Source organism: Hemitrygon akajei, chromosome 2, assembly GCF_048418815.1.
Source record: "Hemitrygon akajei chromosome 2, sHemAka1.3, whole genome shotgun sequence".
NCBI lineage: Eukaryota > Metazoa > Chordata > Chondrichthyes > Myliobatiformes > Dasyatidae > Hemitrygon > Hemitrygon akajei.
In genome coordinates, this window is record NC_133125.1 from 107090183 (window position 1) to 107234361 (window position 144179).

The following is a 144179-nucleotide window of genomic DNA, read 5'->3' on the forward strand; positions in this document are numbered from 1 at the left end:
GATCCTTGACTTTCTCATCTGGGCTCACAGTCAGTATGGATTGGAGATAACATCTCCTCCTCACTGACAATCAACACAGGCACACCTCAAGGATGTGTGCTTAACTCACTGATCTACTCTCTCTACACTCATGGCTGTGTGGCTTGGTACAGATCAAACACCATCTAAAAATTCAACAATGACACCAATGTGGTTGGCAGGATCTCAGAAGGCGATGCAAAGACATACTGGAGTGGGATACATCAGATGAGAGGTGTCTATTACATACGCGGATTTTGACTGAAAAAACAACCGGCTGGAGTCGCTTAGCACTTTTGTGCAAGGGTGTCTACTTGTTGCATCAAAATATCAAACTTACAAAAATTAGTGAAAATAGTAAAAAGAAAACTGTCAATATTTACAAAAAGGTATCTACCAGAAAACACAATAACTAGCTCCATAATATGCCCAGTGGGAACTCCTGACAGCTCGATCTCTCTCTCTGTGAGAGCAAATCTACTTCCTGGATTTTTAGGCACCAGGACCTACCACATTTAATTCCCAAAGAGTTAACTTAAAACTACTCATCAATCAGAATATGATACATTCCACAATGTAGTTACAATCATACTACAAAATAATCAAGTATCTACTTGAAAACAGAATACAAACAACATATACACACTTACACATACCCATCTCTGTAGAATTGCAGTTCTCCACTGTGGATGGCAGGAAAGGCACCATAAAGCCAAACCCTTTAGGACCCATTATAGGAATATACCTGGGGGAAGACAATGAAGTGTCAGTGCAATGACAACAGAATGGCAAGGCAGTGTGTGTGTGTGTGTGTGTGTGTGTGTGTGTGTGTGTGTGTGTGTGTGTGTGTGTGTGTGTGTGTGTGTGTGTGTGTGTGTGTGTGTGTGTGTGTGTGTGTGTGTGTGTGTGTGTGTGTGTGTGTGTGTGCGTGCAGTATGGATACCGAGCGCTCTCCGTCGCAGTGTCACAACGACAACCTTGCACTTAATGTCGGTAAGACACTAGGAGTTGACAGTGGACCTCAAAAAGGGCAAGTCAGGGGCACACACATCAGTCCTCACTGAGGGGTCAGCAGTGGAATGGGTGAGCAGCCTCTAATTCCTGGGCATCATATTGACTCAATCACGAGGATGCAGTTTGGGAGCTGTCACCGATGGTCCCCCGCAGCCATCAGGCTCCTGGACGGTTTTCACACACCTCAGAGCTGAACAGACTCCGCAGCTGTGGACTCACTTTTCGGGATCTGCAGTTCACATTCCATGTGGTTCTGTTTACTATTTTTTACTATTTGCAGGATTTGTCCTCTTTTACAACTCGAATAAGTTGCGGTCTTTGTTATGTGTGTTTTTAGTGGATTCAGTAATGTTTTTTTGTTTTTCAAGTGGCTGCAAGAAGATGAATCTCAGGTTTATATATGGTATACAGATGTCAATAAGTTTGAACTTTGAGGGTACTCCAGCAGCTATACAGTATTTCATTCAAAATGCTGGTGGAACGCAGCAGGCCAGGCAGCATCTATTGGAAGAAGCACTCTTGATGTTTCAGGCCGAGACCCTCCGTCAGGACTAACTGAAAGAAAAGATAGTAAGAGATTTGAAAGTAGGAGGGGGAAATACGAAACGATAGAAGACCTGAGGGGGTGGGGTGAAGCTGAGAGCCGGAAAGATGATTGGCAAAAGGGAAACAGAGCTGGAGAAGGGAAAGGATCATGGGATAGGAGGTCTAGGGGGAAAAAAGGGGGGAGGGGAGCACCAGAGGGAGATGGAGAACAGGCAGAGTGATGGGCCAAGAAAAAAAAGGGGGGAATAAATAAATCAGGGATGGGGTAAGAAGGGAAGGAGGGGCATTAGCCTCCAACCTGATGGCATGCAACACCTTATATACCATCTGGGTATCTCCAACCTGATGGCATGAACATTGACTTCTCTAACTTCCGTTAATGCCTCTCCTTTATGATGTATTTCTGGTTTCTGGTCGTTCCTTTTTTTTGCTACTTTGTGCGAATTTGAATGGGGGCGACCTGAAGATAAACTAACTCTGAGCTGAACTGAACATGCCCGGACTCTTTTGATTGTGTGTTTTAGTAGTCTGTGTTTCTCGCTCATTTTTTGTTGCGTGATTTTGTTATTTTTGTGCATGGGGGGGGGGGGTGCTTGATGTTTATCTTTGAACAGGTTCCATGGTGTTTCTTTGTTTCATGGCTGTCTGTGGGGAAGACGAATCTCAGGGTTGTATACTGTATACATTCTTTGATAATAAACGTACTCTGAATCTTCGAGAGCATTTTGGCTGGTTACATCGTTAGCTGGTATGGAAGCTCCAATGCAAATAATGAAAAGAGCCTGCAGGTGATTATAGACTCAGCCAGCTCCTTCACAGGCACAACATCAACGATAGTCTCAAAGGCAATGCCCTGGGAAAGCAACATCCGTCATTAAGGATGCCCACCATCTGGGACATGCCCACTTCTCATCAAGGAGGAAGTGCTAGAGCCTGAAGATGCACACTCAGCATTTTAGGAACAGCTTCTTGCCCTCTGCCATCAGATTTCTGAACAGTCCAGGCTCCCACGAACTCTATCTCAATATCCCTCTTTTGCACTATTTATTTATTTGTTTGTTTGTTTGTTTGTTTGTTTGTTTGTTTATTTGTTTGTTTGTTTGTTTGTTTGTTTATTTATTTATTTATTTCCTGCTGTGACATTTGGTAATTTTTTTACATATTGCACTGTTTTGCTGCCACAAAACAACAAATTTTGTGACATACTGTATGTCAGTGATAATAAATCTGATTCTGATGAGAGCAAATTTGAGCTTGGACTTATTATATTCTCAGCCTCGACTGAATGGCAGAGGCCACGTGCTTTAGATGTACCATTTGAGAAAGATTATGTACTCAGATAATCCATGAAGCAAGCAGTCAAACCCTTTATTGTTGCCATGATTAATTCTTCCATACAAATGTGAAGCCTTGAGGTTGTGAAGCAGGAGTCAGAGATAGACTCCTTCTATGGCAGAATACCACTGACCCACTTGGGTGAGATGTAAAGATTCCTAGCTTCTCTGTGAGTTATAAGAATGTAGAGTGGATCTGGAAACAATTTCTTCTGAGCAAATTCTTGCTGACTTTAGAATGCTACCCATTTGCTCTAAATTGTTTGATGAAATGCTTTCCTTCAATTAAACAGGAGCAAAAAAAAAACCAAGATGTGTTTTAGGATTAGAGGCCTCCACTGGCTAGATTTACCGTAGCCGGCTACACACATGATGGGCTGAATGGCCTCCAGCTGTGCAGTAAATTTCACTCATTCTCAAATTCAAGTTCAAGTTCAATTGAGATTCAGCTATAAGCATGTATACACCTAAATAAAACAGCTTTCCTTGGGGCCAAGGTGCAAACACAGTACATACAGTCACGCACAGCACATATAGATATGATAGCACATACATGGGAGTCTGGGAATGTAGGTCTAACTTCAGGTTTACTTTAAGCGTGATACTTTAACATGATAGTGTGATGATGTATGCAATTCACATACTTATGCATATAATTTGTAATTAATTATTACGGATTAATTAATTATTTAAATGAACAGGAATGCTTAACCAATCTATATACTCAAATATTACTTAAATGTTAAATACACAACACATACCATCATGAAAAATAATATTAGCTTAAGTTCTTGAATGGTATGGCCAGAAGATTGATGGTGCATGGGATGTTATCCTAGAGCCATGATTCACAAGAACAAACACATAGCAGTTCCTCGTCTCAGTCTCACTCTGGTTCAACAGACGAAGATAAATTATCTTGTCTTGTGTTGAGTCAGCTGCAGGCAATCCAGCTTGTCTTCCAGGGAGCAAACACTGGAGAGCAGTACCGACAAGAAGGACCAGACCCCAACCCAGCACAGATTCCAACACCCACACCACACCTCTGTTCTCTCCCACACCCTCTCTGGCACCTCACCCCAGGGTACACCTTCATGGAAAACTGGAAGACTTTTTGATTTTTGTCCATCATTGTTTAAGAGACGCAGGGTTACTGCATGTTTAAGGAAGTTTTACATAAATTAGCATAATTCTCCTTTCTATAGATAACAATTTTCAGGACTATGGGCCTTATGTCAAGTTCAAATCTTAGTTTGGCCGAAGTATAGAGAAAGGTGACCACACTGGTTGACCTATGATCAAATCAACAATTCAATAACTCATTTTGCACCCTGTAAGGTCATTATTTATTCATGTATATTTTGATGCTTATGGGCTGCTGTCAAGCTTCCTTGTGTGTTACATACTGAATGTAATGTGAGAGGGGATTCCAGGTAGATGACTTACAAGCAAAGTACTGTAAACAGTTGCACGTTTTTTCCTCACCTTTTCATCTCTCGTGTATGTTATTCACAGTCACCCGACTTCCCAGCACTACAAACATAACATCTGGTGATGAGGTGACAAGTCCTCATGTAATATTTATTGTTTTTTTCCTGAAAAATCCACGTGTAATACTAGCAATGTACCGCTGTGTAAAGAGGGTACTGGAAAAGGAGACATCGCATGGTGAGTGAAGACAGCCACAGGAAGTGAATAAACCAAGGGAGGGGAATGGGAACAGGATGGTAAAATAAAAAAAATAAGAGAGGGAGAGCTATGCATAAGACTCATTAACATTTCTGAAATGTGATTGTGATTGAAAATGACCACAATGTTTGGAAGTATGGAGCCATATGATGAAACGACAATGGAGTTCATATACTGAAAGATTCGAATATTTTGCACTGGCAAATCAAATTTCAGATGATGTTCGTGTTCCAACTTTTCTGACTGTGCTGGGAGCAAAAAGGTTCTGCAGTCCAGTACAACCTGCTAAGTCTGTCAATAAGCCTTATAAGGACATAGTTAAAATCTTAAAGGAACACTAGGTTTAGATTTCATAGAAGGAATCAGGAGGAAGGTGAGTCTATTTCACAGTTTGTGGTGGTGTTGAAGCAATTGTCTGAACACTGATTTTTCGCAGTTACTGAATCACATGTTAGGTGATAGACTCATATGGGGTCTGTGTCATGAGGCAATTCACAGACATTTGCTTACAGAATAATATTACAGCAGGCAATTGAGATTAGTACATCAATGAGATGGCAGCTAAAGAAGCACAGTTTTTAAGCCTATCTTCCCAAATTCATAAAGTTTTACTGATTTTAAGAGTAAGTCACCTATTGGCAATCACTGCTACCATTATGGTAAAACTGGGCACTCAGCAAAAGAGTGCTGGTGTAAGGTTGCAGAGGCTGGGGCAAACAGGCATGTTGAATGTGCCTGTAAAAGTAAAAAGGCCCCGTCAACCAAAAACACTGAAATAAAGAAAAAATTCAACAGAGAACCGGGCAGAATGAATGGAATCACCGTAAAGCTGTTCAGCCCAACCCTTCATCCAAATGCCTGAAGGCAAGAATTATTCCAAATGCTCTCAAACCATGGTAGAGGCTGAATTGGAAACACTGGCCCAGAGTAAGGTATTGGAACCAGAGTGTGTAAGTAAATGGGAAATTCCAGTGGTCCCTGTCGTAAAAAGGGATGGGTCTTTAAGGTTTTATGGAGATTTCAATGTAATCATTAACCTAGTTCCTGCAGCTGAAGAATACCTTCTTCCCCTCCATGATGACTTTTTTGCATTATTGGCCAGAGGACAGACATTTAGCAAGACTGACCTGTGTTAAGTGTACACACATATGCACGTGGACAGAGTCTGTTGCAAAGAGCAAAGGAAGCGAACCCAAGTGCAGGATGCAGGCACGGAGATTGAGTTTGGATGCTTACACGGGCGTAAACACCAAACAGCAAACGGGAGGGATCTTGACACGGAGCCTTTACTCAGAGAGACGGAGTCTCATATGTAAACCTAGAAACTGGAGGTAAACTTAGAACAAACAGTTCTAAGCAATCAGGAAACATAGTTACCTCACAGGAAAAAGACCAACGAACTGGCAACTAGTGGTTCTTATACTGCAGTTCCTGATGGAAACCAGGTGTGCCGTCATCAAAACGAATTAGAAGCAATCGGGAAATTAACCATTGGAACCATGGCACAATCAAAGATAATTAGGAGCAAGATAGGGAATTAACGATCAGGACCATGAGACAGTCACAGGAACTGTTGACTATAGTGACTCACAAAGGAATGTTCTGATACTAAAGGCTTCTGTTTAGCATCACCTCAGCTCCCGCACTTTTTCAGCGAGCAATGAACCAGATCCTGAGCGTGTTGACAAAGGTGCGAATTTATTTGGATGGTTCACTCATTACTGGGAAAAATGAGAAAGAACACTTACAAAACTTGGATGCTACGCTACAATGACTCCAGGAATATGGAGTAAGGGGCCTGAAGGACAAGTGTGAGTTTTTCAACCTTCAATTGAATATTTGGACCATGTGATCTACATCTCAGGGCTTCACAAGGCACCGTCAAAGGTTAAGGCAAACATGGAGGTTCCATCACTGCAGAATGAAAGTCAATCACAATCTTTCTTAAGATTACCAACATATTAGAAAATGTTTGTTCCTAATCTAACTAGCATGCTGAAACCACTTCAGAAGCTTTTAACTAAATCAGCATACTGACAGTGGACAGATCACTGGGCAGAGGCTTTTTAAAAGGCCAAAACAGCTCTGTCACAATCTGAAGGACTCGTAGAGTTCAACCCATCATTGCCAATAGAGTTGGCCTGTGATGCACCGCCCTATGGTGTGAGGGCAGTTATCCCACGTGTCATGCTGTCAGGTAAAGAGTGTCCGATCACTTTCGCATATAGGACATTAAGCAAGGCAGAAAGCCACTTTGCCCAGATTGAGCTGGAAGCACTCACAATTGTTATTGGAATTAAGAAATTCCATCAATTCCTTCTCTCTCTCTCTCTCTCTCTCTTTCTTTTGCCCATTATTTTTGCCAGTGTTTCGGGCAGCAATGAAGCTCCTCCATCTCCGGAAGTGTTCAGGGCTATTCCTCTCGGTTATCACTACTGTCAGTCCCGGGTGGAGACTCAGGAATACAGCCACACTCAGATGTAGAAGGATTGTTTATTGCTGTTTCTGTAGCAATTTTGTTTTACCAGTCAGGGTTGTCAGCCCTGAGCTGAACCCGCAAATCTGGAGGTCCGGTAGTCCACTGTTAGTCTGGTCTCTACCCTTTGACCTGTTTGGCATGGGTGACCCTACCAAGAGTTAAAACACAAGGCCCAGACTCCAGCCAGCAGAGCTCTCTGGATCATTAAGGCAGGCAAGCCACCAAACCCTAAGACAAGGTTGTGATCCTCTTGGAGGAACGATTTACACCACTAACAGAACATCGCCCCTTGATGTCAATTTTTGATCCACATGTGTACACTCTTTCCCTGACTGCTAGTCAAGTGTAACATTGGGCTGTGTTACCACCTGCACATCAGTACACTATAAAGTTCAGGAAGTCCAAGCACCATTCAAGTGCTGGTGGACTATCCGGACTTCCCTTAACTGTTACAGTTCCAGAGCCATCCCTGAAAGAAATTGTTTACTTCAAGGAAGTAATCTATGGCTCTGATGACCGAGACGCAAATCTGGAAGCACACCCATACTGACCCTGTTCTACCTAAAGTGGTGGTCATGGTAACTCACGAATGGAAAGGAGAGCCAACCATAGAACTGAAACCTTACCAGGCTTGATGGAAGGAGCTCACAGCCCAAGTAGGATGTTTGCCATGGGGCTACCATGTTGTCATTCCTCCATCATAAAGAAGACAAATTCTTGACAAGGTACACACAGGACACTGCGGCATCATGCACATGAAAGAAATCACACACAACTACTTCTGGTGGCCAGAACTGGATGTAACCATTGAAAAAATAGCCAAGGCATGCCCACATTGTCAACAAGTGAGAAATGTTCCTCAGCTTTCTCCTTTGATTCTATGAGAATGGCCTGAACAACCACGGCAGAGGATTCACATCGATTTTACAGGACCCATAGGCCATCTGTCCTTGCTTATACCAAATGGCCCAAGGATGCCATCATGAAGAGCACTACATCTGAAAAATGCATTGAGAAGCTACGTTCCACCTTTAACTGTTTTGGGTTTCTTGAACAGCTTGTACGTGACAGTGGCCCACAACTTCTGTCCGAACAGCTCAAGGCATTTACGGAAGAGAATGGTATTCAGTAGGTCAAGTCAGCACCACAATGGCCTTGATGAATGATTCATACAAACACTGAAAAAAGGCGTCAAGACTTCAGTGGGAAGTAGATCCTTCAACCAGCGTCTTAGCACTTCCTTGATGGCATACTGCAACACATCTCACACCACTACCAAACTGGCTCCAGCCACTGCACTGATGAAAAGACAGCTTTGCACTCACCTTGACCTGCTTAGACCGCCCCCCCCCCCCCAAACACATGGTAAATGAACACAACCAGAGAGACATACCAACATGAAGTACAGAAGCTTCACAGCACGAGGGAGTCCTTGCCCAGAACTACATCTCTGGAGCAAAGAGGATATCTGTGACAGTGTTGGCACAAGCTGATCCTGTGCCATACACAATGGAAACTAGAAACCACAGTGTCTGGAGAAGGCATGTTGAGCAGCTGTTGCCACTTCTGAGGCTACTGAAAACCAACACAAACAGACTAATCCAGATCCAGCTGTAGAAATGGAACAGGAATGCCACACCCAGTGATCTCCCATCACCTATGCTTTCTGAGATGCCCCTTTTTTTTTGTAATTTTTTGAATTGAAGTTCATCATCAAACAAACATTTCCATAAGATGTATTTCAGACATTGTACATATATATCATATAATCACATATATCACAAATCTCCACAAAGTATTTATCTGAGGTATACACTTATAGAAAAAAGTGGAAAGAAAAAACAAGCAAAAGGAAAGAACTATGTACAAGTAGGAAGTGATTTTTTTTACAACAGATTTATTGATTTGCGAGAATAAAATCAGGCCTATGAGGCATTATGTAGTTAAACCATTTTTCCCAGTATGAATCAAATTGTTCCAGCTTATGGTTAACAGATGCTGTTATCTTCTCCATTTTGTAAATGTCCATTGTAATTTCCATCCATGTATTTAAAGTTGGGCTCTCCTGTGATAACCATTTCCCAGTAAGAGTCTTTTTACCAGCCACCAACAGTATATTCATTAAATATTTATCTCTTTCCAACCATTCTTGAGGTATATATCCAAAATATACGGTCTTACTTTCCAAGGGTATTTCACATTTAAAGATGTCTTGTAGGACATTGTGTATCCCTCTATGCCCCCTTCTGACAATGTAGTGCCCAGGCCAAGATCTATACATACACCACAAGAGATAAAATGACATTGGCTTCATCTCCAGTTCATTGGTACCGTCACAGGAACATGCAGCCTCCATACAGATTGAATCTTTAGTTTAATGACTAACCCTCAGCACATGGGGCAAAATAATCCCCTGGATTATGTCTACCCTCTTTCCCTAGTTTAGAGAGAAAAAAGTTGTTCTTTGTTGTTGGTTGGATTTGATGATTACTCAATTGAATATTACTAGCTGGTCTGTGTATGGGAAGGGGGAAGGGATAAATTAATGGGGGGAGGGATATATTATGTATTTATGTATATCTTGATCCAATGCTGAACACATAACACACAGGGAAGGGCATTCTGGGTAGATAACTTACAAGCAAAATAAACCACTGCGTGTTTGTTCCTCGCCTCTCAGTCTCGCATGTGTGTTATTTGTGGCCACCCAGCTTCCCAGTGGCACAAACAGAACAACGGCAATACTGTTTTACATATTTGGCACTTAAAAGTAATAAAACTGTGAAGGCCAACTAGATCAATGCATTGCAAATTAGAAAGGCATTCTGTAGAAATCCTAAACCTGCACTGTCTCCTTACTTTAATTTTTATTAATTTCCCCTGATCATGGATTAGCACAACATCTCATAAGGAGTGGTCCTCAAAAATCTACAAGTCTTCATCTTATGTTATATTAGTAAAATATGAAGGTCCAGTTCTTTTGTCAAGCTAAAAAAAAGTAGAATGTGATGTACTATTCAACTTGGATGGTGAATACTGAAGAAACTTAAGTTTCCACATCCCTTTTTAATCAAGTTTACTTGGGTCAATTATACATCTCAATGAATTAAATCCTTATGGAGCCTCAAGGTTCCAGTCCATAAAAATTGTTCAAGTGATAAACAATTGTTGCATTATAACCCAAGAACATTTAAAAGACATATATACTGTGCAAATTTAGTTTGTAGACTAAAATCCAGTATATATTTTTAATCTTATGAAAGGGAGAGCATGGTAATGTTATAGTCGGCACTAGAATTAACTAGATTTTTCATATGATGACGCACATTCCGAGGTATAACTAAATCAGTTCATATCAAGTCAAATTGAGAGCCTATGCGTGTCAGAGATCATAATGATGCTGCTTGGTGATTATAGACTATCAAGTAAAGAAGACAGCGGCTGTAATTAAAATATTTTGTGTGGCTTTTTGTACACCATTTAAATTATTTTGATTTGTTTTAATTAAAGGGTAACAGTGAGTGATCTGGCTCTCTTGTGATCTTGTTCCGTACTGTCAGCTTTAAATAATCTCTCACTTTGCGGGTGTGTTTACACACTGAAGGGTGCATCCGCCAGACAGCTTTGTAACCTATCCAAAAGTGAATCAGGTAGATGTTTGCAACTTTAGGTGAAAATTTTCGTGGGTCATATCCTTTAACTCAGATGAATAAAGAATCCTGCCAGAGTGCACTTGGTTGGTGAGTTAATTAGCCTCTCGAAATTCACTGGGTGAGGCCAAGTCATTGGGTACTGTATATTTAAAGCTGAGGTTGATAGGTGCTTAATTAGTAAGGGCATCAAAAGTTATGGAAAATGGGGTTCAGAGAGAAAATAGATCAGCCATGATTGAATGGTGGAGCAGATCCGACGGGCTGAATGGCCCAATTCTGCTCCCATGCCGTATGGTTTTATGGTCTTACAATTGTTTTGTGTCAAGAGAAAATACTTCCCTCTGCAATTTCTCTCAGTCTAGATTTTCAGTCTTGCTCTTAACCTTGAAAAGCTGTTTCAAACTCTGCATTTTTATGCCCCATCTCTAAAAGCCTTCCTACCCACTTCACTCCCACACAATCTTCCTCTTCCTTAAAGTTCAGCTTTTCAGCTTTGCTTTCCTTGTTGTTATAAAGTTATATGGAGTTGATTTTGCACTGCCCTCAAGATCACTGGTTGTCTGTATCCTGTTGTCTGTTTTGTCCAATGTTGACCCAGGCACGATCTTCTACTGGAAGCCCAGCTCTTTGGCAGAGCCTGGGTGAACCGTGTGGCATCTGAATGGCAGATCCATCTGGTTTGAGTATCTCAGAAACTGCTGATCTGCTGGGAGTTTCAAGCACGACAATCTCTAGAGTTTACAGAGAATGATGCGACAAACAACAAAAAGCATCCAGTGAGCAGCATTTCTGTGGATGAAATGACCTTGATAATGAGAGCGGTCAGAGGAGAATGGCCTGACTGGTTTAAGCTGACAGGAGGGCGCCAGTAACTCAAATAACCACGTGTTGCAACATGGTGTGCAAAATAGCATCTCTGAAAACACAACACATCAAATTTTAATGTGGAAGGGCTACAGCTGGTGAAGACTGAAACGTATGAATCTATTTCTTTTAGCGCAATGACCCCGCCCCCCCAGCACTACATATTGATCTGCTGTCTATGCATGTTCATTGTTCTCTCTCTCTCATTGCAATGTGAATACACCAGTTAAAGCCACCTCCCACGTGTGCTTTATTTTAATTGATATGGAGATGTGTACAGACACAAATTGGCGTCGAGTACGAACCCGAATGTCAGAAAACATCACAAACTGCACCGACAGCTACAGCACGATTATGGGGCAAAACAGCAAGAGTTTAACAGTACGGAGAAGGTCGTCACAGATGCTAACAAACACATAAGTCACAATGAAATACACAATGAATTTAAAGTGAAAATAACGTGGTGATGGCCTTAGTCAGGAAAGTTGATGAACTTGATAGTGCCAGTGAAGGCCGGGAGTCGTATATCGGGAGGGTTGAACTGTATTGTAATGTGAACAATGTGGAGGAGCAAAAGAAAGTCCCTACACTTCTTGGGTCCAAGCACATAATTCTCCTAATCAACTTAGTAACCCTAAAAAGCTAGCAAGCAAGATGTTCGATGAACTTTTTATAATTTTGAGCCCTAAACTGCTGGTAATTGCTGAGAGATTTAGATTTTTACAAAAGGAACTAGTCAAAAGCTGAAAGCCTTTCTGAATACATTGCAGAACTGCACAAACTTTCCCACCACTGTGATGTTAGAGATAGACTTCCTGATGCATTAAGGGTCTGGCTTGTATGTGGCATGCATGGTCAAAGCACTCAAAAGAGGCTAATTTCTAAAAGAGACCTAACCTTAGAACATGCATTGACCACTGCAATATCATTGGAGACCGCAGCAAAGGATGCAGCAGAACCTCAGGAAAGGAGGTTGGGTTGTGAAATGCAGAAGATATCCCTGAATGGAGCAAAAAGCCAAAGATGTTATCAATGTGGCAAATCCTCCCATGATGCAATGACTGTTGATTCAAATAAAAAGTCTGCAGGAAGTGTCACAGACAAGGTCGCATAGAGAGAGTGTGCGAGGCAGATCAAAAAGCACAACCGAGTGAAAACTCTCAAACACAAAACTGAGCAAATGCATAAAGTTACCGAATATAAAACAGAATCAGACAACATAGAGTCTGACAAAGGTGAACTGTCATACCTAGAACTGTGTAGTATAACTGAAGCAGATCACAAAATCATATGGATCGCAACAGATGAGTCCAGCATAAAACTGAAAATGGAGCTGGATACAGGGTCAGCTTTGTCCATAATTCCAGAGGTTGACTGCAACAGACTGTTTTCAAAGCTACCATTAGAGAAGACCTCAGAGATGCTAAAGACCTGCACATGCAAAAAAGTGTTTCTCAAAGGCAAACTGAAGGTAAAAGTGATGTATGGAGGTCAAACACAGCAGTTAGAGCCTTATGTATTGAAAAGTGGAGGGCCAGCATTTTTCTGTTGTGAATGGTTGAGAAATAGTCTGGCACTCAATCAAAGCTCTCAATGTGGTTATCAACAGGCAACTGCAGCCCAAATGCTAGCACTAACCAGAGCCTGTCACAACTGCTTAATGCTAATCAGAGGATGTTTGAGAAGACAATAGATAAGCAAATCAAAGACTTGGCCAAAAGCTGTTTGGGATGTCAAATAAGTTCAAACTGCACCCTCACAGGCACCGTTACAACCATGGCATTGTCACCATGGCGAAGAGAACATATAGACTTTGCTGGGCCATTCATGGAATCCATGTTTCTGATTACTATGGATGCTCATCTGAAGTGCTGGGAGTTTATAATAATGAAGTCAAACACCTCAGCAAAGAATGTCTCTGCCCTGAGGACTATCTTCACCAGAAATGGCTTACCAGAACAAATTGTGGGTGACTACAGACCACAATATGCATCAGAAGAATTCCAACTGTTCATGAGGAAAAATGGCATCAGAAATTTCAAGTCATCTCCTCACCGCCCAGCAATGAAGGTTTGTCCAAACCTTCAAAAAAGTCTATTAAGGCTATGGACATGAAGGACATTTCTCTACAGCAAGGTGGACATTTTCTTCTTGTGTATCCAAACTCTGTTCCTGTAATGACATATCAAACATCCGCAATGTTGTTCATGAACAGAAATCTGAGATCCCACATAGACCTCCTGAAACCAGACCTTCAGGGGGAAGTACAGAATAAACAGTTCAACCAGTTGCCTGGAGAAGCAGCAAGAAACTTCGAGATTGGACAGGAAATCCTAGCGCATGATTACTGAAAAGATAATCCCTGTAGGATAGCTACAAGAACTGGACCACTGATATGCACAACGGAAGCTGGAGATCAGACATGGAGATGTCATGTGGACCACACACTGGATGCTCAACTGAAGAACACATCTACATCGACTGCATCCAAGAAGACGGACACATTACATCCACTTGACCTACCTCTCAGTGATGATGTCACTGACAGCAATGTGACACTGGAAACCGAGAACGTTGTCTTAGATAAGACACCCCCCAAGCCTGGTACCACTCCACAGGTCCAAAGGCCTGATGAGAATGCTGTCATTGACAAGACACCTGACAAATCTGAAGCCACTCCACAGGTCCAGAGGCGCTACCCTGAAAGAAACAGAGCACCACCCAAAAGACTGAATCTTTAGAACTGTGAAGTTAGTTATGGACTATTATTGTGAAAGCATGTTTATTTGGAATGTGGATTGTGAAAGGGAAATTCAATGCTTTGTACATAATCAATTTTATGTTGCATTAATCTAGAGGAGGCAGAGGTGTAATGTATGAATCTATTTCTTTTAGAGCAATGCCCCTGCCCCCTTAGCACTACGTATGGACCTGTTGTCTAAGCATGCACATTGTTCTCTTTCTCTTTCATGCTGCAATGTGAATAAGCCAGTTAAAGTCATCTTCTGCATGCGTGCTTTTATTTAATTGATATGTAGTTGTGCATAGGCACAACAAAGACCATGAACGTGCACTCAGCAGTCACATTGTTACATACAGGAGATAATTGACAGAGTGGCCACTGAGTGTCTAATTAAAACCGTTATTATTTTAATTCACACTCACACTCTGTCATCTCCCACAAAGACATAGACACACATACTAGGTAACCTTACACACTGACACACATTAAGTACCTTTACATTAAAGTGGTGCGATGCTTCAGGAGGGTTAGTGGTATCGTAAAGGATTCATGTCACCTTTTCTATCTTCTACCCTCTAGGAAAAGATACAGGAGCTTGATTGCCTGGGTGTCTCCACTGTTTTCAGATTCCTGAACCCATCACCTCTTTCACATCTCCTTCCTTTTCACTTCCTCGGTAAAGCAGCCAGCATAACCAAAGGTTTCACCCACCTGGACAATCTCTCTTCTCACCCCCTTCAGGCCGAAATACAAAAGGCTGAAGGCACGTGCCACCAGGCGCAGGAACAACATCTATCCCAGTTATCGAACACCTCCCTAGTACAATAGGGATTGATCCTTGACCGCACAGTCTACCTCATTGTGGCCTTGCATCTTATTGTCTACCTGCACTGCACTTTCTCTGTAACTGTAACATTTTATTCTGCATTCTGTTCCTGTTTTATCTTCTACTACCTCAGTGCACTGTTGTCATGAATTGATCTGTGTGAACAGCACGCAGACAGGCTTTCACTGTACTTCAGTACATGTGACAATAATAAACAAATTTACCTTTGTGGACGCTGCTAGTGTTCACTAACAATTAACACCTTTGTGTGCGTTCTGTTGTTCTTTACCCCTTCTACTCCCTCAATGTGCTGATGTAATAAAATGATCTACACTGATACAGGCAAAATGAAATTCTTCTCTGGATGTCAATACTTGTGACAATAATAAACCAGAGCAATGCACACAAAATGCTGGAGGAACTCAGCAGGTCAGGCAGCATCTATGGAAGTGAATAACCAGTTGACATTTCAGGCCAAGACCCTTCTTCGGGACTGGAAAGGAAGGGAGAAGATCCTAGAATCAAACAGTGGGGGGGAGGAGGAGAAGGAGGATAGCTATAAGGTGGTAGATAAAGTCAGGTGAGTGGGAAAGCTAAAGAGCTGGAGAGGAAGGAGTCTGATAGGAGAGGAGAGCGGACCCAGGGGGAGGTGATAGGCAGGTGAGAAGAGGTAAGGGGCCAGAGTGGGGAATACAAGGGGTGGGGGATTTTTTTTTACCAGAAGGAGAAATTGAGTTCCATGCCACCAGGTTAGCGGCTACCCAAAGGCATTGCTCCTCCACCCTGAGGTGAGAGTGGCATCATCTTGGCACAAGAATCGGAATTAAAATGTTTGGCCACCGGGAAGTTCCTGTTTTGGTGGATGGGGCAGAGATGCCCGATAAAGCAGTCTCACCCATACAGAGGATTGTCAATATGTTATTTGTTGCGCTGTTTCATATTGTCCTGTAATCTTTGCACCATTTTGCCATTTCTGTACTCGTATTTATTGTTGCATTGATTGTTACCAAGTGAACTCTCTGAGCTTCGTGTGAGCATGGAATTTCATCTTGGGGCAATTCAGTGGATGGATTTCTCATCTTGAGAACTGTGAAATCTGTGTGAGTTCATGATGACCTTTGGCAAAGAAATTCTTCAGATATGCACAAGTCTGAGTAGGAAACTTATTGACCTGCACTCAGCAAAAAAAAATCTTTTTATTTTTTAATAGTTTCCTTTAGACATTTCCAGATGTGGGGTAGGGACCGCAGGATGGAATTGGAGATTAATTGAAACAGCTTTTCAGAATTCAAAATTGTAAATAATCACTTTTTTGTACCTCTACATTTTACTGAACATTTGTAGCAACTTTTGATTTATTTAAAGCCCATCATCTTGTCCACTTTGCTCCATTATCACTTCAGTCCCTGTTTTGCCCTGTCTCTAATCAAAGCCTCATTAAGCTGAAAAAAATAGATGATCTGTTGTCTCCAGACTGCAAATAGTTCACCCTCAGGATTTGAGGAACCAGTGCAAGATAAGAAGAGCCTCATACAGCATCTTTTATACATCTTTCTTCCATGTCAGGACATTTTATATGAGGACATTACTGTGATTATTGCTAATCATCTTTAATTATTATTTTAAATTATACATCAATCCCCAAACTCTACTTCCACAATCTGTGGAGTTATCAATTAATTTCTAGAACCACTAATGGGCACATTTCCATTAAATTAAATTGGTCAAATCCATTCAATGGCATAAATCTAGAAGTTAATACTATGAGACATCCCAAAGAGTAACCATTAATGACAAACAATGTTTGTATTTCTTTAGTCAAGACCAAAAGCAAAAAGCCTGAGCATTTTCTGAACACCACCTGCATCTTCAGACCGAAGCAATGTCTTTCAGTCCATATCCAGTATGTTTTACCTTGCTTAGCTAGCATTACCTGTGTTATTCTGCGTGTATTGCCGTTACTTTTCTTATCCCAGAATAAAGAAGATGCTGTTCGAATCATTGTCTGTGGATCATCGTGAATCTTCTTCCAATCTGTTTCTCACTTAGCTGTAATGATGCCCTGGAGGTATTGTAACTGCAGTGAGCATGATTAAAGCAGAAATACTGGCAATTATAGATGGATTGGACTCTGTCATTCATGTTACGATGTGCTTCTGGTTTCTGGCTGCTCTTTTTTTTTGCTTTTTTTGGGTGATTTTGACCAGTGCGGCCTGTAGATAACAAACTGAACTGAATATGCCTGGACTCTTTTGATTTTGTGTTTATATTCTGTGTTTTTCGCTCATTTGTTTTTGTTGAATTTGTGCAACATGTTTTTTTTTGCACATGGGGAAGGGGTTTAATGTTTTTCCTTGAACCGGTTCCATAGTTCTGTTTTGTGGCTGTCTGTGGGTAAGACAAATCTTAGGGTTGTATACTGCATACTGACTTAGATAATAAATGTACTTTGAATCCTTGTATGGCATTTTACACTCTGATTTCAGCCTTTATTTCTTTCCTTTCTTATCTTTCATTTCTGTTTCCCTTGCTTGCTTACTAATTCTTTTTGTCTTTTTTTACACTCATTCTCATTTTCTTAAGACCATAAGACTTAGGAGCAGAATTAGGCCATTCAGCCCATTGATTCTGCTAGGCCATTCCATCATGGCTGATTTATTATCCCTTTCAACGCTATTCTCCTGCCTTTTCCATGGAACCTTTGGCACCCTAACTAGTCAAGAACCTATCACCCTCCATTTTAAGTATACTCTTTAAGGTAGAAAGAGTCAATTTTAGAAAACCTAGCACACTTATTTTTCAACATAGTCCCCTCCTACATTTATACACTTAGTCCAGCGGTCGTAGAGCATACAGATCCTTCTTTGTAGAAGTGGTCCACAGCAGGGGTGATTGAGAAGTTCGTGCCTAAGGTAGAAGGAGATGTGTTATACAGCTCTCGTTACATGCACGTGCAGTTCAACTCTTTGAGTGATTATGCAGAAAGTTTGAAGTTAATAACTTTTGTGGTATTTCTGTTTCAGATAATTGAAAATTGCAAGTCAGCACTGTCTGAGAAAATGGACAACATCGGCCTTCGTGCAGTCATCCGCTACCTCGGTCTTGAGGGCTTATCATCCAAGGAGGTGCACGAGGGCATGGTGGCAACACTAGGGGAGGATGAAAAATAAAAGTGCTAGGTTTTCAAAAATAGACTCCTTCTACCTTAGGCCACATACTTATCAATCACCCCTCGTACTTCATTATTTGGCCTTCACGGCCGTCTGTGGTAATGAGTTCCACAGATTCACTAACCTCTAGCGAAAGAAATCCCTCCTTATCTCTGTTTCAAAGAGACATCCTTGTATTCCGAGTCTCTGCTCACTCGTGCTTGGCACCCCCACTATAGGAAACATCTGCAGATTTTCCCTTATTTGAAAAAGGGTATACTTGCTATGGAGGGGTGCCACAAAGATTCGCCTGATTGGTTCCTGAGATGGTAAATCCGTAACATAAGGTGAGATTGGTTTATATTTTCTCAATTTTAGAGGAATAAGAGATGATATTGAATCTTACCAAATTCTTACAGAAGAATGTTTTGATGGGTTGAGGTTGCAGATCACAATTACAGAATAAGGCATTGATCATTTAGGACTCAGGAGAGGAGAATTTTTTTATTCAGATGTGATGAATCTTTGGAACTCTCCATCCCACAGGACAGGGGAGGATCAATTATTATTTCTAGATACTGGTATTCCACAAGATTGTATCCTGCTCTACTCCCTGTACACTTGTGACTGCTTGGCCAGATTTTGCTCGAAATCTAACAAGTTTGCAGACGAGACCGATGTAGTAAACCGTATTGGAGTGCAGGAAAGTGAGAGAGAGCTGAGTAATACGGTGTCATGACAACAACCTTTCCCTCAAGGTCAACAACAAAACAGTTGCTCATTGACTTTGGGAAGAGGGCAATGCACATTCTCCTTTCTACATCACCAGTGCGGAGTTTGAAATCTTCAGGTTCCTTGGCGTGAACTGTCCTGGTCCAATCACCTTGATGTCATGTCCAAGATAACTCACCAAGACCTCTATTTCTTTAAGAGGCTAGAGAAATTTGGCACCTTACCAATGCTTATTAATGCACCGTAGAAAGTATTCTATCTGGATGTATAAAAAGTCGGTATATCAACTGCTTTGCACATGTCCGCAGGAAACTACAGAGAGCTGTGGGCACAGCTCAGCACATCACAGAAATTAACCTCCCTTCTATGGACTCTGCCTAACTTCTTGCTGCCTCAGTAAATCAGCCAGCATAATCAAAGATCCCTCTCACCCTGGACATTCTTTCTTCATCCCTCTCCCATCAGACAGAAGATACAAAAGCCTGAAAGCGTATACCATCAGGCTCAAAGACAACTTCTATCCTGTTGCTATGAGACCCTTGAATGGTCCTCTTGCATGATAGGATGGATTCTGGACCCCACAGTCTACCTCATTTGTGGTTTTGCACTTTACTGCACTTTCTCTGCAGCTTTTACACTGTGTTCTGCATTGTTATTGCTTTTCCTTGTTCTACATCAATGCGACACACACAAAATGCTGGAGGAACTCAGCTGGCCAGGCAGCATCTATGGAAATGAATAATCAGTCGACGTTTCAGGTCAAGACTCTTCATTGTGACCGGAAAATAAGAGGAGAAGTCAGAGTAAGAAGATAGGGGTAGGGAAGGAAGAAGTACAGCTTGATAGGTGATAGGTGCAACTGGGGGAGGGGAAGGGGTGAAGTAAAAAGCTGGGAAGTTGATTGGTGAAAGAGATAAAGGGCTGGAGAAGGGCGAATCTGATAGGACAGGACAGAAGACCATGGAAGAAAGGGAAGGGGGAGGAGCATCAGAGGGAGGTGATAGGCCGGTAAGGAGATGTGGTGAGAGAAGAAAACAAAATTATAGCTCAATGCACTGTGTAATGAGATGATCTGTATGAACAGTATACAAGTCATGGTACATGTGACAATAATAAATCAATACCAATACCAATCATTGGGATTCTTTAATAATGATCAATCATTTTCTGGATATTAAAGGTTTAAAGGAAAATAGGGATAGTGGAGGAATATGGCTATGAGGGAGAATGATCTGATCCTGAATGGTGAAACTGGCCAGTGGCTCACTCCTGCTGTTTATCTATATAATTTTCATACAGTTCCTCGACAAAGACAAGCTGCTCCAGAGGCTGGAGGAGTGTGTGTGTGTGTGTGTGTGTGTGTGTGTGTGTGTGTGTGTGTGTGTGTGTGTGTGTGTGTGTGTGTGTGTGTGTGTGTGTGTGTGTGTGTGTGTGTGTGTGTGTGTGTGTGTGTGTGTGTAATGGGGCTTACGTTTCGATGGACATGTGATATATAACTGAATCTGAATCCGGTTGCGGCACGGTTCCTTTCCATGAACTGGTCATACACCAGGCGTTTTGCAAATCTGAAAGCAGCTGTGAACTCAGTTCCTGCAGCCCTGCAGTAGCTGACAAATCCATCTGCCAGTTTCCCTAATGCTTGTTCATAGGTGCATAAGCTGGGGTTCACAGACTGGTAAGGAGCTGCAGTCTGAGTGAAGCTCTGAGCCATTACAAGGGATCCTGGAAGAAAATGCAACCTGATTATTGGTTGCAAAAATCAAAACCGTGTTTTAAGTTGCTGAGAAGGGGAGAGGCGGAGAACATGAAAGAAATGCTCTTGTGATCTACTGAGGAACAGAATCATCCAGGTGCCATTGGTGTGATTTGAGAGGGTGCTGAATACTTATTAATTATTGCTGGTCTGTCTGGAGGAGAGCAATTCAGAGAGATATAAAATACGGTGGGATTCAAACCGCAGCAGTTACAATTAAATCTGAAATAAGAGAAACATAACAGGTGGACTCTGTCAGGCATAGGAAAAATGGATATAATGGGTTCTTCAGGCTTGTGCAGGGGGCAGGGAGCATTGGGCTCTGAGGTTTGAGAGTACCTGAATTGGTTAATTGCTGTGTAACAAGAATGTTAATTGTTTAGAGTTCCTTGTGGTCTCCTGGTGCCTTATGTTTAAGTTTGTTCAGTTTACTCCGATAGCCTCAGGAATTCCATGTTACTCGCATTATCTAAGTGGACACCTGATCGCACTAATCACAGGGTCCTAGTTTGGAAAATGTTACTTCTTGCAGTTTTGGTCGGCTACGCCACTGACATTCTTCTGGAATTTTTATGAATAAACTCTCATCACTGTCTCTGCAACAGAGTCTGCTTTTCCTCCACACTTGGGCTCTGATATTGTCAGTGCACATCGTGACACAGGACTTCCTGGTGAGCAATGATTACATACATCTCACTCAGGAGCTGGGAAAGACATCCAGTCAGACCAGAGGTCCCTGTGCCGAGATGCAGACGCAGCAAGCACTTGGGAAGGTAAATGGTATATTGCCTGCAACATGCCCAGACTAGAGATGAGTTGCTGATCCTTGTTCTTGCATTAAGCTTCTTTGAAAAGGGGTCAGAAAGCAAAGACAGTGAGCTCAGACCGGGATTTGGTTGGAGAGTTAGATGACAGGTAATTGGAAGCTCTGGAAAATAGAGCTTGCAGGCTGAACAGATGAGCTCTGGAAAATAGTCAGCTTGTTTTCTACAAGATCCTTGAGAACACATCATTAGTGTGGAAGGCAATAATTGAATTAAGTGCAAGGGAATTACTAATTCACCTGGATAGACATTTTGGAGCTGGATGGTCAGAAAGGGAGAGGTAAGAGGACAGGAATTGTACCTCCTGAAGTAGCATGAGAGAATGCCAGATGAAGGGGACTCATCTGTGTTCTCAGCAGACCGGCCAAACGACGATATCATGGAGGTAATTGTCCCTTTTGAATGATGCCAGAGAGGAGGCAGTGTGCCTGATGGTTCAAGGACCCATTGAATGTGAAAGTTGCTGGGCTGAAAGAATGGGGTGTCTTGATTTCAGATTTCAAACATCTGCAATTTTTTTGCTTTTTGATTACTCCTTTCAAAAATATGTCAAAAAATCAGTATGTCATCTGCTATGAATTATCACAGACAAACTTTGTATACCTTATTAAATTCACAAAGTCAATCAGGGCTTCCCAATTTCCTGCTTTATTATGCTATCTGTTATGTAGTAAATACTATGCTTTTCATTATGTTAAAAAAATTCACTCTATCCCTCCTTTCTACAGGGAAATTACATTCTGTCACTTATAATGGCAAGGAGCACCCAGTAAAATCTTTATTTTGATGTGTCCTTTTTTTTAATCAGGTGACATAAAAAACTGTAGCTTTTTCTCTAGATTCGGTCTCACCATTGATGTGTACAATGCAGGTATAACTTTTTCTGACCTCCAGCTGCACCCCAGAACACCAAATTGCCTGTTTAATAACCGCTTGACACCAACCAGATGCTCTCAGAACACGATCACTACTAAATTCTCTGTTTTTCTTCTATTTCAAAGACCTCTATCATGCCAATGGAGCCCCTTTCAAGTCATACCTGTTTATTGTTACTTGATCCTCTCCACATTATCCTGCATTTATCCATATTAAATTCTATCTGCCATATCTCACTTCCATCTAAGTAATTGGACCAAGTCTCTCTGAAGATAGTCGGTCTCCTCTTGACTTGCTTTCAGATCAGAGAAGTTAATACAGTACACCAGATGCTCCAGTCCATTTAATGCACAGAAATTTCAAACGGCCCAGGGATTCTTATGGAAAGCCATCTTACCCTTTGTTACACAGAGTAATACCCACCCCCTGGCATTGTCCTGTCTTTTGTGGCCTTGCTGGTTCTCAATCCAAAAGAATTGTCTCTCAATTATCTCATGGGCAGCAAAGTTCTTTAGCAGTCCCATATGAATAAAACTTTCACAATGTCTTTAGATATCCCAAACAAAATGTGTGTGTAAAATTACTGTAGTTTAGTTATCATTTAAGGAATTCTTTAACTGATAATTATGGTGCTGCTGACTGCTCTGGGTGTCACATGTTTACTTAAATGCTTATTATGGAAACATGTTTTTCCATTTTACAACACAAGATTAAGCCTCTCAGCCCAACAAACCACATTGCCCTTTACTCTCACAGCTCTGCTGCCTTCTGGGTTCTTAATGCTACTTATCTCATTTTTAACCCCATAGTTATAAGAACAGTTGACGAGGTGGAAATGGGTCTCTACCAAAGGAGGTGTAAGGCACCCCTTCCCTCCACTAGCCGACAGGTCACCCTTGGGCAAGGTGTGACACCTGGTGAGCACCCCACCATCCCAAAAGGAAGGTCACGTGAGGTCATGGGGGCAGGTGGTGGATGGTCGAATGAGCAGCTGGTGCATATCACAAGTCCTGGTTATGCAACCACTGACACCAGGCAAGCTCTGTAGAGTATTAATAATGGCTGGGGTCATCTTGTAAGGACACTGCCCAGAATAAGACAATGGCAAAGAACTTCCGTAGATAAAGTTGCCAAGAACCCTCATGGTTTTGGAAAGAACATGATCACCTACATTATGTAACACGGCAAATAACAATGATGATGATGAGATTGACTTGGACTCTAAGAATTCTAAAAGCCTTCTTCATACAGAAGCATGTTTCTACTGCTCTCTACCATGAACTTTTTAGACGGAAATTCATGTTTACAGTTTTTCCTTTTACATTACTCATTGTTGTGTTATGGAAACTGCACTGCAGGGGACAGGAAGCTCTGCAGCTGGTAGTCAAAACTGCCCACCATATCACTGACACCATCCTACCAATCATCAAGGACATGTAGCACTGTGCTAAAGTCTTAGGCACATATACTGTATATTGCGAGGGTGCCTAAGACTTTTACACAGTACTGTACATACAGAAAGCTGATGGAAAAAGGTCAGTACCATCATGAAGGATCCCATACACCCAGCTCATGGACTGTTTGTCCCACTCACGTCAAGGAGGAGACTTTGCAGTATCCACACCAGGACCACCAGACTCAAAACAAGTTACTTTCTCCAAGCAGTAAGACAAATCAACACTTTTTCCCACTAACCCACCCCTCCATACCCCCAACCACCGCTACTTTATCATTTCCTGTCAGAGTCATCTTATGTACAGACACTCCTGCACCTAGCATCGCTTTATGTGTGTACAGTCAATCTACATATATAAGACCATAAGACATAGGAGCAGAATTAGGCCATTCAGCCCATCAAGCCTGGTCTGCCATTCCACCATGGCTGATCTCAGATCCCACTCAACCCCATACACCAGCCTTCTTGTCATATCCTTTGATACCCTGACCGATCAGAAAAGGATCAACATCTGCCTTAAATATACCCATGGTCTTGGCCTCCACCGCAGTCTGTGGCAAAACATCCCACAGATTTACTACTCTCTGGCTAAAAAAATTCTTCATTACCTCTGTTCTAAAGGGTCACCCCCTAATTTTAAGGCTGTGCCCTCTAGTTCAGGATACCCCCACCATAGGAAACATCCTCTCCACATCCACCCTATCTAGTCATTTCAACATTCAGTAGGTTTCAATGAGATCCCCATACATTCTTCTAAATTCCAGTGAGTACAGGCCCAGAGCTGCCAAACACTCTTCATATATTAACCCCATTCATTCCCAGAATCATCCTCGTGAGCCCCCTTTGGACTCTGTCCAATGACAACACATCCTTTCTGAGATATGGGGCTCAAAACTGTTGACAATACTTTAAGTGCAGCCTAACTAGTGTCTTATAAAGGCTCAGCATGATCTCCTTGAATTTATATTCTATTCCCCTTGAAATAAATACCAACATTGCATTTGCCTTCTTTACCACAGACTCAACCTGTAAATTAACCTTCTGGGCATCTTGCACAAGGACTCCTAAGTCCCTCTGCACCTCTGATGTTTGAACCTTCTCTCCATTTAGATAATAGTCTGCACTATTGTTCCTTTTACCAAAAAGCATTATCATTCATTTCCCTATACTGTATTCCAATGCCATTTTTTTTGCCCGTTCTTCCAATTTGTCTAACTCCTGCTGCAATCACGTTGCTTCCTCAGCACCACCTACCCCTCCACCAATCTTGATATCATCTGCAAACTTTGCCACAAAGCCATCAATTCCATTATCAAAGTCATTGACAAACAATGTGAAAGGTAGTAGTCCCAATACTGACCTCTGAGAAACACCACTAGTCACTGACAGCCAACCAGAAAATCCCTCTTTATTCCCTACTCACTGCCTCCTGCCTGTCAGCCATTCCGCTATCCATGCCAGTATCTTTCCTGGAACACCATGGGATTTTATCTTATGTATTTTATGCATTTATGTTAATTGTGTTTTTTATTATTGTGTTCTTTATCTTATCGTGTTTTTGTGCTGCATTGGATCTAGAGCAGCAATTATTTCATTCTCCTTTACATTTGTGTACTGGAAATGACATTAATCAATCTCAAATCTTGAATCTTGAGTTGAAAGGGAATTGAAGAATGTGGAGTTAGTGCAGGAAAAAGACGCTGAGGTAAAAACTAAGCCCTGATTTTATTCAATGATGAAGCAAGCATAAGAGGCCAAGTGATCTTCTGCTGCTTCTATTTCTTATACTCTCATTTTTTTAAAGAAACAGTTTGATTGACTCTTCCCCAGTCTTAATTTTAAACATCACCACATAATATCTTTATTTGCTATGAAAACAACTTAATTTTTCAAGTCTTTCAAGTGAATATTATTTCAATATTTTAAAAAATGTGCAAGATATAAAAGTGGTAATTACAGGCTTGTTGAATGAATTTTCTAATTAGTAAGCTTTGACTGCTTTGTAAAATATCTGAACTACATCCACTCTATATACTTTTCCAGTATATATGGAGCTCCGAAAACAATTAGATTCTTCATTATTACTTTCTGGTTTTAATTGTTTGCAGATTCTGGGATATTTCTCAGTTTTATTTGCAGATAGTTAATATTTATACTTCTGGCTTGAATAATACCATTGAAGCATAGAGCAATACCACATGGAAGTTGGCCCTTTGACCCATCTCATTTATGGAAACACGCCCTTTGACCCATCTCATTTATGACGACCAAGATGCACATCTAAGATTGTCCCATTTGCCTATGTTTGGTCCATATCTCTCTAAATTATTCTTCCCCTTGTACTGGTCCATATCCCTCTAAACCTTTCATCCCCGTGTACTGGTCCACATCCCTCTAAACCTTTCATCCTCATGTACTGTCCATATCCCTCTAAACCTTTCATCCTCATGTACTGTCCATATCCCTCTAAACCTTTCATCCTCATGTACTGTCCATATCCCTCTAAACCTTTCATCCTCATGTACTGGTCCATATCCCTCTAAACCTTTCATCCCCGTGTACTGGTCCACATCCCTCTAAACGTTTCATCCTCATGTACTGTCCATATCCCTCTAAACCTTTCATCCTCATGTACTGTCCATATCCCTCTAAACCTTTCATCCTCATGTACTGGTCCATATCCCTCTAAACCTTTCATCCCCGTGTACTGGTCCACATCCCTCTAAACCTTTCATCCTCATGTACTGTCCATATCCCTCTAAACCTTTCATCCCCATGTACTGTCCACATCCCTCTAAACCTTTCATCCCCATGTACTGTCCATATCCCTCTAAACCTTTCATCTCCGTGTACTGTCCATATCCCTCTAAACCTTTCATCCCCGTGTACTGTCCATATCCCTCTAAACGTTTCATCCCCATGTACTGTCCATATCCCTCTAAACCTTTCATCTCCGTGTACTGTCCATATCCCTCTAAACCTTTCATCTCCGTGTACAGTCCATATCCCTCTAAACCTTTCATCTCCGTGTACTGTCCATATCCCTCTAAACCTTTCATCTCCGTGTACTGTCCATATCCCTCTAAACCTTTCATCCCCGTGTACTGGTCCATATCCCTCTAAACCTTTCATCCCCGTGTACTGTCCACATCCCTCTAAACCTTTCATCCCCATGTACTGTCCATATCCCTCTAAACCTTTCATCTCCGTGTACTGTCCATATCCCTCTAAACCTTTCATCTCCGTGTACTGTCCATATCCCTCTAAACCTTTCATCTCCGTGTACTGTCCATATCCCTCTAAACCTTTCATCTCCGTGTACTGTCCATATCCCTCTAAACCTTTCATTCCCATGTACTGTCCATATCCCTCTAAACCTTTCATCTCCGTGTACTGGTCCACATCCCTCTAAACCTTTCATCCCCGTGTACTGTCCATATCCCTCTAAACCTTTCATTCCTTGTTCTGTCCATATCCCTCTAAACCATATATGTCAAACTCAAGGCCCGCGGGCCAAATCCGGCCTGCGGTGGAATTATCTTTGGCCCGCGAGATAATATCTAATTACTATTAAAGCTGGCCCCAGTGATCGAAGCGCCTATGGCATATGATATGGCTAATGCTGAGTTTATTCAGGTACCAGGTTTTCAGGGTTTTTAGTGTTTATTCGGCAGTCTTGCTCGGCAGTCTTCTTCATAAGAAACGGAATTTGTAAAGTGAAACACTTTGTAGTTATAGCAGAGACTGAGACACATGACAGCAGGCTGAAAAAACGGAGGCAACGAAAGCTGCGTTCGCACGCATCCGACTGATCCGGCCCGCATGAAGCTACATTTTGCTCAATCCGGCCTGTGACCTAAAATGAGTTTGACACCCCTGCTTTCATCCCTTGTACTGTCCATATCCCTCTAAACCTTTCTTCCCTTGTACTGATCCATATCCCTCTAAACCTTTCATCCCCGTGTACTAGTCCATATCCCTCTAAACCTTTCATTCTTTGTACTGATCCATATCCCTCTAAACCTTTCATCCCTTGTACTGATCCATATTCCTCTAAACCTTTCCTCCCTGTGTACTGGTCCATATCCCTCTAAACCTTTCATCCCCGTGTACTGGTCCATATCCCTCTAAACTTTTCATCCCTTGTACTGATCCATATCCCTCTAAACCTTTCATCCCCGGGTACTGGTCCATATCCCTCTAAACCTTTCATTCTTTGTACTGATCCATATCCCTCTAAACCTTTCATCCCTTGTACTGATCCATATCCCTCTAAACCTTTCATCCCCGTGTACTGGTCCATATCCCTCTAAACTTTTCATCCCTTGTACTGATCCATATCCCTCTAAACCTTTCATCCCCGGGTACTGGTCCATATCCCTCTAAACCTTTCATCCCTTGTACTGATCCATATCCCTCTAAACCTTTCCTCCTCGTGTACTGGTCCATATCCCTCTAAACCTTTCCTCCTCGTGTACTGGTCCACACCCGTCTAAATCTTCCTCTACAGGTCCAGTGTCTTTTAAATGTTTTTAGTGTACCTGCCTCAACCGCTTCTTCTGACAACTCATTCCATACACAATATGCACCATGCTCTGTGTGTAAAAATTGCCCTCAGGCTTCGTTAAGTCATAGAACATACAGTAGAGCAGTAATGCACTAGATTTGCCATTCAGCCCATCTTGACGACAATTTATACTAAGTATAAATTAAACAAATATAAACAAAAGAAGATGGCACCAGCAAACAATGTGACCAATGGTAATGTCCTTCAGGCAGTTCACAAAACTAATTCTTTTACTTCCTTTACTCCTTTTTTCAGGTATGATTCAGCTACTAAACGGCGTGCAATTGGAACCAGTGATTTACATTTAGTTGATATGTTTCTGGGCTGATTGAGAAAACTGGTGCTTTGCTGTCTCTGAGGGAGTTCGGTCAGATTTGGAGTGGAGTGTGCGGCCTGGATGCCAAGAAGCCTGGAGACAGGCCACAAGCCCATGATCGACTCCATCTCTCAACCATTGTGCCAATTAAATCTTCAAGCCAGATTGATATCAACGAAGACTAAAGCGGAAGGTGAGCAGGTGTTCAGCACCATCTGCTGGCATTTGACTGTCCTTCTCTCCCTGTGGTTCACTGTGCCCAGAGGAAGGTGCTTGCGTTTGCCCAGTCCTCTTCCTTGCACTCGATTGTGCCAGAGTCTTGGGTCTTGGACAAGGTTACAAGGTTTAATCAAAGTGGTTTATGGATTGGATTCTGTAGTTCATGTTATTCGTGTTTCTAGTTTCTGGTTACTCATTTTTTTTGCCATTTTGTGCGGTTTTGATTGGGGCAGATTGGCTTTGCGGCCTGCAGTCAACGATTAACACAGCGCTAAATTGAACTGAATTGAACTAAACTGAACATTCCTAGACTGTTTGAATTACTCTATAGTTTGATGTTTTATATTCTATTTTTATCACTCGTTTTTTTGTCTTTTGTGCGATTTGCTTTTTTTTGCGCTTTGGGTGTTTGACGTTTTCTTTGTACAGGTTCCAGGGTGTCTCTTTGTTTCATGGCTGTCTGTGGGGAAGATGAATCTCAGGGTTGTATACTGCATACATACTTTGATAATAAATGTAATCTTTGAAGTGTCCTCTTCCTATTTATCTTCCATTTCCCATCATTCCCTTCATATTCACATGTCTATCTAAATTCAATTTATTCCACCAAACTGCCTGCTTCCACTGTTACCACTGATATCATAACCCAGGCACCTACCACTCTCGGCATAAAAATCTTACCCCTCACACCATCTTTAAACTTACTCCCTCTAACCTTAAAAGCGTGCCCTCTAGTCCCCATTTCGATCAGGGGGAAATGACTCTGACTGTCTACCCTACCTATGATTTTGAAAACCTCTATCTGGTTCCTCTTCAGCCTTCAATGCTCCAAGGAGAACAGCCCAAATTTGTCCAACCTTTCCTTGTAGCTTGTGCCCTCTAACCAAAGCAGTGTCCAGGTAAACCTCTTCTGCACTCGCTGCAGTCTCAATATCCTTCCTACAGCCGGGTGACCTGAACTGCACACAATACTCCAAGTGTGGTCCTTCTAGAGGTTTCTATAGCTGCAGCATGACTTTATCACACTAATACACACATTCCTACCAATGCAGGCGAGAATGCCACACCACGTTATCCACATGTGTAGCCACTATCAATGTACTATGGACCTGGACCCCTAGATCCCTCTGTACCTCAATGCTCTTCAAACCTTTCCTCTCTCATCATAAACCTATTGCCCCTAGGTTTGAATTCTCTCTCCCTGGGAAAAAGGACTGTGTACTTTTACCTGACATATGCCCCTTGTGATTTTATACACCGCTATAAGGTCACCTTCTAGTCTCCTATACTCCAAGGAATAAAGAGTTGCCTACCCATTCTCTCTCTATTACTCAGGCCTGGCAACATTCTCGTAATCTTTGCACTCTTTCATGTTTAATGACTGTCTTCCTACAACAGGCTAACTGAAACTATACACTGTACATGATACTCCAGGTGGCTTCACCAATGTCTTTTAAAACTTCACCAGTAATTTTGAAGTGTGTTGAGATTAATTAATATGTCTGGAATTTGACAATAGTCCTTCAGATAAAGCTACAACAGGTGAAAGATTAAAGGAAAAGATTTAAAAATGGATTTACACAGCAGTTTTCACAATTTTTCGTTTAGTAGATCACCTAAGTTGGACTTGTGGTCTGAACGGAATCAACATCTGTTCATTAGTGCGAGCAACTTCATATATTCATTGGGAGAAGCAAGAGGCAGCAGGCACCGGAATTGGAAAGATGAACAATTCCACTGGAGGAACTCAGTGGGTTGAGCAGCATCTGTGGAGGGGAATGGACTATTGACATTTTGGATTGGGAATCTTCATCAGTCCAAAGGAAGGGCAATGACCTGAGTCATCGACTGTTCCTTTCCCTCCACAGATGTTGCCTGACCTGAGTCCCTAGAGCATATTGGTTGTTGTTATACATTCACTTTCTTAGTCTCTCTCCTGAAAGGCAGTGTTCAACCCTACAGATATCTCACTCTAACCTAGAGCAGTGTTCCAAACTTATAAATAATCTCCCCAGAAAGGCAGAGTTCAACCCCGGAGATATCTCATTCTAATCCAGAGCAGTGTGTTCCAAACTTATAAATAATCTCCCCAGAAAGGCAGAGTTCAACCCCAGAGATAACTCATTTTAACCCAGACCAGTGTTCCAAAATCATCCCTTGGTTGTTCTGCATTTTTCCATGGTGATAATTTTTTTAAAAGATGTAAATATTTCTCAATAAGCTTACATTGTAAAAGTGACATTAATGTGATTACTGCAAGTTTAGAGTAACGTGTTCTGGCAAAGAGGCCCATCTACTAATGTTCCAGACTAAACCTCTGATGTCTTGTTCATAATTACAGAGTCTTTAACAATAATAATGGGAATCTTGATTACTTATCATAATTTTCCTATCCCGCCTTTGGTAATCTGTGCACTGTTATCATGTGATCTTTGATGTGTCTTGCTAAAGTACACTTTGGGCTTTCATGCCGGTGCTCTGTCTCTGCCCTGAGACAGAATCATTTCAGGCACACAGTAGGCTCCAGGGATTCTCCTGAACCTGAGGCAAAGTCCTAACAGCAACACAAGAGCCAAATGAATGCTAGTAAAAGCCCTGAACACAGATGATCATGTAGAAAGCACAACAGGAGCTGTAGAAAGACATTTAGCTCCTCACGTCTGATCTTATTCCTGTACAAAAGTCCACTCCCCTACCAGATAGATCAAGAATCTCCTTTGAATTTGATTAACAACCAACCCATGCACGGCCCTTTGACAGAAGAATAACATCAGCAACCTGGGTTTGATCCTGATTTCTGGTGGTGGTGTGTGGGGAATTTCGTGTTCTCCATGGAACTGCACAATGTTGTCTGTAAACAAGAAACAGCTCATCCCAACACATTTCAAATTATAGTTGGTGACTTTAACCAGGCCTGTCTGAAGAAAACCCTGCCCAAACAGAAGTCCCAACACACTAGACCACTGCTACACTATGATAAGGAATGCCCTATCATTCCTTCCCAAGATTGCATTTCAACAAGTCGGATCATTTGGCTGTTCTCCTGCTACCTGCATACAGACAGAGCCTAAAGAGCAAGGCTCCAGAGATCAAAACAACTAAGAGGTGGGCCATGTTCAAGAACTCATCGGAGGATCTGAATGACTACACCAGGGTCATTACAGACTTTATTAAAACAGCTGTGGATGAATGTGTCCCCATTAAATCGTTCAGGGCTTTCCCCAATCGGAAGCCCTGGATGAACAATGAAATCCAGAACCTGCTGAGACCCAGAGGTATACCAGTCTGGAGATCAGGAATGCTGCAAGAAGTGCAGGTATGATCTCCAGAACGCCATCTCTTGGGCGAAGTGGAGATTCCAGACTAGACTGGAATCAACGAGGGATGCTTAACAGCTATAACAGGGTTTGAAAGCCATAACTTCCTACAAAGTTAAATCTTACAACATAGAGGACAGCAAAGATTCATGTCCAGATGAGCTTAGTGCCTTCTACGCTCACTTTGATCACCAGACAAGGAGGAACCACCGCACACCCCCATATCTCCCGATGATCCTTTGGTCTCAGTATCTGAAGGTGTCGTGCAGGCTGCCTTCAAGAAAGTAGAAACGTAGAAACATAGAAAACCTACAGCACAATACTGGCCCTTCAGCCCACAATGCTGTGCCAAACATGTCCTTACCTGAGAAATTTCCGAGGGTTACCCATAGCCTCTATTCTTCTGATCTCCATGTACCTGTCCAGGAGTCTCTTAAAGGTCCCTATTGTATCTGCCTCCATCACTGTCACCAGCAGCCCATTCCACGCACTCACCACTCTCTGCATAAAAAACCTACCCCTGACATCCCCTCTGTAATTACTTCCAATCACCTTAAAACTATGCCCTCTCATATTAGCCATTTCAGCCCTGGGAAAAAGCCTCTGACTACCCACACAATCAATGCCTCTCATCATCTTATACACCTCTATCAGGTCACCTCTCATCCTTTGTGGCTCCAAGGAGAAAAGGCAGAGTTCACTCAACCTATTCTCGTAAGGCATGCTCCCCAACCCAAGAAACATCCTTGTAAATCTCCTCTGCACCCTTTCTATGGTTTCCATATCCTTCTTGTAGTAAGGTGACCAGAACTGAGCACAGTACTCCAAGTGGGGTCTGACCAGGGTCCTACATAGCTGCAACATTACCTCTCGGCTATTAAACTCAATCCCACGATTGATGAAGGCCAATGCACCATATGCTTTGTTAACCACACAGTCAACTTGCGCAGCAGCTTTGAGTGTCCTATGGACTCGGACCTCAAGTTCCCTCTGATCCTCCACACTGCCCAGAGTCTTACCATTAATACTATATTCTGCCAACATATTTGACCTACCAAAATGAACCACCTCACACATCTGGATTGAATTCTATCTGCCATTTCTCAGCCCAGTTTTGCATCATATCGATGTCCTGCTGTAACCTCTGACAACCCTCCACACTATCCACAGCACCCCCAACCATTGTGTCATCAGCAAATTTGCTAACCCATCCTTCCACTTCCTCATCCAAGTCATTTGTAAAAATCACGAAGAGAAGGGGTCCCCCTGAGGCACACCACTGGTCACTGACCTCCATGCAGAATATAACCCGTCTACAACCACTCTTCACCTTCTGTGGGCAAGCCAGTTCTGGATCCACAAATCAATGTCCCCTTGGATCCCATGCCTCCTTACTTTCTCAATAAGCCTTGCATGGGGTACCTTATCAAATGCCTTGCTGAAATCCATATACACTACATCTACTGCTCTACCTTCATCAATGTGTTTAGCTGCATCCTCAAAAAATTCAATCAGGCTCACGACCTGCCTTTGACAAAGCCATGCTGACTATTCCTAATCATATTATGCCTCTTTAAATGTTCATAAATCCTGCCTCTCAGGGTCTTCTCCATCAACTTATCAACCACTGAAATAAGATTCACTGGTCTATAATTTCCTGGGCTATCTCTACTCCCTTTCTTGAATAAGGGAACAACATCTGCAACCCTTCAATCCTCTGGAACCTCTCCCATCCCCACTGATGATGCAAAGATCATTGCCAGAGGCTCAGCAATCTCCTCCCTTGCCTCCCACTGTAGCCTGGGGTACATCTCATCCGGTCCCGGCTATTTATCCAGAGTGTAGGTGAGTGGTAGAATGTGGTGAGAGTCTAACTGAAATACAGTACTATGCAAAAGTCTTAGGGGCATGTACATACTAGGATGACCAAGACTTCTGCACAGTACTGTATTTGACAACATGGAGCAGAAAGTGAGCTTGTCAATCAGGAGGGAGCAAAAGATGCTGGGAATGGTGAGGGCTGAGCACCCCAGGAGGGTTGTGTGACAGAGGAATGCCAGGGACACTCAGCCCTGAGACACCAGGCAAGGTCATTTGATTCCAATCCATTGCTTATTGATCATTACAGAAAGTCTCTCTGGTGCTTCACACTCCCTTCCCCTTTCCCTTCCCCTTTCCGAACCACGATTCCCCTCTCCCTGCCCCACTCACACTCTCAGTCCATAATAGAGACTCATATCAGAATCAGGTTTATCATTATTCACATACATCATGGAATTTGTTTTTTTTTGCAGCAACAGTACAGTGCAATACGTAAAATTACTACAGTACTGCGCAAAGGTCTTAGGCACCCAGCTAAGTATATATGTGCCTAAGACTTTTGCACAGTACTGTATAGAAGGATGAAATAAAGATAAAGATTAGCTTTATTTGTCATAGGTACATCGATACACAGAGTGAAATGCATCATTTATGTCAATGACCGTCCAAATATGTGCTAGGGGCATCCCATAAATGTTGCCATGCTTCTGGCACCAGCTGACTAACCATAACCTGTACTGTATGACTTTGGAATGTGGAGGATACCAGAGCGTAGGAGGAAACCCATACAGAAATGGGGAGAATGTAAAAACTTCTTAAAGACAGTGGTGGGAATTGAACCCTGATCACTGTTCACTGGCACTGTAATAGTGTTACGCTAACTGCGAACTTACCATGCCACCTGTAGATTGGCACATGTAAATCCCAGGTGACCATCCTGCCAAAGGTTTTCAGCCCAAAACGTTAATTGTACATTTTTCCATAGATGGTGCCTGGCCCACTGAAATCCTCCAGCATTTTGTGTGTGTAGATCAGATTTTCTCTTGGTTGTGATCTTCCATCCAGGCCTGGGTTTGCTTAGCTTCCCAAATCAGATAAGACTGGTCATCTTCAGGCTAGTTTGGTCATGGAATTAGTTTAAATGGATGCTAATGGTCAGCATGGAGCTAATAGGTTGATGTTTCAGTGCTGCATGACTCTGTGACTCAAAGTATGGGTTGTATCTGATATACACCAAATATTGGTTTTCTCAATAAGATTCAAAGATTCAAAATACATTTGTAATCAAAGCACATATGCAGTATACAGCTCTGAGATTTGTCTTCCCACAGACAGCCACGAAACAAGAAACACCATGGAACCCGTTCAAGGTAAACATCAAACAACCAATGTGCAAAAAGAAGAACTTATGCAAACGACAAAAGACATGCAAATAGCATATGGAATATTAAACATTAAACCGCAGCGTCCTTCAAACTGTCTAGGAATGTTCAGTTTAGTTCAGTTTTGTTCAATTTAACACTATGTCACTCATTGACTGCAGGCTGCAGAGCCGGTCTGCGTCAATCAAAATCACACAAAATAGCAATTTTAAAAAAGACGTAATCAGAGACACATATAACATGAACTGCAGAGTCCTCTAAAAGCAAGAGCAATCCTCAAACTGTGCCCATCAAACCTTGCTCAAGGACAAAGAAAAAGAAAGACAAGGAAGAGAGAAATAGTTCCAGAGACAAGGCTCAATCTGCTTTCATCGAGTGGTGGTTCCATCAGTGTAGGACAAAGGAAAGACCAGATCTGGAGGATAAGCTGTGGTCTGGTTGTCTTGAGAACTGCAGAGGTACCGGGCTATACTCTCAAATCAACAAATTATATTCATGAATAACATCTCAAGGCACTCTAAAGGGAATATATCAAGTAAAATGTAACACTGACGCACTCTTTAGGACCAGTTACCAAGAGTGACAGCTCTGATAGACTGTACCTATTTGCAAGAGGTGTGGACCAATAAGCTAGGGGTGCTTTGTAGGGGTCTTTCGACTTCAGTAGGAAACTCTTAACAGTTCGCACTGCTCTTGCCACTTCTCCATTTGCCTGTGGGTACTGTGGACTGCTTGCCTGGTGTTTGAGCTCATACTGCCTAGCCAAGGCTTTGAATTCTGAGCAGCTGAATTGTGAACCATTGTCTGACACAAGTGTATCTGGTATTCCATGGCGAGCGAATACAGCTTTCAGGTGCTGTATAACTGCTGCTGAGGACGTAGGTGACAGCTTGGCCACCTCAACCTTCCATGAGTAATAATGCAGAGTCAGAAGATATTTGTCTCTTTTGCCATGGAAAGTGTGGGTCAGAGGGGTTCAGCATGATCTTGTGTAGTTTTCTGCATGCTTCGCATTGCTTTACTTAATCTGCTGGTGGAACACAGCAGGCCAGGCAGCATCTATAAGGAGAAGCACTGTCGACGTTTCAGGCCGAGACCCTTCATCAGGACTAACTGAAAGGAAAGATAGTAAGAGATTTGAAAGTAGTGGGGGGAGGAGGAAATGCAAAATGATAGGAGAAGACCGGAGGGGGTGGGGTGAAGCTAAGAGCTGGAAAGGTGATTGACGAAAGTGATACAGAGCTGGAGAAGGGAAAGGATCATGGGACGGGAGGCCTAGGGAGAAAGAAAGGGGGGATGAGCACCAGAGGGAGATGAGGAACAGGCAGGGTGATGGCCCTCCTCCCGATAATGCCCCTCCTCCCCTTCTTACCCCATCCCTGACATAATTTGTTGTTTGTTTTTTTTCTCTCTCTCTGCCCATCACTCTGCTTGTTCTCCATCTCCCTCTGGTGCTCCCCTCCCCCCTTTTTTTCTCCTGAGGCCTCCCGTCCCATGATCCTTTCCCTTCTCCAGCTCTGTATCACTTTCGTCAATCACCTTTCCAGCTGTTAGCTTCATCCCACCCCCTCCGGTCTTCTCCTATCATTTCGCATTTCCCCCTCCCCCCACTACTTTCAAATCTCTTACTATCTTTCCTTTCAGTTAGTCCTGACGAAGGGTCTCGGCCCGAAACATCGACAGTGCTTCGCCTTATAGATGCTGCCTGGCCTGCTGTGTTCCACCAGCATTTTGTGTGTGTTGTTTGAATTTCCAGCATCTGCAGATTTCCTCATGTTTGCGCTTTACATAATCTCCCAGCTGTGTGCTCAGACCAGCCCACCACATGGACTGCCTTGCTCGTAGGAAATATTTTTTTCGATGGCTTGATTTGACTGATGATTTTGGTGTGCATAGAACCAGGAATGATGAGTCTGGAGCCCTCTAGCATCAAACCATCAAGAATGGTGAGTGTGTCTCTTTTAAGCCAGTAAGGTCTGAGTTTGTGAGCTCCCTTTGGAACAGTTGGCTACCCATTCTCACAGTATTGCATGACCTTGCTGCAGATTTGGTCCGTTTTCAACTCAGCATGAATTTTGTCCAGTTTACTCAGTGACGCAGGAAAGCTTTCACATACCTGAACTAAGTAGATGTTGGTATTTTCCATGAAGGGGAAGTCAGCTTCTGTCCACTCACTTTTGCATGGCATCCTCGACAGAGCATCTGGTGTTGTGAAAGATTTGCCTGGGACATGTTCAATATCATAACAGAGACATTTAAGCCTCATTCTGAATCTTTGCAGATGTGGAGGTAAGTCATCCGAGTGTTTCGAGATGAGGAGGCTGACAAGTGGCTTGTATTATGCTTCAAGTAGGAATATAGTGACTCTCAAGTAGTAGCTAAAGTTTTCACAAACCCACATGAGAGCCAGAGTCACCTTTTCAATTTGGGCATAACACTGTTCGGTAGGAGTCAGTGCTCTTGATGAATATGCCACCACTTTCCTCACACCACTGCCGTTTTGCGTGAGCACTCCCTCCAGGCTAAAGGAAAAGGCATCTGCTGAGATGTTGGTTGATTTGTTCAGATCAAGGAATGCCAATATTGGCAGAGAGATAAGCTGTGCTTTAAGCGATGAAAATGACTTCTCCTGTGGTTTGTACCAGGTCCAATTGTTTCTCCGAGAGGGGAGGTCATGTAATGGCTTTGTTGTTTTCACCAAATCTGGAATGAATTTCCCCAGCTGGTTTACCACTCCAAGGAAACTGCGGATTTCTGATACATTCGTAGGTTGTTCCACGTTCCGAACTCCTGGCAGTTTGTCTGAATGTGGTTGCACTCCCTCTGAGGTCAGATGGTGACCTAAGAACTTCACCTATAACTTTGCAAATTTGCATTTCTTTGTGTTCAGGGTGATTTCAGCCTGTTTCAGTTTCTCCAAGACAACTTCCACTCTTTTGTCATGTTCCTCACTTGAGCCTCTGAAGATGAGTATATCATTCATATGGCAGACTACTCCTTCCAGTCCCTCCAAAATTTGCTTCGTCCTCATCTGAAAGAGTTCAGGGGCTGATGAGATGCCAAAAGGGAATCTCTTGAAGGCGTAGCATCCATATGGTGTGATAGAGGTTGTGAGCTTCCGTGACTCAGAAGCTAAGCGATCTGCCAGAACCCTGAGTTTCTATCTAGTTTGGTGAAGAACTTCACTCCAGCATACCCAATGTGTGCTCAGCAGAGGGCAGGATAAACTTCTCCCATCTCACTGCATTATTCAGTTTTGTTAGATCAACACAGGCCCTCGCTTTGCCATCTGGCTGGGTGGTGGGGGTCTTTGCTGATAGTGTCAGCATCTTCTTCTCTAACAACAATCTGTGAGATTACAGCCACAAGAAGATTGGAAATGTAGGTCCTGCTTGGAAGGTGGCTGAAGAAGGTTCAGTTGCTTGGTATTCAAGATGAGGTAGTAAATTGGATCAGACTTTGGCTTTGTGGAGGAGGCCAGAGAGTGGTAGAAGATGGTTGCCTCTCTGACTACTGGAGTGATGCAGGGATCGGTCATGAGTCCATTGTGAATTGTAATCTATATCAATGATCTGATTGATAATGTGGCAAACTGGATCAGCAAAGTTACAGATAACACCAAGACTGGGGGGGTGTAGTGGACAGCGAGGAAGGCTATCAAAGCTTGCAGTAACATGCGGTAGAACAGAGGGAACTGGTAATATAGATCCTTGAAAGTGTTCTCATAGCAGATAGCTTTTCAGAAATCATACTATTAGATGCAGGAATTGGGATGTTATACTGAAATTGTATAATACGTTGATGAGGCCAGTTTGGAGTATTATGTGCAATTTTGGTCACCTACCTAAGGAAAGATGTAAATAAATTGAAAGAGTATGGAGAAAATTTACAAGGATGTTGCCAAGACTTCAGGATCTGAGTAATAGGGAAAGGTTGAATGGGTTAGGACTTTATTCCCTAGATTGAGGGGAGAATTGATAGAAGTATACAAAATCATGAGGGGTGTAGACAGGATAAATATAAGTAGGCATTTTCCCCTGAGGTTGGGTGAGACTACAACTAGAGAATGAAATGCTAAATGTTTAAGGGAAACATTAGCGGGAACTTCTTCACTCAGAGTGTGGTGAGAGTGGAAGTGGTGGATGTGGGTTCAATTTCAACACAAGAGAAATTTTGATAGCTACATGGGTGGGAGGAACATGGAGGTCTATGGTCTGGGTGTAGGTCATTAGAACCAGGAAGATTAATGATTTGGCATGGACTAGATGGGCCTAATGGCCTGTTTCCCTGCTGTAGATTAATGGTTCAGCATGGATTAGATGGATCAAAAGACCTGTTTCTGTGCTGTAGGTTCAGGAAACACTAGATGGGTGAATGAGCTGTTTCTATGCTGTCAATTAATGGCTCCATGTGGACTAGATGAGCTAAAGAGCCTGTTTCTGTGCTGTAAATTACTGTTTCAGCATGAACTAGATGGGCCAATTGGCCTGCTTCTGTGCTGTAGATTAATGGTTCAGCATAGACTAGATGGGCCAAAGAGCCTGTTTCTGTGCTGTGGTGCTCGATGACTCTATGACTGAGTGTTCAAACAGTTTCTGTTTTTTCAGGTTTGCTGCAGCTGGAGGTTTTTGAGTTTCAATGGCTGTTGTATTTTAACTGCCCTCTGAAAATTGCCTTCCATCTTGGGGGCAAATAGAGATGTTTCATAAATATTGACAATCAGCAAACAAGTAAGTGTATAGTGTCTGACCCCTGGCCGTATTTTACATTGGTACCTACATTTTACATCTATTGTATTTTACATCTACGTCATATTGCTAGGCTGCTATTCAACATATCATTAATTTCGCCTTACTATTATGGACCATCACTTCCTTTAATAATCAACCTTCTTTATATCCTCAGCTCAATTATTTCACCAGATAATTTCAATTGAATGATATGGTGTGATCCATTATTTCCAAATCCTCCCCATGACTTTATTATGTCGGTTTTAATTTGTGGTTAAGTGCGTCCTTTGGATCTCATTCCACCAGTTTCTCTATGTGCATGCTGATACAGAGATACAGATAACCTTTGTTATAGTTACACTCAATGGCCACTTTATTAGGTACACCTGCACACTTGCTTGTTAATGCAAGTATCTAATCAGCCAATCATGTGGCAGCAACTCCATGCATAAAAGTATGCAGACATGGTCAAGAGGTTCAGTTGTTGTTCAGCCCAAACATCAGAATGGGGAGGAACTATCATCTAAGCGACTTTGACTGTGGGATGATTGTTGGTGCCAGAGAAGGTGGTTTAAATATATCAGACTTTGCTGATCTCCTACAGTCTCCAGACCTGGAGTTCCCAATGTTTTTATAGCATGGACCAATAGCATTAAGCAAGGCGTCTGTGGACCTCAGGTTGGGAATCCCTGCTCTAATTTACCGAAAGTGTTGCAAAAAAAAAAAAGACATCCAGTAAGCAGGAGTTCTGTGGGTGAAAATGCCCTGTTAATAATAGAGGTCATATGAGAACGGCCAGACTGGTTCAAGCTGACAGGAAGGTGACAGTAACTCAGATAACCACGTGTTATAATAGTAATGTGCAGAAGAGCTTCTGTGAATGCACAACACATCACACCTTGATGGGAATGGGCTGCAGCAGCAGAAGGCCACACCAGATTCCACACCTGTACCTAATAAAATAGCCACTGAGTGTATATCCCATTCTATTCAATGCAGACAATATCCAGAGCAGCTTTAAAGGAGACTGACATTATTGGACAGGAAACTGCTCAGTTAAGACATTAAACTGGTGACATCACATGAGTTCAAAGGAAAGAGAGTGTCATACATGATGCCATACGTGGTGACACTGAAGGTTTCACTGAGGACTTCCAATAGTTCTGCTTTCATATCTTTAAAGCACTTTGTCCTGTGATCATGAAGCTTGCTACAGAATTGCAACTATTGTCTTTAACAGTAAGTTCTGCTAACTTCAGGAGGAATTTGAGGTACCTCCATTGAGATATTCCTACCAAATGCATCTTTCTGTACTCCATTTTTAAAATTCCGCTGAGATTGTTTTTTTGAGGAAAACCTGATTCACTATTCCATCTCCATCAATACCTATTCTCCTTCCCAAGGAGCCACAGGACACACACACATGCACACACCCTTCAACAGCCTTTTTTCTCATTCTTCAGGATTCCAAGCATGCTTTCCAGATCAACCAGCAACTTTTTCTGATCTTCTTCCAATGTAGTATACTACATTTGGAGCTCATAATGTAGTCTCCTTTACATAAGGAACATTAAATGGTGTTTTTCTCTTTCCCTGTTCTGACAATATTTCTCTTTTCCAGATGCCATATGATCTGCTAAATGTTTATTTTTTTTGTTGCTCCTCCACATTAAGATCACCAAATGCAGATGGGGCATCTGCTTTGTGAAACATTTCCATTCAATATGCAAACATTTTCCTAAACTGTCACCTCCTGCCAATTCTAGGCTCTGTTCTTGGCCTAGTACAGTTCTAATCACTCTCAAAAGCATTTCATTTTCCTATGAACACTACTGTCTAACATAGAATTCAGCAGTTTCAAATAATGAGCATTTCAATCTTTTCCTTTTTATTCACAGCTGTCAAGCAATTATTTTATTTTAAGGTAACTGCAATTTTCATTTATGCCTCACCAAAATTGTCCTTTCATTTGTTTGTTTCTAAATGAGGCAGCCTAGTGGTGTCGTGGTTAGCATAACACTTTGCAGTGCCAGTGACCCCTGTTCAATTCCCACTGCTATTTACAAGGAGTTTGTACGTTCTCCTCGTGACCGCAAGGGTTTTCTCCGGGTGCTCCGGATTCCTCCCACAGTCCAAAGATGTAATAGTTGATAGGCTAATTAGCCATTGTAGATTGTCCAGTGATTAGGCTAGGAATAAATTAGGGGTTGCTGGGTGGTGTGGCTCGTAGGGCCTGTTCTACGCTGTATCTCAGTAAATAAATAAACCTCTTTTTCTTTGCATGTATTAATTAAATACTGCTCAATTGATCTGCAATTGATTGCTAGGATATGAGAATCTGAGTAATGGGGAAAGGTTGAAAAGGTTAGGGCTTCCTTAAAGCATAGGAGAATGAGGGTAGATTCAATAGAGATATACAAAGTTATCAGGTGGCTGGGTGGAGACCCCAAAATTATTGGGTTTCTACCAAAGGAGGTATAAGGCATTCATAGAAACATAGAAACAGAAAACCTACAGCACAATACAGGCCCTTTGGCCCAAAAAGCTGTGCCGAACGTGTCCTTACCTTAGAAATTACTAGGCTTACCCATAGCCTTTCATTTTTCTAAGGTCCATGTACCTATCTAGGAGTCTCTTAAAAGACCCTATTGTATCCGCCTCCACTGCTGCCACCGGCAGCCCATTCCACGCACTCACCACTCTCTGTGTAAGAAACTTAACCCTAACATCTCCTCTGCAACTACTTCCAAGCACCTTAAGACTGTACCCCCTCATTCTAGTCATTTCAGCCCTGGGAAAAAGCCTCTGACTTTTCACATGATCAAGGCCTCTCATCATCTTGTACACCTCTATCAGGTCACCTCTCATCCTTTGTCACTCCAAGGACAAAAGGCTGATTTCACTCAACCTATTCTCATAAGGCATGCTCCCCAATCCAGGCAACATCCTTGTAAATCTCCTCTGCACCCTTTCTATGGTTTCCACGTCTTTCCTGTAGTGAGGCACCAGAATTGAGCACAGTACTCCAAGTGGGGTCTGACCAGGGTCCTATATAGCTGCAACATTACCTCTCGGCTCTTAATCTCAATCCCATGGTTGATGAAGGCCAATGCACCGTATGCCTTCTTAACCACACAGTCAACCTGCGCAGCAGCTTTAAGTGCCCTATGGAATCGGACCCCAAGATCCCTCTGCTCCTCCACACTTACCATTAATGCTATATTCTGCCATCATATTTGATCTACCAAAATGAACCACCTCACACTTATCTGGGTTGAACTCTGTCTGCCACTTCTCAGCTCAGTTTTGCATCCTATCAATGCCCTACTGTAACCTCTGACAGCCCTCCATACTATCCATTACACCCCAGCCTTTGTGTCATCTGCAAATTTACTAACCCATCCCTCCACTTTCTCATCCAGGTCATTTATAAAAATCACGAAGAGTAAGGGTCCCAGAACAGATCCCTGAGGGATACCACTGGTCACTGACCTTCATGTAGAATATGACCCATCTACAACCACTCTTTGCCTTCTGTGGGCAAGCCAATTTCTGGATCCACAATTTCCCCTTTGATCCTAAGCCTCCTTACTTTTTCAATAAGCCTTGCATGGGGTACCTTATCAAATGCCTTGCTGAAATCCATATACACTATATCTATGGCACAACCTGCATAAATGTGTTTAGTCACATCCTCAAAAAATTCAATCAGGCTTGTAAGGCATGACTTGCCTTTGACAAAGCCATGCTGACTATTCCTAATCATATTATCCCTCTCCAAATGTTCATAAATCCTGCCTCTCAGGATCTTCTCCATCAATTTACCAACCACTGAATTCCTTCCCTCCACTAGCCTACAGGTGTAGCTACATCACCCCCTGCCCCTGATCAGTGTCATGTGAAGCCACGGGAACAGGTGGTGCACATTACAAGTCTAGGTCTTGTCACCACTGACCGCTGATGCCAGGCAGGCAATCTCTGAAGAGTATTGATAATGGCTGGCGTCACACTGCCCAGGAGGCGGCAATGGCAAACTACTTCCGTGGAAAAATTAGCCAAGAACAATTATGATCATGGGATCATGATCGCCCATGTCATACGACATGGCACATAATGATGATGATGATACAAAATCCTGAGGGGTATCGATAGGGTAAATGCAGGCAGGCTTTTTCCACTGAGGTTGGGTGAGACTGAAACTAGAGGTCATAAGTTAAGGGTGAAATATTTAAGGGGAACATGAGGGGGTATTCTTCACTCAGAGGGTGGTGAGAGTGTGGAATGAGCTGCCGGGGCATTGGTCCTGGAACAGGTCGAAGGGTCTAGGCAGTATAATAGTTTGGCACAGACTAGACGGACCAAAGGGCTTCTTTCTGTGCTGTAATGTTCTCTGATTCTAATTAGGTAACATCAAAGAAAATTTAGTACAGTTTTTTTCCATGTATAGACAATGTTTATATTTGGTGGATGGGTTACCTGACCAGCAGTAAATCCAAGTATAACTGCTGCTGTACTGTCAGGAGTTGTATGTATACTTAATAGCTGAGTGGAAGATTACTGTGGCTGGTAGGTGAACATAAAAGGATTATTTTTATATCGGCATATCTTATTTCACCTTTGTTACTGATAGGCTTCATGTGAAAGCAATCAGCTATCAGAATGCCCAGTTTGGGCTTAGTGAATGACTTTTCTGTAGAATCACAAAGGGAACAGCCTGAGGACAACTGTCACATGAAACTTACATTATTAAGATGACAAAGACAATTTGTAACAATTTGCTTCTTCCCACATGGGTACAATTTATTCAAAGTAATCGTTTTCATTTTCCGTCACTTATTATTCTCCCCGTGACACTGGGTGAGCAGCAAATCTCCATCTGTTCAGCCAGTGTAAAATTCATTACTGAAATTGAAGTATAACCCTTGACAGGTACTTACAACAATTAGAGTATTTCGTTTCACCTCACTGGCAATCAGCCACCATTATAGAACAGGTGTGGATAGTTGTAGAAAGAGTAACTTTTCACTGAAATCATTAAAGGGGGAGATTTGGTCATAGGAAGGTTGAGGTGAATTCCACAATATTTATATGCTGCTTTGTGTTTAGAATCCTGTGACCAGTAGTGTTGCACATAGATCTGTGCTGGGACCTCTACTGTTGGTTAAAAAGTTCAATAATTTCAATTTGCAGTTGTCATGAAAATGGGTATTATTGATAATTAGGATAAAGGAAAAGAGAAATGATGGATTCCAAGCTCAAAGAAATTTTCCACCTTTACCCCTCTGCCTCCTAATTACTAAGTGAATTTTGGGTAGAATTTGCCACCTTGGTTTGGATGCCATGTTTCTAAACATTTGAGTCTTTATTAACTCTTTTGTGGAAAATCTTATTGGTAAACTTGGATCTCCCCCCAATAGAGATGCCATGTTTAATATCTGCTTTTCCAAGTGTTATCCTGTACCTCAAATGCCATTCCCCCACCAATAATTTACATTATATTCAAGTTTACTTTGGGACAACACGTTAGTGTAGCAGTTAACATAGTGCTATTACAATATCAGTGACAGGTTCAATTGCCACCACTGTCTGTGAAGGGTTTGTACATTCTCCCCATGACTGCATGGGTTTCCTCCAGGTGCTCCAGTTTCCCCCCACATTCCAAAGGCATACAGGTTAATAGGTTAATTGGTTACATTGTGTAACTTGGCGGTGTGAGTTTGTTGGGCCGGAAGAGTCTGCTACTGCACTGTATCTCTAAATAATAATCTTTTTGAAATTACCTGGCTTCTCCCTCCTGTCCTGCTACAGTAAATGAAAATTCCCATGGCATTAAAATCGTCAAAAGAAATTTTTATTGCATTCACTAATAATACATATTGAAGCCATAAAGTTAGAAACTTAATTAAACATCAAATTAATGCTTGCTGTATTAATTAGATACAGGTAAATATTCCAATTCACACACTGTACAGTTTTATTACAATTTACTGCTGCAGTGTCAATTTAACTCTGTACAGCCTACTTTGAATGTAGTATAAATTTGGCAAGTAACATTGTGACAAAGAATGTGAAATATACAGTTTCAAAAAAAACAGTCATGGTAAATGTACAGAAGCACCCCATTTCAGATGGGGAGGTACGCAACAATAAAATACTCGTTTGTTTTTACAATAGAAAGCACAAATTACATTGCAATGTCTCCAAAATCAAACATTAAAGCTATTGAATACAAATTAATGCAATAATCTGCCTGTTTCCCTTCAGATCTGAGATTCTAAACAATAGATTACTGGTGGTGTCTTGAATTTACCATTCCAGATTTATCCTCAAGGACCTGAACACAGCAAGCACCAAAGTATAATTCAGATGAGAACTGACATACACTCAGTGGCCACTTTATTAGGTACATCTGTATAACAATTCATTAATACAAATATCTAATTAGCCAGTCATGTGGCAGCAACTCAATGCATAAAAACAAACAGGCATGGTCAAGAGAAAGGTTCAGTTGTTCAGACCAAACAATAGAATGGAGACGAAATGTGATTTAAGTGATTTTGACAGTGAAATGATTGGCTGGTGCCAGATGGAGTTGTTTGAGTATCTCAGAAACTGCTGATCTCCTAGGTTGGTTTGTTCTTTTTTTTAAAAAAAAACACAACAGTCTCTGGAGTTTAGAGAACGGTGCAAAAAAAAAAACACACACACAAAAAAAAACACCCAGTGAATGGCAGTTTTGTGAGCAAAACAGAGGTCAGAGGAGAATAGTCAGACTGGGTTCAAGATGACAAGGCAACAGTAACTCAAATAACCACGCATTAAAACAGTGTTGTGCAGAAGAGCATCTCTGAATACACATATCAAATCTTGAAGTGGATGAACTACAGGAGCAGAAGACCATGAACACACACTCAATGGCCACTTATTAGGTACAGGAGATACCTAAGAAAGTGGCCACTGATTGTATGAGCATTCATAATTACCTGTTCAGATGGTACACAAAAAAGCAGCAGACTGTTCAAAATATCAATGACTAGCATGTTTATAAAACAGAATAGACCATTAAAATACTTACCTAGGAAGGCTTCCTATAAAGTTAACTGACAAAAATGGGAAATCAGTCCTAATTTCAAAACTTAAAACATCAAAGACACGGCTTTTACTGGATAACTGGAAAAGATTGTTTTACTTAGACTTGAGAGATGCTGAATTTACAATTAAGGTGTTATTCATTGTGTTGAACATTGTGTGCATGCTATTTTAGCACCAGAATGTGTGGAAATGCATGCAGGCTGCCCCCAGCACATTTTTGTTAGTTGTTAATACAAATTATACATTTCTCTGTATGTTTTGATAGACTTGTGATAAATACATCTGAATCTTCAAGGATCCTTGAAGTAATGTACCATGAAGTCCAATAGAGTTGACCATGATTAGAATATTGACCAACAAAACACTGAACTTTTTACAAACAATTAGAATACTTGAACTCTATTTATGAACCCAGAATGCCTTGAACAAATTTATATTTGAACAAAATGCTGAAAATATTGACATTACATAATCAATTTAATAGATTTTGGAGAAGGCAGCATATTAGCTAAAAATGTGGGCCAAAAACTCAAAGGTTCCAAAGAATACAGCACCATGTAAAATTCCCAACCTTCCAATTTTATTTCAACACAAGGTTTGATTTGCATAATTATCAGAATATGCAATGGAAAAGTAAATGGATGATAGCATGCCAGGAAACACTTCAAAACACAATTTCCCTGGGTCATTCTACCCTAAATGCAAGATCAATTACATTTTGTCAAATAGTTTGCTAACAAGCTGCCTTTATAAATTACGATTGCAACATAATGCCACAACCATAAATGACAAAGAACATTTTTATTTAGTATTTTCCATAGGATTAAAAACTCCTGTCCTGAACAAATTAAGGTTACAGTATTATGCAAAAGTCTAATTTTATATATATATATATATATAATTAATGTATAAATAAAGCCAGGATGCCCAAGACATTTGCAGAGTATTGTATTTGTCAATGCGGAGTGAATAGCGAGATTGTAAATCTGGTGGGAGCAAAGGATTTGGGAAAGGAGAAGGTGGAATGCCACAGGACAGGTGGTAGAGAAGGATTGTTGGAGCAGTGGCACAGATACAGATATAACCAGCCCCAAGACTCCTGCAAAGTCATTTAATTCCAAACAATTGGTTTATTGATCATTAGAGAATGTCTCCCTAGTGCTTCCTGCTCTCTCCACTCTCCTTTCCTGATCTCAACCATGATTTCCCTCTTCCTGCCTCCTTCCTACTCTCAGCCCACAATAGAGACCCATATCAGAATCAGGTTTATCATTACTCACATGTTATGAAAATTGTTTTTTTTGTAGCAGTACAGTGCAATACATAAAATTACTACTGTACTTAGGCACCTTGGAGATCATATACACATCCAAAACTTTTGCACCATACTGTAGGCTGTCTAAAGGAATGCAATGTATTGATGACAAAGTGGATTGCCAAACACAGCTGATTATGGAGTCAGAACCAGTGTGTGGCTGCTGTTGCATGCAACAACTACTTGGAACCACAGTCAAGAGCTGAGTGACCCAAACACAACTTCAACAAGTGGGTTAAACCAGGTGAGGTGTGATGGAATTCGTACTCCAGTGAGATAGGAACATGCCTGTCCTAGCATGTGAAGTCAGCTCCAGCACACTGGGTGGATAAGATCAACTGAGATCCAACAGCTAGGATGTCACTTCTGCAATGTTCTGAGAAGAGCGAAGGGCATGACAAGGCACAGAAATCATGGTTATTTATTGCAACCAAGGAAATCCCCAGTTTGTGATGATTGCTCTTACCACTGGACCCTGGCTTCCAAGATAAGAAGGGAGTTGCCCCAGGGAAATGATTTTTCCATTTTAAAAGCTCTCCTGCACAGGCTTCCCATCATTGTTGGATATGACAGACATCCATCAATAAATTTTTCAGCCCAATTCATGCAATGCCAACCAAGGAACCTACTTGAGCTAGTCCAATTTGAGTGTGTTTGGCCCACATCCCTCAAAACTTTTCCCATCTATGTACCTTTAAACATTGTAATTGTACCCACCCCTACCATCTTCTCTGGCACCTCGTATGAAAAACCTGTTCCAAGACCTTCAAAGCTCCCCCATGTCTCCCCCTAATCTATTTCCTTTAGTTTTAGCCCCCTACCCTGGCTGATAATTTACCTTCTATAAACCCCAAGGTCACTTCTTGGTCTCTTATGCTCCAGGGAAAACAGTCCCAACCCATAATCTCTTTTTAGCCTAAACCATAAAGTCCTTGCAAATCTTTTCTGTACATTTGATCTTAATGATGCCATCCTTTTGTAGTTAAACAACCAGAGCTACTCCCAGTACAGTTCAAGTAGTCTCACTAATGTCTTGGGCAGTTCATTTGAAAGGCAAGAAGCTCGTTGGAATATCAAAACTGATCTGTGAAACCATCAGCTTGCTGGTGTTAATCAGCAGATTTACCTCAAGAGCAATGGCAGCAAAAGAAATGCAAAACTGAGATGGGAATCAGTGTAAAATGGTGGAGCAAGTAGAAATATAGAACAAGCATTTTCTCTTAATTCAATACCAAAATGCACGGCTCAGTTTGTTAAACCACATACTGCTGTCCTTCAATCCAAGCACATTGATAAGAGTTTAACCATCTTACACTAATGTGGTACTTAAAATTCCATTTCTCACCTGACTGAATCTTTAAAATAGCATGTGATTTTGCACCAGTTTTTCATACTTAGAGGATTTGCACTGTCAGTGATCATGCCTCGGGATTCATTCCTGGTTTCATCAGTGAACATACCATTTCATTAATCACACCAGAGCAAAGGTACACTGTTTCTGTAATGTTTCCCTTTATGAGGTACAAACCCATGTTTAATACTGGTAGACTAGGATGAATTTCAGACAATTCTTTATACCACTTATTGGGAGCTGGGGCAAAAAAAACATTTTCTTTCCCAGATCCAGAGGTGTCCATATAGTTTTTAAACTGTCTATGTCTCACTCGCTTGGGAAATAGTAAACATTGAGGTACACTGGAGATTGAAGGAATGCTGGAGACAAAAGGTTAGTCAACTTATGCTGATAACTTTTATTTGTAAATCTTCAAATTTAATTTTTTTTTCAAATTTTGATGACATTTTTCTGATCAAGAAAAATTAACCTTGAAATTAGTTTTGTTAAAGAGTGTAAACAATCTGGATAGTTATTTGGCAATATAATGTCACAGTTCATTATTAGTATAGAACCTCATCCCCTTCAGCTCAACAAAAATGTCACAATAAAATCATGGAAAGATTCAATTATCTACAAGAGGGTGAAATTCAAATTGCATGCAATTCATGTTAAGGCAAATGGAAAAAATAAATTGCTATAGTGTTTTAATCTTTAAACTACAGTAACAATCTACCACCATTCAGAAATCATTCTTAACTTCAAAATATTCTTATACAAATCAGTCACATGATATTACAGACACTAGTACAATCCAATCTCATTCTTTTACAAATGTCTAAAAACAGCAAGATATTGGTCCACTTCACTACAGGTCCGTTGTATTCTTCAAAACATCTGCAAGAAATGGATTTTATTTTTTTTCCCCTTCACAAGTCCATAAAGGATAGTGTACATGCATTTAGTCACATAGGACAATTAGTTCCAACAAATAGTTCAAACTTTTCAATTTTTTGCCAAAGAAAGTCAAGTAATGCAAAACAATACCTTCTTAATTATTGTGCTGGTGTGGTGGTGGCAGTGTGGAATATTCAAGTGACAGTGATGTCTAGATCTCCACCTGCTTTTAATACACCACCTGGATGCAGAGAATGCAACATGGGTTGTATAAACCGTGGAATGGGTATCGTGCAATCAATCTATTAAAGGCTAGTGACAATAGTGACAAGTGCTAGTGGAGAATTAGGTCTAAAATGACCCATAAAGTTTTTCTTTTAGCCAGGGTATTAAGCAAGGAAGTGAATTCAAGTAAATACTTCCTATTGCGTCAACTTAAAGATGAGCAACAGCAGTGAAAATAAGATTATTCACAGTGAACTGCTTTCCAGACTGTTCAAGATCTACCAGATGCATTGATAAATCTTAACATTTACCTCCACTAGCCAAAAGCAAGTTGGGGTTAATCATTCTCCTCTCCTCCAATGAATGGCACATGTAGAAAGATCACAAATGGTAATATACAAAAAGGGGATTGAGTGCTCTACCTACTTTATCAAATGTCATTTAATCATAAGTTCTCACATTAAAAAGGTAAATTATACTTTGATGAACTGAAGTACAACAGCTTCTATGTACTGCCTTTTATAGACCTGCCACTTTGATGCATTTGAAATCTGCCCTGTAATTATTTCCAAGAATGATTTTGAAAGGTAGTTCTGAATAATTAGTTAACTGGATGAATAAATCCAAGAATAGAAGATGGAAGGACGTTATCACTGATATGAACAGTTGCTCAAATTTAAATGTCCAGAATAAAACAGCAAAGAAATAGAAATTTTTAAAGAAGTCTAAAGGATACAATGTATTTGACAGTTCACAGAGCAATGCACTGGCAATGTACCCAGCATTACCCAACACTCAAAATTAACACTGTTTTACTACACAATAAACAGTGGTCAATTCTAAACAAATTGAGTGGCTATATGAATACCAAATGCCCAATTCAAATTTCTGTCAACTGACCCCAGACAAAAAAAAAATATTCACAGAATGCAACATCGCTCTCGGAGACTCTTTTTGTTTCGGCTGCTCTTCTTTCCATTTTTATCTTTGTTTTCCGACATTTTCTTTGCTCGGACCTCTCTCATCAAATCAAAAAATACCTAAGAAAGAAGAACTTTTTTTTAGGGCTAGTAGTATTAGAAACATACAGATTCCAAGCCATTGCAAAACCTCCACAGTATCACCAGGAAATAACACATATTATGCTATTGGCAGATCTGTACAAATGAAAAATTTGCATGGCTGAATAGATAAAAATCTATTCTGGAAGCTAGTTCTAAGACATTCCTATCAAAATTGCAAGGTGCAAAGTCAAGAAGTAAAATTATCAAGTATGTACATGTTACCATATACTACCTTGAGATTCATTTTCTTGCAGGTAATTTATAGGAAAAAGAAGAAATACCATAGAATTTATGGAAAACTACATAAACAAAGACTAACAACCAATGTGCAAAGTTTGTATCTTCATGAAAAATACCAATTAGGGTTAGCCTTTATTTTCAATACCTCATTCATCAAGTAAAACTGTAAGCGATTGAAGTACCTGGTAAACCGAGTCCTCACCTTATCTACATTGGCACGTGTTTTGGCTGAAGTCTCAACATACTGAACTCCCCACTCTTCTGCTTTGCTCCTTGCTTCTTCGACAGAGACTTGCCTCCGATCTTCCAAATCAGACTTGTTACCCACTAAAAGTAATGGGATTTTATCTTCCTCTGCTTTCACACGGAGAATTTGTTCCCTTTAAAAAAAAACACATTCTGTAACTACAAGTGACGATTCAAAAGTAGTTTTTAAAACTGGTTCATTGTCATAACAGAACAGCAATGACAAGAACCCACCTGCAACAAAAAAAAGTAAAGGAAAAAAAAATCAGACTTGTCCAGCAGAGAAACTGGTCACCGTGTCATTGCCAATCTCTTTGCCTATCCACACTTTTCCATCATTAGGTTCACATCGGTCTATGTCCTGCCCATGTCTGTACCAGTCCAAATGTCTCTTAAATGTAGTGATGGTATCTAACACTTCCTCTGGCTACAAGTTCCAGATAATAATCACTGGGAGGAAAACCCTCCCCTACCCTCAAAATCTCCTTTCAAACTCACTCCACTCATTTTAAGCTAGTATTCATTTCTGGTATCTCTAGCCCAGAAAAAGATTCGACTATTTACACCTTTCAATCTTATATAGCTGGTCAGTCTTACACACCTCCAGCAGTAGATGAAGTTGGTTATTGTTACTTCTTTGTTATGAACATTAAATACAGTGGCCAAAACCACCAAGGTTTATGCCTCATTTGTGACTTTTGACAGAAGTCCGAATTAGTGTCATCAGATCCAACACCATCCTTGCCTTTCACCTTACTAGAACACGCTGAACTCCTATTACATCTTAAGAGACTTACACTTGATAGTTGTGGTTTTATCTGCAAGCATCCGCTCCCAATCAACTTTCTCCAGCTCCTTTCTTATGCTGTTGTAATTTGCTTTCCCCCAAATTCACGACCAACTTGTTGATCAACAGTATTCCTTATATCTACCTTGAAATTACAGAATTATTGTTACTGTTCCCAAATTGTTCACTGATATTTGCATTGATTTCCTAAAATTAAGTAGTGCCCCACTGCACGCAAGACTCCCTAAATGTTGTCTAAAACTTTATTGCATACTTAAGAAATTCTAGCTCATTTCAGCCCCATTGCAATGAGGCAATCCTGATCAATATTGAGAAAGTGAAAATCATCCACAACTGTGCTCTACACCATTGTAATTTTCCTACATATACTGCATGCTCCTTCAGTTCCTCTGGGTGGCCTATAGCTTAATCCCAGCAGTCATCATCCCTCATTCCTCAATTCTACTCATGTTTCACTAGATGGGCCTTCCAAGACGTCCTCTAGGTAGTGAAGTTCTCCAAGATCAGTAGTGTGATCCCTCCGTTTAGCCATTTGTTGTGCCAGAAACTTCTATACCCCAGAGGAAAACCAACATTGGAGCACCAAAAATCTCATCATCCATGGGCTCAATTGTGACAGAACAATAATCATAGAGCGAACTGAATCAGAATCAGCAAACACGAGGAAATCTGCAGATGCTGGAAATTCAAACAACACACACAAAATCCTGGTTGAACACAGCAGGCCAGGCAGCATCTATAAGAAGCACTGTCGACGTTTCGGGTCGAGACCCTTCATCAGGACTAACTGAAAGGAAAGATAGTAAGAGATTTGAAAGTAGTGGGGGAGGGGGAAATGCGAAATGATAGGAGAAGACCGGAGGTAAAGTGTCGCCTCACCTGGAAGGACTGTCTGGGGCCCTGAATGGTAGTGAGGGAGGAAGTGTAAGGGCAGGTGTAGCACTTGTTCCGCTTACAAGGCTAAGTGCCAGGAGGGAGATCAGTGGGAAGGGATGGGGGGGGGGGGGGAAACGAGTGGACAAGGGAGTCGCATAGGGAGCGATCCCTGCGGAAAGCAGAAGGGGGGGGGGGGGGAGGGAAAGATGTGCTTGGTAGTGGGATCCCGTTGGAGGTGGCGGAAGTTACGGAGAAATATACGTTGGACCTGGAGGCTGGTGGGGTGGTAGGTGAGGACAAGGGGAACCCTATCCCAAGTGGGATCTCACAGTGGCCACACATTTTAATTCCACGGCCCATTCCCATTCTGATATGTCTATCCATGGTCTCCTCTACTGTCAAAATGAATCCAAACTCAGGTTGGAGGAACAACACCTTATATACCAGGTGGATAGCCTCCAACCTGATGGCATGAACATTGACTTCTCTAACTTCCATTAATGCCCCTCCTCCCCTTCTTACCCTATCCCTGACATATTTAAGTTGTTTGCCTGTTCTCCATCTCCCTCTGGTGCTCCCCCCTCCCCCTTTCTTTCTCCCAAGGCCTCCCGTCCCATGATCCTTTCCCTTCTCCAGCTCTGTATCACTTTCGCCAATCACCTTTCCAGCTCTTAGCTTCATCCCACCCCCTCCGGTCTTCTATCATTTTGCATTTCCCCCTCCCCCCACTACTTTCAAATCTCTTACTATCTTTCCTTTCAGTTAGTCCTGACGAAGGGTCTCGGCCCGAAATGTTGACAGTGCTTCTCCTTATAGATGCTGTCTGGCCTGCTGTGTTCTACCAGCATTTTGTGTGTGTTGTTTGAATCAGAATCAGGTTTAATATCCCTGGCATATGTTGTGAAATTTGTTAACTTTGCTGTAGCAGTACCATGCAATACTTGATAATATAGGAAAAAAATACAGTAAGTGTATCAAATAGCTAAATTAAATAAGCAGTGCAAAAATAAAAATAAGAAAGCAGTGAGGTCGTGTTCATGAATTTGACGTCCATTCAGATATTGAATGGCAGAAGGGAAAAAGCTGTTCCTGAATCGCTGAGTGTGTGCCTTCAGGCTTCTGTACCTCCTTCCCGAGTGTAACAATGAGAAGAGGGCAGACATGTCCTGGGTGACGGGGGTCCAAATGATAGATGCCACCTTTTTGAGGCACTACTCCTTGAAGACATCTTGGATACTATGAAGGCTAGTGCCCATGATGGAGCTGACAAATTTTACAACTCCTTGCAGCTTACTATGGTCCTGTACAGTAGCACCCTACCCCATACCAGACAGTAATGCAGCCAGTCAGAATGCTTTCCATAGTACATCTGTAGAAATTTGAGCGTTTTAGGTAACATTCCAAATTTCTGTAGACCCCTAACATAATATAGCCACAGACTTGCCTTCTTTAAAGCTGCATTAATATGTTGGGACCAGATTAGGTCCTCAGATATTAATACCCAGGAATTTGAAACTGTTCACTCTTTTTACTTCTGATCTCTCTACAAGAATTACTGTGAGTTCCTTCGTCTGACCTTTCCTGAAGTCCACAATCAACTCGTTGGTCTTACTGACATTGACAGCAAGGTTGTTGCTGAAACACCACTCAACTAGCTGGTATATCTCGCTCCTGTACAGCTATCATCATCTGAGTTTCTGCCAGCAACAGTTGTATCATCATCAGATTTATAGATGGCATTTGATTTGTGCCTTGCCATAAAGATGTCAGTGTAGAAAGAGTAGAGCAGTGGGCTAAGTACATCCTTGAGGTGCGCTAGTGTTGTCAGCAAGGTGGAGATGTTATTACCAACTCACACCGACTGTGGCCTTCTGGTTAGGAAGTCAAGCATCCAGTTGTGAGTGAGGTACAGAGGTCCAGGTTCTGTAGCTTTTCGATCAGGACTGCAGAAAAGATGGTATTACACTCTGAGCTATAGTTAATAAACAGCATCCTGACATCGGTATTTGTATTGTCCAGGTGATCCAAGGCACTAAAAAACAATCCTATTAATAAAGTTCTAACCTATTCAACTTTTTCCCTACAACTCAGGTTCTCAAGTTCTGGTGCTATCCTTGTAAATTTTCTCTGCATTCTTTCAATCTTATTGATATTTTTCCTAGATTAGTACAACACAGAAACATGCCTTTTGGCACACTTAGTCCATGCCAAACTATTATTCTGCCTCATCACATTGACCTGCACTCAGACCATAGTCCCGCATATCCCTCCCATGTATTTATCCAAATTTCTCTTAAATATTGAAATCAAGCCCACATCTACCACTTCCATCGGCAGCTCATTCCACACTCTCACCACCTTCTGAGTGAAGTTCCCCCTCATGTTCCCTTTAAACATTTCATCTTTCACCCTTAACCCATGTCCTTTAGTTGTCATCTCACCCCTCAGTGGAAAAAGCCTGCTTGCATTTACCATATCTATACTCAATTTGTTTACATATACACATATCCACATGCACATATATATTGCACTGTACTGCTGCTACAAAGAAGAAACAAATTTCATGAAACGTGAGTGATGATAAACCTGATTCTGATATGGGCTTCTATCATGGTTAGAGAGTGGGAGGGAGCAAGGAGAGGGGAATCACAACTGAGAAAAGGGGAAAGGGAGGGGGAGGGAGTGGGAAACATAAGATCTGTAATGATCAATAAACCAGTTGTTTGGAATCAAATGACCCTGCCTGGTGTCTCAGAGTTGGGTGTGTCTGCACCTGAGCCACCACCTGCCCTTGGCACTCCTTCTCTGCCATCTGCCCCACACCCCTCCACCCTCACCATCATCCCCAGCATCCTTTCCTCCTGCCAGACTTACAAATTCACTCTTCATTCCATGATGACAAATATAGTACTGTGCAAAAGTCTTGGGCATCTTGGCTATATATATGCGCTTGCTGTGTACACCCATGTTAAGGGCTCCCACAGTTCACGGAAGGTCATCCTCACCTTCTCAACAGTCGTTAAACAGCGGCTTTTTGCTTTTTCCATTGAGAGTAGGGGAGATTCAAACAACAGGACATGATTTGAGAGTTAAGGGGCAAAAGTTTAAGGGCAACACGAGGGGGAATTTCTTTACTCAGAGAGTGGTAGCTGTGTGGAATGAGCTTCCAGTAGAAGTGGTAGAGGCAGGTTTGGTATTGTCATTTAAAGTAAAATTGGATAGGTATATGGATAGGAAAGGAATGCAGGGTTATGGGCTGAGTGCAGGCCAGTGGGACTAGGTGAGTGTAAGCGTTGGCATGGACTAGAAGGGCTGAGATGGCCTGTTTCCGTGCTGTAATTGTCATATGGTTATATGGCTCAGCCTGCAAAGCACACGTCACTGGAATGAATGGAAATGTTGACAACTATCAACTTGCTGAAGACAAACACCTACCACAAGGATTATGCCGTAACTTACTCTTCTATGGACGCTCTCTGACCTGCTGAGTTCGTCCAACATTGTGAGTGTGTTGCTTGGGATTATGCTGTGACTGAGCAATTATATATTAAAACATTATTTTAATCCATGAGGGAAGGGGATAATTTCAATCTTTCACAGTCATCTGACACTTGAGAATACAAGAAACCAGAATGTCAGCCAAGCAGTGAGCCAAAGCTATCAGAAATAGCACAATGGTACAGCAGACAGTGCTCTTATCACAGATCTACGTACTTGTGATCAATCCAGTGCTGTTTGTGTGGAGTTTGCATATTTTCATAGATGGTTCACTTAACAAGGCATGTTGTCTGACTGCTAGGCTAATCGCTTTATCTAAATTACCAACTGTAAACAGGTGCTCGAAGGGTGGAGTGCACAGGTGCACAAAGGAATGGGGTGGAGGTAGGGAGGTTAAAAAGAGTTTAGCTTTGTCATATGTACCTCAAGATTTACAGTGAAATGTGTCATTTGTGTCCAATCAAATGAGCGATGATTGTGCTGGGCAGGCCACAAGTGTCACCCTGCTTCTGGTGCCAACACAACTCGCTAACCCTAACCATACACCTTTTTGAAATGTGGGAGGAAATGACCAGAGCACCCAGAGGAAGCTCACTAAGTTCTAGAGAGAAGGTACAAACTCCTCACAAAGGTGGGAACTGAATCCTGTCTTACAGCTGGCATTGTAAAGCGCTGGACTAACTGCTACAGTATCAAACCATCTATAGGGAGAAGTGCAGGATTGTCAAGTATAGAGTCAGCGGACCAACTAGCTCTGAGATCAAACTACAAGACCCACAAACATTTAGAAATAACAATGATCCTGAAAATTTCATTCCCTCTTCAGGACACCTTTAAATTATGCAGCTTCACTGCATGTTTTGTGAAGTAGCACAGCCCAGCTAAATCAAGATGAAAATTTGAAAAACAATGGATGCAGAGATAAGAATTTAAAAAATAGTAACTATATAAATAGAATCACCCAAGATGAAAAGGGACAGTGAGGAAAGAACTAGAGGATCTCTGGCAGAATTAAAAAGGGAAGTTAGTAATTTGCACAAGTACAGATGTGTAGGTGAAGTTAAATTCTAAACTACTTTTCTATGGCTACAATATTATTTTTTGAGATTTTAATCTTGTTATTCGATGGCACGAGGAATATCTGATTCTTCTACATCTGTTACCTGTCCTGCTAAATATCTCTTCTGAAATTCATGTGCTGTCTTCTAAGGCGTATTTGCAATCAGTAAAGCTAAATCTAAAAATACGCAGGCATTTTTTGCAGCTTTTCCCTATTAATCAGGAAGCAAGTTGAAACAGGTAGAGAAGGGCAAAGGGACATGATTTTTGTTAGTGATAGTAAGAAAACCTGTAGAGATAATAGGACATTAGATACTGACAAACTGTTGAATTTTTCCAAAGAAATAAGAAAGCTACAAGTATTTCAGGACGATTAAGCCCCAAAAAGAATGGAAACCATCAAAATAAAATGAGGTAACTTGTAAACAGTACTTAATAGGGATTCAGAAAGGGGAAGATCCTGTACAAACTGGCAACTAGCGTGAACTTATTTCAGGGAATAAATGATAAATTACAGAATGATAAACAACGGATACAAGTAGAGGGTTGGGTAGTATTTTAGTTGATCACATTTGTGGTACTGGCACTATCAGAATCAGAATCAGACTTTAATCGCCAAGTACCTATGCACAGGAATTTACTTTTGGCAGATGTTGTCTCTCTGCTCATAACAATAATAATGATAAATATAAATGAAAATATAAATTGTACATACAGGTAGTGCAATCCAAGTAACAGTTAGCTGACAGTTAACCAGCAGTTATATCCTACATTAGGAAAATATTAATCACTGCAGTAGTCAAATGACACCATTAAACTGTGAAATTCAAAGCAGTTCATAAGGTATAAAACACATGCTTCACGAATGACTGTCCATCTGGTGCAGACAGAAATTCAAGCAATAATGTGCTGCACTTTACACCAGAGAACTTTTAAAGGCAACTCTTGAGATGGAAAAGAGCAATGATTGGAAAAATCAGGGGTATCACATCTTCCATCAATTCACTGTTTGATTTTCCACTAGACTCTGATTTCATAGCTAACTCATACTGCATGAACTGAGCAATTTCTATCTCATTTCATTCTAGCCAAATCCTTTGCTAATATTAAAGTCTTTGTTCTCTCATTGCTATAGTGCTATTCTCAACTGATTAATCTGTAAACTTCAATAGTTTCAATAGTTACATTTAATAGAAATGTATACAATATACAACGTGAAATCTTGTCCTCGAAAACAGAGTGCCTTAAAAAATGAGTGGCCGTTAAAACGTTAGAACCCCAAAGCCCCCCTACTCGCCCCCCACACACAAGCAGCAGCAAAGCAACGACCCTCTCCTTCACCATTTACTTTAGCAAAAAAAAGCATCAGCTCCCCTTACCCACCAAACAAGCAAGGCCCCCAAGACAGACCATCATCTGCACTAGAACAAAAACTAATCATTCACCTGACAACTCAACATACCAAAGGAACTCTCTTCCTAATAAAGGGGCAGAGAAGTGTCACCATTTCACAGCGAGAAGGGAGACGTAACCAAGCAGCTCACTGATGGCTATATATGGTTCCATATAGAAAAATATTGAGTATACAGATCATAAGTGAGTCACCTACCAACCAGACATTTTACCACCCAAACACCAGTCTAATGCCACATTCTTGCTCACTTGTTATACTGACACTTACATTCCACAGCTCCCTTCTGGTACTCAATGAACTGAATACAGGAGTTGCTGCAATTCTTGATACTTCAAAGGTTTTCATGTATAACCTTTGTCAGGCTGAGAATAAGATCAGCAAAAGTTCCAAGTACATATATGTCATCACACACATGCCGGAGATTCGTTTTTCTGCTGCCTACTCAGCGAATCTTTAGAATAGTAACCATAACAGGATCCATGAAAGATCGCCAGAGTGCAGAAGACAACAAACTGCAAATGCAAATATAAATAAATAGCAATAAATAATGAGAACTTGAGATAATGAGATAGAGTCCTTAAAGTGAGATCATTGGTTGTAGCGATATTTCACCGATGGAGTTGTGAGTGAATGCAGTTATTCAAGAGCCAGATGGTTGAGGGGTAGAAACTGTTCTTGAGCCTGGTGGTGAGAGTCCTGTGGCTCTTGTACCTTCTACCTGATGGCAGCAGTGAGAAGACAGCATGGCCTGGGCAGTGGGGATCTCTGATGACGAATACTGGTTTCCTGCAACAGCATTTCATGTAGTTGTGTTCAATGGTCGGAAGGGTTTTACCAGTGATGTACTGGGCTGAATCTACTACCTTTTGTAAGATTTTCCATTCAAAGACACTGGTGTTTTCATAACAGGCCATGACACAGCCCAGTCAATACACTCTCCACTACACATCTATTGAAGTTTGTTAAAGTTTTTGATGTCATGGCAAATCTTTACAAATTCCTAAGTAAGTAGAAGTGCTGCTGTGCTTGCCTCACAATTGCATTTACGTGGCAGGTCCAGGACAGGTCCTCTGAAATAGTGACACCCAAGAATTTAAAGTTGCTAACCCTCTCCACCTCTGATCCTCCAATGAGCACTGGCACATGGACCTCTGGTTTTCCTCTCCTGAAGTCTAAAAGCAGTCCCTTGATCTTGCTGACATGGACTGATAGGTGCTTGTTATGACACTACTCAGCCAAGTTTTCAATCTCCCTCCTGTATGCTGATTCATCACCACCTTTGATTCAGTCCATGACAGAAGTGTCATCAGCAAACTTGAATATGGTATTGGAGCTGTGCTTAGCCACACAGTTAGAGGTGTAAAGCAAGTAGAATAGGGAGTCAGGCACACAGACATGTGATGCACCTGTGCTGACAGAGATCGTGGAAATGTTGTTGCCAATCTGAATTGACGGGGGCTGAGATGCTTGGTTTCCAAATATGGTAACAAGATTAATTTACGATCAGTGTATGTGACAGGAGGGTGCCGGAGTGGACATATGTCTCCATCAAAGGAGGTGCAAGGTACTCCTGCCCTCCTCTAGCCTGCATCTCACCCTTGGGCAAGTGCAGCATCTGCTTAGCCCCCCCACTGGGGTCACGTGAAGCCACGGGAGCAAGTGATGGATGGTCATATGAGCAGCTGGTTATGTGACCACTGATGCCAGCCAATCTCTGAAGAGTATTGATAATGGCTGGGGTCACCCATCTTGTAAAGACACTGCCCAGAAGACAGCAATGGCCAACCACTTCTGTAGAAAATTTGCCAAGAACAATCACAGCCCATGACACCATGAACACGACGATGATGTGACAGGAGGCATTTAAACTACAACTTCCCAAGCAATGCCTACAAATCAAAAAAACTGGAATGCCTCTTGATCTGGTATTTGTGTTCATCAAGACACACACCCAACTAATCTGAGGCAAGACAATCCACATGTACATAGTTTAAAGACAGTCCACTATAAACAGAGGCTGAAAGTGTGGCAACTGATCCCATGCAGTTAGTTATTTACTACTTGCTGCAAAATGACACAGACCATACACCTTTACATCCAGATATCAGCTCAGCAAGCTGAACTCCCAAACTGACACAGACCATACACCTTTACATCCACAGATATCAGCTCAGCAAGCTGAACTCCCAAACTGACACAGACCATACACCTTTACATCCAGATATCAGCTCAGCAAGCTGAACTCCCAAACTGACACAGACCATACACCTTTACATCCACAGATATCAGCTCAGCAAGCTGAACTCCCAAACTGACACAGACCATACACCTTTACATCCAGATATCAGCTCAGCAAGCTGAACTCCTAAACTGACACAGACCATACACCTTTACATCCACAGATATCAGCTCAGCAAGCTGAACTCCCAAACTGACACAGACCATACACCTTTACATCCAGATATCAGCTCAGCAAGCTGAACTCCCAAACTGACACAGACCATACACCTTTACATCCAGATATCAGCTCAGCAAGCTGAACTCCCAAACTGACACAGACCATACACCTTTACATCCAGATATCAGCTCAGCAAGCTGAACTCCCAAACTGACACAGACCATACACCTTTACATCCAGATATCAGCTCAGCAAGCTGAACTCCCAAACTGACACAGACCATCCACCTTTACATCCACAGATATCAGCTCAGCAAGCTGAACTCCCAAACTGACACAGACCATACACCTTTACATCCACAGATATCAGCTCAGCAAGCTGAACTCCTAAACTGACACAGACCATCCACCTTTACATCCACAGATATCAGCTCAGCAAGCTGAACTCCCAAACTGACACAGACCATACACCTTTACATCCACAGATATCAGCTCAGCAAGCTGAACTCCCAAACTGACACAGACCATACACCTTTACATCCACAGATATCAGCTCAGCAAGCTGAACTCCCAAACTGACACAGACCATACACCTTTACATCCAGATATCAGCTCAGCAAGCTGAACTCCCAAACTGACACAGACCATACACCTTTACATCCACAGATATCAGCTCAGCAAGCTGAACTCCTAAACTGACACAGACCATCCACCTTTACATCCAGATATCAGCTCAGCAAGCTGAAGTTGTCTAGATCCCCATGAAGTCCCAAAATGAATACTCAACACCTTAAAACAAAAGCTGGCATCAGAATACGATGCCAAGACAGAACGTTGCTGTATTGCCCTTTTAAAGACATTGGAAGGCTCATTTAACCATTCCAGGCTAAATAGCACAAAAACTAAATTCATCTCAGGAAATCGGTGTGCTGCACTTATTTAATTCAGAGATTAAAAATGGAGGTACATTAAACTCCAGATATAATTTCAATTTCCATTTAGTGAGTGTGTATTGTTGAAGTCCTTCAGGCGGCATAAACAGAAACTTGGGCTGCATGCTAATATGTCCTACAGAACTGAAAATATGAACCACTAGCTCCACATAGACTTTAAGAAACAAAGTACCAAGGAGCTCACATGAAAAAATCTCAAATATTCTAATTCACAAAACAATTTGAAAGACCATTTAGAGTCATAGAACACTACAGCACAGAAACAGGCCCTTCTGCCCATCTAGATTAATGTAGTCCATAATGAACCATTAAGCTGCTTATTCCCATCAACCTGCATCCAGACCATAGCCCCCACCCCCCCAATGCACTTCCCATCCATATACAACATCAAGTTTCTTAAATGTTGAAATCGAACCCACGTCCACCACTTCTACTGTTAGCTCATTTCACACTTTCACCAGCCTCTGGGTCCCCCTCCTGTTCCCCTTAAACCCATGACCTCTACATGTAATCTCATCTAACCTCACTGGAAAAGGCCAGCTTGCATTTACCCCATCTATATCCCTCATCATTTTGTATCCTCTATCACATCTCCCCTCAGTCTTCTGTGCTCTAGGGAATGAAGTCTTAACCTTTACAACCTTTTCCAATAACTCAGGTCCTCAAGCCCCCTCAACATCTCTGCACTCTTTCAATCTTATTTACATCTTTTCTGTAGATAAGTGACCAAAATTGGACACAGTATTCCAAATTAGGCCTCACCAACATCCCAACTCCGGTATTCAATACAATGATTTATGAAGGCCAATGAGCCAAAAGCTTTCTTTACAATCCTATCTACCTGTGATGCCACTTTCAAGGAATTACATATCTGTAAAGCCAGATCCCTCTGTTCTGCAGCACTCCTCAGTGCCCTACAACTCACTATGTAAGACATAGCCTGGTTGGTCCTTCCAAACCAAAAACAACAAATGTAGACTCATTCAAGCTTTAGAAATCCCATTCTTCCATCAAAGTCCATTCTCAGTGCATTGCATCAGGAAGGCCAACAGTATCTTCTCTATTTTCCACAAGATACAGGAGCTTGAAAGCCCAGACAACCAGGGTCACTACTTCTGCACAACTTAAATTTCTGAACTTCGTGCACATCCTTTCCCGGTAGTGCTCGAACAAGTCATTTCTACCTCTTTTTGCACTACTATACTTTGCACCCTTTGTTGTTTAATGGTGTATTTATTATTACTATTTATACGATTTACTGTGAGCTTCACAGAAGCGAGGTGTATATAAATATACATTAATCTGAAATTTCAAACCTTAGGAAATATAGAGAAGTAGTTTTAGAACTTTTCATGATGTACAATCAGAAATGATAATAAACAAAGGAACTTCAAATAAATTCTTTTTGATCAGCGATCTTAAAATTTGAAGGAAATGAGGTATGGAGGTGCTGTGTAAAGAGTTTTTTTTTTGTGCATGGGCCAAGACGGCCAAAGGAATTAGCAATGGAATAGAGTCAATGGCTTAGGGAGAAGTCATGCGTCCAGAGTAGATTGCAAAGGATAAGAAAGGTTTATTTTAAATTGTTCTGATTGATGCACAAGTTTATGGGATAAGAAGCTTAGAAGGGATAAGGAAGAATTTCTCTTTCCACTCAAGTAGTTGGAAGTTGGAATGCACAAGAGCAGGGGGTTCCCAACTTTTTTATGCCATGCAGTCTTATCATTAACCAAAGGGGTCAGTGGACCCCATGTCTGCAACCCCAGCAGAACATGCCACAACATTTCATTATCAGGATGAGCACTTGAATTGCTAAAGTACAGAAGGCTATGGATCAAGTGCGAACAAATGGGGTTAGTATAGATGGATGTTTGATTGTCAGTCAGCACAGATGTGATGAATGGAAGGGCCCGTTTCTATGCTGTGCAACTTGAAAAGCAGGAAATTCTTCATTATTTTATACAAGTACTTACCCCCCCACCTTTTGCTGTTCTTGGCACCTTACTGTTTGTGTTTGCAACTTAATTCATTGGCAGAGGAAAGGCTGAGAAGCCTTAAGGACTTGGGAATAAAAAGCAGTTATTCTTTGCAATTAAAAAATACATTTTTCATTATTTAAGAAAACAAATTCATTACTATCATAGATATTCAAGTAGCTGGGACCCTGCAATTAAGTTATTGGGAGAAATAGCTCATTTAAGCTCTGACCTCATTCACAAATTTAATAACCGCTAGAAACCAGTAGCAGTAAAATTATGAATAAACCTGCAGAAGCAATCATCATGGTTCCTGTGTTTAGGAAGACAGTTTTAGATGTCACATACAACTAATTATTTTTGACTCCATTAGGCTACCATATTAAATCTAAATTGCTCCAATGTCTTGCTAAGGGGGAAGCTAGGAATGCATATCTGCCAGATGAACTCCTTTTAAGAGAATAGCAAGTTCAGAGTGTTAGTGAGTACCACTGCACATTAACCAGCAGAGGGCTTACTGTCAGACAGATGTGGAGCAGCTTCCAACAGATTCGCCTAGCGGTTGTTAAATGGGTGTGCTTCGATTCATGAGACTGCCAGCAATCCTTGCAACAAATATCACTGGAGCAGCTGTGTATGAAAAAAATGTGTATATCACAGCCTATCAACATAAAGATTTAAAGCTTTTTCTTAAACAAAAGCCATGAAGCAAAGGTTTTTAGTTTCCATTATTCTTTCAGCATATTTGAAACAAACAACTTGACTACTCTATTACTGATCAACATTTTAATTGTCAAGGCATGTTTTAGCACCTCAACTCCTCCTTACATTGCCTTCAATAATGGACTTTATACCACCTCCTCCTCTTTATTTTAGTTTAAGATTGTTTAATTTCTTGCTCCAATACAATTTGTATATACAGGACATTTCTGGTTAACTGGGATACATCGGGACCAGTACGTTCTGGCTCAATTAAGTGGCTGCCATAATTTCCTTAAGTTTCATGCAAGTAGTTAAAAAGAGTATAAAAAGACTAACGACCATTTAACTGAGTAACAAATTGTGTATTTAAACAAAATACAGAAATTAGAACACTACAAATACTACTACAGTACTATAAAACAGTATTCCTTGTAGTTAGAGGAATTCATCCACTGTGCACTGTGTTCTTTTGATTGACTGTAGATAAACAAAATCAGTGCAGACATATAGTGCAGATAATGAACTGCCTTCATACAATGCTTTCGACAGCTGAATCTTCCAAATCTTCTTTTTCAATGTAATATTCAAGATGATTGTTGATACCTTCAAATTCTTTGTAGTTCTTCATTTGAAGTGGTGAAATTGTTTCATATTCATTCCCAGCTGTTTCTGGCATCTCCAAGACTGAATGCTTGAAACTGCAGTGAGCAAAACAGTTCCGAGTTGTCTACTGCTTATTTGTTGCCAACTATCAGCGACAAAAAAAAGAAATCACTGCTTTGAACACAAACATACACAACTGGCAGCATTTAAAAACCGTTCTCTCTAAACAAGGTGCAATGCCTAAAGGCCACACATGATGCTAGTGAAAAACTGTTCGGCAACAGTCTCCTGAATGAATTAAGCAGCAGAGTGTCCCAAATAAAGAGAATCCTGGTTACTTCCTCAATTAGTTTTGGTTCTTTAAGAGTTATTCCAATTAAGTAGCTGCCTCGATTAACCAATGGCCCAATTAACTAGAATCTATTGTATATACGAATACCTTCATCATATATCTTTTGCCTGATAACAATAGATAAAGAAATATGCCTACAACAAAAAGGACTTAAGAGGTCAGTTACTGAAAAGTTATATTAAAACCAACAGAAATTTTAAATGTTTTAGCATAAAGTCTAAATCCTCCTGGAGTTGCATGACCCTCAGACTTTCCAAACAGAAGTCCTGCAGGTGACTGAAACATTGCAATTGCTTTCGTTGCTATGGAGAAAATTGTAAACAGGAGTTCCCAAAAACCCTTAGATCTGTAGTATTAAGTACAGCTGACACCATGAAATAATTAAACTTCAGCCACGAACAAGTCATTACCAGTCCGCAAGCTTAGAAGACCAAGACAATATATGATTGAGTAGTGCATAAACAAACACCAGGTGTAACTTGTTCAATAGGTAGTGCTCATGCAAGATGGACATCGACTAAACTCAGCCCCTAAAGTGAAAAATCCTTCAGTGGATTCCCTCCTCTTGCCACCAATTATCCCTGTTCCACTGGTCAACCACATTACAAAGGCACCTCCAGTACCTAATAAAGTGGCCACTGAGTGTATCTTCATGGTCTTCTGCTGTTGTAGCCCATTCACTTTAAGGTTCAAAGTGATGCTCTTCTACACACCAGTTTTATCATGTGGTTAATTGAGTTACTAACCCCTTTTCACCCTGAACCAGTGTGGCTATTCTCCTCGGATCTCTCTCATTACAAGAGATTTTTGCAAACAGAACTGTCGCTCACTTTTGTTTATTTTGTTGATTTTTGTTTATCACATAATTTTCTACAAACTCTACAGACTGTTGTGTGTGAAAATCCCAGCAGATCAGCAGTTTCTGAGATACTCAAAAATTAAGATCACATTTCTTCCCCATTCTGATGTTTAGTCTGAACAATTGAACCTCTTGACCATGTTTGCATGCTTCTATGCACATGGTGCCACATGATTGGCTGACTAGATATTTGCATTAATAAGCAGGTGTACAGATGTTCCTAATGAAGCAACCTCAGTGTAAATCATCATTCACAAGCTCAAACCTGTGTCTCCGACTGTCCAGTGAAAAATTATGCAATATGCTCAAATTAACTAAGAGTGTGCTTAGGTATTATTATTACCCAAGTTCTGTATTTTTGGATTTTGACAATACAGGAAGAGAATTGAATTATCTCCACATGGTTCAGTGGATAGCAGGTGTTCCTTAGTCTTCTGCTTCCAATGAAGTGACACTTTTCAAATGTAACATTACATCAAGACGTTGGAAGTGCAGTGACCAGCAAATATTTATACTTTTTTTTTTAAATTAAAATTGCCAGCCACAACTCCTATATTACTTAAGTATTCATTGACTACAAAGATTTTGTGACATCTGAAAGTTAAAGTCTCTCTCCATCACTGCAAGTTTTACCTGTGCAAGTGAATGGATACAATTTAAAATAGTTTAAATGGCTGAATGCATACATGAATAAAATGACAAGATGCCTAGCCAAAATGTGATAGAAATATAGAGGCAAGCCAGTCCTCTACATTTAATAGATCTGCTTGTGCAGACAAATAAGGGTAATACTTCGGTAAGCATAACATTTCAGGAATTTAAAAAAAAATAAAAATGCCTTCCTACCAAAATGCTCCAATGAATGTAACAACAGATTTCTCAAGAATACTAGTGCATTAATACCTTTGCAAGCTAAATTACATGATCATGTTAGAATGTTGGCCTCCATTGGTGTTACACAGAAAAATCAAGGCATTAAGTTTAAAGCAGGATATTGCAATGAATCATACCTACAAAATAGTCAATGGTGCCATAACACAGCATTAAGTTATCAACAGCTCCCCTCTCATTCAAAGCCCATCCTTTTCCCTGAAACTAGTTTCAGCAAACTGTTACGAATGTGACGCAACTCTGAGGGGCCGAAGGGTACAAAGTCGCCCCCTCCTTTTTGAGAATCACAAGATCGCTATTAATTCGGGTCTGGGACCCAGGAAATGAGAGAGAGACGTCCAGAATACACAAAGTTTGGAATGTGTCCTGACCTCAGCGAAACAGAACCACTGATAACAGCCATTGTCTCTTGGAGATGGAATTGTGTATTGAGTACTGTACTATTCATTGAAACCCCTCAGGGGACAACTAGAGTGGGCTGGTTGAGGGATTGCATCATCTCAACCTGATTGACATCTGAGACCCCGTAAGGATAAAAGAGGGTCTGGGGAACAACCCCTTTAGACGCACCAGGAGAAACACTAGAGATCCCGTGACAGCGTTTAATAGCGACAGCCGGTGAGGGCTCGTGTGCGTCCTCTCTTGCCAGGGTGGCAGGCTCCTCACGGAAGAATGGTTTAGCTAACGGAGAGGCCACAAGTGAACGGCCACACCAACGGGACTCCGGATGGATCAAAATCATAAAAGGAAAGCCAGCAAGTTTTTCTCCAAATCTCTCTCTCTCTCTAACCATCGCAACCCAGCGGTCCCCAAAGGCTGCAGCCTGCATGAACTGAGTGAACTTTATATTTCCATCGGACAATACATTATCCCCTAGACAACGATAGAGCTTATTTCTTATTATTATTATACCCGCACTTTTAGATTTAGTATTGACGATGTATATTATCTGTTTATTTGCATTGATATTATTTTTGTGTATTTTTACTAATAAATACTGTTAAAAATAGTATCATCAGACTTCAACAGACGTCTCCATCTTTGCTGGTAAGTGACCCAGTTACGGGGTTCGTAACAAAACCAACTTCCATTTGCAAATATTGGAAAGTACTAGGATGCTGCATTTAAGCACCCCTGTACTTTTGGATGATTGGGGGTTGGGGAATTCGGCAGGAGGCTGTTCCAACCCAAAATTCCACAACAGCCATCTCAAAGTTGGGTAGCCCCAAAAGCTCCAGGCTTCCTAAGCAGCACAAACACATCAGAAGTATTTATTCATCTCACTAGAAATCAGGCAGCAGTAAGAGGTACTGCTTGAAGTGGCTGGTTAAAAATAGTAGTATTTGATCTTAAAAGTCTATATAAATTTTACCACACATCTGTTCCTTTAGATTTGGGTCCAATCGTAAACTTTTGAAGTTCAAATGAGCTGTTGCTTTTTAAATAAGAACATATATCAAAGAATAATTGCAGTTCTTGGGGAAAACCCAAGTTGTCAGTTTTGTTTTCATTCAATGCATCTACAGTAGGCAATGTGCCAAACAAAAATCCCTACAGAATGGGCTTTTGCAGCACACTACACAAATGTATCCTAGCATATCAAGATATCAAAGTACTGCTGATTTTGCCTCGAGAAGATGAGAGAACTGTGTAGTTCTGCCTTTCTTCCTTAAAACTATGGATCATGCCAAAGAGCTGAGAAATCATGATACTGAAGGTTCAAGGAAGAAAGTTAAAAAAAAAGTATGACCTTATCACTCAATTTTGAGTAGAATTTTGCACATTTGGAAGGGCAAAATATTTGCTAAATGTTTCATCAACAGCTTCTATGGAAACTATTTTTCTGAAGAATAGACTGTAGTTTTAGTTTTCAAAACACAACACCACAAATATTGCAATGATAGCAAGATAGGTACAGAATTATAGTACTGTGCAAAGGTCTTAAAAAAAATCCATAAAGCAAAGAGGCTTTCAAAAATAATGAAATTAAGTTTCTAAATGTCAAAACATTTACTAAGAAAAAAAACTATAGTAAAGATAGATCAAATCTATATTTGATATGACCACCCTTTGCCTTTAAAATTGCATCAATTCACTTAGATATACTGTCATGCAGTTTTATAAGAAAATCGGCTAGTAGGTTGGTCCAAGCATCTTGGGGAACTTGCCACAGTTCTTCTGCAGACTTTGGCTGTCTCACTTGCCTGTCTCTCCAGGTAATCCTGAACAGCCTCAATGATGTTGGGATCGAGGCCCTGTGGAGGCTACAGTATCTGTTGCAAATCTTCTTGTTCTTCTCTCCACTGAAGATAGCTTTTTAAAAAAAAAAATCACTTCGCCTGTGTGTTTGGGATCATCCTCCTGCCGCAGATTGAAGTCAGGACTGACCAGATGCCTCCCTGATGGCATTGTGTGATGGCTGAGAGTCTGCTTGTGCTCCTCAGCATTGAGGAATCCATTAATTCTGACCAGATTGCTAACTCCATTTGCAGAAATTCAGCTCCAAACCTGCAAAGATCCTCCATCGTCCTTCACTGTTGGCTGCAGACACTCATCAATGTAGTACTTACAGCTCTTCTATGGACAAACTGCCTCCTGTTTGAGCCAAAAATATCAAATTTTGACTCGTCAATCCAGAAACACTTACTGGCATTGTCCAGCCTCCCAGTCCTTGTGTTTTTTGTGCATAGGTGAGTCTCTTGGCTTTGTTTCCACTTCAGAAGAGCTTCCTGGCAGCAATTCTTCCATAAAGACCACTTCTGACAAGAGTTCTCTGGACTGTAGAGGGGAGTACTTGGGTTCCAGTGGTTTCTAAGAGTTCAGAGCTGATAGCAGTGCTGGACTTCTTTCAGTTTAGAAGGGGCATCAATTTAATGTATCTCTCATCTGCTGCACTCAGTTTCCATGGTCAACCACTGCGTTTCTGGTCCTCAACACTGTCCATTTCTCTGTGCTTCTTCAGAAGAGCTTAGAAAGCACAGCTTGAAACTCCAGTCTGCCGCAAAATTTCTGCTTGGGAGAGACCTTGCTGATGCAGGATGACCACCTTGTGTCTTGTTACTATGCTCACTCATGCCATGGTGTAAGAATTGATGATTTGAAGGTCAACCGTCACATCTTCACCTTTTAAGTTTGACTCTCCTTCACCCAGTTTGATTCCTTTGACACCTGTTTGTTTCAGTTAATCAGTTTTGATCATTCAGCTCATTATGCCATTGGTCATTAGCATCCTGCTTGTTATCTTTGTTTAATCATGAACTGTTTTTATTAGAAAAGTAGTCTATGTTACCTTCTTTAATGAAAACAAAAATTTCTCTGTAAAACTTAATTGTTTGGAAAATGAATGTTTGAAAATCTAAAATTGGCTCTTTTCTTCTGTCACACTAACACAGAAGACAAAAAATAAACATCCAAAACAAAATTAATATAAAAAACTGAGGGTGTCCAAGACTTTTGCACAGTATTGTAAGCCATTTGGTCCATCAAGCCTGTTCCACCATTTGATTATGGTTGATTGATTCTCCCTTTCAAGCCCATTCTTACTAAGTACCCATCAATCTCTACTACTCAGGAAATGAAGTTTCCAACAGCATGGAAGGTTGGACTGAAGTCCAAGACACTGATCGGAAAGCAAACAGTGAATAGGCAGTAATGAACTGCTGACTATTTGATATTTTAATAAATGAGAATGAAAGGTACTAGAGGGCACACATTTAAATGCAAGAGTGGGAGATACTTTCAATGGACCAGAGGGGCAACTGCTGAATACAGGTCCATAGAGAACGAGCTGCCAGAGAAAGTAGATGAGGCAGGCACAATAACACAAGGATAAATACATCAATAGTAAAGGTTTAACAATAAGGATTAAACACAGGCAAATGGGATGAGCTTAGATGGGCACTGTGGACAAATTTAGACCAAAAGGCTTATTTCTATGCTGTATTACACCAAATATGGTTACATGAAAACCTAGGTGCTAAATGAAAAAATTGTAAAAAGTAGAGGAAATAAACTAGTTTTCAGAGCCAGCTCTACAGGAGCAGCTAGCTAATAGTAAATGAAGCCATAAAGAAGTTCCTACACAGCAATAGACCCACAATAGTCAGCAAGTCCATCCCACGAATCTCTCAAATGGCTCTTTGCATGTTCTGTGCATGCAGGTCAGGTATTTGTAAGCCAAGGAGGATTTGTAAAATTCTTAAAAAATATTTTACAACTTCAGATTACATAAAACTTTAGAATAAATAGACCAGGATGAATTTGCAGTGTGGGATTAAAATACTTTTTAAACTTTCAAGCCAAAACTGCTTTCTCAATTCATGCTAAATGTGCACTGTGATTTTACTTCTCATTGCTGATCAATTTTACTGGTTAAACCATGCAACAAACATCCAATATTTGATGCCACACTGGCTAAATTCTCTAACTTTAGGTTAAACAAGTTAGCTTGCACACTATGGAACAGTGCACTTATGACCAGTTGAATAATTCATATTTAAGATTTCTCAGAAATCTTCTCCCACTCTGGCAACAGAATGAAAAATGGCAATGGGTCTCCATGCTTCAGATAAAAGCTATTTGGAAGGGCCCCAACACTGGGAAGTTAGGATTGCTTAGAAACAAAAGGTAGTTGATTTTCAACCAGCCTTAATAGGAGCTGTGGGATACATTACCAGAGAGAGCCAACAAAATAGAAAACAGATGAGTTAAGAATTGAATGGACAACACCCCCCCCCCCCACCACCCAGAGAAATGAGTGACTGAGGGACAGTGCTGTGTTGGATTAATCTAATCAAAACAACCAAAGGCTCAAATATAGTCAATCTACTTTTCTCTGTGCAAAACCTGGTAGTTTGCTTTAAATAGAACTGTTAAAAGTAACTAGGATTTTACCAATATATATCCTGTTTAAAGTCAAAAGATGCACAGCTTTCCTTCTTCCTGTAAAAAGCAAAATCGGATTATTTTCAACGACTTACCTAAACTCTACAGTGGCAGTAAAAGATTCTTGCTCAGTTATCGAGAAGACACAGAGAAAACCCTCCCCACTACGGAAGTAGTTGTCCCGAATTGCTGCATAATCCTCCTGTCCAGCAGTATCCAAGATGTCTATCTGCACCTCCTCACCATCCAGAACAACTTTTTTTCTGTAACTGTCAGCTTTAGTAGGCTCGTAGTCTTCAACAAACTGAAAGGGAAAATTAAAATGGTACAGAAAGTACAGGCATCAAATGCTTGCCCCATTCCTAAACATCGTGTAATTTGCATTCCTACTTTTCTGAAAGAGTTCTATTATCTTCTGAAGTAACTTTTTGTATTGGTACTTTGAAAACCACACCTCAGGGGTAACTTAACCACAAACGTCTGTTGTGAAAATGTGGTCTCAACCTAGCATTTTCACCCCTTTTGATTAGGAATTCTAACTCATTTGTCTTCTTAGTAGAGGCACCAAGATCATTAACTTCCCCACTACTCCCATAAACATGATAGCTCAGTTGGAGAAAATCAAACCCAGTACCTCCCTAGTCCTTGCAACTCAACTGATTACCATCTTAATTTCACAAGTGTAAGGAAGGAAGTAGAACTCCCTCCACCTTCATTACAACAAATGGCATTTGTTTGCATTACAAGTCTTGCATACAAACCAGCACTTGGTTATAGCACTGAAAATATCTTGAAGGGAATAGTTTGATTTGTATAGCATATTTTGAGATGGAAAAATTGGCAATGACTTTTAAAGTGCAGGTATCAATCCTTTGCAGTAATGGAAAGCTCATGCAAAATTTCAGAGCAGATATGCTTTCATAAGGTAGGAAGAGGCAAGAGTTATTTGTCAAAATGTTATACAGCAGTGAAATGCAAGACAGATGGAAGGAAATCCCTAAGTGCTGAACAGAAGCAATTTCACAAAAATACAAATTTAGAGAACAAGATACTAAAAGCAGCAAAATATTATTGCAGATGTTTTTGAAGGTTTTCAAAGTAAACTTACTTGGGTACGAGAACCCAAAGCAGGTCTGTAACAATGGATTTCATGTGAAATAGGACCTCATGAGTGAGATGGAGATATTATTGGGTAGTTCAAAGTTCATAGAAAAACTGAAGCAACAGCAATGGTGAGAACAGTATTTTTTATGCAGATTCTTAAACATTGTTCATTGCAAGAGAATAAGTCAACGACTGACCCATTTTTAAAAGATTACGATTTAACAGGGTAGATGAAATTATCTATTTGTAAGGAGGTGGGTAAAATCCCACCCAAGGCTTTGCAGTTGAGAGCAACAAGATGGGAAGCTCGTATTTTGGCAGTGAAGAGGTTGGCACTTAGTCACAACAATACCAGGAGGATAAAATAGAGCTGGTAAAACAAGTTGAGCAAAATGTGAAGATTAAGTCATGATCCATTTCAAGGTGTTTACAATAATTTAACACTGGAAACTAATTCCTCTGATACAAATCAACATTAAAATTTAAAGCCTGCATACTCAAATTATTCCCCTGAACGATGGAACTCATGCCATTCACCTTTCTTCCCTTACTTCATTATGAATTAATAATTACTATCCCTTCGAAAGTTATTTCTGGGAAGTCCGGGTACGCACAAGTCAAATCCTTGCTTTCCAAATTTTGTGGTGGATTCCATTACCTTCTTGGTTTTAACTGAAACCCAGCTGTACCTTCATCCTTACTGGTCCCTCTAGCTAGCACAATAGTGAAATGAAGCTCCTTCTCTGCCATCACCACTTACACTCTAAAGTAAAATGAGTTTACGACTGCTTTGCCACAAATATTAAGACCACCATTTCATTACAAAACTTGAAGGCTCCAACAGATGTACACTTGAAACAGCTTTGCACTCTGGTTTCTCTCCAATCTCTTATTTTCACCAATTAGAACAGTTAACCCAATTCCAAAAGAACAAATCACTTGGGCCGATGTGTTCCCAAAAGGGTAAAAAGGACAAAAATTCCAAGGAATTCCGGAGACAAAAGGATTAGATTTTAAAAAAAGCACAAAGCAGGTACAGAATTGAAAACAGCTCCAATCCATTATGAATGTATAAACTGTAGAAGGATACTTCAATAAGTTAGGATGTCAAGGCAGCTACACACACAGTGTTAGGTTTGATATATATATATAAAAATGTGAATAGAAGTTTGATTACAAGGTTTGCAGATGGCATAAAAATTGGTCCTGGAAGGGTCATAATACTGAACGGTCCTAGACTGTTTCAATGACTTTGCGGTTTCATGTTTTATATTCTGTGTCTTTCACTCTTTTTTTGTCATTTGTGTCATTTGTTCATTTTTTTTGTGTTAGCTGTTTGATGTTTTTCTTTGAACAGGTTCCATGATCTGTTTCTTTGTTTCAGGGCTGTCTGTAGGAAGACAAATCTCAGGATCGTATACTGCATACACACTTTATAATAAATGTACTTTGAATCTTTGAAACATATACTCCTTGGTCATTTTCTCACCTAATAAAGCAGTGACTGAGTGTATGTTAGTGGTCATCTGCTGTAGTTCATCCACTTCAAGGTTGTACGTGTTGTGCACTTAGTGATGCTCTTCTGCACACCACTGTAGTAACGTGTGATTATATGAGCTTGAACCAGGCTGACCATTCTCTGACCTCCTCATTAACAAAGCATTTTCACCCACAGAACTGCTGCTCACTGTATGGTTTCTGTTTCTCACACCATGCTCTGTAAACTCTAGACAAGGGGTCCCAACTTTTTTTAGTGCCATGGACCAACACCATTAAGCAAAGGGTCTATGGACCCAGGTTGGGAACCCCTGTTCTAGCGACTTATGTATGAAAATCCCAGGGAATTAACAGTTTGACATACTCAAACCACCCCATCTGGCACCAACAACCATTCCACAGTCAAAGTCACTTAGATCACATTTCTTTCCCATTCTGATGTTTCGTCTGAACAACTGAACCTCTTGGCTATGACTGCATGCATTTATGCACTGAGGTACTGCCAGTTCATTGACTGATTAGATTTTGCAGAAGGTACAGGTGTAGCTAATAAAGTGGCTACTGAGTGTATACAATGATCCTAGGGTCTATCAAGGAACAGAGGCATAGAGTACAGTGCAGGATCCTAAAAAGGTGCCAGCCAGGTAAATAAAGTAGTGAAAGAGGTACATGGAATACTTGCCTTTATTTCCCAGTACACAGAAAAAGAGACCAGAGTTTTGTTACAACCATATAAAAATCACTGACAAAAGATGCAACTGCTATACACTGTGCAGGTCTGGTCACCACAAAACAGGAAGGATACAATTGCATTGGAGTACAGAGGAGATTCAACAGGATGTTGCTTGAGATGGAACTTCTTGGTCATGAGAAACTGGGTTGCTTGCCTTGGATAACAGAACACAAAGGAGGAACTTGATAGAGGAATACAAAATAATGAACTGCACAAACAGGGTAGATTAAGAAACTTTCTTTCCATAGCAAAGGTACCTAAAACTAGAGTATAGGTGTTTGAAGTTGGAGGCTTAGAGAAAAAGAAATTGTTCAACAAGAGGTAGTTCAAAACCAGAATGCACAGTCCAAGGGGGTGGAGGAGGCAGAGATACTCTACATTCAAGTGTCTAGCCAAGCATTTGAACAGCCAAGACTACAGACCAACTGTAGTACAATGTGATTAGTGTAAATATGTTCTTGATGGCAAACAAAGACACAGTGGGTCAAAGATCTCATTTCTATGCTGTATTAACTATTACCAACATTTTGCCTTCCTAGTTCCTACTGCAAGTAGATTCCTCTTCGATATGGCCTTAACTCTAAATTATAGTCATAATTCCTTCTGCAAAAACATCCAAATTACTCTGAACACACTGCCTCCACTCTTTCAGCACGAATCCCAACCTCACCATCAAACACACAGATAAAGGGGGTACCAAGGCTTGGTGGCAACTCTGAGACACTCCACATACCTACCCCTTCAAGAGGACCCTTCTCCGGACAACCAGAAAACTGTCTCTGACACCATGACTAACCTCCATCTCTGGAGAACTCCCATCCACTGCCACCAAAATCATAGTTCCCTTAACTTGCACTGCTCATTTCTACCTCTTATCCAAGATCCACCAACAAAACTGACCTCAATCAACTCACTGTCTCTGCCTGCTCCTGCCCCACTGAACTCATTTCCTCGTACCTTGACTCCATCCTAATCCCCTTGATTCAGTCCCTTCTCACCTACACCCATGACACTTCTCTTGCTCTCAATCTCCTTACTAACTTTCAATTCCCTGGCACTTACCACCACATTTTCACCATCGATGTCCAGTCCCAGTCCTTCTATTCACCATCAAGGCAGCCTTAAAGACGTCCACTTTATTCCCAATAAAAGAACCAACCAGTTCACTCCATCACACTCCGTCTGGCAGAAATGGTTCTTACCCTCCAAATTTTCCTTCAGCTCCTCTCACTTTCTCCAGACTCAAAGGGAAGCCGTGGGCCCTAGCAATGCCTGCCTTTTCATTAGCTACAGGTCCATGTTCCAAGCCTCCCTCAGTAAACTCCCGGACCTTTCCTCCGCTACATTGACGACTGTATTGGTGCTGTTTCATGAACCCATGCTAAGGTCAATTTCATCAATTTTGCCTCCAACTTCCACCCTACCCTTAAATTCACTTGTTCCATTTCTGACACCTCCTTCCCCCTTTTTGAACTCTGTCTCCATCTCTGGAGACAAACTGTCAACTAACATAATTTATAAACCTACCGGTTCCCACAGTTATCTTGACTATACTCCTTCCCACCCTGTCTACTGTGAAATGGCATTCCCTTTTTGCAGTTCCTTTGTCTCCACCACATCTGTTCCCAGAATGTGGTTTTCCTTTCCAGGACATCAGAGATGTCTTCCATCTTCAAAGAATGGGGCTGCCCGCCACCTGTACTGTTGCTGCCCTCACCCACATCTGCTCCATTTCCTGAACAACTGTGCTAACCCCACCTGAACAGTTCCTTTTATCCTTACCTACCACCGCATGAGCCTCCACATCCATAATTTCCACCATCTCCAGAGGGATACTACCACAAAACACAGCTTTACCTCCCCTCTCCATAAGGATCATTCCCTCCATTTCTTTGTCCATTCATCTCTCCCACTAATTTCATCCACGCAAGCAGGCAAAATGCTACCCCTACCCAATTACCTCCTCCCTCACCTCCATTCAGGGCCTCAAATAGCCCTTCCAGGTGAGGCAATACTTCATCTGTGTATCTGCTAGGGTCAAGTATTGTGTCCAGTGCTCCTGATGTGGCCTCCTCCACACTGGTGAGACCTGACGTAAATTGGAGGACGGCTTCATCGAGCAACTTTGCTCCATCTGCCAAAAGCGGAACTTCCTGTGGCCCAACATCAATTCCAATTCCCAATCTGACACGTTGGTCCATGGCCTCCTCTTGTGCCAAGATGAGGCCACCCTTTGGGTGACGGAGCAACACCTTGGATTCTATTTGGGTAGCCTCTAAACTGATGGCATATTAATTTCTCCTTCCAGTTAAAAATTTTTCTCTCCTGCTCCCCTCTTCTTCTACTTCCCACTCTGACCTTTTACTTCTTCTCACCTGCCCATCACCTCCCCCTTCTCTTTCTCCTATCAGATTCCTTTCTCTCCAGCCCTGTACCTTTCCTACCCATTTAGCTATCCTCCTCCCCCTAACTTTTATTTTGGTATCTACCCCCTTCCTTTCCAGTCCTGAAGAAGGGTCTCAGCCTGAAACGTCAACAATCTATTCATTTCCATAATTGCTGCCTGACCTAATGAGTTCCTCCAGCACTGTTTGTGTGCTGCTTTGAAGTTATTTAACTTTTGTAACTTTGAAATGTACAGTAATGCCCCCTTTTATTTTTAAAGTATTAATTGCAGCAATTCCCACTATGTCATTACACCAAAATCATCCTAACCAAAATTACATTTTATTACAAATAGCTTACTGCTACCCAGTCTTTGATACCATTGATAACACCATATGCCCTCAAGTCTCATACAGTCTCTCAAAGAAACTTTTACCCAATCATACTTTACATCACATCACGTAGCATCCTGAAACAACTTGGGTCCCATGTTTTGTCATCCAGCTCATCCTTTGACTCAGTCTCTTTATTTCTCATCCAAACCCCAATTAAAAGGAATAAAAAATTAACTTCATATTAATAGTATCCAGACAGGATTAGACAGACAGCTTACACTAACAAACTAGATTGCAACAAAAATAAAGTGATAATTTTTTTACTATTCACTATCAGTTTAAATTTGATGCACACTAGCAAACATGTCATAACTATATATATGAAAAGCTAGAAGATGAAAATAAACAAAAAGACAATGATTAAAAAGTCTAAACTCTACAATCTGAAACACTATACAAAGAAAACGATTTATATGAAATGGCAGATATAAGCTTTTTTTAAATTTCAGACATCAGGGAGAAAAAGACATATGCTTAAGCAGTCAGTGAAAGGGAAACACTTAGAATAATTTGTTTGCTGTGAGCAAAAAGCGAAGAAAAATTAATAGCTACTATAGTGGAAGTACCAAGATATTAGGGATGATATCTTCTGTTGAGACAAATAACTTCTCACCTTTGACATTCTGAACTTTTGGAAATACTTTTAAACAATCTACAGTGGATCTGTACTAATGAATTTTCTTTATTGCTTCAGATCAAGTAGACTAATTAAATGCAGCTTTCAATTCATTTTAAATTTCCAAATATTGATTAAGTGAACACGATGTTTACACTTTCATCCTAAATTACTATATAACAATGGAGATTTAAGTATACATTTTTAAATAAAATACCAAGCACTGCATAAAAAATTGGGCAATTTTAATACTTTCTGGAGGTACACTGCCTTCTTACATTTAGCTTACATGATCAATCTCACTCTGGCAAGATCGTGGAAAATAAATGGGAAGTATCACTTTAGTACAGCAGAGGGTGCTCTTTGAAAATTGGATTAAAGCAAAGTATTCTGAGCTTCCAAATAACGATTTGCCTGGGAATGCTCAATGCTGATATTAGAAGATTAGTTTCATAAGCCAGTACCAGTGCTCTTCATAAGAATGAATTCACAAAAGCTTTGGCGTGGTCTCAAAAGTCAATCAGTAGGTATTTGATATAATAGCTGCTGTCATGAGTGAGGTGGTACAGGAGTCTCAGGGCCCATACCACCAGGTTTAGGAGCAATTATTACCCCTCATCCATTAGACTCCTAAACCAGAGGGGATAACTTCACTCAACCCTGACTGAACTGTTCCCACAACCTATGGACTCTCGATATTTATTGCCTATTTATTTTTTCTTGTTTTTGTATTTTCAGTTTGTTGTCATTTGCACATTGGTTGTTTGTCTATCCTGTTGGGTGTAGTCTTTCATTGATTCTAATGTGTTTCTTGGGTTTACTGTGTATTTCCGCAAGATGAACTGCATGTATGGTGACATACATGTACTTTAATAAATTTATTTTGAACTTTAACAATGCAAACATTACCAAAATGTTATAAGTTACTGCAAGAAAACTTGGGTTTTAATTAACTTTTTCCTCTAATCCATCCAAATTGATACATGAAATGTTCTTTCGTTATTTGTGGGTACTCTGCATTAGAATCAGGTAGCAATTAGAACAACATCTGTGCAATCTAGCTATCGAGTACATGGGAACGCAAGTCACTCAGCTTCTCAAATGATATGATCAACATGGTCACAGCTAACCTGCCCAGGCTGCAAACTCCCCCTTCTGAACTTCAGCTTCTATCTCATGATCCTTTAAAAATATATCTGCTTCCTTTTTAAATACCAAATGATTCCAATGCAAGGAATAACAGAGATTCACCATCCCTGGAGTCAGAGTTATCCAGCATGGGAAATGCTCTTCAACCCAACTCACCCACACTGACAGTGTTGCCCAGTCAGCTGATCATATCTGCCCATGTTTGGCCCGTAGCCCTCTAAACCTCTCCTACCCTTGTAGGAATCTAGATGTCTTTTAAAATGTGAATTTTGGCATGGCTCCAAGAAATTATTTTCATTATTATTGCAGGAGACTTTTTTTAGATAGATAGATAGATAAAATGCCATCTCACTTAAGTCTTAATGCTGCAAGGACAGAACTCAACCAAATGGGGAAAACAAACTTCATTCAAATTTAGATAGATAGATAGATAGATAGATACTTTATTCATCCCCATGGGGAAATTCAACTTTTTTCCAATGTCCCATACACTTGTTGTAGCAAAACTAATTACATACAATACTTAACTCAGTAAAAAATATGATATGCATCTAAAGCACTATCTCAAAAAGCATTAATAATAGCTTTTAAAAAGTTCTTAAGTCCTGGCGGTAGAATTGTAAAGCCTAATGGCATTGGGGAGTATTGACCTCTTCATCCTGTCTGAGGAGCATTGCATCGATAGTAACCTGTCGCTGAAACTGCTTCTCTGTCTCTGGATGGTGCTATGTAGAGGATGTTCAGAGTTATCCATAATTGACCGTAGCCTACTCAGCGCCTATTTGCAAGGTAATGTTTCAACAAAGTGTATTTCATGAACCTACCTACATATACTCCAGAAATCGTAGGCATTTAAAACTAAATTCTGAAAGTTTAGAAGATGAACTGCATCCTCTAAAAACAAAATTGACAGAAAAAAAAAATCGGGAAAAATGCAACAAGAATTCCTTTACTGTTTCTGAATTGTTCAGCTTCCTACTACTTTTTTAAAAAAATTGTCCTTTATAACAGGGTTAATACGTCTGTGTCAGCACACTAAGATGTTATCAGAACTACAGCAACAACTTAAGCTATAAATTTGCCCTACCTAAACAATACGAAGATACTCCTTATAGCCAAGTTCCAATCAAGATGCCATCTTACCTCATCGTACATGAACTGCAAGGTTAGCGCCGACTTGCCTACGCCTCCACTGCCCACCATAATCACTTTGTGCAGGGCCAACGAGCTCTGATTCTTATTCTTGTTAGCTGCCATTTTAGATTGATTGTCAAATGGATAACTCGTCCTTTATTTGCACACTCTGCTGTAAATGAAAAACAAATTTCACTGTGCTGTCGCTGAATAAGAACAGATATTAAAATAACAAGCAGGCAAGTACATGATGGCTCCATGCATATTTCCACTGTCTTTTTCTATCAGTTTCCTTCTTCAGTCTTTTATCTCTTGCACCTCTCACCTCCCAGCATCATACCCCCTTCCCAAACCACCCTCCTTCCCCTTCACCCGGTCTCACCTATCACCAGACTGTTTGCAGTTCTTTTCCCTCCCCCACCTTCTTCTCCCTTCCTTTTCCAGTCCTGAGGAAAGATCTCAGACCGAAATGTTGACTGTTTATTCCTCTCCATAGATGCTACCCAACCTGCTGAGTTCCTCAAGCATTACTCTGGAGCATCTGCAGAATCTCTTGTGTTTATGAGGCGGCAATTACATGATGGTTCCGGGCATATTTGAGTAAACGGAGCAAATATGCATGCAGCCATTTTCCATCATAAATTAAAGATTTTCCTTTCAAACTTTCTTTTAAAATTGTAGCTAAACATTGATCATAATAGAAATATATGGCATATTCCTTGTTCATTAAATTGGAGTGAGGTCCACGAGAGATGGAAACAGTTTCTCCTGCAAATCATAATCACTTGCTACAGAGATTAACTTTAAAACAAAAAAAAATCAAAAGAGGAAAACTAAATCTTAAATATCCTATGTCATAAAAATAATGCACAGAAATTTAGATATTTGTAGTATGTAGAATTCAGAAATGAATTATGATATTTTTTAAACCAAGGTTCCTTTAGAAGTCAGGAAAAAGGCACAAAACTTGTTGCTTCACGATCACTTTATTAAGTGTAGATAGAAAAGTTAGTAGCAGAAAGCTGAAAGACAGAGACTAAGATGCTAAGATGGGGCTCAGTGTGGAACTGCTATTTTTAAATTACAGAAAGGAGGAAAACTCCATTCAAATTTGTAGATAAGAATCAACCAATGAAAATGCACTTTGTCAAATACTGCAGTACTAAGTTAACCAATGAAAAAGCACTTATTTAAATAATGCAGAACAAACAATTTTCCAGAGCTTTCCAGAATTATACTTTGTATAACCATGAGAAGCATATTAAACTGTTATATGGATACAAGAATTACTTAAAATACAAGCAGATAATTAATTGTTAAACTGCAAAGAAAATAACAATTACACTCCAATTCATTCAGCTGCATTTTCCAAGATGTAGTCAACTTTTAGGATCACAGCCAAAGCAATCGAGAGATCAAGTTTGGGGTAAGTATGCTTGAGCCATTTATCAAACTGGCACTATGAACAACTCCAGAGTGTAAATCGAGCAAGCTCTGAACCCTGGCAACACTAAACAATGGGCCATCTGTGCAGCCTCTTTACAATTAATCCAGATAAATGCAGTTAAATTAATTACAGTACAGAATTATTCATTAGAAAATATACAATTTAAAATATTTATGATTTCAAAATTAATCAAAATGCATATGCTAATAACAATATAATTAACATTCTTGCTAAAAATGAGAATAGAAACACTACTTTATTTACTTAGGGATACAATAAGCCCTTCTGGCCCACTGAGCCGCACCACCCAGCAGTGATTAACCCTAGCCTAATCGCAGGACAATTTACAATGACCACTTACCTACTAACCTGTACTACTTTGAACTGTGGGAGGAAACTCAAGCATTCCCTGGGGAGAAAGCTACGAACTTTCTTACAGAGGCTGCCAGAATTGAACTCCAATGCCCCAAGCTGTAATAGCATTATGCTACCAGGGTGTCTGACTAATGCAGTGAGATGGAAAAAAAAAATCACATAGGGTGGCAAGGGGTCCAAAGCAGCAATTGGCAAGAACAAAAATGAAAATACGAGTGGACCAACCAGAAATGCTTTCCAACTAAATTTCGTGATCTGAAGTAATAGCAAGCAGGAAAGAGGTTATGTTTGAAACTCTGCTCGACTATGTAGTAATCGTACTTCAGATCTGAAGAACACTAAACAAGTAAACTTTGTGGACAGTGATGCTAAAGGAAAATGATGATCAGTGATAAATTCTAATAGTGGATTTATTCTTGTTAAAAGAAAGGTCAGAGGTCACAAGGGGGTGAGGGGTATATGAAACAAAGCTGAAGGGTAAAAAGCAAATGTGTGCTTCCAACCCTGATCAGTGCCAGGATTTGGAAAACAGAGGTCCAATGCCTTATCTGGAATGCTCATTTGCTATACATCAAACCACTTACAGTCAGAACTGCCATTTCCGCAAACATGTTTAATTGCAGTTAGTAAAAATTATGTTCCCAAAATGATCATTGCCACTATGTGACTCTATACCAGGACACATGATGGATAGGGGTAAATTTTGCCAAGGCAAGAGAAGATTTTACCTCAAAATAGAAGACTAAATTTAACAACTTTATAAATTACTGATGAAGAAAGTGCATATACAGTTGCTAGACATACTCTGTAGAAGATGTTATGGGGGTTGGTTTATTATGAACATGGCTTTTATCACAGGAACGCACTTTTCACACATTCCTACCATAGCACAAATAGCGACACTGATCACTAACTAGTGTTTTGCAAGATCAGACTGCAATCAAAGAAATTCCATCACTTTAAACAAGGTCACCATTGCATTGACATCAGCAAGATGTCTCACCAAGACTTGCTGCAGCAATTTGCTGCTGAGTCCTTCAAGAAGGAACTGAGCACCAGTAGCCTGGAAACTGTCAAAGAGAAATGGAACTTCTGTGAAATAACATCTATAGCCTCGAGTGTACTGACAAAGTCTTTGACGGAGTCTTCTTGATTCAACGATAGAAGTTGGCTGAATGTGTCTACCTGAATCAGAGTGGTTTCTGTGCTCAACTCCAGAAGTACAAAGAACAAAAGAAGCCCCTCAACATTGTGTTTATTGATCTCACCCAGGCATTTGATTTGGTCAGCAGAGACCAGCTCTTTCAGATCCTCTCCAAGGTAGGCTGCTCATCAGAACTACAGAGCAGGATCAACTCCTTCCACAACAACATGAAGGGGACAGTGCAGTACAATAGCAGCACTTTGGAGCCCTTTAACATAAGCAGCAGCAGTAAGCAAGGCTGCAGTCTCAGCCCAATGCTCTTTGGGTCTTCTTTGCACTTCTCCTGAGCCATTGCAACAGAGGGGACCTACCTCCCCACTAGATCAGATGGCAGGCTTTTAAACCTCACCCACCTAAGAACCAAACCGAAGTGCACAAGGCTATGATCAGAGACATGCTGTTTGCTGATGAATCAGCAGTTGCAACCCACACTGTGCAACACCTCCACAAAATGATGGCTTGCTTCTCCCAGGCTTGCAAGGAATGTGGTTTATCAACCTGAAAACGATGTACATCTTGATAAATGACATGGAGGCACCACCAGACATTACCATTGTTAACTACAACTGGATATTGTTCATCAGTTCACATACTCAGCGCCCATCATCAGTAACAACCTTTCCTGGAAGCAAAAATTGACAAGCACATCAGAAAGGCTGCAACAGCTGTTGCCTGCCTCACCACATAAGTGTGGGGGAACATCAAACTCTCAGTAAAAAACAAAGATGGCAGCATACAATGTTTGTCACCAGCACACTAGATTACTCTTGCATTAGGCTCGACAGTCACAGACAGTGCTGCACCAAAAACATGGATAGTGAGGATACAAGATCCATGGTCAACCTCGACTAATGGAGGGACACACAGTGAATAAACGTGGCATGTTAATAAGGTTAAGACGGTTGGAATCTGTTGTTCTTTATGCTTTACAAGGTATTAATTCAATTAATAAGTTTTTAGCAAGACTGAATTTCTTGTTTCACTAACATAACTAACATAACATTTGGTGTTTGACTCTACCTACTGGTGGTAAAATGATATAACACTTATAAAACAGTTCATCGCCTTTAATTTTTCATTGACTGAGTGTCAAACATACTATACATGTTTATCTTCCAATAGGCCCTCACCTATCTCAGGAATCTGCCTCATCTCGATAAAAAAGTAACACACAAAACACTGGAGGAACTCACCAGGCCAGGTAGCATCTTATGGAAAAGAGTAAACAGTCGACGTTTTGGGCCGAGGGTATTCATCAGAACCTGAATCAGATTTTCTCGTCTCAGTATAAAAGTGTTTCTGCAAAAATCACCAAGCAGTCTTTCTCTTTTCCTTAGTTTCTTTGTTCTTTAGTTTCATGTGCCTTGTGCCTGTTTCTTTGTTTTAAACTTTCAGTAAACGATCATGAAGCAACAAGTTTTCAACTCATTCTTCGACTCCTGAAAGAACCTGCAGATCAAAACTCACCAGATCCGACACAATATACCAAGTTGCAATTATCACTTTGATTTCAGTCAAAAATTCCCTGCTCAATCCACTCTTCTGCATGTGCCGTGCTAGTCACCCAAAGCTCAGTCACTTTTTAAAATATTCTTGCCACTAGTTGCAAGGAAAGGCAATGGATGTTGCCTGTATGGGCTTATGCAAAGCCTTTGACAAAGTCCCCACTGGAGACTGTCGAGAAGGTTCAGTCACTTGGAATTCACATGATAGAGATATACAAAATTATGAAGGGTATAAACAGAGTTAATACAATCAGGCTTTTTCCATCGAGGTTGGATGAGACTAAAACTAGAGGTCATGGATTTAGAGTGATGTATGAAATATTTAAGAGGAACATGAGGGGGAACTTCTTCACTCAGAGGGTGGTGACAGTGTAGAATGAGCTGTCAGTGCAAATGGTGGATGCAGACTTGATTGCAACATTTAAGCACACAGATGGGAGGGGTATGGAGGGCAATAGTCCAGATGGTATAGTTCAGCATAGCCTATATGGGCCAAAGAATCTGTTTCTGTGCTGTAGTGCCCTATGACTAAGTGCCCTTCCCATCAGTTTCAAATAATATTAAAGATAGATAGATAGATACTTTATTCATCCCCATGGGGAAATTCAACTTTTTTTCCAATGTCCCATACACTTGTTGTAGCAAAACTAATAACATACAATACTTAACTCAGTGAAAAATATGATATGCATCTAAATCACTATCTCAAAAAGCATTAATAATAGCTTTTAAAAAGTTCTTAAGTCCTGGCGGTTGAATTGTAAAGCCTAATGGCATTGGGGAGTATTGACCTCTTCATCCTGTCTGAGGAGCATTGCATCGATAGTAACCTGTCACTGAAACTGCTTCTCTGTCTCTGGATGGTGCTATGTAGAGGATGTTCAGAGTTTTCCATAATTGACCGTAGCCTACTCAGCGCCCTTCGCTCAGCTACCGATGTTAAACTCTCCAGTACTTTGCCCACGACAGAGCCCGCCTTCCTTACCAGCTTATTAAGACGTGAGGCGTCCCTCTTCTTAATGCTTCCTCCCCAACACGCCACCACAAAGAAGAGGGCGCTCTCCACAACTGACCTATAGAACATCTTCAGCATCTCACTACAGACATTGAATGACGCCAACCTTCTTAGGAAGTACAGTCGACTCTGTGCCTTCCTGCACAAGGCATCTGTGTTGGCAGTCCAGTCTAGCTTCTCGTCTAACTGTACTCCCAGATACTTGTAGGTCTTAACCTGCTCCACACATTCTCCATTAATGATCACTGGCTCCATATGAGGCCTAGATCTCCTAAAGTCCACCACCATCTCCTTGGTCTTGGTGATATTGAGACGCAGGTAGTTTGAGTTGCACCATATCACAAAGCAGTATTAAAAGCATATTAAAAACATATTAAAAGCAGTATATCAAACATCAGAAATGTAGTTCTGATGAAGAGTCTCTCTGACCTGGGGCTTTGAATCTGTTGTTTTTCCTCTCACAGGTACAGCTTCACCTGCTGGATGCTTCCTCTACTTTGTTTCTGTTCAATATTTTATGTTCCTTACTGGCTTTTAATAAAAGTACTTCAATCCCCAAATTGTAAGATGTTTAGAGAATGGGAACAAAAAAAAACTGATTAACTATTTATTAACTTAGTCGAATAGCAGAGTTCACTGGTATTTTTATATTATCAGATATATCTTCAGGATAATCCTTAGACATTGATTGAGAGTAACTGAATTGGTTCACAAAGTTCAAAGTAAGTTACCAAAGTTCATAAATGTCACCATATACAATCCTGAGATTCATTTTTTGCAGGCATTCACAATAAAATCAATGAAAGACAGCACCCAACAGAATGGACAAACAACCATTGTGCTAAAGACAAATGTGCAAACACAAAAGAAAAATAATAAATAAATAAGCGATACATATCAAGAGCATGAGATAAGGAGTAATCGAAAGTGAGACCATAGGTTATGGGAACAGTTTAGTGATGGGCGAGAGCCACTGAGTGAAGTTATCCTTCTCTGGTCCAAGAACCTGATGGTTGAGGGGTCATATCTATTCCTGAACCTGGTGGTGTGGGTCCTGAAGCTCCCCTGATGGCAGCAGTAAGAAGAGAGCTTGCCCTGTGCTGTGGAGGTCTCTTATGATGTATGTTGCTTTCCTGCAACTGCATTTCATGTAGATATGCTCAATGGTGAGGAGGGCTTTGCCCATGATGGCCTGAGCCGTATCCACTACTTTTTGTGGGATTTTCCATTCAAGGGCATTGGTGTTCCATACCAAGTGGTGATGCAACCAGTCAATACACTTCCCACCACACATCTATATAAAAATTCAGAGCTTGCACAGTTAACTAAGGGCAAACAAAGTTGCAAGGAAGGGAAGAATGGGAGCATGGAAAAAACAAATTGTTAATCCGACACAAGATCACAAATATCTATGAAGTTGTTAATTTAAATGAAAAGAGCAGATGAGAAGATCAGGAAGTCAAGGTCATGTCTGGACTTGAGAGTCTACTGATCTCCATCTAGGCAAATGCAATCTGGGAGGTACTTCCAAGGCACTAAAGGTTTGAGAATGTAGTCATTATATTCTGGACTTCTCACTGCAAATCTCATCCCAATTGTTAAAACATGTTTGTTTAAAAAAAAATGTTTCCCTCACTGGCTCAGCTCAGGTTCTAATTGTTCACCTTTATACTTTGTTTGCAATTGCTGTCATAATTGTACAACTTTGGATGTGCACTTCTACTTATCAACACATGGATCCAATCTTGAACAATGCCCTGAAGCAAAGGGCAGAGGTGATGAAAAAGCCACACTGTCAAATCAAGTTGCACACACATTTATGTTTTTGTATACAATGCTGTGCTTTGATACGGCTGCAATTGTAAGCGGTGAAATTTCTGTTACTCACCGGTACACGATCAGCTACAAAACACAGCAAAAGAGAAAGAACTGCCTTTCCTGTTCACAGGTTTGTAACTGCTGGAAGACCACAACCATACACTCCCATATTGTTACACTGAGAAAACAGAAAAGAAAGTTCCACAAACAGACTGAATGTTCACTGTAGTGGTGAAATACTGTAGCCCTTCCCAATTTCCTCTCCCAATTATCCTCAACACGGGTGTCTCCCAGGGCTGTGAGCTAAACCCATTTCTATATACACTGTTCACACACGACTGCACAGCCAAACACCCGAGTAATCACATTGTCAAGTTCACCGATAACAAAACAGCAGCAGGGCACATCGCCAACAGCGATAAGATCCTACAGAGAGGAGATAGAAGAGCTCAAGATCTGGTGGTAGGCAAATAACCTCTTCATCGTCAACAAGACAAAGGAGATGGCTTTCAATTTCAGGAGAACTCGCACCACTCACACCCCTCATTACACTGGTGGCCCAATAATGGAAAGTGCAAGCATTTTCAAACACTTAAGAGTGCCAATCTCATACAATCTCTCATTGTTCCAGAACATATCCAACACAATCAGGAAAGCTCACCAACATCTTTTACTTTGAGGTGGCTGAAGAGAGCTGAATGGTGCACATCAATACTCAGGACTTTCTATAGATGTGCCGTAGACAGCATCCTCGCAAGCTGCATCACTGCACAACACAGAAACTGCACTGCAGCAGACAGAAAGGCTCTAGCACAGGTAGTCAAAACCACCCAATGCTTCACTGGCACCAGCCATCAAGGACATATATACCAGAAGGTGCTGGAAAGGGGCCAGTAACATCCTACCCATGGACTGTTTGTCCCACTCCCATTAGGTAGGGTACATAGCATCCACACCAGGACCACCAGACATAAAAAAGTTACTTTCTCCAAGCAGCAAGCAACACTTCCACCCACTAACCTACCCCTCCACACCACTACTTTATCATTTCCTGTTAGTCACCCATGCACAGATATATATACACACACACACACACACACACACACACATAATTACACACACTCCTGTAAATATATATATTTACTGTGTTTTTTATTGTTGTGTTATTTTTTTTGTGCTGCATCACATCTGGAGTAACAATACTTCATTTTCCTTCACACTGTGTACTGATAAACAACCTTGAACTGCTCATTCTGCTGCAAGTTTCCCCTTTAGTCACAAACCTTTACAAATTGAACTACGTACTTATACTAATTAAAAAGGTATAGCATGTAATAAACAATGAAATACTCAGGTGATACCCAAGAACTTTGTGTGGATAGAGACCTCACAAGGTACACAAACTCCAACCAAGCACACATACCACCGGAGTATGCTCAAGGCTCTCCATCAACCTTCACCTAGAAATTATGTTGCATCCTGAAAGATAGATAGATAGATAGATAGATAGATAGATACTTTATTCATCCCCATGGGGAAATTCAACATTTTTTCCAATGTCCCATACACTTGTTGTAGCAAAAACTCATTACATACAATACTTAACTCAGTAATAATATGATATGCATCTAAATCACTAACTCAAAAAGCATTAATAATAGCTTTAAAAAAAAAGTTCTTAAGTCCTGGCAGTTGAATTGTAAAGCCTAATGGCATTGGGGAGTACCTGCTGCGATTTCTTTTTTAAATACAGGTGTCCTGTTTTTCGAACGTTCACTTTACGACAACTCGCTGTTATGAAAGACTTACATTAGTACCTGTTTTCGCTAACCAAAGAGGATGTTCACTTTTACGAAAAAAAAAGCGCCCGCTTTATACGTGTTTACCCTGAGTAAGACTACAATGACCGTGAAGCCTTGTTTGCGCATGTGTGTATGTGCACATGTGTGTACGTGCTGATTTTTTTTCTCCAAATAGATTTCGGCTCGCTGTCTTCCTGAGTTTGGTAAGTGAATCTATACCGTACCTACATAGGTTGTATATTTATCATATCATTCCTGCTTTTACTATATGTTAGTGTTATTTTAAGTTTTATGTGTTATTTGGTAGGTTATTTTTTGGGTCTGGGAATGCTCAAAAATTTTTCCCATATAAATTAATGGTAATTGCTTCTTCGCTTTATGACATTTCGATTTACAAACTGTTTCATAGGAACGTTCTACCTTCAGATAGCAGGGGAAACCTGTATTAATTGCAAACACTTTGAGTTAAATCCAGAGACAGCATTCACATGCAAAATAGGTAGCATTAACAAAGCAAGGTAAAATAATTTTCTAATTAATATGTCAGGTGAAATAGGTTAGCAATACAAAGAGTTTTGATTTAAGTGTGCATATACAGTTCCAAGAAAAAGTCTGTAAACCCTTCACCTGGTTTTCTGCATGAATTACTCAGCAAATGTGGTCTGATCTTAATCTAAGTCACAATAGTAGACAAACACAATTTGCCTAAACTAACAACAATTATATTTTACCTGTCTTTATTGAACACATTGTTTAATTATTCACAGTCCAAACTGGGGGAAAAAAAGTATGTGAACCCTGACCCTGGTATTTAATAACTGGTAGAACCTCCTTCAGCAGCAACAACCTCCACCAAATATTTCCTGATCATACTTGCACAATGGTGAGGAGAAATTTTAGGCCATTCCTCCATACAAAACTGCTTCAATCCATCAATATTTCTGGAATACTATGCATGAACTGCCCTCTTCAGGTCATGCCACAGCATCTCAATGGGGTTAAGGTCTGGTCTCTGACTTGGTCATTCCAAACCACAAATGTTCTTTTTAAACCGTTCTGTAGTTGATTTATTCTTGTTTTGGATCATTGCCTTGTTGCAGCATCCAATTTCTATAAAGCTTCAGGTGACAGACTGCTACCCTGGTATTCTCCTGTAAAATGTCTTGAAACAATTTTGAATTCAGTGTTCCCTTAACAATTGCAAGCTGTCCAGGCCTAGAGGCAGTAAAGCAGCCCCAAACCATGCTCCTTCTTCCACCATGCTTCACAGTTGGGATGAGTTTTGTTGTTGGTGTGCAATGTCCTTCCCCCCCCCGCCCCCCCAAACAATGTGCATTTCTGCCAAAAAGTTCAACTTTTGTCTGATCTGTCCACAGAATATTGTCACAGAAGTGTTGTGGAACATCTAGGTGATCTTTTGCAAACTTCAGACGTGCAGCAATGTTTTTTTTGGAGAGCAATGGTTTTCTCCATGGTGTCCTTCCATGAACACCATTCTTGTTCAGTATTTTTCTTACAGTGGACACATGAACAAAGACTTTAAAAAGTTCCAGAGATTTCTGCAGGTCTTTTTCATCTCCTTCAATATTGCAAGTTGTGCTCTTGCTGTGATCTTTGCTTCCTAGATAGAGTAGCAACAAGCAATTAATTTCCTCCATTTGTAGACAAATTATTTTACTGTGGACTGATGAACACTCAGGTCTTTAGAAGTACTTTTGTAGCCTTTTCCAGCTTCATGCATTTCTACAATTCTTCTTCTAAGGCCCTCTGAAAATTGTTTTGATCAAGGCATAGTGCACATAAACAGATCTTTCTTGAGAGAGCAGGCTTCGTCAGTAGCGTGACTTTGTATGTCCTTTTTTAAAAAAAATAGGGCATGTCAGCTCTACAACCCACACCTCCAATTTTGTAGAATGCATTACCCCAGCAGCTCACAAACTTTTTTCTTGCAATTGTAGTCTGAGAAAAAGGCAGGTTAAAGATATAATGAACAAAAAGTGTTTAAGACTCCAAATTAAGATTCACCTTTGTAAGTTTATTTTTTACAACATAATATCCTAAATAAAATACCCATAAACTAACAGTAATGCTAGAATGTATTAGGTAATTTACCAACAGAATCAGGTTAAATATCACTGGCATATGTTGTAAGATTTGTTAACTTTGCAACAGCAGTACAATGCAATACATAATACAGAAAGAAAAAGAATTGCAGTAAAGTATATTAAGTGTATATTAAATGGTTAAGTTAAAATGAGCAGTGATTAAAAAAAGCAGAAAAAAGTAATAAGGTAGTGTCCACAGGTTCAATATCCATTTAGAAATCGGACGGCAAAGGGGAAGCAGCTGTTTCAGAATTGTTGAGTGTGTGCCTTCAGACTTCTGTACTTCCCTCCCAACAATAAGAAGAGGGCATTTCCTGAGTGGTATGGGTCCTCAATGATGGATGTCATCTTCTAGAGGCACCACTCTATAATCCCATTAACAACATGATAGCTGCTTACCAAATCTTTCCTCAAGTCATTCAGGGCACAACTTACCAGGACTCCAGAAACTTCTGTCTACTCTTCAAAAGAATGCCAAGTTTTTTTTGTATGTTTGTATGGGGTCTGATGATGCTGGCTACTTTTTCAAGGCAGTGAGAGGTGTAGACTGTGTCCAAGGAGGGAAGGCTGGTTTTCATTATGGGCTGAACTGTGTAAACAACCCTCTGCAGATTTCTGTGGTCATAGGCAGAGCAGTTACCATAACTAAGCCATGATACATCTGGATAAGATGCTTTCTATGGTGCATCAATAAAAACTGCTGACTGTCAAAAAGGGACATGCCAAATTTATTTAGCTTGATTAAGTACAGATGCTGGTGAGCTTTCTTAGTTGTGGCACCAATGTGGTTGGACTAGAACAGGCTATTGCTGGTGTTTATTCCCAGAAATGTGAAGATTGAGGCCTCTACACCATTGATGCAAACAGCAACATGTGCACCACCCCTCTTCCTGAAGTAAATGGCCAACTCTTTTTGCTTGGCTAATATGGAGGGAAAGGTGATCGATATGACACCATGGCATTCAGCTTTAGCTCCTTTCAAATATACCTTATTGGATGCACAAGGCAAGCCAATTCATTGGAAAAACATCACTTCCAAGCTTCCCTGCAAGTCATACTTCTTGCTGAATTGCAAAGGCATCAGCATGAGGTCAAAATCCTACAATACTAGTATCGTAAGAACAGCTTCACCACAAGAACTCCAGTGGTTTGAAAAGATAACTAAATTCCTCAGCATGCTTCTAAGATGTATCCTAAGAAAATATGTATTTTTAAATATTTAATTTTCTAATCTTTAAAGCTATAAAAGATTAAGAATGAATAAGTCACATTTATTGTCATATGCACAAGTACATTTATGCACAGGTGCAATGAAAAACTTACCTGCAACAGCATCAAGGCACATAGCACCAGAGACAACACTTACAAAGAAATAATTGTGATGTGTGTGTCTTAGACTCCAGACAAAACAACTATTTAGAAAGGGATAAGAATTTAACTTCAGGCAACATAGAGACGAAGTTAAGAGAGGTGGTAAATACAGGTTGATTGGGGGTGGGGGGGCTGGCTCTGTTGGTAAAAGAAAATGAAATAAAATCTTTAGCAAGAAAGACTATGAACAGAAGATGAAGAAAGAATCTTTATCAGCAGAGTTCAGAAACTGCAAGGTTAAAAATACCCTGATAGGAATTATATACGAGCCTGACAGTAGCCAGATGTGCAGTACAAATTAAAACAGGAGATAGAAAAGGCATGTAGGAAAGGAAATGTTATGGAAGTCATGGGGGACTTCAATATGCATGCAAACTTGGCTTCTGCTTCCTTGAGCATCTGCAGAGATTCGGAATGACATATAAAGCGTTGACAAACTTCTATAGATGTGTAGTGGACAGTGAACTGACTGGTACATCATAGAAGATAGAAAATAGGTGCAGGAGTAGGCCTTTCGGCCCTTCAAGCCTGCACCGCCATTCAGTATGATCATGGCTAATCATTCAACTCAGAACCCTGTACCTGCCTTCTCTCCATACCCCCTGATCCCTTTAGCCACAAGGGCCATATCTAACTCCCTCTTAAATATAGCCAATGAACTGGCCTCAACTGTTTCCTGTGGCAGAGAATTCCACAGATTCACCACTCTGTGTGAAGAAGTTTCTCCTCATCTCAGTCCTAAAAGGCTTCCCATTTATCCTTAAACTGTGACCCCTCCTTCTGGACTTCCCCAACATTGGGAACAATCTTCCTGCATCTAGCCTGTCCAATCCCTTTAGAATTTTATACATTTCAATAAGATCCCCCCTCAATCTTCTAAATTCCAGTGAGTATAAGCCCAGTCGATCCAGTCTTTCTTCATATGAAAGTCCTGCCATCCCAGGAATCAATCTGGTGAACCTTCTTTGTACTCCCTCTATGGCAAGAATGTCTACTCAGATTAGGGGACCAAAACTGCACACAATATTCCAGGTGTGGTCTCACCAAGGCCTTGTACAACTGCAGTAGAACCTCCCTGCTCATGGCCTGGTATGGAAACACCAATATCTTTGAATGGAAGATCTTGCAAAGGGTGGTGGAGATGGCCCAGTCCATCACAGGGAAAGCCTTCCCCCACCATTAAGCACATCTACATGAAACGCTGTCATAGGAAAGCAGCATCCATCAGAAAGGTGGTACTCACACCACCAGGTTCAAGAACAGTTTCTACTCCTCAACCATCAGACTCTGAATAACTACACTCACTCACTTGCCCCATCAGTAAAACGTCCCTACAACCAATGATTTCGCATTAAGAACTCTTCATCTCATGTTCTCGTATTTATTGTACTTTATTTATATTTGCAGTTGTTTTCTGCACTCTGGTTGATCTTACATTGATCCTGTTATAGTTACTATTCTACAAATTTGCTGAGTATGCCCACAGGAAATATGTACTTTAAAATTTTATCCCTTTGAATTTTGAAATCAGGTTGGCACTGGATCCCATGATAAGGAACATGTACAAGAAGGATTTATAGTGGAACTTATGATCAAAATGCATTAAAGAAATGGGAGTTCTGGATTTGGTGCTGTGCAATGGGCAACATGTTACTGTAGCAGATAGTACAATTGCTATACAGTGCCTGGGTTCAACTCCCACCGCTGACAGGAGCTAGTATGTTCTCCCCATGACCTCATGGGTTTCCTCCGGTGCTCGGGTTTCCTCCCACATCCCAAAGATGTACAGTTGTTTTGCATGTAATGCTGGTGCCTGAAGCATGGCGACACTTGTGGTATGTTTATCATATCTTTAAATTTGATTCGGTAATTTAAGGAAAAGGAGGCAGCAATCACATAATAGAATTCACCCTGCAGTTTGACAGGAAAAGCCAAGATCAGTTGTATTGGTCTTGCAGTTAAGGAAAGGCAACCAGTGGTATAAGTGGCAACCTGGCCAAAGTTGACTGGAAAAGAACCCTAGGAGGGATGATGATAGAGCAGCATTGGCTGTTGTTTCTGGTAGTAAACCAGAAGGCACAAGATTGGCTCATCCCAAAGCAGGAGCATTCTAAAAGGGAGGATGAGGTAACCAAGAGTGACAAAGTCCAAAAGGAAAAATTAACAGGAAGATGAAGGATTGGTAACCTTTTCAAAACCAGCAGAAAGCAACTTAAGAAAGCAATAAGGAGAAAAAAAGATGAAATATGGAAATATGAAGGCACGTTAGCCATTAATATAAAGTAAGAGTTTTAAGATATATTAAGTGTAAAAGAGAGGAAAGGTAAAAATCAGACTACTGAAAAATGATGCTGGAGTTGTGGTGATGGGGGGCAAAGAAATAGCCATTGGACTGAATGACTATCAGGCAGCAGTCATCACTGGAAGATAGCAGTGACAGGCTAGAAATATGACAGTTGTTGGGGGGGGGATGATAAAAGCAAGTATAGGGACTAATACTAAGGTGAAAGTGTTTGGAAAGCTTAAAGGTCTGAACTGGATGGACTATACCCCAGAGATCTGAAAGAGGTAGTTGAAGAGACTGCACCTACTGGGAAAAATTCAGAGTCCAGCAGAGGAGGACAAAAGGCTTAATTAGGAAAGGGAAAAAAGATTATGAGAGAAAGCTGGCAGGGAACATAAATACTGACTGTAAAAGCTTTTATAGATATGTGAAAAGAAAAAGATTGGTTAAGATAAACGTAGGTCCCTTACAGTCAGAAACAGGTGAATTAATCATGGGGAACAAGGACATGGCAGACCAATTGAATAACTACTTTGGTTCTGTCTTCACTAAGGAGGACATAAATAATCTTCCGGAAATAGTAGGGGACCGAGGGTCTAGTGAGATGGAGGAACTGAGGGAAATACATGTTAGTAGGGAAGTGGTGTTAGGCAAATTGAAGGGATTAAAGGCAGATAAATCCCTAGGGCCAGGTGGTCTGCATCCCAGAGTGCTTAAGGAAGTAGCCCAAGAAATAGTGGATGCATTAGTGATAATTTTTCAAAACTCCTTAGATTCTGGATTAGTTCCTGAGGATTGGAGGGTGGCTAATGTAACGCCACTTTTTAAAAAAGGAGGGAGAGAGAAACCAGGGAATTATAGACTGGTTAGCCTGACATCGGTGGTGGGGAAAATGCTAGAGTCGGTTACCAAAGATGAGATAACAGCATATTTGGAAAGAGGTGAAATCATCGGACAATGTCAGCATGGATTTGTGAAAGGAAAATCATGTCTGACAAATCTTATAGAATTTTTTGAAGATGTAACTAGTAGAGTGGATAGGGGAGAACCAGTGGATGTGGTATATTTGGATTTTCAAAAGGCTTTTGACAACGTCCCACACAGGAGATTAGTGTGCAAACTTAAAGCACATGGTATTGATGTGGATAGAGAATTGGTTGGCAAACAGGAAGTAAAGAGTGGGAATAAACGGAACCTTTTCAGATTGGCAGGCGGTGACTAGTGGGGTACCACAAGGCTCAGTGCTGGGATCTCAGTTGTTTACAATATATATTAATGATTTAGACAAGGGAATTAAATGCAACATCTCCAAGTTTGCGGATGACACGAAGCTGGGCAGCAGTGTTAGCTGTGAGGAGGATGCTAAGAGGATGCAGGGTGACTTGGATAGGTTAGGTGAGTGGGCAAATTCATGGCAGATACAATTTAATGTGGATAAATGTGAGATTATCCACTTTGGTTGCAAGAACAGGAAAACAGATTATCATCTGAATGGTGGCCGCTTAGGAAAAGGGGAGGTGCAGCAAGACATGAGTGTCATTGTACACCAGTCATTGAAAGTGGGCATGCAGGCACAGCAGGCGGTGAAAAAAGCAAATGGTATGTTGGCATTCATAGCAAAAGGATTTGAGTACAGGAGCAGGGAGGTTCTACTGCAGTTGTACAAGGCCTTGGCGAGACCACACCTGCAGTTTTGGTCCCCTAATCTGAGGAAAGACATTCTTGCCATAGAGGGAGTACAGAGAAGGTTCACCAGATTGATTCCTGGGATGGCAAGAGTTTCATATGAAGAAAGACTGGATCGACTGGACTTGCACTCGCTGGAACTTAGAAGATTGAGGTGGGATCTTATTGAAATGTATAAAATTCTAAAGGGATTGGACAGGCTAGATGCAGGAAGATTGTTTCCGATGTTGGAGGAGTCCAGAATGAGGGATCACAGTTTAAGGATAAATGGGAAGCCTTTTAGGACTGAGATGAGGAGAAATTTCTTCACACAGAAAGTGATGAATCTGTGGAATTCTCTGCCACAGGAAACAGTTGAGGCCAGTTCATTGGCTATATTTAAGAGGGAGTTAGATATGGCCCTTGTGGCTAAAGGGATCGGGGGTATGGAGAGAAAGCAGGTACAGGGTTCTGAGTTGGATGATCAGCCATGATCATACTGAATGGCAGTGCAGGCTCGAAGGGCCGAATGGCCTACTCCTGCACCTATTTTCTATGTTTACATTAATAGTGATCTTTCAAGAATCACTAGTGCCAGGAATGATCCAGATGACTGAAAATAATCACAAATGTCACGGGGGGAAGACAGCAAATTATAGGTTTGTTAGCCTGATTTCAGTGGTTGGTAAGATTTTAAGAATCCATTAAGGATGAAGTTTTGTGGTACTTGGAAGCACATGATAAAATATGCTGAAGTCAGTGTTTTCCTATAGAGAGGTCTTGCTTGACAAATCTGTTGGACTTCTGAGGAAGTAACAAGCAGAATAAGCCGGCTGGTGCTGTACTGGCATCCATATCAGACTTTGAGGCAAGTGGCCCTGGGTTTGAATCCAGCGGCTCCTTCATCGGTGCTAGGTTGAGCATTGAGCTAACAACTCAGCCTCAAAAAAACAGCCAAAACAAGCAAAATGAACAGTGAGTGAATATTTATTTGGATTTTCAGAAACCCTTAGACAAGGTGCCACATGAGGCTGCTAAACAACATAGGAGACCATGGTATTACAGGAAAGGTGCATGCACGGATGCAAGATAGGCCAACTGGTAGAAGACAAAGTGGGAGTAAAGGAGCATTCTCTGGTGGGCTGCCAGTGATCAGTGTTCCGGGGGTTATTGTTGGATTTGCTTCTTTTCACATTGTGTATTAATGATCTAGTTGATAGAACTGATAGCCTTCTGGCTGAGTTAACAGATGATACAAAGATAGATGGAGAGTAGGTAGTGTTGAGGAAGCAGGGAATCTACAGAAGGAATTAGATCAGGGATTCCCAACCTGGGGTCCACAGAACACTCGGTTAACGGCAGGGGTCCAAGGCATTACGAAAATGTTGGGAACACCTGACCTAGACAGATTAGGAGAATAGGCAGAGAAGTGGCAGATGGAACACAGTGTCAGGAAGTGTATGGTCATGCTCTTTAGTAAAAGAAATAAAGGAGTGGACTAATTTCTGTAAGTTCAGAAATTTGAGGTGCATCGGGACTTCCAAGAATACCTAAAGGTTAACTAGCAGGTTGAGTCAGTAGAAAGGCAGGCATACACAATATTTGTATTCATTTTGAGAGGACTAGAGTATAAAAGGAAGGAAGTAATGCTTAAGGTCTATGAAGATGTTGAGCAAACCATACTTGAAGCATTGAGCAACTTTGAGCCCTTTACTTAAGTATGAATGCGCTGGTGTTGAAGATCCAGAAGAGGTTTACAAGAATAATCCAGAGGATGTATGAAGAACTTTTGGTGGCTCTAGGGCTGTGCTTGGAGATTAGAAGAATGAGGGGAAATCCAATTGAAATTACCAAATATTGAAAGCCTAGTTAGAGTAGACATAGGGAAGATGTTTTCATCAGGACTAAAGAGTCTAGTGCCAAAGACACAGCATCAGATGTCCCTTTAGAAACAAGATGGAGGAATTTCTTTTAACTAGAGTGTGGTGAATCTGTGACATTCATTGCCAAAGATGACTGTCAAGAGCATGTTGTTGGGTATATTTAAAGAGAGGATGATATGTTTTTAATTAGCAAAGGAGTCAAAGGTTATGGGGAGAAGGAATGAGAAGATTAGATTAGCATCACTTGTCACATGTACATCTAGACACTGCTTAGAAGGCGGCACTGGCAAACCACTTCTGTGGAAAAATTTGGCAAGAACTATGATTGTCATGGAAAGACCACGACTGCCTATGTTATATGATACAGTACGTAATGAACAAACATCTAAATAAATAGTGAAACAGTTTTGATTAACAACCACAGCTGAAGATTGTGCTGGGGGGCAGCCTGTACATGTCGTCACACTTCCCGCACCAGCATAGCATGCTCACAACTCACCAACCCGAACAGTATTATCTTTGAAATGTGGGAGGGAACTGGAGCATTAGAAGGAAACTCACAAGATCACGGAGAGAACGCACAAGCTTCTTACAAACAGCAGTGGAACTGAACCCGATCGGTGATTACTGTTGCTGTAATGCGTAGTGCTGACTGCTATGTTAGAATGAGGTTAAGAGGGGAAAAAAATTAAATCAGCCATGATCGAATAGTGGAGCAGACTCAAGGGGTCACATTAGTTAGTAATTAAATAGACATCATTGTCTGTTAAGAATGCAGGTGCCAATTCATCCATATCATACTAGGAGACCAATTAACAGATTAGCTTTAGAAACTGACAAGCCCATTTCTTTGATAGAAATGCAAAATTGTTATCAGTGTAACATCCGTTGATACCTTAAGGCTATTAAAACTATCAACTCAATGTGCAACATTCTGATTTTGTACCATTGAAGGTACATGGTTAAGTCCAATATTCACATTAATTTGCAAAAATATTCTCATTTAAAATTGTTTATGTGACTTTTGCAAATGTTAGTTCACAGACAGTTTAGCTGCCTGAATGATCTAATCTACTCTCCTGCTACATTCCAGCAGGAATGTACATGCACAGGAACATCCCATTCTGAAACTCATTAAGAAGCAAAGAGAAATGAAAGAAAACCCGCTTTAAAATATCCCCAAGTGCTTTAATCACCACTTCAATTATCGTACTCACTTTTGCTGTACTTCAGAGAAAACAGCTGCCAACTTATCAGAATCAGAATTTAATCGCCAAGTACCTATGCACATACAAGGAATTTACTTCCGGCAGATGTTGTCTCTCTGCTCATAACAATAATAATGATAAATATAAATGAAAATATAGATTATACATACAGGTAGTGCAATCCAAGTAATAGTTATCCAACAGTTAACCGGCAGCTAACTGTTCAGCAAAGTGACCGCAGTAGGGAAAAAACTTCTCCAGTGCCCATTAGTCTTAGTCTGGAGGGACTATGCAACTGATCCTACAAGCAGCAACAATATTAGACAAATGGCAGCAGAGTGATTGGGGGTCAACCACCTGCAGAACATGTTCTTCCATAGGGCAGAACAATGGGATTTTCAAGCTCACCCAAGAGAATGTAAATGGTCTTAATTTATGGCTCATCCAAGTACAATTTAGTTGAACACCAAATCATCCACAGATTTTAAACACACGAGAAATATGGGGTATAGCAAGCAAATTACAGGTTACATGCCAGTAACTAGTTTTACAATTCAGTATATTACCAAGGAGTGGTGCATTGTCAGAGAAGTTGTTTGGATTAACACTGGGATATCTGCCCACATAAAGTGTCAAAGAATCCACAGAATTGCCCAAACATTTCCCAATGAATTGGTATCCCAAAGGAATTAATCATTGCATAATTCACACTGAGAAACAAAACACTTTGCTGTTAAATTTACAGATGACTTAAATTTGGCAGTTAGGAAAGTACTCATGAGGTATCAACATACAAAGACTTGTAAAACAAAATGTCCCCTTTCCTAAAGGGGGGGATATAAAGTCTGAAGAAAGCATCCTCTTTAGTGAAGCACACAACACATGGACGAAGAAAATCAGTATGATAAATAGGATGAAAAACCCCACTCAGTCGAGCTGAATAATGAAATTTAATCAGAAATAAATTTGCGTACCTTCCTACAGTTCACTGACTCAAGCAAGGTCACGGAAAATTTATGATTTTACATTGATGCAACATTGTGGCTTCTTCTTAGTCAGACATTAGGGATAAAACACAATCTGCTTCCTGTATTCATTTAGAGATACAACGCAGAACAGGTCCTTCCAGCCCGATGAGCTGCACCCTCAGCAACCCTAGCTAAATCACTAGAAATTTACAATGACCAACTTACTATCCCGTACAACACGGGAGGAAACCGTAGCACCTAGAGGAAACTCATGCTCTTCATGGAAAGTACATACAAACTTCTTATGGACAGCGCCAGAATTGAACTCCAACGTCCTGAGCTGTAATGGTGTTACACTATTCCCTATGCTACCGTGGCAACTAATGAGGCCAAGGTAAGAACCACAGGTTCAAAGTTCAAAGTAAATTTATTATCAAGCTACCTATATGTCACCATATACAGCCTTGAGATTTATTTTGTTGTGAGCATATTCAAATACATAATAAAACAACAATCATAATAGAATCAAAGACCACGCCCAACAGGGTACACAAACAAGCAATCTGCAAAAGGCATCAGACTGCAAATATGAACCAGAAAAATACTAACAATAAATTAAGCAATAAATATCTAGAACATGAGATAAAGAGTCCTCGAAAGTGAGTCCAGAGGTTGTGGGAACATTGAAATGATGGGGCAAGTGAAGTGATCCCCTGTGGTTAAGAGCCTGATGGTTGAGGGCTAATAACTGCTCCTGAACCTAGTGATGTTAGTCCTGAGGTCTATACCTTCTTCCTCATAGCAGCTGCATGAAGAGAGCATGACCTGGATGGAGGGGTCCTTCATGATGGATGCTAGTTTCCTGTGACAGCACTCCATGTAGATATGCTCAACAGTAGGGAGGGCTTTATCAGTGATTGACTGGGCCATATCCAACTCTTTTTGCAGGATTTTCCATTCAAGGGTATTGGCATTCCATACCAAGCTGTGATACAGCCAGTCAATATTCTCCACCACATTTCTTTAAACATTTGTCAAAGTTTTAGATGTCATGCTGAATCTTCGCAAAACTCTTAAGTAGAGGTGCTGCCATGCTTTCTTCATAATTGCATTCGTATGCTGGACAGGTCCTTTGAAATGATAACACAGAGGAATTTAAAGTTGCTGAGCCTCTCTACCTCAGATGAGGACTGGCTCATGGACCTCTGGTTACCTCCTCCTGTGGTCAATAGTCAGCTCCTTGCTCCTGCTGACATTGAGTAAGCGGTTGTTATTGTGGTACCACTGAACCAGATTTTTAATTTTCTTCCTATATGCTGATTCTCTACCACCTTTAATATGGCCTACAACAGTGATGCCATCAGCAAACTTGAATATGGCATTGGAGCTTTGCTTAGCCACACAGTCATAAGTATAAAATGAGTAGAACAAGGGACTAAGTACACAGTCTTGTGGTGCACCTGTACTGTTGGAGATTGTGGAGGAGATGTCGTTACCAATCCGAATTGACTGGGGTCTACAATAGAGAAAATAGAGGATCCAAGTGCACAAGAAGGTATTGAGGACAAGGTCTTGAGGCTTATTGATTAGTTTTGAGGGAATGATAGTATTGAATGCCAAACTGTAGTAAATAAAGAACATCCTGATGTATGCATCTTTCCTATCCAGATATTCCAGGGTTGAGTGAAGAGTCAATTAAACGGTATCTGTTCTGGATCTGTACTGCCAGTCAGGAGGTGCCTTAAACTAGACAGCGCATGAAACAGTGAAATATATAGGGTTCCACTACACAGATAAGGTTCTCAGAACCATTCCAAATGTTCCTTCACCACCAAATAGTCTTGGGCTGGAAATTCCCAATCTTTGCTTTATTTTTCCAAAAATATATACTTTTTTTAAAAAAAGGTTCTGAGAACATCCTTGATATTCCACACCCTCTCCCCCCCCCCCCCCAATTTCCCCAGGAGAGAGCTCAGAATAGAGCGCCTGTACGAAGAGTGCAGTGACAGATGTGTGAATGACATGGGAATTAGCTACGTTATAATGTCATGTATTACCAAATGAAGTAAATCACCCATCTTTCCCCCATTCAGCATCAGCGCATAAATGGCTCCTTTTACATTTCACAATTTTCCAAGTTGCCTCACAGAAGCAATCCAACAGGTTTTGGCACCCATTACAACAGGTTCGATTACAGATGGGTCATGGTCAATGGCATGCGGTGACTTAGAGAAGGATCTGGGCACTAAAGGAACAATTACCAATATAACAGTGGTTTGATTGTTGCAACAGGTGAACGCACATGACCCAGGCAGGCAATGTTAGAGGGGCAGCCTTGGTGACAAATTATACCACAGAATTTAGCAGAAACTTGGAGAGACAGGAAGAAGGCACACTCACAGTTGTACAATATTTTGGATCAGAATAAATCAAGGGGAAGGATCTCAGCTGGTCATAAGGACATGCTGATATCCACCATCTCAAATGTGATGTGCATTTGAGGTCTTAGAATTTGATCAATAAAAAATGCATTATAGGCTTAAATGTCAGTTCTAAAACAAACTCCACATGTTTATGTTGCTGATGCTTGGGCTACTGCCAGCTCTAAATAGTTAAGATGCTTAAAATCAAGAGTCACTTTATCAAGTATTAGGGACTAAAACAAAAGAAAACAAATCCAAAAAAAGTCAACAAGCCTCCAAAGTTCCTGGCTTGCCATCACTCAAACCATGAATTCAGAGTAAGTGCTTCATATCAACACCTCCTTGCAAGAGTTACCCACCTTGATCACCCATTCTCACACTAGCATTTTTCACATTTATCCAACTCCCATTCTAACTTCACTACTCGAATTGCTTCCATCAGCCTTTGAGTGTGTTCCAGGTCATAAATTGCCACATTAGATTTTGTGCTTACCTCTGATTCGTCTGCCTGTTATCCTCAAATGATTTACAACTAGCTGCTGTTCTTGCTGCATATGGATTTATCTTATTCTTTGCTGACCTTGAAGATTCCCTTGGCCGAATGTACATTGCTGGTTAAAAAAAATTACGACTCCCATTACAATTTTCCATGCTTAAAAAAAAGCCAGTTCAACGACTGCAGATCAAGAGCAGAAAATAACATTAAAGACTAATTCTACAAAGTTCCTTAAGTTATTTCCTAACTGAAATTTGAATGCTTTACAAACTATGCTTGATGATCCAAAAGAACATCCCACTGCGCAATAAACATTTCAATATTCTCTTGCCAACATTCCACAAATCAATCTCATTTCAAAGCACAATAGGCAACAAATCTAAATATACACAAAATAATGGAGAATTTGAAACCTGCTTGCACTTATTTGCAGTGTTGTGGCTAACTTCATTCACCCCAACAGTGAACTGATCCCACAACCTCTGGACTCACTTTCAAGAACTCTACAATACTTGTTCTCAATATTAAACAGTTATTTATTATTTCGTTTCTCTTTAGTATTTGCAGAATTTGTCATCTTTTACACATTGGTTGTTTGTATGTCTTTGTTGTTTGCAGTTTTTCATTGATTCTACTGTGTTTTTTTCTACTTACTGTGAATGCCCACAAGAAAATGAATCTCAGGGTAGTACATGGCAACATATGTACTTTGATAAAACTAGGATATGGTCCCCACTACACAGGGAGGCAAAAAACAAATGGAGATTCCAGTATATTCAATCTACAGAGCTGCTACTCACCTGTGACTGACTCTCCATCCCACTCTGAGTCTCCGACTTTGTTCCAATAAACAGCAATGCAAACACAATGTACTGTATTGCACTATTAAAGAGGGCTGCAATACCTTTTCAAAAGTCAAGTTTTAAATAATACTCCAGTTATCAACAGAAGGCACTGAAACCACAAGGCAGTATTTGTGGAAAGAGAATGTTGAAGTTTCAGATTGAAGATGCTTCACCAACTTTTTCTTTCTATAGAATCCATCATTTCTCATTTTTAATTCAAGTTTCCGATATCTACTGGTGATTTTCGCGGATTCTGTTGTCACCTGTTACACTTCTAGACTAAACCTTTTGCCTTTTCTATCCCATTTTTCCTTAACTTCATTGCATCATCACTAATGCCTGATGTGGTCATATTGTCAGACATGTCAAAGTAGCTCATAGTAGAACTGACAGTTCCTTGGGAAGACCAAATTGAGGTGGTGTTTGAGCACAAGGCAGCCAAATACCAGGAGCTGGTAGAGCAGTGCAGAGACAGGGGTGGAGAGCACACTGTGAGCCCTTAGAGGTGGGGTGCAAAGGTGGGGGCTGCTCGCTCCACAGAAGCTACCGTCTCCTTGAAATAACCAGGGCTACAAAGAGAACAGCTATCAGGACCATCACAGAGGATTCTGAGCAAGACCCCAGATGGCTATGGATCAAGTGTGACCCATGGTCCAATGCTGTTGGTACACAAGCTAGGTCATATGAGGTTGATTGACAAGCTATGAGCCCATGATATTACAAGAAAGATTCTAGCATGGATAAAGCAGTGGTTGATTGGCAGGAGAATGGTAATAAAGGGAGCCTTTTCTGGCTAACTGCTGGTGACGAGTGGTGTTCCACGGGAGTCTCTGTTGTGAATGATTCTTTTTATGTTATATGTCAATGATCTGGATGATGAAATTGATGGCTTTATTACAAAGTTTGCAGACAATATGAAGATAGGTGGAGGGCAGGTAGTTTTGAGGAAGTAAGAGAAGGTACAGAAGGATTTAGATTAGAACGGACATAGAAATGGGCAGATGGAATAGTGTCAGGAAATGTATGGTCATGCACTTTGGTAGAAGAAATGAAAGAGTTGATCATTTTCTAAATGGAGAGAAAATACAAAAAAGAGGCTCAAAAGAACTGGGAGTCCTTGCACAGGATTCTCTAAAGGTTTATTTGCAGGTTGAATCTGTGTTGAGGAAGGCAAATGCAATGTTAGCATTCATTTCAAGAGGACTAGAATATAAAAGCAAGGACGTAATGTGCTGGAATTGGAGAGGTTTCAAAAGAGGTTGATGAAAATGATTCCAGGATCGAATAGCTCGTCATATCAAGAGCATTTGATGATTCTGGGCCTGTATTCAGAAGAATGAGGGGTTACATTGAAACCTATCGAATGGTGAAAGGGCTTGATTGAATGGATGTGGACAGGATGTTTCCTATGGTGGGAGAGTCTAAGACCAGAGGACCAAGCCTCAGAATAGAGGGGTGACTTTAGAACGGAGGTGAGGAGGAATTCCTTTCATTAGAGGGTGAATCTGTGAAATTCTTTGGCACGGGCAGCTGTGGAAGGCCAAGTCTTTATGTATTTTTAAGGCAGAGGTTGATAGATTCTTGATTAGTCGGGGCATGAAAGGATGTGGGAAGATGACAGGAGATTGGGGAAGAAAATTGGATCAGCCACGATTAATTGGTGGAGCAGACACAATGAGCCAAATGTCCTAATTACGCTCCTATATCTTATGGTCTAATCAATACTGCTTGGTAACTTTGTTTAAAACCAGAGCAAACATGACAACCATGACAAAAAAAAACTGCAGATGCTCAGTATTAGAAAAGGTCAGAAAATGCTGGAAACTGAGCGGGTTGGGAAGCATCTGTTGAGAGAGACAAATTTGTTTCAAACCTTCAGCAGAATTCATAGCAGAGCATCTTCAATTTGGAATGTTAATGTCACCTTCCGTAGAAATACTTGATATGCAGTTTTCAGCAATTTTTCTTTTCATCACCACATTTTGCTGGACTGAACTTCAAAATCTGGACAATCAGCTACCTAGTTATATTCTACTCTACCTCCTTTTGCATCTTAACAAATAGAATTGGAATTTAATTTATTTGCTTACTTTCCAGGATCTGGCAAAGTCACCAGTCATTGTCATCCCCAATTGTCTTGGGGGTGGGGGGGGGGGGGGTGTGAGAGTGAACTGGCTTCTTGAACTACACAGTCCCACTGGTGATAGCACTCTCAGTCCCGAGTTAGGAGTCCAGCACTTAGTTACATCTATAAATTTACAAGTCAGAAAGGCACGCAACATGGAGAGAAAGCTGCAGGGGTGGCACTTACACGTCCGTGCTATCCTGACCCTTCAGGATGTTTGTGTTGGGTTTCAGTGTCATACCACACAGACACATGTTCGTCAGCTCACCATCCGTATTGAACCCATTTAATTCGCTACAATCCCATCAGCTCCCTCCTCACCCGAGTTCTACCACTCTCTTTCACATTTGTGACAAGTTAAAGGAGTCCTTTAACCAATTAACATGTATAAGAGAAAGCAGGAAATTAAATCAGAAGGTAAACTCCACACAGAGGATTTGGTGGGGGGGGGGGGGGTCCATTGGGAAATATAACTGGGTTGCTGGAGCTACAAACCACAATGATGCTGCTAGGGGAGTAGCCAAGCAACAGCAATGTCATTTGTAGATGGTACTCACTGCACCCATTGGACATCAAAAAGAGGTGCATACAGCCCAGACTATTAAAGGAAAAACACTCCCTATCACTGAGCACATCTACAAGGAGCAGCGCCACAAGAAAGCAGCATCCATCACCCAGGCCATGATCTCTTCTCACTGCTGCCATCGGGAAAGAGGTACAGGAGCCTCAGGACCCACCAGACTTATGAACAGTTATCACCACACAACCATCAGGCTCCTGAACCAGTGTGGATAACTTCATTCACCTCAACATTGAACTGATTCCACAACCTATGGACTCATTTTGAAGGACTCTACAACTCATGCTCACAATATTTACTTAGTTATTCATTTTTTTTTGTATTTGCACAGTGGTTGTTTGTCAGTCTTCATGTGTAGTTCATCAATTCTATTGTACCTTTGTTCTACTATGAAAAACCTACAAGAAAATGAATCTTAAGGTGGAATATGATGACATATACATACATTAATAATAAACTGACTTTGAACTTTTTATTCCATCATGCCTCCGTTTTTGTCTTATACAGTGGACATCTTGGAGTGTCAGATGTCACCCACTGTACAATGCTCATCTGGTTCTTGTAGTCATAACATGACTACTTCAGTAAAGCCCCGGTGACCCCCAGCAAATTGATTTTGGGAGGAAAAACATTCAGTGGCATTACCATTATTAAGAGTATGTAAATAGCACTTGGCAGGCTGTGAATCAAGAAGTGGAATTAGCCTAAATTGTGCATTCTTTGCCAGTGCTAACGTGGACCACTGAATGATGGACTCTCCAGCCACAAGCAGCTAATTTTTAACTCTTAATAATCACAGAATGAACTTTCTTCGATCTTCTGCTTGGATTTTAAGTACTGGGGGAAATGCATGCCTCCATTATCAGAAATTGCCAGGAAATCATTTCTATCCTACATCCTTCAAATCTCCCCTAATCTGTTTCAATCCAAAAACCACTTTGTAGCTTCGACACTCTCTCCACAATTTATAAAGTTCTTCAGTCTAGGCAACATCCCTGTTAATTTCTTTTTACACCCTCTGTAGTACTCTAGCTTTGGTCTAGTACTCTATAGTTTTAGCATGACCATCTTGCTTTGATATTCTATGGCTCGATCAATAAAGCCAAGCATCTTGTATGCATTAATAAATCAAACATTTTTGAACTTTTTTTTCCGTATCCACACTTTTTTTTTGTTTTGGAAATAAAGGTTGTTTGGCCTTAAATTCCTCATTGTAATATTTCCTGCCATCATGATGATCTACTTCCCTGATTAAAAGCTTTCAAGTTACATTCCAGATGTTATGGGGAAAATGTTACTCACAGGATGTGGTTTATTTAAATTTCACATCCATTCATTTCTAAACATTTCAAGTTGAATCACTATTATTACAAAGCACTTTGTGCATTTATAGACACAGGAGATTCTGCAGATGCTGTAAGCCCTCCTCCCCCCCCCCCCCCCATCCCATTTCTCCCCTGGTCCACTCTCCTCTCCTATCTGATTCCTTCTGTTTCACCTTTTCCAATTATCACCTCCCCAGCTTCATACTTCATCCCCCCTCTCCCAATGACCCAGCTTCACCTCTCACCTAGCTGTACTCCCCTCCCCCCCCCCATCACCTTATTCTGGTAGCTTCTCCCTTCTTTTCCAGTCCTGACGAAGGGTCTGGACCCAAAATGTCAACTGTTTATTCATTTCCATAGATGCTTCCTGCTGAGTTCCTCCAGCGTTTTGTGTGCTGCTTTGCACATTTACCTTTACAAGTCAATTGGTTTTGAAAAAGGGATCTGAAGAATAAAGTAAAGGAAAAATTGAGGAGATTCTCTCCCTTTCCCCCAAACTGTTTTAAGCAGAATCACACATCCCCCCCCCCATGATAGATATTCAAATGTGTATCTTTGTTTAGGTACAGAATAAAACAATATTCTGTTTTATTTTATTGGAGAATTTAACAATTTCATTATAGAGTTAAGCTTAAAGATATCCATGAAAATCTCGTCCTGATAGACCTCTGAATACTAAAGGTGCAGCTTTCTGACAAGATATTCACTTTGAAAGATGATCTGTTTCCCTTTCTACAGATACTATCTAAATTACTGTGCATCTTTCAGGTTTCGAGCATCTGCAGTTTGATTTTTCAAAAGGCTGGTGTCGGTAGATAGCTTGGCACATATAATATAAAAGTATTTTATATCTGTGCAATTAACTTAAGAGACTGTCATCTTCATTGAATTGGAATTCATGGAGGATGCAATCCTGCGCTTCTGGTAGAAATTAGAAAATTATTCAGAAATTGTTATAAAACATTTGAATACTGATGCAATATTAACCCTAATTTGCAAACTATGTCTGTAGCAGGGGTTCCCAACTTGGGGTTCAAGGATCCCTCAGTTAACGGTAGAGGTCCATGGCATAAAAAAGATTAGGGAGCACTATTCTATAGCATTACTGCAGTGTGAAAACAAGTGGTTATCACAGACAAATATAATAAATAAGGCAGCCCGGTCAATGAACAAGCAACAATAGTTAAGATTCCCCACACAAAAGTGGGATGTTGTTAGTTTGGTGCTTGGTAGCCACTGGTAGAATAAAGATTAAATCAAAATGTTATTACTTAAAAATTTAAAAGCCAGCAGTTTGCAAAATGAGAATATTGTATGTACACAATTCCTGAATTCCTAAGTCATACAAAGCCAACTGTAAATTATAAGCAATTCATTGTGAGCTAGACTGATCAGGAGCCTTGTTTTTTTAATTAGTATGAGTATAGTAATTAAGTATCATCTGCCAAATCTGTGGATACAAAATTCAGCTTTATTATGAAGCTGCCCACACAATTAACACAGTGAAAAAAACTTTTTGGGACCAAATGCCCTCATATTGAATCATGAGAGTAAAACAATTTAATCTGTAATTGAAAGGCTACCCTGCTGTTTCACCAGTTCTGGGGTCTGAATTTCAATCCAATTCAGAATAAAGTGACGCAAGTCATTTCAACTGAACTCCTTGCAGGCACAAGTGGGTTGGAACTGAAAGCTTTCATTACAAAGATACTCAGTAGCCACTTTATTAGGTACCCCTACTCATTAACGCATATATCTAATCAGCCAATCATGTGGCAGCATCTCAATGCACAAAAGCATGCAGATACAATCAAGAGGTTCAGATTTAGTTCAAACCAAACATCAGAATGTGGAAGAAATATGGTCTAAGTGACTTTGATCGTGGAATGATTGTTGGTGTCAGACAGGGTGGTTAGAGAATCTCAGAAATTGCTAATCACCTGGGATTTTCATGCACAACAGTCTCTAGAGTTTACAGTGAATGGTGCAAGAAACAAAAAACATCCAGTGAGCGGCAGTTCTGTGGATGAAAACACCTTGCTGGTGAGTGATCAGAGGAGAATGGCCAGACTGGTTCAAGCCGACAGAAACTCAAATAACCTCGCGTTTCAACATGTGGCATGCAGAAGAGCATCTCTGAATGCACAACCCATCAAACCTTGAAGTGGATGGGCTATAGCAACAGAAGACCGTGAACATACACTCAATGGTCATTTTATTGGGTACAGGAGGGCCAACCAAGGTGCTTTTTTTCTTTGCTAAATGTGTTTTTATACATCGTAAGAGTATTCATGACTCCAATAACTACGTGTACAGCAGGTCGACTGCATCAGTGAGCTGCTCATTTTTCGGAGTAGCCGGCGGTTCAGAAAAGGTGAGTTGGACTATCGGGCCACAAAAGGAGCTAGATTAGGGTCCGAAGAGCTGACCTGGGTGCAGACCATGCTGCTCAGAGTTGGTGCCTTCAAGCTGGTGTAAAGGTGGCATGTAGTAAAAACGTGAGCAACTAACTGTCTTGGACATTTCTTTTGCAATCTCAAGACCCTGTTGGACATTGATTGCTGCAGGACTGCTTCCCCTTTTTGATGAAGGGGTAGCAGAGTCACCTCAGTTGTAGCAAGGACTAGGCCTTGTGTCGTATTGTGGCACCCAGGCTCAGTTGGGGGTGGTTCCTCATCGGTGCTGCCCTCCAGTGTTGGATCAGTGGAATTACATGCTGACTGCTGAAAACCATCAATTTGATGGACTTGTTGCTCAGGGTCTTGGACTAAAAATGTATTTTCTTACATGACTGTTTTCTTTTCCCCCCCCTTTCTCATTAGGTTGAACGCGCATGTATGTTTTTGTATCTTGGCCCCAGAGGAACACTGCCTCGTTCGGCTGAAATCCATGTATGGTTTGAATGACAATTAAACTTAATTTGATTTGACTTTACTTAATGAGGGGGCTGGAGGTTGAAACAAAGCCACCTACTCATACAAAAGCTATACAACCTTACTATAATTTTTTAAAATCTATTTATGGGAAGTGAAAGTACATGAGAAGGCAGCATTAATTGCCCATCCTCAATTGTCTTTTGAACAGTGTGGCTTACTAGGCTTTTTCAGCAGGTGGTTGGAATGCAAATAAATTGTTCAACCCAGAGTGCATTTTCAAGGACAGGACTTCTTTCCTTGAATGCTTCTTTTTAAGGTCACTATTTCTGACGAGCATTTCATTCCAAAAGATTTAATTATTCAAATCAAAATTCCCCATTTGCTCTAGTGCAAATCAGGTCCACAACAATGTTGTCCTCGGGATACTGGTCTGGTTTTAACCTCTACTTCATGACACACTAAAATATTGACATTTTACAACATCACACCTGCAAAGATCTCAGTTCCCCCCATCAAACATAAGAGCAGAATTGAGCCACTCAGCCCATTAAGTCTGCTCCACCATTCCATCACAATTGATTTATTATCAATAATAATAAACTTCCATTAGGTTTGTTAAGTGGTTTGCCATATGCAGCCATGCAGCTGCCACATAAAATTCAATTTTATGACATCTTGAAATTACTGGGAAAGCTACAAGTACTGGGAATTATTAGTACAAAATATTATTAATATCCTAAAATATAGATAATAATCACATAAAACAAAAAGCACACAATTTTCTGAATCACACTAGCATTGCATAAAAATAGATGATGCACGAGAAATGTTAAATCAAAGAAAGCCCTTCCATTCTGCAAGGTATTTAGAAAAATAGATACCAATGTGAGATGAAAAATTGTGTAAAAGTATTACAACAGTTCAAGGGACATTCTACCAGAAAATGAAAAAAATCGAAGACTGCAGACAGAAGAAAGAACCACCAAATATGCTGAAAACACTCAGCAGTCCAAATAGCATCTGCAGAAAAGGGAAACAGACATACACCCTACTTCAACATTTCAGCATCCTCAATCTGAAACTTCAGTTTCCTTCCCCAGGTTCTACCCAAGATGCTAGGCATTTCCAGTATTCTGTTTCATGCCTCATCAGAACTCAGTACCGGCAGCACAGTCAAAAAGGATCCACCTTTATGTCAAATCAAATGAACGATATTCTGATTCAGGTTAAACTATGCATGGGCACCCACCTCAATACATTAACCAGGTCAGAATAATTCCCCAGATAGTATTGATTCATATGTTCTCTATTTGTGATTAGTTGGCATCAATAACATTTGAGATTGTTATAGTGGCTGAGATTTTTGTGTTGACTTTTATTGAGTTGCAGAGTGAAGATACGTCTCTACCAAAGGTGGTGTAAGCCACTCCTTTCCTTCCCTCCACTAGCCTGCAGGTCACCCTTATCACCCCCCCCCCCCCCCACCCGATCAGGGTCATGTGAAGCCGCAGGAGCAGCTGGTGCACATCAGAAGTCCTGGTTATGCACCCACTGACATCAAGCAAACAATCTCTGAAGAGTGTTGATCATGGCTGGGGTCATGCATCTTGTAAAGACATTGCCCAGAAAATGAATAAAAAATTATCAGGAACAATCATGGTCATGAAAAGACCATGATCGCCCACGTCATACAACATGATAAATAACAAACTAACTATATTGGCTCTGGTCATCAAATTCATGAGGACCACAATTTCATACCCAGTTGACCTCTGTTCACAGAAACAGAAAATTGCAAGTACACGTTATAGATATAGAGCTTCATGACCAAAATACCTTAAAAGCACTAGGTACTCTTTTCTTCTTAAGATTTTGGCATCTCCTGAATGCTGAAAGAAACCTTGAAAAGGATCCTTACATGTTAGAACCTCTTGTGCTACAAATAATCAAGGAAAATTAGCCCGGGTAAAGGTTATTAAAATCATACCAAGGTAAATTCAGTTCATGGTCCTGTTTTGATCCAGTTATGTCCAGTCTGATCTCTAACCTGTGCAGTTCGATCATTTTTGACTGACCAACAGCCAGACTGTCTGTTTTAACACTGTTTTATAAATTCTATTGTATTTATTTCCCCTGTAAATGCCAGAAAGAAACTGAGTCTCAAAGTGATATATAGCAAGATGTCTGTACTGATAATAATTGTAACTTTTGACCTCTTTGGCAAAGGAGATCCCTTAATAGGTCTTTGGACCTCTCCAGCACAGATACAACAGAAATGCCATTCAATGTGTGCATATGGTGTTAGATTAGGCTTTGCCACCAATATAAGCGCACAAGATATAGAAGCAGAATTAGGACACTTGACCAATCACATCTTCTCCACCATTTCATCATGGCTGATCTAAATTTCCTCTCAGCCCCAATCTCCTGCCTTCTCCCAGTATCTGACTAATCAAGAATCTATCAACCTCTGCCTTAAATATACATAAAGACTTGGCCTCCACAGCTGTCTGTGGCAAAGAATTCCACAGATTCATCATTCTGGGCTAAAGAAATTCCTCATCTCTGTCCAAAAACAGCCTCTATTCTGAAGCTGTGTCCTCTGGTCTTGGACTCTCCCACCACAGGAAACATCCCATTCCACATCAACTCTATCGAAGCCTTTCAACATTCAATAGGTTTCAATAAGGTCACCATTCATTCTTCTGAATTCCAGTGAGTATGAGCCCGGAGTGATCAAACACTGCTCTGTTCTAGAACTCCTGCTCTGTGATTTTTTTTTTTAGAAATTACCTGGGTGAGGAAGTGAAAGACTGTCATATGTCCGCAAATGACCCGAAGCTTGGTAGTGTCGTGGGTAGTGTAGAACAGGGGCTCCCAATCTGGGGTCCATAGACCCCTCAGTCAATAGTAGGGGTCCATGGCATAAAAAAGTTTGATAAACCCTGGCATAGAAGACTGTTGTAGATTACAACTGGACATTAACAGGATGCAGAGCTATACTGAGAAGTGGCAGAGTTCAATCTGGAAGTATGAAATTATACACTCTGTAGGGTCGAATCTGAAGATAGAGTACAGGGTTCATGGCAGGATTCTTAGCAGTGTGGCGGATCCCTCAGCTGACAAGTTAATAGGTTATTTAAGGCATATTAGCTGTCATCAGTCAGGGGATTGAGTTCAAGAGCCGCAGGGTAATATAGCAGCTCTAACAGCCTGGTTAGGTGACACGGAGTATTGTGTTCTGTTCCGGTTGCCCCATTATAAGAAGGATGTGGTAGCTTTAGAGAGGATGCAGAGAGATTTACCAGCATGCTGTCTGGATTTGAGAGCAAGTCTTCCGATAGCTTGAGTGAGCCAAGGCCTTTTTCTTTGGAAAGGAGGAAAAGAAGAGGTGACTTGATAGACATGTACAAGAGGTATAGAGAGAGTGGACATCCAGACCTTCTCCTCAGGGCGGAAACAGCTAATATGAGGGGAGATTATATTAAAGTGAACGGCAGAAATTATACTGGGGATGTCAGAGTTATTGTGTCTGTGTAACACTGCCGGGGTGGTGGTAGGCACAAGTACATTAGGGACATAGAAGAGACTCTTAGCTAGGCATATGGATGAAAGAAAAATGGAGGACTGTGTAGGACCTGAGGGCAAGATTGATCTTAGAGTTAGTTAAAAGGTCAGCATATCATCATGAGCCAAAGGGCCTGTATTCACTTTTTTCAATGTAGATAACCTGCTTCAACATCACTGCCATAGGTCAGTACAACCAGAGGGCCAGGAGTGAAAAGTAACAAAAGCATTTTTTATTAAAATCTGAAAATGATGGAAACAGTCAGATCAGACTGAGCCAGTGATAAGAGTAACAGTTAATGACTCAAATCAAATATCCTTCACTGAAACTGGAAGAACAAAAACAAATCTCAAGTCGCTTTCTGATCCATTTGATATTTGCTTTAACAAAAAAAAAAAATCACATCTGGACCCAAGCACTGAAGGATTGCAGGGATTTACAGACAAGTTATTTGGCAATATATCATTTGTAAAAATGATAAACTCAAACCCTTAAACTAGTCTTTCTTTCTTTACAGATACTGTTTTAACTGCTGTTCACTGCCTATATTTTCATTAATCTTAGTTCAGCTACCTGTAGTATTTTTAATTCTAATTTCATAGCAACCTCTCATTCAACATGAAGAGTTACCAACATTTTCCATTCTCTTTTAACTTCCCTCCAGAACTAACTTCAGGAAATGTATTTCCCTCCTGATAATACTGACTTTTTTTAAAAAAAATGCTGGATTACAGTCCTAGGTAGAGGACATCAGTCAATAAACATTTGTATGCCAACAAACACATCCAAGGTGCTTGGACTCTTTGTATACATGCCAACAATGCCAAGGGTGGAGGCATCAGAATTATGGTCCATTTCCCCTCCCTTACAGGTCCGGAACACAGTTCCAAATGAAGCTCCTTCACAATCATTACAATCCATATGGATTAATTTACTGTTATCATGGAGACAATTAAGTACTTTAAATCAAGACAGCCAAACCACTGAGTTTGATTTTAAGATTAGTAGTTTTGCTAAGCACATTTGACCTATTACTTCCAAATCACCCACAGCTTTGATAACTTTTTTTTTAAAAACTCACATTTTAAAAAGCTTTTAATTTAATGGATGATAGAATGTCATTCAAAATGGCTGTCTGAGGTCAACAATCCACATATGCTTATTTCACTATAAGCCAAGTCATTGCACATGGAATTAATTGGAATAGTAGCAAAACAGTCTATGTTATCCAAGGCAAAGTGGTCTGGTCAGCTACCTCAAATATCTAGCCCCTTCACCAGTATCACTCATTAGTCATAGTGCATTCTATTTGTATGCAGTAATGTGTTTAGGATTGGCTGACACCAAGTAGAAAACCAGAACCTTTATTTAGAAAAGGTAGTGGGGGGGGGGGGGGCGTGGGGAAGGCACTTGGAAATATCACCACTTCCACCTCTTGATTACACAAGTCACACCTCCACAACTGGCCTTTTTAATTCTACTGAGCCTTTTATCATAAGAGAATTACATTTTCTTAAAAAAAAGCACTTGTGGGCACACCCTCACCATTTGGGCTGCAATATACCAATATATCCTGAAAAAGTGGATAAGGATGTCTTCTATTGCCCAAGCTGTAACACACAGGGTTGAGGGAACACAAATAATAGAAAATAAATAACATGACAGGCTTTCATTGATTTTCCTAGTATTTTAATGGTTCTTATAACCATACAAATTACTTAATCCAAAACAATCATCTGACTTATTAAAGCAAGCTAACCTGGTCAAAAAGTATAAGAAAATAAAATGCATTGGGGGTGAAAAATTAAAATAAACAATACGAATGCTGCATTTCTCGTTAAGACGATTGAAGTCAATGTGAACGATGTGCCATTCATTTAAAATGAATCAAACTTCCCAGTATCTTTCGTTCGTTTTACATGCTGGCATAATGACAACTTATGGAGGAAAAAAGAAATGCACAATTAAAGGAGGAAATGAGTGGTGCAGAGTTGTTAGTCAGCAGCTTCTTCCCAACGTGCAGGGTGCTCTTTGAGCTTTGAAAAAGCCCTTGAAAGAAAGAGAACAGCGCAACCAACCTTGCATAAACACTCAGCCCCACCCATCAGCAACACCCATTGGTCAACAGCTCAGCCAAGAGCGTCTGCGCTGCTCGTCAGTGGCCGACCGAGCCGTCAATTAAAACTCCAACTATCCCGTTAGGTTGATAGGTCGTAATTATTTTCCTCGCTTCTCACACTCCCACCTAGTGCCAGAGCAAATTTCTGAATTAAACCACGGCGGCTAATGCACGGAACCAGATGAGAGGAGCGCGGCTACTCACTGAGTGGAAGCTATCTGCGGGCAGACATGAATGCGGCAAAGCCCTCGCCCACTCGCTCACTCCATGGGCTGTGCCCGCGGCCGGGGAGACAGGAAATGACGGTGCGCATCCCGCATCCAAAAAAAGTCCGCCCTGCTCATGGGAGGGAGGCTGACGGGGCGGTCCAGCACAGAGGTTCCGCCCTCCTACTATCGGCGGGGTTCGCAGGCTCCAATCTGAATTACAGGATGCCTATAGGCAAAAGTTGCAAATCTTTCATCATAAGTAAGTCAGTTTCGGTTATGTATCTAGGGAACAATCATATAAATAGGTAAACAAACGCACTGGTATTCTAAAGGGCGTGTATGTTGTGTAATAATCTGCGCTGTTTCTTTCCTACAATGTCTTTTTAGTATACTGCTACTTACACTGAAGCACTTTGCAAAAGAAGTAGTAAATATTGTTGGTCTAAGTTAGGCCTGAATTTCTTTTTTTTAGTTGCCTACAAAATTTCAAAACAATTTTGAGATCAAACCTTGGGGTGTCTGGGTGGAGAAACGTCCCTACCAAAGGATGTGTCAGGCACCCCTTCCCTCTGCTAGCTTGCAGGTCACCCTTGGGCAAGGTGTAGCAACCCCCCCCCCCCCACCTCCCATGATCAAGGACACGTGAAGCAATAGGAGCAGGTGGTGGATGGTCTTATGAGCAGCTGGTACATAGCAAAAGTCCTGGTTATGTGACCACTGACACCAGGAAGACAATCACTGAAGAGTACTGATAATGGCTGGAGTGACCCATCTTGTAAAGACGCTGCCCAGAAGAAAGCTATGGCAAGCCACTTTTGTAGAAAAATTTGCCAAGGACAATCATGGTCATGGAAAAACCCTGATCACCCATGTCATACAACAAATCAAACCTAGAATGGGAGTATCTACATTTGACTAAAGTTGTTTGACTATATAACACATATCCTGAGAGAATGGTTTGAGGGATGGTAGACTTCAAGACCATGAGAAAGTCACTAGATGGTTGCTGTACACGAATGCTCCAGATGGCTCTTGACGTAAGTTGGCAACAGCACATGACAAACATCGAGCTCTATAACGACCTACCAATGCTCACTACTAAAATCAAGGCAAGAAGACTGCAACTAGCGGGGCACTGTCTACACCACCCTGAGCTACCTGCCAACCTAGTCATCACATGGGAGCCCAAGCATGGGAGGATGAACCCTGGGACCCTCCCAAGACTATGCTCAACACGCTCCTAGAAGATAGTGGCACAGCTAATGTAGATGAACTGAACACACTGATGAGGGAGAGGGAGGAGTGGAGAGTCCGTCATCGTGCCTGATGCCGGCCCCCTAGGCCTGAATGGACGTAGTGGTAGTAGTAAATGGTAGACTTTAAACATGAGGAGATACAAGAGAGTCCAATGCTAGAGGGGTTGGGTTTGGGTGGAGAAGTTAGGATGAATCTCCCATTGAAGAAGTTTCCGTAGACCGTGAAAAGTTTGGATAAGGTAAGTAGAAAGGTGTTGATCCAACTACCAGGTAATTCAAGAACAGAAATGTCATATGACTTGCATGAGAGAATGTGGGCAGAAGTGTACAAGCACTGATGTAGAAAATGCATGATTAGTACCTGCTTTCTATGCTCCAATCACACATGAGCAATTTAGCTTCAGTTACATTCCACCAGCAGTTAATTCCAACTGAAACTGCTCCCAGTTTAAAACTGGGCCAGGTGCATCAGTACATGATTTATATCAAAGTATGTGATGTTGTTTCAGTACTAATCACATAAAGTGGACCCGAACGCCTGAGTACAACCCATTACCTTTGCTAGACAGCCTCGGCGCAACTCGGATTAGATGGTGCCACCTTGCTGCCTTTTTGCCAGTGTGAGAGGGCATTCTTCAAACTGCCTGAGCACTTTCCAAAATTCACAGCCAATGCTTCAAACTAAAAGATGCTTAAAACGTACAACAGCTGTTTACTTATTATTCCATGGTAAACTCTGATATTGTATCACTGGTAACAAATTGTTACTGGAGGTATCAATCTGACAATGAAATGTCACACGGGCTCAAACAACATCATTAAGACAAGAGACAAAGACTTGCACATCTGTGAAGAGACATTGCCCACAGAGTCTTCAGAAACACAGCACAATTCCTAAACTTCTCTGACAAACTACTGTACAAATTCATTGGGTAACAATTTTTAAGGCTGTAACTATCGAGATATTGAGAAAGTATGGTGACCGTGTTCTTGTGCCTCAATGGCTGATGCCTTGGACTGGTTGTTCCCAGTCCCAATTTGCCACAAGAGCTTTCCTTGAGCCACATTAGATCTCTGCAATATGTCCCATGTTGCCATCAGGGAAGTCATCAGGCACTGTATCACACAGAAATTAGTTCACCTACTCTAATATATGAGTAGAGGTGGAGATACGTCTCTACCAAAGGTGATGTAAGACGCTCCACTAGCTTGCAGGTTATTCCTGGGCAAAGTTTAGCACCTGCTTAGCTCCCCGATCAGGGTCAAGTGAAGCCATGGGAGCAGGTGGTGGATGGTCGTATGAACAGCTGGTGCATATCAGAAGTCCTGGTTATGCGACCACTGACATCAGACAGACAATCTCTGAAGAGTATTGGTAATGGCTGGGTTCACCTGACTTGTAAAGACACTGCCCAGCAGAAGCCAGTGGCAAACCACTTCTAAGGAAAAATTTGCCAAGAACAATCATGGTCTACCATGATTGCCCACATCATAGGACATGGCACGTAATGATGATGGTGATGATGACTCTAATTTTGGTGATGACAAAATGATACATCAAACAGTTAAGTAGGCTGGCATTACTAAGTTCTGACATGTGCAGGCAGCCACAAACTGTACCATAACAATTCCTCAGCAGAGATTACCACTCATTCAATGATCTGGTGATTAAGGGACATCAGAAGAGTTTTCGGATGATCAGAGCCACTTTTTTGAGAAGTAGACAATGTATTCATCTTCAGAGGGACTGACCATCAGATATTTTTCATGGCTGACGCTATTAGAAAGGATGGATGTGATGCATAGAAACAATCTGAAATATCCTTGGCTCCTGATAACCATTTTAATTCCTTCCTCAGCTGCTGAGATTTGCTACAAAGAGAACTACATAATTTCTAGATTGAAGATTCAAATTTATCACGTTCAAAGAAAATTTGTTATTAAAGAACATACTGTATATGTCACAATATACAATATCTGCCGTCTGCGTGAGATGATGGGCTGTCAGGACTTTTGAGACCTTTCTTTTAAACCGAGCCATGGACTGCTCTTTATCAGATTATGGTATTGCTTTGCACTGTTCAAACTATGTGTTATAATTATGTGGTCTCTGTCAGTTAGTCTTTTATCAATTATGGTATTGTCTGCACTGTTGAAACTATATGTTAACTATACTTATATGTAATCTATGTGGTTTTGTGTAGGTCTTGTAGCTTTAGGTTTGTCTGATGGGTTTGTAGTTCCTTTCTGGGGAATGTGCTAAGACAGTAGCGTGATATCGATACGCAGCAGCCTCTCCGGACTCTGGATTGGGGATTACCAAACGTTATGTGGTTTTTCTTGTGTGGTCTGTTTTGTGCTTTTTTGTGATATCATTCAGGAGAATGTTGTCTCGTTTTTTAACTGCATTGTATTTGTGGTTTATAAATGACAATAAACTGAATCTGAATCTGAATATGTAACCCTGAGATTTATTTTCTTGTGGGCAATCCCAGTAAATTCAAGAAACATAAAACAAGAAAGACCACATCCAACAGGACAGACAACAGCCAATGTGAAAAAAACAACAAACTGTGCAAATACAAAAAAAGAGAAAACAGAAGAGTAATAACAAGTCATGATAAATATTGAGAAAATGAGATGAAGAGTCCTTGAAAGTTAGTCTGTAGGTTGTGGGAACAGTTCAGTAATTGGCCGAGTGAAGTTATCCCCTCTGGTTCAAAAGCCTAATGGCTGAAGGGTATTAATTTTTCCTGAACTTGGTGGTATAGGTCCTGAGGCTCCTGTACCTTGTTCCTGATGGCAGCAGCGAGAAGGAGCTTGGCCTGGGTGGTGGGGGGTCCTTGATGATGGATGCTGCTTTCCTGCGACAGTGCTCCATGTGCTCAATGGTGGGGGTGGCTTTACCTGCGATGCATACGTGTGTTTACGTGCATACATCGAAACTTACTGTGAAATGGTCATTTGTGCTAACACCCAACACGCCCAAGGATGTGCTGGGGGCAGCCAGCTAGTGTTACCACATATTCCAGCACCAATGTAGTTTGCCCATAATGCTCATCAGAACAACACAGAACAGAGCAAAACAGAAAAAAAAATTAAACAACAACAGAAATAGGAGCTGCTTTTCTCCGTCCCACCCACATACACACTCCTCCAAACCCAGGACAGGTTGTCTTCAGCCTCAGACTTGGACTCACAGATACTGGGCCTTTGGCTATCCCAGTCAAATCACAGAAATTCGCAGACTAAGTTTCTGATGAAGAGGCCTCAATATAGTGAAAAAAAAATAGTGTTTATATCAGTTTGAGAGGACCAAGTCATAAACACCGAGTATATGTCAAGTCTATATGTTCTCATATTCTAGCAACCTGAAGACAGCAAGCTGTATGCGAGAGAGAGAGAGATACAGAGCAGGTCAAGAGACACAGAATGGGAAAGTATGTGCTCCCTAAACAGCACATGCCCCATTTCCTAGCGTTGTGGTCCAGTAAGGCCTGTGCTCTCTAAACAACAATGGCGGAGTGGACCAGTAACTGAAAGTCCTTACTACTGTGGTGTGTAGCTGTTCCTGAAATATCTTACGAGGGGAAGAAGTTAACTTTCAAATACTGAAATGAACAGGAATGGAACAAAGGGTTGAAATGAACAAATGAACAGGCTCGAAGGGCTGAATGGCCTACTCCTGCACCTATTTTCTATGTTTGAAATAGTAAACAACAGATCAGAGCACAGAAACAAGTCTATCAGTCCATCAAGTACACCCTGAACCATCAGGTAGTCTGTTTTACATTAATTCCACCCTAATCCGTTGTATTCTTACCACATTGAATCATGAAGAATCTTAAAGCACGGGATGTGGCTGTTCTGTTCATTGTATTTGTGCCAATTCTTTGAACCAGGTATCCAATTCCAGCATTTTTTTCCTACTGCTAAAATGTACATCTTTTGCAATTAAAAATGGTTTAAGACTGTTGCCAATAATGAAGTATAAAATAAATATGAATGTGAACTGATTCCAAAGTAGCACAGAGAAGGTCTCCCTGCCCCAAAGTCACGTTATGAAATCTGTTCTACACGTATGCGATGATGAATAGGTTTTGGTGTGAAGTAAAGCTGATCAGCTATAGAGATAAAGGAGACTGCAGATGCTGCAGTTAGTTCTAATGCAGAGCCTTGACCCAAAGTGGCAACCTACACATTTTGTCTCTATAGGTGCAACTTGACTCATCAAATCCTCCCGGCATTCTGTTTTTTAGTCTGCTTCGAAACTACAATTAGAATTTCAATTAAAACTGGAAAAGAGAAGTTTTATGCAGAAAATGGAAGACCTCTGAAAAAGGATACAGGTTCCCCCCGCTATCTGAAGGTAGAGCGTTCCTGTGAAACTGTTCATAAGCCGAAATGGCGTAAAGTAAAGAAGCAATTACCATTAGTTCATATGGGAAAAATTTTTGAGCGTTCCCAGACCCCAAAAAATAACCTCGCAAATCAAACCAAATAACAAATGAAACCTAAAATAACTCTTAACATATAGTAAAAGGAGGAATGATATGATAAATACACAGCTATATAAAGTAGAAATAATATATGTACAGTGTAGTTTCACTTACCAGAATCGGGAAGATTGAGCCAAAACTGATTTGTAGAAAAAAATTGGCACATACACACATATGCACACACCTGCCCGCACAAGGCTTCACGGTCATGGTAGTCTTTCTCGGGGTAAACTCAGGTTTAAAGTGAAAATCCTCTTTCGGTTAGCGAAAACAGGTACTGTTGTAAGTCTTTCGTAAAGATGAAGTTGCATAAACGAACATTCGGAAAGCGGGGGACACCTGTATATGTAGATTTTATTATGCTCTAACACATTAGTCACTTAGAAATAACACTTAAAATATGGGATGAAGCAAGGTCAGTTAAATTAATTTCCTTCAAAAGAATGTGCATATAAGGTTCAGTTAAGACTTAATTTATGTAAAACTTCTGAAGAAAGCTCGGTAAATGTTTTCCTTATTCTTCCCTGAAGATAATTGGAAGAGTATCCAGCTGTAGTACATTGTCCATTTCCTGATAGGCTGCCTTCATTGGCATGTTATTAACACAATCTCAGAAGTCTTAGTGTTCCATAAATCTCACTTGTATCCAAACATCTCATTTGTATAATTGCTATTGCTTGTAGCAGAGTATATTCTTAAAGATTATAGTATAGTACAATCATAAAGATTTATAGTGCTTTAAACTTGTAAGGCTCTACAAACACAAATCACGCTTGTAAACAATTTAGCAAAAGTTCATATTTTATTGACGGAGGATTATAGAGCTCTACGGAGAGAAGAATGCTATTCAATCCATAATGCTTCTTTCTCTGCAATTCCCCCTTACCTTCTCTTTCCCCATACAATTCAAAATGTCACTCTTTAAAATATTTATTCTCTTTCCATGTAAACTTATTTCTATTTCTGTTGCCACCACTGAATCTCATATGCATTGTATAGTCTACCAATATTCAGTATAAAAATTCCTCTTTATTCAGTCTCGTTTTTTTCTCAGATGAGCAAAATTCCTTTTCAGTCACTATCACATGAGCCAGTGGAAAAAAAATATGGTCTTATGGTCTTTCAAGCTAATAAGACATAGGAGCAGAATTAGGCTATTCAGCACATTGAGTCAGCCCTACAAGTCCACCACGGCTGATTTATTGTCCCTCAATCTCATTCTCCTACCTCTCCCCATAGCCCTTGAAGCCCTTCCTGAAAATGAGTGTGACAAAGGTCAGTATTCTAACCAACAGGCAGCATTTCAGGCCGACACCCATTTTCAGACCGAAACATAGACTGTTTATTCCCCTCCATAGATACTACCTGACCAGCTGAGTTCCTCCAGCATTTTGTGTGTGTTGCTCTGGATTTCCAGCATCTACAGAATCTCTTGTGTCAGTATTGCCTGGAGAGTACAAACACCTATGTCAGGATGCTGATCGTTGATGATAGTTCAGCATTTAACACCATCATTCCTACAGTCCTTATCAATAAACTATGGAATTTAGGCCTCTGTACTTCCCTCTGCAATTGGATCCTCAACTTCCTAACTGGAAGACCACAATCTGTGATAATTGGTAATAATATCTCCTCCTTGTTGACGATCAACACTCATGGACGTCAGGGATGTGTGCTCAGTCCACTGCTCTACTCTATCTATACCCATGACTGTGTGGCTAGGCAAAACTTAAATGCCCTCTATAAATTTGCTGATGATACAACCATTGTATCAGAATCTTAGATGGAGACAAGAAGGTATACAAGAGCGAGATATACCAGCTAGTTGAGTGGTGTTGCAGAAACAACCTTGCACTCAACATCAATGAGACAATAGACAATAGGTGCAGAAGTAGACCATTCGGCCCTTTGAGCCTGCACCGCCATTTTGAGATCATGGCTGATCAATTCCTATCAATACCCGGTTCCTGCCTTGTCCCCATATCCCTTGATTCCCCTATCCATAAGATACCTATCTAGCTCCTTCTTGAAAGCATCCAGAGAATTGGCCTCCACTACCTTCCAAGGCAGTGCATTCCACACCCCCACAACTCTCTGGGAGAAGAAGTTTTTCCTTAACTCTGTCCTAAATGACCTACCCCTTATTCTCAAACCATGCCCTCTGGTACTGGACTCTCCCAGCATCTGAAACATATTTCCTGCCTCTATCTTGTCCAATCCCTTAATAATCTTATATGTTTCAATCAGATCCCCTCTCAATCTCCTTAATTCCAGCGTGTACAAGCCCAGTCTCTCTAACCTCTCTGCGTAGGACAGTCCAGACATCCCAGGAATTAACCTTGTGAATCTACGCTGCACTTCCTCTACAGCCAGGATGTCCTTCCTTAACCCTGGAGACCAAAACTGTACACAATATTCCAGGTGTGGTCTCACCAGGGCTCTGTACAAATGCATGAGGATTTCCTTGCTCTTGTACTCAATTCCCTTTGTAATAAAGGCCAACATTCCATTAGCCTTCTTCACTGCCTGCTGCACTTGCTCATTCACCTTCAGTGACTGATGAACAAGGACTCCAAGATCTCTTTGTATTACTCCCTTACCCAACTCTATACCGTTCAGATAATAATCTGCCTTCCTGTTCTTACTCCCAAAGTGGATAACCTCACACTTATTCACATTAAACGCCATCTGCCAAGTATATGCCCACTCACCCAGCCTATCCAAGTCACCCTGAATTCTCCTAACATCCTCATCACATGTCACACTGCCACCCAGCTTAGTATCATCAGCAAATTTGCTGATGTTATTTTCTATGCCTTCATCCAAATCGTTAACGTAAATGGTAAACAGCTGTGGTCCCAATACCAAGCCCTGTGGCACCCCACTAGTCACCACCTGCCATTCCGAGAAACACCCATTCACTGCTACCCTTTGCTTTCTAACTGCCAACCAGTTTTCTATCCATGTCAATGCCTTCCCCCCGAGGCCCTGAGCTTTGATTTTACCCACCAATCTTCTATGTGGGACCTTATCAAATGCCTTCTGAAAATCGAGGTACACTACATCCACTGGATCTCCCCCATCTAACTTCCTGGTTACATCCTCGAAAAACTCCCAACAGTTTAGTCAAGCATGATTTACCCTTGGTAAATCCATGCTGGCTCGGCCCAATCCTATCACTGCTATCTAGATATGCCACTATTTCATCCTTAATAATGGACTCTAGCATCTTTCCCACCACTGATGTCAGGCTGACAGGTCGATAGTTCTCTGTTTTCTCCCTCCCTCCTTTCTTAAAAAGTGGGATAACATTAGCCATTCTCCAATCCTCAGGAACTGATCCTGAATCTAAGGAACATTGGAAAATGATTACCAATGCATCTGCAATTTCCAGAGCCACCTCCTTTAGTACCCTAGGGTGCAGACCATCTGGACCTAGGGATTTGTCAGCCTTCAGTCCCATCAGTCTTCTCATCACCGTTTCCTTCCGAATGTCAATCTGTTTCATTTCCTCTGTTACCCTATGTCCTTGGCCCATCCATACATCTGGGAGATTGCTTGTGTCTTCCTTAGTGAAAACAGATCTAAAGTACTCATTAAATTCTTCTGCCATTTCTCTGTTTCCCATAACAATTTTACACAATTCATTCTTCGAGGGCCCAACATTGTTCTTAACTATCTTCTTTCTCTTCACATACCTAAAAAAGCTTTTGCTATCTTCCTTTATATTCCTGGCTAGCTTGCGTTCGTACCTCATTTTTCCTCCCCGTATTGTCTTTTTAGTTAAGTTCTGTTGTTCCTTAAAAACTTCCCAATCATCTGTCCTCCCACTCACCTTAGCTCTGTCATATTTCCTTTTTTTAATGCTATGCAGTCTCTGACTTCCTTTATCAACCACTGAGGCCCCTTTCCCCCCTTTGAATCCTTCCTTCTCTGGGGGATGAACTGATTTTGCACCTTGTGCATTATTCCCAAGAATACCTGCCATTGCTGTTCCACTGTCTTTTCTGCAAGGCTATCCGTCCAGTCAACTTTGGCCAGCTCCTCCCTCATGGCTCCATAGTTTCCCCTGTTCATCTGCAGCACTGACACCTCTGAGCTGCCCTTATCCTTCTCAAATTGCAGATAAAAGCTTATCATATTGTGATCACTACCTCCTAATGGCTCCTTTACTGCGAGATCGCTTATCAAATCCTGTTCATTACATAACACTAAATCCAGAATAGTCTTGTCCCTGGTCGGCTCTCATACAAGCTGTTCCAAGAATGCATCCCGTAGGCACTCTACAAACTCCCTATCCTGTGGTCCAGCACCAACCTGATTCTCCCAGTTCACCTGCATGTTGAAATCCCCCATAACTACTGTGACATTACCTTTGCCACATGCCAATGTTAACTCCCTATTCAACTTGCACCCAATATCCATGCTACTGTTTGGTGGCCTGTAGACAACACCCATTTGGGTCCTTTTGCCCTCACTGTTCCTCAGTTCTATCCACACAGACTCTACTTCTCCTGACCCTATGTCCCCCCTTGCAAAGGACTGAATCTCATTCCTCACCAACAGGGCCACCCCACCCCCTCTGCCCACATTTCTGTCCCTACGATAGCACGTATACCCTTGTACATTCATTTCCCAGGTCTGATCTCCCTGCAGCCATGTCTCCGTTATCCCAACAACATCATAGTTACCCATTTGCACCTGGGCTTCAAGCTCATCCGCCTTATTTCTGACACTTCGTGCATTCAGATATAGAATTTTTAACCCATTTCTCCTCTCTCTGTTTGAATCGCTGCCTGTTGTGCTTAACCCAGCTCCCCGAACTCCCATCGGGCTATACGCCCCTAGAATTTTGTTGTCCTTCCTACATTTACTTATTCTTTCAACACATTTAACTCCATGTTCCGTCAGACCATCCCTCTGTACACGAGTCCTCCTTATCACTTGTTCCGCCCCACCTTCCTCTACTACTCACTTAATATTCCGGAACCGTGTAGTCCCCACCTGTCCTTTATTCTTCCTCTCGCTATCGTCTCTCACATTCTGGATCCCTGCCCCCTGCAAATTTAGTTTAAACCCCCCACCCCCAAGAAGCTCTAGCAAACTTCCCTGCAAGAATGTTAGTACCGCTCCAGTTCAGGTGTAAACTGTCCCTTCAGAACAGATCCCACCTTCCCTGGAACAAGGCCCAATTATCTACAAACCTGAAGCCCTCCCTCCTACACCATCCTCTCAGCCACGTATTAATCTTTTTAATCCTCCTGTTCCTTGCCTCACTCGCACGTGGCACAGGTAGCAATCCTGAGATTGTTACCCTGGAGGTCCTGCTCTTCAGCTTCGCACCTAACTCCCTGAACTCCCTACGCAGGACCCCCTCACTCATCCTACCCACGTCATTGGTCCCTACATGGACCACAACGTCTGGATTCTTGCCCTCCCTCTCGAGACCATAGAGCTGATTATGGATTTCAGAAAGTGTAGGATGAAGGAACGTGACCAATCCTTACAGAGGGATCTCTTGAGTGTCTAACCTGGTCCCAACATATTGATGCAGCTATAAAGATGGCAGGACATGGTTATATTTCATTAGGAGTTTGAAGAGATTTGGTTTGTCACCTTAGACACTCGAAAACTTATACAGATATTCTCTCAGGCTGCATCACTGACTGGTATGGGGGTGGTGCTACTGCACGGAATCAAAAGAAGCTACAGAATTTTGTAAAATTAGTCAGCTTCACCTTGAGTACTGGCCTCCATACTATCCAAGACACCTTCAAGGAGTGGTGCCTCAGAAAGACGGTGTCCATCATTAAAAACCCCCATCACCAGGACATGCCCTCTTCTCATTGTTACTGTCAGAAGGAGGTACAGAAGCCTGAAGGCACACACTCAGCGATTCAGGAACAGCTTCTTCCCCTCTGCCCTAGGATTCCTCAATGGACATTGTACCCATGAACACTAGCTCGCTCTTGTTATTATTGTTTTTCACACTATTTTTAATTTAACTATTTAATATACATACATATATTTACTGTAATTGGCTTTTTTCTTTACTGTATTTATGCTGTATTGCATTGTACTGCTGCCTCTATGTTAAAAAATTTCACAATGTATGCCAGTGATATTAAACCTGATTCAGATTCTGATTTTAAGGTTTTCTTAGTCAATAATTAGTTGTCATTAATAATGTATATATTTTTTTAAATCTCAATAATAATTTATTTTAGCTGGGCTCTACTTATTTTAACTCAGTATAAAATTATTTTCTGAGATGACTATAAATATTATTTAATGTCGCTTTTCTACAAATTGAAAGTTATTCAGAAAGCAGTAACTCAAAACTGGCTGTAGATCTATGTAGCTAATAAGGTGAAAATCCTCAAAATTTAAAAAAAAAGTTTTCTTTTATAGTTCCAAAGTTCCAACTGTATTGATAATTCATGAAGTTATTTAACTGGAAAATACAAACCAATGTCAATTTTTTATTTTCCTCTGTGGATGCTGCCTGGCTTGCTGAGTTCCTTTTGTGTGTTTTGCTCAAGATTTCCAGCATCAGAGAATATCTCGTGTCTCGGGTAAAGAAATGAAGATTATTTGGCTCATTAAGTCTGTACAGGCTCTCATAGGAAGTCCATCAATCCAATTTCCACAGTTAGTTCCATATATCCTCATTTCTATCACATGCCCATCAACCTCACCCTGATTCGTTTACCACCCACCTGCATTGAGTTGCCAATTAACCTACAAACTGACATTTCTTTGGGATGAGAGAAGAAACTGAGTTGTTGTGTATTCAATATTTCAATAATATTTGAGTAATGTTGCAAATATATTGTTTGATTAAGCATTCTTTGTTTTAATAATTAATTATGGGTGATATGTAAAAGTGTGTGAATAGTATATGTTATGGCACCATATGGTGTATGTCATCATATGCATGTACCTTGCTAAAAGTAAAAATGAAGTTTACACCCATCTCTCAGGCTCCCTTGTTTTTCTTTTGATTCATTTTATGTTTTGTAGTTACAAAACATAACAGTGGCAATGAGAGAGCTTTAAATGAACCTGAAGCGACTACCTACCTGCTGAAGTGCATCATGATGTTCGAGTGAAAAAAAGCACAGTGAAATGTTTGAGTTTTTAAAAAACGGACAGAGACGATTGACTTGAAATAAAAGGCAGAAAATGGAGAAATTCATCAGTTTATAAATAGTGTACACCAGGAGATAGCAATCATAAATTTAAAAAGCAGAAATGGGTAGCTACATCAGAAAGATAGATGAGTTTGATTGCACAATAGATAACTGGATATTGTATACCGAGTGAATTGAGCAGTATTTTGAAGCAAATGAATAGCCAATGAACAGCAAGTGCCAATTTTGCTGATTGTATTATGTTTAAAGACATACAGTTTGCTCAGAAGTTTAACTGCTACAACTAAACCAGCCAAAATGAGCTTTGTTGATATTGTGGAACTAATGCAGGAACAGTTAGAATTGAAACCAGTGTTGAGAACAGAACGCTTCCTGTTTCATAAACAGAATCAAAAAGAAGGGGAATCTATTTCAGCATAGGTAGGTGAATTGAAGAGATTGCTAGAGTATTGTCAGTTCAAGGATGGGCTTAATGATGCACTGAGAGATCATTTATGTTGCGGAATCTCACAAGAAAGCATTCCAAAACAGCTCCTATCTGAAGCACAACTCATTTAAAAAGCAGTTGAAATTGCTGTATTAATAGAAACAGTAGACAGAGACACAATTGAGTTGCACTCAGGAATGAAAGTAAGTGTGAACAAAATTGCAACATCTAAACATAAACTTGTCTGGCCAAACAAAAATGTGTTACCATTGTGGCAGGGGTTCACGTACACCAAACCAATGCAGGTTTAAAGGTGAAACATACAGAAGATGCAAAAAAGTACGACACATACAAAAAGCATGTCAGGCAGACAAAAATAAACGGACTGCACAGGCAAATGAAAAAGCTAAAAAAAAAAACAAGTTGCAGTTCTAAAAAGAGCACTGATCGATATGTCATTGACGAAAAATTTGATAGTGATGAGAGTGACCAAGACTTGGTAGTCCTAACATTTACAGTGCAAAAACCTCTAAGAGACAGGCAATATGGCTCACGCCAGAAATGAATGGCAAATTAAATAGAATGGAATTGGACATTGGCTTGGCTGTTTCATTCATTCCACAAAATGAGTTTGAGTGGCATTTCAAAGATACTGAACTAAAGCCTGCAGATATCCAACTAAGAACCTGTACCGGAGAAAAGATATCTCCTGTGGGAATGACATTCATAACAGTGATATACAACAAACAACAAGTCACGATGGGCTTGTATGTGATAAAAACAGGAAGGCCAGCATTGTAGGGGCATGAGTTGCTGAGACAACTACAACTTGATTGGAGATCCATCCACCATTTGCATGCCACATGCCCTGTAATACCATCAACTGAAAGCAAATTAAGAAAGGTACTGGATGATCCCACAACAGTGTTGAAGGTTGGCATTAGAAAACTCAAATATATCAAAGGGTAGATAGTGTTAAATGAAGTTTTACAAAGCCTGTCCGGTTCTTTATACCATCCATGATAAAGTTGCCAGTAAACTAGATCACATGGATACTAAAGGAATTCTCTCCAAGGTTGGGTGGAGCCCATGGGCAATGCCAGTGTTTCTACTAGCCAAAAAGAATGGGTCTGTCAGGATCTGTGGACATTTTAATGTCACTGCCAACCCGGTACTAAAAATAGATCAATACCCTCTGCCCAGAATACAGGATATCTTTGCAAACCTTTCTGGAGAAAAAAACATTTCAGCAAAGTGGACAGCTGAGGCCTCTCTACAGGTGAAGATGGAAGGAGTCCGAAGTGTTTCTCACCATAAACACTCACAAAGTGGTTTATCACTATAATAGGCTTATTTTTGGAGTAGCATCTGCTCCTGCACTCTGGGAGAAAGCTTAAGACCAAGTGCTGCAAGGCTGTCCAGGCACTCAGTGTTTCTTGGATGACATTATTGTTACCAGTGTGGTTGACAACAAACAGCTCTAAAATCTCAAGACATTGTTACAAAGATCAGAAGATTATGAGCTCAGAGCATGATGCGACAAGTGTGAATTCTTTAAACCAAGAATCTCTTACTGTGGTCACACCATTGACACACAGGTGTGCTGAGAAAATTCAAGCAGTGGTGGATGCCACAAGGCCAAGTTACCTGTACCTGTCACAGTTGCAGTCATTTTTAGGATTTACATGCATTTTTTTGACTGCCTTATTTTACTTTCGATTAGTTTTGTGTTTTGGAGTTACGAAACATAACACCAGGGAAACTACCTAGTTGCAAGAAAAACATACAAGTATCTCATAGACAGCACCTGAGATCAGGATTGAGCCCAATTCACTGGAACGATGTGGCAATAGCACTACCTGCTGCTCCATTGCTCCACTTTAGTTACCTGAGTCTGAATGAGAATCACTTTATTGCCTGTATGTGAAACGTAGCGGAATTGATTGTGATTTGGTACCAAGCATAAAACGCAGGACAATATCATAACAGACAACACAATAGAAACCAACAGTTTACTAGATAATTGTGCAAACAGCCATGAGCAATCAACAATTAGTAAATACACAAATGTCAATAATTAGACTGAAATAAATGTGAATATATGAACAGACTCAATAATTATCAACAGAACAAGGAGAGCAGGAAAGACCATTTAACGGATGTTGTGTGGGGACAGTTAGGGTATTACACCTTAGTGAGTTTTGTTGAGAAGCTGTTTAACTACAGGAAAGAAGCTTCAGAAATAATGTGTAGTTCTGGTGGCGATGGATTTGTTGTGTCTCCCTGATAGCAATTTGGTCAATAGGTGACTGCTAGGGTCGGTGGTCAGCAGTGATTTTTTCAGCTCCTCACTCTGGCAGTGAACAGGTTTTTTAATGTCGGCAGCTGACAGCCAATGATCTCCGCTGATGAACCACTTGCTGCAACCTGAACTTGGAGAGGGAGGAGGAGGCAGGAAACCAAACGATGATAGAGGTGGTCGCTTTACTCTCAATGACGGCTGAGTAAAAATTGATCATGTTAGCCCTGAGATGTTAAGTTTCCTGCCCAGCTTTCCTAGTGATGAGCAAAATGTGCTTGTCCCACTTCAATGTATCGGTAATGGTAGTCCCCAGGAAGGTGAGTGACACAACCATGGGCATGACACATTAATTTCCTAAGGAGAGCAGGTAGGGGTTGTTGTTGAAAGTCAATATGGGTAGAGCTGCATAACACTAAGGGGCAGAAAACGCTGGTGGGAGTTTTGTACAGGCCACCTAACAGTAGTAGTGAGGTTTGGGATGGCATTAAACAGGAAATTAGAAATGCGTGCAATAAAGGAACAGTAGTTATAATGGGTGACTTCAATCTACATATAGATTGGGTGAACCCAATTGGTAAGGGTGCTGAGGAAGAGGATTTCTTGGAATGTATGCGGGATGGTTTTCTGAACCAACATGTCGAGGAACCAGCTAGAGAGCAGGCCATTCTAGATTAGGTGTTGAGCAATGAGGAAGGGTTAGTTAGCAATCTTGTCGTGCGAGGCCCCTTGGGTAAGAGTGACCATAATATGGTGGAATTCTTCATTAAGATGGAGAGTGACACAGTTAATTCAGAAACAAAGGTTCTGAACTTAAAGAAGGGTAACTTTGAAGGTATGAGACGTGAATTAGCTAAGATAGACTGGCAAATGATACTTAAAGGGTTGACGGCGGATAGGCAATGGCAAGCATTTAAAGATCGCATGGATGAACTACAACAATTGTTCATCCCAGTTTGGCTAAGAATAAACCAGGGAAGGTAGTGCACCCGTGGCTGACAAGGGAAATTAGGGATAGTATCCAAGTCCAAAGAAGAAACATATAAATTAGCCAGAAAAAGCGGCACATCTGAGGACTGGGAGAAATTCAGAGTTCAGCAGAGGAGGACAAAGGGCTTAATTAGGAAAGGGAAAAAAGATTATGAGAGAAAGCTGGCAGGGAACATAAAAACTGACTGTAAAAGCTTTTATAGATATGTGGAAAGAAAAAGATTGGTCAAGACAAATGTAGGTCCCTTACAGTCAGAAACAGGTGAATTGATCATAGGGAACAAGGACATGGCAGACCAATTGAATAACTACTTTGGTTCTGTCTTCACTAAGGAGGACATAAATAATCTTCCGGAAATAGTAGGGGACCGAGGGTCTAGTGAGATGGAGGAACTGAGGGAAATACATGTTAGTAGGGAAGTGGTGTTAGGTAAATTGAAGGGATTAAAGGCAGATAAATCCCTAGGGCCAGGTGGTCTGCATCCCAGAGTGCTTAAGGAAGTAGCCCAAGAAATAGTGGATGCATTAGTGATAATTTTTCAAAACTCCTTAGATTCTGGATTAGTTCCTGAGGATTGGAGGGTGGCTAATGTAACCCCACTTTTTAAAAAAGGAGGGAGGGAAAAACTGGGGAATTATAGACCGCTTAGTCTGACATCGGTGGTGGGGAAAATGCTAGAGTTGGTTATCAAAGATGTGATAACAGCACATTTGGAAAGCGGTGAAATCATCGGACAAAATCCGCATGGATTTGTGAAAAGAAAATCATGTCTGACGAATCTTATAGAATTTTTTGAAGATGTAACTAGTAGAGTGGATAGGGGAGAGCCAGTGGATGTGGTACATTTAGATTTTCAAAAGGCTTTTGACAAGGTCCCACACAGGAGATTAGTGTGCAAACTTAAAGCACACGGTATTGGGGGTATGGTATTGATGTGGATAGAGAATTGGTTGGCAGACAGGAAGCAAAGAGTGGGAGTAAACGGGACCTTTTCAGAATGGCAGGCAGTGACTAGTGGGGTACCGCAAGGCTCAGTGCTGGGACCCCAATTGTTTACAATATATATTAATGATTTAGACGAGGGAATTAAATGCAGCATCTCCAAGTTTGTGGATGACACGAAGCTGGGCGGCGTTGTTAGCTGTGAGGAGGATGCTAAGAGGATGCAGGGTGTCTTGGATAGGTTAAGTGAGTGGGCAAATTCATGGCAGATGCAATTTAATATGGATAAATGTGAGGTTATCCACTTTGGTTGCAAGAACAGGAAAACAGATTATTATCTGAATGGTGGCCGATTAGGAAAAGGGGAGGTGCAATGAGACCTGGGTGTCATTGTACACCAGTCATTGAAGGTGGGCATGCAGGTACAGCAGGCGGTGAAAAAGGCAAATGGTATGTTGGCATTCATAGCAAGAGTACAGGAGCAGAGAGGTTCTACTGCAGTTGTACAAGGCCTTGGTGAGACCGCACTTAGAGTATTGTGTGCAGTTTTGGTCCCCTAATCTGAGGAAAGACATTCTTGCCATAGAGGGAGTACAAAGAAGGTTCACCAGATTGATTCCTGGGATGGCAGGACTTTCATATGAAGAAAGACTGGATCGACTAGGCTTATACTCACTGGAATTTAGAAGACTGAGGGGGGATCTTATTGAAATGTATAAAATTCTAGAGGGATTGGACAGGCTAGATGCAGGAAGATTGTTTCCAATGCTGGGGAAGTCCAGAATGAGGGGTCACAGTTTAAGGATAAAGGGGAAGCCTTTTAGGACCGAGATGAGGATAAACTTCTTCACACAGAGAGTGGTGAATCTGTGGAATTCTCTGCCACAAGAAACAGTTGAGGCCAGTTCATTGGCTATATTTAAGAGCAAGTTAGATATGGCCCTTGTGGCTAAAGGGATCAGAGGGTATGGAGAGAAAGCAGGTACAGGGTTCTGAGTTGGATGAGCAGCCATGATCATACTGAATGGCGGTGCAGGCTCGAAGGGCCGAATGGCCTACTCCTGCACCTATTTTCTATGTTTCTATAAATGGTGTACTCAGTCACACCATTCTCACACTCAATTTCAACTTACTGTTAAAGATTTCTTAAGGATTCTGTTCTTTAGAACAAATGAGCTGGGGAGTCATTATGAACAGCTCAGAGAGTAGGTACGGCAAATACCTATTTTTCAACAGCAAGAGATCAATAACTAAGACTCACAGACTTAAGGTAACTGGTAGAATGAACAAAGTGAATCTGACATAGAAGTAATTTATTTAAAATATAGTGATGGCAGTAAGGATGGTGGAAGTATCTGAATGATTCTATAATGTAAGCTGCTTACCATAATCAGTAAAGGCAAGAAATGGAGATGGTAGAAAAAAGAAACATAATCTCTAAGTTGATCACATGTCATAATTAATTTACAAAATTTTAAATAAATATGCACTTAGTTGGCACTTTATCAGCTGTCAGAAATAGATCAAAACATTCACGTCAAGTACATAACGTTGTGTAGTTAGTGTTGTAACAAAGCCATTTGATATCATCAGTATATTTTAAGCTACTGCAATAGACTAATGTATTTGATATTTTTAATCAGATTCATCAAATATTAATACATTGTGGCGTTTAGTGTGGGACCTTTGACTCATGTCAATGAAGAAGCTGTGGCAAATTCCCATCCTTGTTGAAGTATTAATGAAGGGAAACAAAGACAGAAGCATTGTGTTTCTGTTGGCCAGCAGTAGCTACAATCAATAAATTGGTGAATTTGAATGAATCAAAGACAGTGGGAGTAGATAAACCAATTGTCCTTGTTCTTACCATGAGATTAACGGAATGGAGTCTGCCATTTTGTGAAGCTGCTCTATGTCCTCCATTTTGTGAACTGGTTTTGCTCAGCTGAATCAGTATTTTAGCGTAGATATAATGATGCTCCAGGTAATCTGCTGGACTAGAGATCATTTCCAAATAAGAAGTTATTTGTGAGGTGTCCTTTGGTATTGATATAACATGCAGATTTATGAATGGTGTGATCTGTGCCTGCCCTGACTGATTCAAGCTGGTTGCTGCTATGGTAACTGATTCAGAACAAAGAGGCATAAATTACCAGTTGTCACTTGCAGAGAGGGCAGTAGATGGATGTCAGCGTGGACCAGAGCCAATAAGAAGATGACACTGGTCAGTCAGATGACCTCAAGCCAATAAGATTAAACCTATAAACTAGTAAGGGAGCTATATAAAAATGAGAGGTTTTGAATTCAAGGTAACAACAATTTCAAGAATAACCACCGCAGATACAGGTGTGAGTGACCCCAAGTCGGACACATGGAAATTAGATCAGGACTATGAGGAATGCCTAGCTAGCATAGCATCCTTTAACTGGGTATTACCTATTCTATTTTTTGACTGTTCAGGAGAGTCAGGGAAACCTAGTGTGTATGCACACAGGTATTTAGTTTATTAATTCGTGTGCTTGTTACTTGAGACAATAAGGGTACATGTCAGTAAATACAGATTCCCTCTTTGCCCAACTGTTTACTGTTAATAAAGGGTAAACCTTGCAAACAGTTCAATGAAATATTAAGAAAATGCTGGAAGAATTCAGCAGGTCAGGCAGCATCTATAGAGAGGAGTAAACAGTTGACATTTCAGGCTGGGACCCTTCGTCAAGACTGGGTTGAGATCCTTCATCCAGTCCTGATGAAGGGTTCAGCCTAAAACATAGAGAGCTGTGTGTTATGTTTGTTCTTAATAAAGACAAACAGTGTGGGAAAACTAACACATATTTATTCTCAGGACACTGCAGTCATGGCTTCAGGTCAACCTCAGTGTGTGTGATCATCTCACAAATGTCACCCTTGGTTCCAAATAACCCACGCACATTGAACACTGGGAACTGAAGTTCCTTATTATGTACACAAGTAATAACATATCTTCCCCCTTTAATGAAACAAAAACAATACTATGTCCTCATAAACCTGCAGGAATCATTAATGTTTTCCAACAGAGATATTTACATTAACTTCAATTGTAATGAGCAAATACAGTCTCTTATTCACTTAGCAACTTTCAGTCAGCCTCTGAGGTGGTTTGAATACCATCATTCCCATAATCATGATTGAGAAGTTGCAGAACCTGGGCTTCTGTACTTCCCTCTGTAATTGGATCCTCAACTTCCTAACCAGAAGACCACATCTTCTCTTCACCAATGATCAACTCTGGTGCCCCTCAGGGGTGTGTGCTTATCCCACTGCTCTACTCTCTATATACCCATGACTGTGTGGCTAGTCATAGCTCAAATACCATCTATAAATTTGCTGATGATACAACCATTATTGGTAGAATCTCAGGTGGTGATGAGGGGGCGTATAGGAGTGAGATATGTCAACTAGTGGAGTAGTTCCGCAGCAACAACCTGGCACTCAGTCAGACTAAAGAGCTGATTGTGGACTTAAGGAAAGCTAAGATGAAGGAACACATACCAATCGTCATAGAGGGATCAGAAGTGGAGAGAGTGAGCAGTTTCAAGTTCCTGGGTGTCAAGATCTCTGAGGACAGCATTCTGACAGGCTGCATCACTGTCTGGTATGGGGGAGGGGGACTACTGCTTAGGATGGAAAGAAGCTGCAGAGGATTGTAAATCTAGTCAGCTTCATCTTGGGTACTAGCCTACAACGTACCCTGGACATCTTCAGGAGCGGTGTCTCAGAAAGCCAGCGTCCATTATTAAGGACCTCCAGCACCCAGGGCATGCCCTTTTCTCACTGTTACCATCAGGTAGGAAGTACAGAAGCCTAAAGGCACACATTCAGCAATTCAGAAACAGCTTCTTCCCCTCCACCATCTGATTTCTAAATGGACATTGAACCCTTGGACACTACTCACCTTTTTAATATTTAGTATTTCTGGTTTTGCATGATTTTTAAACCTATTCAATAAGTGTATACTGTCTTGACGAATGGTCTTGGCCCGAAACGTTGACAGTGCTTCTCCCTATAGATGCTGCCTGGCCTGCTGCGTTCCACCAGCATTTTCTGTGTGTTGCTTGAATTTCCAGTATCTGCAGATTTCCTCGTGTTTGTGTATACTGTAATTGGTTTGTTTATTTATTATTATTAATTTATTTTGTGTTTTTCTTCTATATTATGTTTCATTGAAATGCTGTTGCTAAGTTAACAAATTTCTCATCACATGCCGGTGATAATAAACATGACTCTGATCGGATTCTTTTTGGTCTGCTGTTTGTCTCCATAGATGTGTTGTGTTCATTGGCTGTGTTCAATCTCTGAGGTGGGATAATGATCTCTTTTGGTCTACTATTTGTTTCCACAAATGTCTTGCTTTAATTTGCTGTGATAGTATTATTGTCTTTTGAGAACTCTGGTTAACATCTTTATTTCTTTCACATCCTTCTGCCATCTTATCTGTTTGTCTCTATTCTTGTTCTTGCTATGTGACCATAATTCACTCCATGTGCCTCATAATGGAGTCCTGGACCATATCCTTGTGATCAGTGAGCCTTTGCCTTTCCAACCGACTCTGTCTTATTTCACAGAGCCCCTTCTGCTGGCTGTGTTTCATAGATAGCAACTCCTCCTCTTGGTTTGTGTTGAACTGGTACTGTTGGGATTTGTGTGTTCTCCCCATCTTTTTATCTTTCCTCCTCAACTTCAGAGGGGATAGTGGAGATATTTTTGATTTCCAGTCTTTAACTGGAAGTCGATGAGAGACAGATTTTGAAACAAAGTTGCATGGTGTGGAAGTAAGACTGACAACTTCTTCATCATGATCATGCTGTTCAGCACTGGCATCCTGACTGTCCTGCTGGTGTAGCTGGTACAGACATAAACAGAACAACTTGCTGATTTACCGCGTTAAAGTCTGCTGCATCGCATTCTTTTACCCCAAGTTCTTCAACTCGTGAATCAGCTACAAACTCTCCCTCACCAACGAGAGAAAGAGAAAGCAATTCACCAAGTACAGAGCCCTCCGACAGCCGATCCACTGTTCACAATAAGTATTCTGTTTCTCCAGCAATGGTTTAGTTGGTGAATTGGCATAGAATTGGCTCTATGGAGGCCATACCATCTACGTCAGAATTCCTTTTTTTTACATTGAAAATAGCTTTTTATGACCTTGGCCGTTTGTTTAGGGTCATTACCCTGTTGCAGAATGAATCAGGACCAATTAGGCACCTCCCTGATGGTACTGCGGGATGGATGAGTATCTCCTTGTACTTCTCAGCACTGAGGATTCCATTAATTGTGACCAGATCACCAAATCCATTGATAGAGATGCAGCCCCAAACCTGTAGGGAACCTCTGCCATTCTTCACTGTTGGCTGCAGACACTCATCCAAGTAGCACTCTCCAGCTCTTCTACGGACAAACTGCCCCCTGTTTCTTGGCTTTGTTTCGAGAATTGGCCACAAGTCTTGAAACCCCAAAGTCGCACTCATCTTCTAGGCTGTGTCCTTGGGATATCGATCAATGGCCCGTCGGTGAGCCCTGGGAGCAGGTCCCATCCCCACAAAGAACCAAAGTTTGAGTGTAGCTCTAGGTAGGGTCTTCGACAGAACCCCATCCGCCTTGAAAAGGAAAAAGAAAGACATTAAAGGTAGAAATTAAGCTGTTCCACAGCTGAGCTTGAAGAAGTCACTGTCTAGCACCATCGTCGCTCCACCCAACTCTCGAAGCTCAGCCTAACAGCATAGGTGCAGGACAACTTAGCATAACAGAATTTTCAGGCTCTCACCAGCATCTCTCTTGGTGAATTCAGTGAACAATCGCAACTTCAGGACACAACGTGCTATCTGGCCAGCAGCTTCTCTCTGTCAGAAACTAGCGTCTCTTAATCGTTCATGATACATTTACTCCATGGTTAGTCTTCATGCCAGCTTCTGACACCATGTTATGTTTGTTCTTTATAAAGATAAATAGTGCGGGTAAAACTAACTCATATTTATTCACAGGACACTCCAGCCATGGCTTCCGCTCGACCTCAGTGCATGTGACCATCTCACCAATATCACTTCCAGTTTCGGGTAGACCACCCGCATTGAACACTGGGAAATGACGTTCTTTATGATGTACACTAATAATAACACACTGTGTGAATTCTTCAGAGTTCAAAGTAAATTTATTATTAAAGTACACGTATGTTACCATATACCTCCCTGAGATTCATTTTCTTGCAGACATACACAGTAGAGCACAGAAGTACAGTAGAATCACACCACTACACACAAAGACTGCTGAAAACAAAAGCAATGTACAAAAGTAGGCAAACTATACAAATATTTAAAAAAACTAACATAATAAACAAACAAACAAACCAACAATATT

At 40.9% G+C, this 144179-nt stretch overlaps 1 protein-coding gene across 3 annotated transcripts; it reads right to left on the reverse strand.

The window, feature by feature from the left end:
* Positions 1-46143: 46143 nt before the first annotated feature.
* On the reverse strand, positions 46144-120351 carry LOC140715159 (ras-related protein O-RAL). 3 transcript variants are annotated; one of them, XM_073026944.1, is made up of 5 exons: positions 120217-120351; positions 83015-83177; positions 74088-74296; positions 52677-52854; positions 46144-52210 (listed from the first exon to the last, which is right to left on the reverse strand). In XM_073026944.1, the coding sequence occupies exons 2-5, from the start codon at positions 83126-83128 to the stop codon at positions 52091-52093; spliced, it is 621 nt and encodes a 206-aa protein (XP_072883045.1). In that variant the 5' UTR covers positions 83129-83177; positions 120217-120351; the 3' UTR covers positions 46144-52090. The 3 variants fall into 3 exon arrangements, with proteins under 3 accessions (XP_072883045.1, XP_072883054.1, XP_072883064.1); XM_073026953.1 differs by having other exon boundaries at positions 83015-83174; positions 120217-120330; XM_073026963.1 differs by lacking the exon at positions 120217-120351 and adding an exon at positions 106572-106689.
* Positions 120352-144179: the final 23828 nt, after the last annotated feature.

Excerpts from the sequence above, each read along its gene's own strand:
- LOC140715159 (XM_073026944.1), bottom strand. The coding sequence starts at position 83,128 with ATGGCAGCTAACAAGAATAAGAATCAGAGCTCGTTGGCCCTGCACAAA. Across the intron at positions 74,297-83,014 it reads TGCAGTTCATGTACGATGAG|TTTGTTGAAGACTACGAGCC; the intron begins GTAAGATGGCAT and ends TTTCCCTTTCAG. Across the intron at positions 52,211-52,676 it reads CACGTGCCAATGTAGATAAG|GTATTTTTTGATTTGATGAG; the intron begins GTGAGGACTCGG and ends CTTCTTTCTTAG.